General features: G+C 43.3%; 3 protein-coding genes and 1 long non-coding RNA gene across 5 annotated transcripts; 2 read left to right on the forward strand and 2 right to left on the reverse strand.

The window, feature by feature from the left end:
* Nucleotides 1-14,743: 14,743 nt before the first annotated feature.
* On the reverse strand, nt 14,744-46,971 carry LOC129640434 (uncharacterized). The gene is made up of 4 exons (XR_008708799.1): nt 46,147-46,971; nt 36,762-37,387; nt 17,154-17,295; nt 14,744-15,170 (listed from the first exon to the last, which is right to left on the reverse strand). It is a non-coding gene; the product is annotated as an uncharacterized LOC129640434 (long non-coding RNA).
* Nucleotides 46,972-46,998: 27 nt separating this feature from the next.
* Nucleotides 46,999-54,637, forward strand: ZBTB33 (zinc finger and BTB domain containing 33). Its single transcript, XM_055565785.1, has 2 exons — nt 46,999-47,146; nt 49,507-54,637. Exon 2 carries the CDS (start codon nt 49,509-49,511, stop codon nt 51,504-51,506), a length of 1,998 nt encoding a protein of 665 aa, XP_055421760.1. The 5' UTR covers nt 46,999-47,146; nt 49,507-49,508; the 3' UTR covers nt 51,507-54,637.
* Nucleotides 54,638-54,913: 276 nt separating this feature from the next.
* TMEM255A (transmembrane protein 255A) lies at nt 54,914-103,989 on the reverse strand. 2 transcript variants are annotated; one of them, XM_055565787.1, is made up of 10 exons: nt 103,803-103,989; nt 96,866-97,008; nt 88,541-88,603; nt 86,294-86,383; nt 80,796-80,864; nt 78,985-79,056; nt 78,489-78,577; nt 71,031-71,193; nt 64,154-64,297; nt 54,914-57,241 (listed from the first exon to the last, which is right to left on the reverse strand). In XM_055565787.1, exons 1-10 carry the CDS (start codon nt 103,858-103,860, stop codon nt 57,083-57,085), a joined length of 1,050 nt encoding a protein of 349 aa, XP_055421762.1. In that variant the 5' UTR covers nt 103,861-103,989; the 3' UTR covers nt 54,914-57,082. The 2 variants fall into 2 exon arrangements, with proteins under 2 accessions (XP_055421762.1, XP_055421761.1); XM_055565786.1 differs by lacking the exon at nt 78,985-79,056.
* On the forward strand, nt 69,666-70,062 carry LOC129640432 (cytochrome c oxidase subunit 7C, mitochondrial). Its single transcript, XM_055565788.1, has one exon. It carries the CDS (start codon nt 69,776-69,778, stop codon nt 69,965-69,967), a length of 192 nt encoding a protein of 63 aa, XP_055421763.1. The 5' UTR covers nt 69,666-69,775; the 3' UTR covers nt 69,968-70,062.
* Nucleotides 103,990-141,164: the final 37,175 nt, after the last annotated feature.

Raw genomic sequence — 141,164 nt, forward strand, 5'->3', positions numbered from 1 at the left:
GATGCTCGGGGATGACGCACTGGGATAACCCAGAGGGATGGTACGGGTAGGGAGGTGGGAGGGGAGTTCAGGATGAGGAACACGTGTACACCCGTGGTGGATTCATGTTGATGTATGGCAAAACCAATACAATATTGTAAAGTAATTAGCCTCCAATTAAAATAAATAAATTTATATTTAAAAAAGGATAATCCATTTTGCACATATAAATGTTATGCTTCAAAAAAAAAAAAAAGAAGAAGCAGTTTCTATGGGAAACGAAAGACGCCAGCAGACAAAAACAAAACACTTGTGGAAATTGAATCCTCTGGTACTACAGATACAGAAAACTGTAAACACGGCGTATCTCTTGGCCAGATAAAAATAAGATGTCATACAAAGGCCTGTGTACTTCCAAATACCTGATCATTACTGGCTTTCAACAGAAAAAATTACATAGCCTGATAAAAGGAAAGAAGAAATAGTCTGAAGAGACAAAGCAAGTGTCAGAAGCAGATTCAGATATAGCAGAGATTATGAAACTATCAGACTCAGAATTTAAAATAAATATGATCGATATGCTAAGGGCTCTAATGGAAAAGGTGTACAACTTTCAAGAACAGATGGATAATGAAAACAGAGAGATAGAAACCCATAGAAAGAATATACAGGAAATAGTAGAATAAATACCTGTAAAGAAATAAAGAATACATTTAATGGACCCTTCAGATGATTGGAAAGGGCTGGGATTAGAATCAGAGAGTTTGAAGACATATCAATAGAAACCCCCCAACTGAAATGTAAAGACAAAAAGATTAATAAAACATGGAATAGAATGTCTTCCAATCATTGTGGGACAATTACAAAAGGTATAACTTGTAAAATGGGACTACTCAAAGAAGAAGAAAGAGAAAAGGAACAGAGGAAATATTTGAAGTAATAATAGCTGGGATTTTTCTAAAATTAATGACAGGATGACATGTCTAGGAAGTTCAGAGAACACCAAGCAGTATAAATGTCAAAAAACAACAACAACAAACCACACCTAGGAATATCATATTCACATTGCAGAAAACCAGAGAAAATCTTGAAAAAAGTACAGAATAAAAACATCTTACCTAAAGAGGAACACAGGTGGTCCCTGCAGGGAGTCTTGCTCTATATGCCAGTCTGAGTCTTGCCAGAAGCCTGACCGAATGGCAAGGCCATTAGCCACATCCACGGTTCAGTGAAGATACAGCAAGCCTTCTTGTTGAAGTGACCCGGACAGACATCCACACCGCATGAGGCTCTGCCCGTTGCAATGAGCGTCCCTCGCCATACTCAGTAAGGCAAAGGGTGGTCTCAGATTCGATGGCAGCTGTGCCCCGTTCCTGCTTGTTTGTAGTTGACCGGGAGGAGCCATCAGGTGTGCTGATCAGGCCCACTTATGGTCCAGGACAGGGGACCCCAACCCCCGGGATCTAATGCCTGATGATCTAAGTGGAGCTGATGTCATGATAATAAAAACAAAGGCACAATAAATGTAATGTGCTTGAATCGTCAGGAAACCACCACGACCCCCACCCCGTCCGTGGAGAAATTCTCTTCCACAAAACTGGTTCCTAGTGCTAAAAAGGTTGGGGACTGGTGATGCAGGAAGTCCCTGTACCTGGACCCTCACAGGGCCAGTGGAAGCAGTGGCTTGTTGGGCAATATGCCAGGGAGCCAAAACACCCCTGAGAACCTTTCAGGGAGTTGTGAGACCCCATCTGTTCTGCATTTTGCTCATTCCTGTATGTATCATTTCTATAGAAGATTCCTGAGCCAATTCCACCAAGTGACTTGAGACATCTGCTTGGATTCATGCCATGATTGGGAATGTATGGTCTTAAGATTGCTTCAGGGACTTCTCTGGTGGTCAGGTGGTTAAGAATCCACTTTCCAATGCAGGGGATGCAGGTTTGATCTCTGGTCAGGGAACTAAGACCCTACATGGCTCAGAGCAACTTAGCCACTCGCACCCACAACTACAGAGCCTGTGCGCCAAAATGAAATATCCCACATGAAGCATTGGAGATACCATGTGTCACAACTAAGACCTGACATAGCCAAAGAAATTAATAAATATTTTTAAAAGGTTACTTCACAGCCATGAATCATGTGCTCAATATGCACCAAGGGCCAATAACAGGCCAATAATTGTGTCCTGAGCTGAGTAAGACACTGCCCAATTCATCTCCAGATTTACCAAGAAAAGTACAGGGCCATCACCATGCAGATCCTAGTGGGACCCCCTGTCAGGTTGCTCATAATCTGATTCCTGGCCCAGATTAGAGTTCTTTAGGTGGGAAAGCCCATGAATCTCCCTTGAGGCCCCAGGATTGAGTGAGAAGACCCAGGGATGTCTTTGGGAAAACCCTTGCCCAGAAGGTCCAGAAGAGGGCACCTGAATACCATTTTTACATTATTCTTACCCTTGGTCTGTGCTGTGCTGAGTTGCTCAGTCCGACTCTGCGAGCCCACCAGACTCTTCTGTCCACAGGGATTCTCCAGGCTAGAATACTGGAGTGGGTTGCCATGTCCTCCTCCAGGGGATCTTCCCAACCCAGGTCTCCCAAATTGCAGATGGATTCTTTACCATCTGATCCACCAGGGAAGCCCATGAATACTGGCATGGATAACCTATCCCTCCTCCAGGGGATCTTCCCGATCCAGGAATCGAACCTGAGTCTCCTGCATTACAGGTGGATTTTTTACCAACTGAGCTACCAGGGAAGCTCCAATTTTTGCTATTTTTGCAGTAACTATTTTTTTCCTTCTGTGGCCAGGAAGAGGGGAGAATTCTGGTTTGAGGCGTGCTGTGGCACCAGAGGTTCATAGCAGTTGATCTGATGGGCTTTGTGGGATTCAAGCAAGTGAGAAGAACTGAGGCCAGTCTCCAGCATCAACAGTATTCATAGCTCTGGAGTGCGTGTGCTCATCAGTGAGGGGCCATGCAAATCCTCCTTCTTTCTTGGCTGCCTGGTATTGACCTTAGTGAGGGAGAGCTCAAGACACCTCGGTCCTTGTGGCACTGAGAAAATTCTCCCTGCTTCTGGGAAGCAATGGGCTCTTTTTGATTCCTCTGCTTTTTTGTTCTGTCTGCTGTATTAGTGTCTTCATCATATTCCTGGTAGCAAATGTTTCTTGAACATCTACAGCTTGCCATGTTTTCTTCTGAGTGCTCCACGTGAATCTCATCTTTTTTTCAGCTCTATGAACTAACTACTATTAAGATCTGGTTGTATACAACCGGAGGCTCAGAAAGCTGAAACAGTCTGTTCAAACTCACAGAGCCAGTCCATTGCAGAGCTCTGATTTGATTCTGAGTCCACAGTTTGTCTTCTTCTTATGAAGCCAGCTGCCTCTCACACTTCCTCCTCCCCACCCACATGCCTCTCCCTCTCCAGGTCGTCTCAGCGGCATAGTCTCTGTGTGGGTCCTGGGTTTGTGTGCTGTCCTCCAGGCAGTGAGCTCAAAGATGGCACTTAGCCAAGCACTTCCCTTTCTTTGTTGGGACGGAGGCATTGTCTTAACGGGAGAAACCAGCCACTCCATATACAAGCACCATGGTTAAGGGCAGGGGCTCCAAACCTTGGAGATTTCATAGACTAGTAATATTAGTAAAATAAAACTGGGTGTGGACAGAAGTCATAATCTTTTCATTTTACCAATTAAGACCTTGTCATTCTCCTCTTCCTACTAATATTTTAAGAGAAATAATATCTAAAGCTTATAGAGAAAGATTACCATGTACCATATACTATTCTCAAACTTTCAATGAATTACCTGATTTAATCCTCACAAAAATCATATGCAGTAGGCATTGTCATTTTCCCCATTTTGGAAGCAAGGAAATTAACAAAAAAGAAATGTTTTGTAAATTACTCCTGACTCTGCTGAAAACCATTACTGTATATTGTCTCTCATCTGTGTTTGATAAAAGATATTTTTTAAAAGAAACTGTCAAAGGTCTTTCCTGGTGGTCCAGTGGTTAAGACTCTGCACTTCCACTGCAGGGGGCACAGGTTCATTCCTGGTTGGGGAGCTAAGATCCTGAGTGCCATGTGTGGCCAAAGAAAGATAAGAAAAGGAAAAAAAAATAAACCATCAAGCACAGCCAGAGGCCCTGATCTCAGAATTTAGGAATAACCAATGGATGTCGGAAATTTGATCTCTAGTTCCTCTGCCTTTTCTAAATCCGGTTTGAAGGTCTGGAGGTTCTTGGTTCACATACTGTTGAAGCCTAGCTTGGAGAATTTTGAGCATTACTTTGCTAGCATGTGAGATGAGTGCAATTGTGTGGTATTGGAATGAAACCTGACCCTTTCCAGTCCTGTGGCCACTGCTCAATTTTCCAAATTTGCTGGCGTATTGAGTGCACACTTTCATGGCATCATCTTCAGGATTTGAAATAGCTCAGCTGTTGCCATAGCAGCACTCAAACTTTCCTTCTAAAAATCCTGGGGAACAGGGAGTCATAAACTTCTTCTGAGGCTTTTGCCGCAGCTGCTTGCAGGTTGGATGGCCACTCAGGTATTTATTTATTTATTTTTCATTGAAGGATAATTGCTTTACAGGATTCTGTTGGTTTCTGCCCAACATCAACATGAATCAGCCATAGGTGTACATATGTCCCCTCCCTCTGAATCTCCCTCCCACCTCCCTCCCCATCCCACCCCTCTAGGTTGTTACAATGCCCCTGTTTGAATTCCCTGAGTCATACAGCAATTTCCCATTGGCTATCTATTTTATATATGGTATTACCTCTCTCCATACATCCTACTTTCACTAAGGTATTGAGGGTTAGTAAGGGAGGGCTCCTCAAAAGTCATCTGCAGTGGTTCTCCTCATTCATCACCCAGACCCCAAACTTGACCATGCTCTTGACCTTTCACACCCAAATAGCCTCTCATCGGGAAGGTAAAGGGAGGAAAGGAACTAGGAAAGGACAGGGCATGCTGCTGTGCTAAGTCAATTCAGTCGTGTCCAACTCTCTGTGACGCCGTGGACTGTAGCCCAGCAGGCTCCTCTGTCCATGGGATTCTCCAGGCAAGAATACTGGAGTGGGTTGCCATGCCTTCCTCCAGGGGATCTTCCTGAGCCAGGGATGGAACCCCAGTCTCTTATGTTTCCAGAATTCTTTGCCACTAGCGTCACCTGGGAAAGGCCCTTAGGAGAGAGAATAAAGAATGATTTTCCTCACTCATATGTGAGAATAAAATGGCATCCTTTTCCTTCTCATGTTGGAGCACGGGGCTCCACAAGGGAGTTCTAAATAGGATCTTTCCGTAAATAAACACCCTGCCTCATTGGCTTGGCCTTAGACGTCTTGGATTTGGCTCCAAGTCAATTCATCAAAAGCCATCCTTTTACCAAAAGTCAAGACACAATGACCAAATGAACAAGTGGGTCATTCTTTGAAGGAGTAAGATACTATATGAGTAATGTGCCAGAGCTTACCAAACTTACTGACCGACCAAAAACTTTATTGTTGTTCTATGTATTTCAGCTTCTTGTTACTTAACATACAAAAATGCACATATTTAATGTATACATTTTGACGAGTTTGGACATATATACAAACCCATGATACCATCACAGTGTTGTTACTTGTTTTAAGAGAAGAAATAATCTGTTTTGGCTTTTTTTTTTTTTTTTTTTTTTTTTGACACTCTAACCCAGCAGTTCTTTATTTGGATGTTGGCCTGGCTTCCACGGGTAAGGGGTTGACAGGGCATGGGGGGGAGGAAGCCTAGAAATGGACATGGGGAATGGGGGTAAGAGACAAGTGTTTTGGCTTTTTAAAAATATTTTATTTGTTTTTCCTCACTGGGTCTTTGTTGCAGCAGGAGAGATCTTCCATCTCCGTTGCGGTATGTGGGGTCTTTAGTTGCAGCATGTGAACTCTTAGCTGCTGCATGTGAGATCCAGCTCCATGACCAGGGTTAGAACCCAGGCCCCAGCATTGGGAGTGCAGAGTCCCAGCCACTGAACTACGAGGGAATCCCAATGCTCTTATTTTTAGAGCCAGAATTTACTGCAGTTCTCTTTGGACAAATCGCCTTGGCCAAGGGCTGGGGAGAGCCAGTTCCCTAAGGTTTGGTGCCTGGATGCATTCCCTACCAATTCTTCAGTCCTTCCCTCTGGGATAGACAACCCAAGAAGACTCTTCCTCTGCTAGCAAATGACGCCCTCCTCCACCCCAACCACCAGCTACAATAGGAACTTGGCTGAGGGCCTTCTTTTCCTCACACAGCCTTTCCTAGAGGTTTTCTACCTGGGAATTCCATTTGAAGAAGGCAACACAAACAAAAGCAAAGTCTTCCTGCTTCTTTTAAATAACATGATTATCCAGCAAAAACAAGACCAGGAGCAGACTGTGGCTCAGATCATGTACTCCTTATTGCAAAATTCAGACTTAAATTGAACAAAGTGGGGAAAACCACCAGACCATTCACGTATGACCTAAATCAAATCCCTTACAATTATACAGTGGAAGTGACAAGTAGATTCAAGGAATTAGATCTGATAGATACAGTGCCTGATGAACTATGGACGGAGGTTCATGACATTGTACAGGAGGCAGTGATCAAGACCATCCCCAAGAAAAAGAAATGCAGAAAGGCAAAATGGTTGTCTGATGAGGCCTTACAAATAGCTGAGAAAAGAAGAGAAGCAAAAGGCAAAGGAGAAAAGGAAAGATATATCCATCTGAATGCAGAGTTCCAAAGAATAGCAAGGAGAGATAAGAAAGCCTTCCTCAGCGATCAATGCAAAGAAATAGAGGAAAACAACAGAATGGGAAAGACTAGAGATCTCTTCAAGAAAATTAGAGATACCAAGGTAACATTTCATGCAAAGATGGGCTCAATAAAGGACAGAAATGGTATGGACTTAACAGAAGCAGAAGATATTAAGAAGAGGTGGCAAGAATACACAGAAGAACTGTACAAAAAAGATCTTCACAACCCAGATAATCACGATGGTGTGATCACTGACCTAGAGCCAGACATCCTGGAAGGTGAAATCAAGTGGGCCTTAGAAAGCATCACTATGAACAAAGCTAGTGGAGGTGATGGAATTCCAGTTGAGATATTTCAAATTTAAAAGATGGTGCTGTGAAAGTGCTGCACTCAATATGCCAGCAAATTTGGAAAACTCAGCAGTGGCCACAGGACTGGAAAAAGCCAGTTTTCATTCCAGTTCCAAAGAAAAGTAATGCCAAAGAATGTTCAAACTACCGCACAATTGCACTCATCTCATGCAATAGCAAAGTAATGCTCAAAATTCTCCAAAATAGGCTTCAACAGTACGTCAACAATAAACTCCCAGATGTTGAAGCTGGATTTAGAAAAGGCAGAGGAACCAGGGATTAAATTGCCAACATCCGTTGGATCATCAAAAAAGCAAGCAAGTTCCAGAAAAACATCTACTTCTGCTTTATTGACTAAGCCAAAGCCTTTGACTATGTCGATCACACAAAGTGTGGAAAATTCTTAAAGAGATTAGAATACCAGACTACCAGACCTGCCTCCTGAGAAATCTGTATGCAGGTCAAGAAGCAACAATTGGAACCGGACATGGAACAACAGACTGGTTCCAAATCAGGAAAGGAGTATGTCAAGGCTGTATATTGTCACCCTGCTTATTTAACTTATATGCATAGTATATGATATGAAATGCTGGGCTGGATGAAGCACAAGCTGGAATCAAGATTTCAGGCAAAATTATCAATAACCTCAGATATGCAGATGACACCACCCTTTATGGCAGAAATCAAAGAAGAACTAAAGAGCCTCTTGATGCAAGTGAAAGAGGAGAGTGAAAAACCTGCCTTAAAACTCAACATTCAGAAAACTAAGATTATGGCATCTGGTCCCATCACTTCATGGCAATTAGATGGGGAAACAGTGGAAACAGTGACAGACATATTTTGGGAGGCTCCAAAATCACTGCAGATGGTGATTGCTGCCATAAAATTAAAAGACGCTTGCTCCGTGGAAGAAAAACTATGACCAACTTAGACAGCATGTTAAAAAGCATAGACATTATTTTGCCAACAAAGGTCTATCTAGGCAAATAGATATGAAAAGCTATGCTTTTTCAGTAGTCATGTATGGATGTGAGAGTTGGACTATAAAGAAAGCTGAGTGCTGAAGAATTGATGCTTTTGAACTGTGGTGTTGGAGAAGACTCTTGAGAGTTCCTTGGGCTGCAAGGAGAACAAATCAGTCAATCCTAAAGGAAATCAGTCCTGAATATTCATTGGAAGGACTGATGCTGAAGCTGAAACTCCAATACTTTGGCCAACTGATATGAAGAAGTGACTCATTTGAAAAGACCCAGATGCTGAGAAAGATTGAAGGCAGGTGGGGAAGGGGACGACAGAGGATGAGATGGTTAGATGGCATCAGCAAATCAATGGACAGGAGTTTGAGCAAGCTCTGGGAGTTGGCGATGAACAGGGAAGCCTGGCATGCTCCAGTCCCTGGGGTCAAAAAGAGTCAGACACTGAGCGACTGAACTGAGCTGATCCTGCATCAGTGCTCACGAACCACTCCTCATGTCTTCAGGCAGCACTCAACCAAGAGCCTCCTTTGCAGTGCTGAATTAGCAGAACCCAGGTTCTCCCCAGGAGGCTGTAGGTGACAAAATACATCTGAAGGCCTCTGAGCTGAGGAAGGAGGGCTATGGTTTCCACCTCTTTGAGAAGGGAAGGGGAGGAAGGGAAAAGGTTCTCACATTGGCCTAGACAGAGCCTCCTCTTACGTTTCCTCTGAAGAGCCAGGACTCTCACCCCCACCCCGCATCCCCTCCACAAAAGGGAAAGCAGTGAGCAGAACTATAAGAGAATCCGTTGAACGCCCAGCTCCCTCTCCTCCATAAAGCCTTGGAGACTCTCCTCCCTTGGAGATTCACGCCACTTGTCTTCCATATCTCGGTGGTCCCAGTGGGGCAGGGTGGGGGGAGGATGAGGGTGGAAGAGAACAGATGGGTCTCTGTACACCCCTTCTGGGCACCTGGGAAACTTTGGAGATGTGCGTGGCCTACTGATGGTGACTGTGGCTCAGCAGTTTCCATCAGATGCAATAACCCCATGTGACACACAGAACAAATATGCAGATTGGAAATACAGAAAATGTGCCCTAAAATAGTGGGACAACGTCTTGGCTCTTGTATTTAACACACTTGACAGGCACTGGGGGAAGTGTGCTTGGTGGTGAGGTATCAGAACTTCAATCTGGCTCAAAGGCACTTTGGAAGAAGCTGTCACGGAGACCGTTCAAGAGGAAATGGGGCTACAGAAAGGCCACCAGTGGTAGGGGACCAGGCCAGGCCACGTGAGCCCAGCTAGAGTGAATGAAGGGTGGAAGAATCCAGGGCAGAGGAGGCAGAAATGGAGGGGGAAGGTAGCATGGCAGCAAGGGCAGCCTTGGCATCAGCTCCAGGGGCTTCGGCCCCAGGGGCATCAGCTCCAGGGGCTTCAGCTCCAGAAGGACTCAGACCCAATCCGGCTCCTGAATGAGGACGGTGTTGCAGGGTCCACCCCAGTTGCTGACCACATGGTGGACCGGGAGCAGAGGTGGAGCATCCCTGAACCTCTGGCATTTCCTCCACTTGGCCCTTCTATGCTTAAACCACAACTCCAATCAGAGAGAAAAAGGGGGCTGGGTTAGTACATGGACCAGTTAATGTCAGACAGGAAAAAATGGAGCAGAGAAATCTTGGTGACTTGAAGATGGGAAACTACACCAGGAGAAGAAGCTATTTCCTTCTGGTTAAAATTTTTTAGGACATTTACTTAAAGGCCGTCCCATCACCCCCCCCCACCCCCCACCCTCAGCAAGTGAGCACTGATGATGTGCCTGGCTCTGGACTGGCTTCTCGCCTTGTCTCTCCTCCCACCTATTACTATTCGTGCCACTAACCCCACTCACTAGGCAGGCGCACCTTCGTGATGGGGGAAGTTGAGCACATGATAAAGTGGGTGCCTTTTAAAATCATACTGAGAGGAACGGGACCCATTTTGAATGACCGGTCTCTGGTGCACAGTAAATAATCAATAGGCACGGGCTGGGTTTGTAAATAAAAGCTGTCCCCAGGGACTGCTGTGACGGTTCTAGAGACGGAGCTGGTGTTGCCAGTGAGGTTTGGTCGTGGGGGCCCAGGGACTCTGTGGCTCGTCTGCTGACACCAGTGGAGTTGAAGCCCTGGACACAGCCTTAGTACCGGACTGCAGATCAGAGAGGTTTATACCGCTGCTGCTTAGTGACTTCAGTCTGTCCGACTCTGGGCGACCCTATGGACTGCAGCCTGCCAGGCTCCTCTGTCCATGGTATTTTCCAGGCAAGAATACTCAAGCAGGTTGCCATTTCCTACTCCGGGAGATATTCCCGACAGGGATCAAACCCACATCTCTTGCATCTTCTGCATTGCTCTACCAAACACATAAAAACAGCAGGAAGATCGGGCACTTGGAACTTTAAGCTATCCCCCTCCCCATCAGTCTCAGCTAAACTAAACACACATTAGTTGCTCATATGCTGTGTTCTGAGGTGAATTATTCCCTTATGCAAATGGCTGAATACTTGTAAATTCACTCCTTGCAGAAAGAGCTGATGCCTGGATTTAAATATTTTAAATAATTTAGTATACTTGGATCCCCTTGTGTGCTTAGTCACTCAGTTGTGTCCAACTCTTTGTGTCCCCATGGACTGTAGTCCACCAGGCTCCTCTGTCCATGGGGATTATCCAGGCAAGAATACTGGAGTGGGTTGCAATGCCCTCCTCCAGGGGTGGACCCCCTTATAACCCTGAAAGGGTGCACCCAAAATCTCACATGCACCGGGACCCAGGGCAGAAGAAATGATTTGCAAGGAGCCTTAAGCAGACCTATCTGTTGATCTGGAGAATCTCCTCAAAAGGCAGGAAACAGCTACAGCTCACCCTGTGGACAACGACGCTGGCAGCAGCCATTTTAGGGTGCTTGTTCTACCGTGAGGACTCTGCTGCTGGCAAGCGCCATTTCAGAATCCTCCCTCCAGCTTATTAGTACCCAGCCCTGCCCACCAGTCTATTGGCACCAGTCCTGGCACACCCCAAGCCAAGCAGCTAGCCAACATGGGACACAGCCTCACTCACCAACAAGTCATTTGCCATAGGAGCTTCTGAGTCCCCAGTCACCCAAGAACCACACTTGCCCACCAGAGGTCCCAGGACCCAGCCCCAAACACCGGTGGGCCAGCAGCCTATGCACTAGGCAATGCCTGGTAACCAACAGACCAGGGGTCCACCCATGGTCCTCAGCCCACCACAACAGAAGGGCTCATGCAGCCCATATAGAAAACACCCCTGGAGCATATAGCTCTGATGACCAGAGGAAGTGACAGAGTATATTTAATGTGATCAAAGGGGAAAAATCTACAGCAAAGAATACTCTACCTGGAAAAGCTATCATTCAGAGTTGAAGAAGAGATAAAGACTTTTAGAGACAGGCAAACGCTAAGTGTTCAACACAAAACATGCTTTACAAGAAATGTTAAAGGAACTTCTCTAAGCAAAAAAGAAAAGGCTATTAACACAAATAAGAAAAGAATAAAAAGCAAAGTTATAAGCTTTTGCACAGAAAAAGAAGGCATAAAGAAAATGAAAAGTCCATAGGTTTACAAACTGGAAGAAAATATTTACTAAGGATGCAATCGACATGAGCTGAATTTTTAAAATATGCAAATAGCTCATACAAATCAATAACAACAACAACAACAAAAGCAACCCAATCAAAAAATGAGAGGATCTAAATAGACATTTCTCTAAAGAAGATGTGTGTGTTTGTGTGTGTGTGCATATGTGTGCTCAGTTGTGTCCGACTCTTTGTGAATGTATGGGCTGTAGCCCATCAGGCTTCTCTGTCCATGGAATTTCCCAGCCAAGAATCCATGGGGTCACAAAGAGTCGGACACGACTGAGCACATGCATGCACATGCACACACACACACACATACACACACACACACACGTCTTCTTTGGAGAAATCTCTGTTTTGGTCTTCTGCCCATGTTTTGATTGGGTTGGGTTTTTATTGTTGCTGTTGTTGTTAATTTGTATGAGGCATTTTGGAAATTAAGCCCAGACATTTCTTCAAAGAAGACATGTAGATGGCCAACAGGCCCACGAAAAGATTCTCAACACTGCTCATCTCACATCTGGATATATATCTAGAAAACAGCAAAATTCTAATTAGAAAAGATACACGTACACCAGTGTTCATAGTGGCACTGTTTACAATAGCTAAAACATGGAAGCAACCTTAGGGTCCACCAACAGATGAATGGATAAAGATGTGGTGTGTATATACAATGCAATATTACTCAGCCATAAAAAGAATGGAATTCTGCCATTTGTAACCATGTGGATGGACCAGGAGAGTATTACACTAAGTGAATTAATTCCAACAAAGACAAACTTTATATGCTATCAGTTATATGTGGAATCAAAAAAACAGTACAAATGAACTTTTTTACAAAGCAGAAACAGATACACAGATGTAGATAACAAATTTATGGTTGCCGAGGAGGGGGAATAAATTGGGAATATGAGATTAACAGATGCACACTACCATATATAAAATAGATAAACAACAAGGATTTACTGTATAGCACACGGAAGTTTATGTAATATCTTTTAATAAACTATAATGGAAAGAATCTGAAAAAGAATACATATACAAACATATGTATATGTAAGTATAACCAAATACACTGCTATCTATATAAACTTCATGGTAACCACAAACCAAAAATCTATAATGGACACACATACAACAAAAGAGAAAGGAATCCAAACATAACACTAAAGAAAGCCATCAAATCACAAAGGAAGAGAGCAAAGAAGAAGAAAAGAACAAAAAGAAAAGAATTAACAAAATGGCAGTAAACATACACCTACCAGTAATTACTTTAAATATAAATGGAATAAATGCTTCAATTGAAAGAAACAGAGTGGCTGACTGTACACAGAAACAAAACCCGCATACATGCTGCCTACAGGAATCTCCCTTCAGATCTAAAGACTCAGAAAGTGAGAGGAGAGAAAAAGGTATCCAAAGCAAACGTAAATCAAAAGAAAGCTGGGGTAGCAACACTTGTATCAGATAAACTAGTCTTTAAAAACAGAGGCCATAACAAGAGACAAAGAAAGACATTACATAATGAACATGGAATCAACTCAAGAAGATGTAACAACTGTAAATATATAGGCAGCCAACATAAGAGCACCTAAAATACATACAGTACATACGAAAAAACATAAAGGAGAAACTGACAGTAAGCATCATATTCAGAACTTTGACACCCCACTTACATCAATGGACAGATCATCCAGACAGAAAATCAATAAGGAAACACTGACCTCCAGTGACATATTAGACTTAATGGACTGATAGAGCATCCCATCCAAAAGCAGCAGAATACACATTCCCAAGGGCACACAGAATATTCTCCACAAAAAAAGTCTCAATAAACTTAAGAAATTGGAATCATATCAAGCATCTTTTCCAACTACAATGCTGTGAGACTAGAAATCAACTACAAGAAAAAAAAAAAAAAACTTCAAAAAACCACATACACGTGGAGGCTAAACCAAATACTACTGAATAACCAATGAGTCATCGAAGAAATCAAAGATGAAATAAATAAATACCTGGAGACAGTGAAAATGAAAACACAATAATCCAAAATCTATGGGATGCAGTCAAAGCAGTTTTAAGAGGAAGGTTTGTAGTACTTTAAGCTTACCTCAGGAAAAAGAAAAATCTCACATAAGCAACCTAACTGCACACCTAAAGGAAGTAGAAAAAGGAGAACAAACAAAACCCCAAGTTAGTACAAGGGAAGAAATCATAAAGATCAGAGAAGAAATAAATGAAATAGACTCTAAAATATATAAAATAGCAATGCAAATAAGAGTTGATTCTTTGAAAAGGTAAATAAAATAGATAAAACCTTTAGCCAGACTCATTGAGAAAGAGAGGGTCCACGATACTGGATGCTTGGGGCTGGTGCACTGGGACGACCCAGAGGGATGGAATGGGGAGGGAGGAGGGAGGAGGGTTCAGGATGGGGAACACATGTATACCTGTGGCGGATTCATTTTGATATTTGGCAAAACTAATACAGTTATGTAAAGTTTAAAAATAAAATAAAATTTGCTTAAGAATTGGCCTGTCATTGCAGGGTACATGGGTTCGATCCCCCGTCTGGGAAGATCCCACGTGCTGCAGAGTAACAAGTCCCATGTGCTGCAACGACCGAGCCTGAGGGCTGCAACTACTGCAGCCTGCATGCCCGAGAGCCCGTGCGCCACCGTTAGAAGCCACCATATGAGAAGCCTCCACACCACAACGAGAGAGCAGCCCCTGCCTGCTGCACCTAGAGAAAGTCCATGGGAAGCAATGAAGACCAAGCCCCGCCAAAAGTAAATAAATCAAACTGTGGTCTAAAAAAAAAGAGAATTCGTAAGCAATGTCAAGCTGGTCCCTTTTCATGAGGTGACATCCCTGAGTCACATTCACTGGGCCCTGCACTTCTCAGGCACATACAGGTGAAAGATGCGGTGGGGAAAGTCTCGGTGACAGAACGGTGTGCCTCAAAACGTGGCCGAGCTCCATTCATGATGAGGAGTTCAGGCACGAGCCTGGACACTAAAGGAATCTTCCTAAGAAACTACTGTTCATAGGCCTTTCTGGGAAGGCAGCATCCGAACATTCCCCTTCTTTTGTTCTAGATGCTCCACATTCTGTTCACTGCTCTCCCTTTTTGTGGAGGATAGAGGGGAACAAACCATTCTGGCCCAAAGGAAACACAGGAGACTCCATCAAGTCCAGAAGGGCTCTTCTCCCGTTTCTCCCCTGCCCCCACCACAGGAGCCATATTATTGTCATCCCCGGCTCAGGAGTGACAATCATGCCTTCAAATGTATTCTGTCTCATTCAGAATCCTTGAGAGGAACCCAGTTCCTGAGGACTAAACACTAAAAGGAAACCTTTCAGTTGAGTGCTGCTGGAAGCAAGAGGGAGGCCTTGCTTAATATTCCACATGAATGGATCATTGAAAAGACGCGATGAGACCTTGGCTTTCTTCATGCTGTCTTCCTCATGTGAAACTCCCAGGCTACAAACAAACAAACAAACAAAAAAATGAACTGAAGAATTACTGTCAAATTTTTGGGCACAGTAATGGTAATATGGTTATGTTGAAAAAAGAATGTCTCTCTTTTAGAGAAACATGCTGATTTGTTTGTACATGAAATGACCCCTGGGTTTTGTTTCAGAATAAATGGGGGTGGTGGCAACTTCCCATCAGTTGATGATTCTTCAAGTTGGTTTGTAAATGAGAGATCATTACACTGTTCTCTATACTTGTGTATATATGTGACCTTTTCCATAATAAAAATTAAAGAAAAAAACCTGGTCATTTGTGTTTCCTTTCCTTTTGCTGGGCTTGTTTTTTGTCTTCCTTTTGTTATCTTCATATGAAAAGAAAAACACATTAAAATTGATAAAATGTTTAGCCCTAAAACATTAATATCTTTGACCAGGTAGACATGCTTTTGCTGTCCCATTTGTTGTATCACAGGGATTTATTCATTTAACATCTATGTCATGAACCATGCTAGGCATTAGAAGCATAGACATTAAAGTTACACTGGGTATTAGATTATATGAGGAAATATTAACTTAATTGGGTGACATAATGGTATTGTATTTAAGAAAATGTCCTTTTTTCAATGAGGTGCATAATGAAATACTTAATGTATTTTACCTGGAATAGCTCAATGACAACAAAAGATCCCTATCTGAAGCAAATGTCAAAGGGCTAACATATGTTACACCTGAGTGAGTGACAAGCACTGTATATGGCATTAATGACACTACTCCCTTCACTTTTCTGGATGTTTTGAGTATCTTTGTGATGTGTGTGTTTGGGAGGATGCTTTCCAGGAGCTCAGTCTAGTGGAGGAGACAGAGGGAAAGGGGTCAGTAGAATCTGAGTGACAGGGAAGTGGGGAGGGAGGAGGTGATCTAGGCACACAGAGGAGTCTCACCTTCAGGCTGTTTTTGGGAGGGTGGGTGAGGAATGGTTGACCATGAAAAGGTGACTCTTAAGCTCGTTCTTTCTAAAGTCAGCTTTATTACAAGAGTAATGCACGTCCATCTATGCAGCAAGTAGGCCAAGCCACATGCAAGGAGAGACTGGACTGTAGGCAGCCGGATTCTGTACCACATGGCAGAGTCAGGAGAAAGGACAGGCAATATGAGGGGATGAAAGTCACTCTGAGGCCACACAGGACGCTGCAGGAGAGTGATGGTGTACATGTGATGAGAGAGCCACTGATCAACTGGGGTCTGACTTTACCCTGAAGCCAAGGAGAGCTCTGGAAGGATTTTAAGCAGGGACTTCCATGCTCAGATCTGTGCTTCAAGAAATCTGTCTTCCAGCAGGGAGGAAGAAAGGTGACATCAGAGGAAGGGGGCCTGCCTGTAATGTGTCCCCAGAGGAGGCACCCTCTGTCAATCACCAGCCAGGGGAGGGCATAAAAAGGGGGCTTTGTTGTGATGCAGCCCCACAGGAAGTGTCTTCCAGAAATCAGCTGCTGGCCTGAAGGGTCCCCTATGTTATGCCTCTTTGAGGATCACACAAAGCTGCCCACTGAGTGTGAGAATCTCATAGAAGAGCCACTCCACTGGGCTGATGCAGCCCCCTATGGCCTGGTTTGGCACCTCATGTCTCACAGACTGACCCCAACTTGGTTCTCTGCCACAGGCCTTGTGCAGCTACACACAACCACCCTGGAGTCACATCGCTTGGCTCTGAGTCCCAACTGTGTAACCTTGGGTGCGGGCGGTTCTTACAACCTGCTCGGGTCCTCTGTCTCCCCAACTCGAAGATGCGTCCTACAGTGCCTGTGTGGATTAAAGAGCAATAGTGCATATCAGGCACCCAGCAGGGTCCCTGACACTAAGTCAGTGAGTGTTCCAAACTCTTGGCTATTAAAAAAATAGTCTTGGCTATTATTAAGTACCTTCTTCTAATATCAGCTTTCAAGAAGTAGAACTTGAAAGCAAGGCGGGCTAATGATATTGGCTTTCTTACCACGGAGTCTGTGTCAGAATCAGAGTCGCTGTCACTGTCGGCACAGTGCTTCTTGTGTTTCTTTTAGATGACTTTTTCTTCCTCCTTTCCTTGGATCGTTCTTTTGAATGACCAGACTTCTTTTTTTTCCCCTTGTTTTCTTCTGCATAAAATATAAATAAAGTTTTATTGGAAATCTTCAATGCCAAAGTGTTACTGCCCACAATATAACGAACTGCTCCTCCCAAAGACAAGCTTCCAAAGAGCACATTAGTGATGGGCACACAAATGTCACCTCCTCTCCTCCACACCTGCACCTGTCATTAAGAATGAAATAGTTGAGGGACTTCCTTGGCAATTCAGTGGTTAAGCTCTGCACTTCCACTACAGGGAACACTGGTTCAATCCCTGGTGGGGAAAACTAAGATCCCACATGCCATGCAGCATGGCAGAAGAAAAAAAAAGGAGAGAGGTTTAAAGAATTTATCAACAGAATTAATGTTGATAAATGACAACAATGATTAATGTCCTCCAGGATAAAGGTACCTAAGAGGCTGTCTGATCAAATCCCCGTCGCCCTCAAAGGCAGGCTGGCTGATAGAGCAGCCTGGGCTCTGTCTACCTACTCCTGCTTCTCTATTCCAGCCCACTGGTAGAAGAGGGGCCACATGTGAAAGCGCAGTGAGTGGAACCACTTCATCCTCAGGGCAGCACAGAGCTTGTCGGTTAGTGACATTGAGCGATTCCACCCTGGTTTGACTTCTTTTAAAAGGGGGGTGGATGATGATAATGATGAGGGGGCAGGTAGAAATAGGATAAATCAAATACAACATCAAGCACAGCACTCATAGGTAGGAGCTATTCTTAATATCCAGGATATTCACATGCCCTAAGACACCTGTAAACACCTCTTGTACAACCATAAAACCCTCAGTCTGGCCTGCCTTTCATTTCGCACTGCTCAGTGGAGAAAGCGAATTCCAGAAGTTAGAGGAGAAACAGAGCGGGAGGGGAGGGGAGGGGAAGGATGGAGTAGGGAGAAGGGAGGGGAGGGAGATGAGGTGCAGGAGAGAAGGGCAGCGAGGGGGGAGATGGAAACTCTTCCTGATCTAGAACACAGGCCCAATAAAGGGCAAACATGCCCCATTGTAGGGTGCCTGCAGCCAGAGGTGGGGAGCTGAGTGCAGCCCGGTATGCAGAGGTCCACAGTTACCTTCACAGTCAAAGGAATGGCCCCCTGCCCCACTCTTCAAGGTTGAGTTGCCTATCTAGATTTTGGGGGATAAAAACTCGATTTGAATTCTATCTATTATAAAAGAATTAAGTATTTCACATAGCTCTACTAAGCAATGTCATGGGTGTTTTACATGATCTGCTTCATTTAATTAAAAAAAAGAAAATCTACGAGGAAGGTGTTATCAACATTCCCAATTTACAAATGAGGAAACTGAGAAACAGGCATTATTAAAGTTACAAGTTGGTGAAAGAGATGCTTTTTGGAAAGCGTATTAATCTATCCTTAATAAACATTGTGGGAAAGGGCATTATCTATCTAGATTCTTGGGGGAAAACTTGTTTTCAATATTCTGTATTGAATAAAACAACACAATTAAGTATGTTACTTAGATCAAAGCCACGTCCTTAGTGTTTTACATGATTGGCTCCATTTAGTAGAAAAGAAAATCTATGAAGATGTTATCAACATTCCCATTTTATAGATGAGGAAACTGAGGCACAGAGGTATTAAAGAACTTAATAGTAAGTGAAGGAGATACTTTTTGGTCAGTAAATTTATGTATACTTAATAAACTTTGTGGAAAGGGCATTATTACATAGATTGTCAGGGAAATAAAACTCAATTTCCTATCTATTAAAAAAACAGAATATGTTGCTTAGATCTATGAAGCAGTGTACTCAGTGTTTTACATGCTCTTCTTAATTTAGTTAAAAAAATCTACGGGGAAAGTGTTATCAACGTTCCCATATTACAGACGAGGAAACAGAGGCACTGAGGCATTAATGAAGTAACTAGTAAGTGAAAGAGATGCTCTTGGGTTAGCATGTTCATGCATACTTAGTAAACTTTGTGGGAACGGGCATTATCTATCTAGATTGTTGGGGAAAAAATCGACATCTATACTCTCTATTAAACTTGGTCGGAAAGGAATTGTGTATCACGTTTGTTAGGGAAAAAGACTCAATTTCAGTTCTATATTTAAAAAAAAAATCAAAACTAAGTATGTTACTTAGATCTGCTAAGCTTTTCCTGGGTGTTTTATATGCTCTGCTTCATTAAAAAAAATTACTTGAAAGTGTTAACAATATTCCCATTTTATAGATAAGGAAACTGAGGCACAGAGGCATTAATGATGTTACTAGTAATTGAAAGAGATGTGTTTTGGTAAGCGTATTTATCTATACAAGTAAACATTGTTGGAAGTGGTTTGTCCACCTAGATCTTTGGGGAAAAAAATTGACTTCTATTCTCTCTCTTGAAAAAAACAGAATTAAGTCTGTTCCTTAGTTCTAACAAGCAATGTCCTGGGTCTTTAACATGCTCTGCTTTAATTAATTATATGGAAAATCTACAAGAAGCTGTTATCAACAATTCCCAATTTATAGATGAAGAAATTGAGGCACCGAGGCATTAATGAAGTTACCTGTAAGTGAAAGAGATGCTTTTTGGTGAACGTATTTTATCTATATTTATTAAACTTTGTGGGAAATGGCATTGTGTATCTAGATTTCTGGGGAAAGTTACTCGATTTCAATTCCATACTAAAAAAAATCAAATTAAGTATGCTATTTAGATCTACTAAGCAATGTCCTGTGTATTTTACATGCTCTGTTCAGTCAATTAAATAAAAATAGACAAGGAAGGTATATCAAAATTCCCATTTCATAGATGAGGAAACTGAGGCACAGAGGCATTAATGAAGTTACCAAAGTGAATGAGATGCTTTTGACGAGTGTATTTATCGGAACTTTGGAAACTTTGTGGTAAAGGGCAGTAACTGTCTAGATTGTGGGCTATATAAAACTCAATTTGAATTCCCTCTATTTAAAAAAACCCAAAATTAAGTATGTTACTTAGATCTACTAAACAATAATCTCAGTGTTTTACATGCTGTTTCATTTAATTAAAAAATCAACTAGGAGGGTGTTATCAACATTCCCAAATTATAAATGAGGAATTTGAGGCAAAGGGGCATTAATGAATTTACTAATAAGTGAAAGAGATGCTATTTGATGAACATATTTATGGACATTTAGTAAAATTTTCACAAAAGGTTATTGACTATCTAGATTGTTTGCGAAAGAAACTCAATTTCAATTCAATATAAAAAAAATTAAGTATGTTACTTAGATATACTATTCAATGTCTTTAGTGTTTCACATGATTGGGTCCATTTAATTAAAAAGTATATACGAGGAAGGTGTTATCAATATTCCCATTTTATATATGAGGAAACTGAGGCACAGAGGGATTAAAAAGTTAATAAGTGAAAGATTCTTTTTGGTCAGCGAATTTATGTACACATTTTAAAGTTTGTGGAAAGGGCATTGTCTGTCTAGATTGTCAGTGGGAAAATAGTCAATTTCCAATCCATCTATTTAAAAAAAAAGTATTAAGTATGTTAGTTAGTAAAAAAAAGTTGGCTTAAAGCTCAACATTCAGAAAATGAAGATCATGGCATCTGGTCCCATCACTTCATGGGAAATAGATGGGGAAACAGTGGAAACAGTGTCAGACTTTATTTTGCTGGGCTCCAAAATCACTACAGATGGTGACTGCAGCCATGAAATTAAAAGACGCTTACTCCTTGGAAGGAAAGTTATGACCAACCTAGATAGCATATTCAAAAGCAGAGACATTACTTTGCCAACAAAGGTCTGTCTAGTCAAGGCTATGGTTTTTCCTGTGGTCATGTATGGATGTGAGGGTTGGACTGTGAAGAAGGCTGAGCACCGAAGAATTGATGCTTTTGAACTGTGGTGTTGGAGAAGACTCTTGAGAGTCCCTTGGACTGCAAGGAGATCCAACCAGTCCATTCTGAAGGAGATCAGTCCTGGGTGTTCATTGGAAGGACTGATGCTGAGGCTGAAACTCCAATCCTTTGGCCACCTCATGTGAAGAGTTGACTCATTGGAAAAGACTCTGATGCTGGGAGGGATTGGGGGCAGGAGGAGAAGGGGACAACAGAGGATGAGATGGCTGGATGGCATCACCGACTTGATGCACGTGAGTTTGGGTGAACTCCGGGTGTTGGTGATGGACAGGGAGGCCTGGCGTGCTGCGATTCATGGGGTCGCAAAGAGTCGGACATGACTGAGCAACTGATCTGATCTGATCTGATCTGATGTTAGTTAGATCTATGAAGCATGTCCTGGGTGCTTTCCATGCTCTGTTTAACTTACTTTTAAAAATCTATGAGGACCCATGGGATGGAATGGGGAGGGAGGAGTGAGGAGGGTTCAGGATGTGGAACACATGTATACCTGTGGCGGATTCATTTTGATATTTGGCAAAACTAATACAGTTATGTAAAGTTTAAAAATAAAATAAAATTAAAAAAAAATCTATGAGGAAGCTGTTATCAACATTCCCATTTTATACTTGAGGAAACTGAGGAACAGACACATTAATGAATTTAGTAGTAAGTGACAGACATGGTTCTTGGTGAGCGTACTTGTCTGTACTTAGTAAACTTTGTAGGAAAGAGCATTGTCTATCTAGATTGTTGGGTATAGTTGATTTCAATTATCTATTTTTTAAAAATCAAAATTCAATACGTTACTTAGATCTACAAAGCAACGTTCTATGTGTTTTACGTGCTCTGGTTCATAAAATAAAATAAGTATCGACAAGGAAGACACTATCAACATTCCCATTTCATAGATGAGGTAACTGAGGCACAGAGGCATTAATGAAGTTATCAAAGGAAACGAGAAGCTTTTGGTGAGTGTATTTATCTGAACTTTGTATATTTTGTGGTAAAGGGTATTAACTATCTAGATTGCAGGTAATATAAAACTGGATTTCAATTCTCTTTATTAAAAGCAAAAACAAAATTAAGTATGTCACTTAGATCTACTAAACATGTCCTGGGTGTTTTACCTGCAATACTTCATTTAATTAAAAAGAAAATCTACAAAAATGGTGTTATCAACATTCCCATTTTATATATGGGGAAACTAAGCCTAGAGTCCTTAATGAAGTTATTAGTATCTGAAAGAGATGCTTTTTGTTGAGCGTATTTATCAATACTTAGTAAAATTCTTGGGAAAGGGCGTTAACTATCTAGATTGTGAGCAAAATAAATCTCGATTTCAATTCTGTTTAAAAAAAAACAAAATAAGTATGTTAGATCTACTAAGCAATGTTCTGGGTGTTTTACGTGCTTTGCTTCACTTAATTAAAAAGAAGATCTACGGGGAAGGTGTTATCAACATTCCCATTTTATAGATGATGATACTGAGGCACAGAGGCCTTAATGAAGTTACTAGTAACTGAAAGAGATGCGTTTTGGTGAGCATATACATGGATACCTAGTAAACTTGTGGGAAATGGCATTGTCTATCTAGATTAATGGGGAAAAACAACTCTTTCAATTCTATTTTAAAAAATTAAGTATGCTACGTAGATCTAGTAAGCAATGTTCTGGGTGTTTTACATGCTCTGCTTCATTTAATTAAAAAGAAAATCTACGAGGAAGGTGTTATCAACATTCCCATTTTATAGAAGAGGAAACTGAGGCACAGAGTTGTTAATGAAGTTACTAGTTAGTGCAAGAGGTACTTTTTGCTGAGCGTAGTTATCTTTATTTAATAAACTTTCTGGGAAAGGGCAGTGTCTATATAGATTGTTCAGGGAAAGAACATCATTTCAACTCTCTCTTATAAAAGAAAAATGAAGTATGTTTGTTAAATCTACTAAGCAATGGACTGTGGTTTACGAGCTCTGCTTCATTCAAATAAAATGAAATTCACAGTTATAGATGAGGAAACTGAGGCACAGAGGCATTAATAAAGTTACTAGTTAGTGAAAGATGTTTTTGGTGAGCGTATTTATTTATACTTAGCAAAATTTGTGGGAGAGGGCATTCTGTATTTAGTTTTTTTCAGAAAAACACTAGATTTCAGGTCTGTATTAAGCGAAATCAAAATTAAGTATGTTACTTTGATCTACTAAGCCATGTCCTGGGTGTTTTACATGCTCTGTTTTGTTTAATTTTGAAAAATCGACTAGGAAGGTATTATCAACATTCCCATTATATAGATGAGAATACTGAGGCACAGAGGGAGTAATGAACTTAGTAGTAAGTGACAGAGATGCTTCTTAGTGAGCATATTCAACTATACTTTGCAGGAAAGGGCCTTGTCTATCTAGATTGTTGGGGGAAAAAAATCTTGACTTCAATTCTATTAAAAAAATTAAATATGTTACTATATCTACTAAGCAATGTTCTTGGTATATACATGCTCTGCTTCATTTAAATAAAAAGAAAATCTATGAGGAAGGTTTGATCAACATTCCTATTTTATAAATGAGGAATCTGAGGCACAGAGACATTATTAAAGTTACAAGTTACTGAAAGATGCTTTCTGGACAGTGTATTTGTCTATACTCAGTAAATTTTGTGGGAAAGGGCATTATCTATCTAGATTATTGGGGGAGGGGACTTGCTTTCAATTCTTTGTACAAAAAAAATTATGTCTGTTACCTAGATCTAAGCAATGTCCAGGTGTTTTACATGCTCATCTTCATTTAAAAGAAAATCTACCTTCTCATTTATGGATGAGGAAACTGAGCCACAGAGGCATTAGTGAATTCACTAGTAAGTGACAGACATGCTTCTTATTGAGCGTATTTATCTATACTTAGTAAACGTTGTAGAAAAAACCATTGTTCATTTAGATTGTTGGGGAAATATACTCGATTTCAATTTTATCTAATAAAAAGAAAAAGCAATTCATTTAGATCTAGTAAGCAATGCCCTGGGTATTTTACATGCTCAAGTTCAGTTCAAATGCTCAGTCATGTCCAATCCTTCGCGACCCCATAGACTGCAGCACGCCAGGCCTCCCTGTCCATCACCAATGCCCAGAGCTTGCTCAAATTCATGTCCCATCGAGTCGGTGATGCAATCCAACCATCTCATCCTCTATGGTCCTCTTCTCCTCCTGCCTTCAATCTTTCCCAGCATCAGGGTCTTTTCCAAAGAGGTATTTCTTCACATCAGGTGCCAAACTTCAGCATCAGTCCTTCCAATGAATATTCAGCACTGATTTCCTTTAGGATGGACTGGTTGGATGCTATGCTACATTTAATTTTTTTAAAAATCTATGAAGAATTTGTTATCAACATTCCCATTTTATAGATGAGGAAACTGCACAGAGGCATTAATGATTTCCTAGTAAATGCCAGAGATGCTTCTTGGTGAGTGTATTTATCTATACTTAGTAAACTTTGTAGGAAAGAGCATTGTCTATCTAGACTGTTGGGTAAATACACTTGATTTCAATTCTATATGAAAAAAAAAAGAAAAATTCAGTATGTTACTTAGATTTATGAAGCAATGCCCTGGATGTTTCACATGCTTTGCTTCATTTAATTAAATAAATATCACAAGGAAGGTGCTATCAACATTCCCATTTCATAGATGAGGAAACTGAGACACAGAGGTATTAATGAAGTTACCAAAGTGAATGAGAAGCTTTTGCAGCTGCTGCTGCTAAGTCACTTCAGTCGTGTCCGACTCTGTGCGACCCCATAGACTCCACCATCCCTGAGATTCTCCAGGCAAGAACACTGGAGTGGGTTGCCATTTCCTTCTCCAATGCATGGAAGTGAAAAGTGAAAGTGAAGTCGCTCAGTCATGTCTGACTCCTAGCGACCCCATGGACTGCAGCCTACCAGGCGCCTCCGTCCATGGGATTTGCCAGGCAAGAGTACTGGAGTGGGTTGCCATTGCCTTCTCCGAGAAGCTCTTAGGTAAGCATATTTATCGAAACTTTGCAAATCTGTGGTAAAGGGAATTAACTATCTAGGTTGAGGGAGATATAAAACTTGATTTCAATTCACTCTTTAAAAAAAAAAAAAAAATTAAGTGTTACTTAGATCCCCTAAACAATATCCTGGGTGTTTCACATGCTCTGCTTTAGTTAATCGAACAGAAAATAAACGAGGAAGGGGTTATCAACATTCCCAATTTAAAGATGAAGAAACTGAGGCACAGAGGCATTAATGAGTTAATAGCAAGTTAAAGAGATGCTTTTTGTTGAGCCTATTTGTCTATATGTAGAAAACTTTGTGGGAAAGGGCATTTTCTATCTAGATATTTGGGGGAATAAACCTGCTTTCATATCTATTTGAAAAAATAAAATTTATTTAGGTCTACTAAGCAATGTCCTGGGTTTTTACATGCTCTGCTTCATTTAATCAAGAAAAAAAATCAACTAGGAAGGTGTTGTCATCATTCCCGTTTTATAGATGGGGAAACTGAGGCTAGAGGCCTTAATGAAGTTACTACTAAGGGAAAGAGATGCTTTTTGGTGAGCGTTTTTATCAATCAGTTCAGTTTAGTTCAGTTCAGTGGCTCAGTCCTGTCTGACTCTTTGCGACCCCATGGACTGAAGCACGCCAGGCTTCCCTGTCCAACACCAACTCCCAGAGTTTACTCAAACTCATATCCACTGAGTCGGTGATGCCATCCAACCATCTCATCCTCTGTCGTCCCTTTCTCTTCCTGCCTTCAATCTTTCCAGGCATCAGGGTCTTATCAAATGAGTCAGCTCTTCGCATCAGGTGGCGAAAGTACTGGGGTGTCAGCTTCAACATCAGTCCTTCCAATGAACATTCAGGACTGATCTCCTTTAGGATGGACTGGTTGGATCTCCTTGCAGCCCAAGGGACTCTCAAGAGTCTTCTCCAACACTACAGTTCAAAAGCATCAATTCTTCAATGCTCAGCTTTCTTTATAGTCCAACTCTCACATCCATACACGACCACTGGAAAAACCATAGCCTTGACTAGATGGACCTTTGTTGGCAAAGTAATGTTTCCGCTTTTTAATATGTTGTCTAGATGGGTCATAACTTTTCTTCCAAGGAGTAAGCGTCTTTTAATTTCATGGCTGCAGTCACCATCTGCAGTGATCTTGGAGCCCAGAAAAAGAAAGTCTGCCACTGTTTCCACTGTTTGTCCATGTATTTGCCATGAAGTGATGGGACCAGATGCCATAATCTTTGTTTTCTGAATGTTGAGCTTTAAGCCAACTTTTTCACTCTCCACTTTCACTTTCATAAAGAGGCTCTTTAGTTCTTCTTCACTTTCTGCCATAAGGGTGGTGTCATCTGCATATCTGAGGTTATTGATATTTCTCCCAGCAATCTTGATTCCAGCTTGTGCTTCTTCCAGCCCAGTGTTTCTCATGATGTACTCTGCATATAAGTTAAATAAGCACAGTGACAATATACAGCCTTGACATACTCCTTTTCCTATTTGGAACCAGTCTGTTATTCCATGTCCAGTTCTAACTGTTACTTCCTGACCTGCATACAGATTTCTCAAGAGACAGGTCAGGTGGTCTGGTATTCCCATCTCTTTCAGAATTTCCCACAGTTTATTGTGATCCACACAGTCAAAGGCTTTGGCATAGTCAATAAAGCAGAAATAGATGTTTTTCTGGAACTCTCTTGCTTTTTTGATGATCCGGCGCATGTTGGCAATTTGATCTCTGGTTCCTAAGTATTTACTAAGTATTTATCAATACTTAGTAAAATTCATGGGAAGGGGCTTTGACTATCTATATTGTGAGCAAAATAAATCATGGTTTCAATTCTCTCTGTTTAAAAACAAAATTAAGTATGTTAGTTAGATCTAAGAAGCAATGTCCTGGGTATTCTACATGCTCTGCTTCATTTAAATGAAAAAAGAAAAATCTACAAGTAAGGACTTTTCAACATTCCCATTTTAAAGATGAGGAAAATGAGGCATAGAGGCATTAATGAAGTTAATAGCAAGTGAACAAGATGCTTTTTGGTGAACGTATTTATCAATACTTAGAAAACTTCTTTGGAAAAAGCATTTTCTATCTAGATTGTTTGGGGAAATAACCCGCTTTCAATTCATTTTTTTTCTTAGGTCCTAGCTAACCCTCTGATTTTACCTACTATTTCTCCGTTCCCTTCAGCCTAAGCTGGCTTCTTTAGTATATTGCAGACACACTAAGCCCCTTGCCATCTTAAGTCTTGCTGTGCACACTGACTTAACTCTGTTTCCTGGTTTTGTTTTGTTTTTTTAGTTCTTCAATTGAAGGATAATTTTTATACAGGATTTTCTATTTCAATGCTATCTATTAAAAAAATTAAATGTTACTTAGGTCTACTAAGAAATGTCCTAGGTGTTTTACATGCTCTGGTTCATTTAATTAAAAAAAATTCAACTAGGAAGGTGTTATCAACATTCCCATTTTATAGATTAAAAAACTGAGGCACAGAGGGATTAAAAAGGTAATCATAAGTGAAAGAGATTCTTTTTGGTCAGAGAATTTATGTATACTTAGTAAAGCTTGTGGAAAGGGCATTGTCTATCTACATTGTTGGGGAAAAAAAAAAACTCAATTTCCAACCTGTCAATTAAAAACAAAACTGAATTAAGTATGTTACTTAGATCTATGAAGCAATGTCCTGGGTGTTTTGCATGCTCTGCTTAATTTAGTTTGAAACATACTACAAGGAAGTTGTATATCAACATTCCCATTTTATATATGCAGACACTGAGGCACAGATGCATGAATGAAGTTACAAGTAAGTGAAAGAGACATATTTTGGTCAGCAAATTCATATATACAAGTAAACATTGTGGGAAAAGCATTATCTATGTAGACTGTTGGGAGGGAAATTTTACCTCTATACTCTCTATTAAAAAAAAAGCAAAATTAGTATCTTGCTTAGTTCTACTAATCAATGCCCTGGGTGTTTTACATGCTCTGCTTTACTTACTTAAGAAGAAAATCTACCAGGAAGGTATTGTCAACATTCCCATTTTATAGATGAGGAAACTGAGGCACAGAGGCATTAATGAAGTTACTACAATTTGAAGAGATTTTTTTTTGTGAGCCTATTTAGCTATACTTAGTAAACTTTGTGGGAAAGGGTATTCTCTATCCAAATTGTTGGGGGGGGGACTCATTTTCAATTCTATCTATTAACAAAAATGAAGTATGTTCAGTTCACTCACTCAGTCGTGGCCAACTCTTTGCAACCCCATGGACTCTCAAGAGTCTTCTCCAATACCACAGTTCAAAAGCATCAATTCTTCAGCACTCAGCTTTCTTTATAGTCCAACTCTCACATCCATACATGATCACTGGAAAAACCATAGCCTTGACTAGACGGACCTTTGTTGGAAAAGTAATGTCTCTGCTTTTGAATATGCTGTCTAGGTTGGTCATAAATTTCCTGCCAAGGAGTAAGCGTCTTTTAATTTCATGGCTGCAGTCACCATCTGCAGTGATTTTGGAGCCCAAAAACATAAAAGTCTGCAAACTGGAAGTGGTCAAACAGGAGAATGCAAGAGTGCTTGCTTTCAGTGAGCATATTTAACAATGAAAGGGCAGGTCTGTCTAGATTGTTGGGGGAAAAAACTCGATTTCAATTCTATTAAAACAAAAAATTAAGTATGTTACTTAGATCTACTAAGCTACATGTTCTTCTTCATTTAATCAAAAAGAAAATCTACGAGGAAGGTGTTATCAACATTCCCACTTTATAGATGAGGAAACTGAGGTACAGAGGCTTTATTAAATTTACTAGTAATTGAAAGAAATGATTTTGGTGAGTGTATTTATCTATACTTAGTAAACGTTGTGTGAAAGGGCATTGTCTATCTAGATTTTGGGGGGGAAATTACTCTATTTTAATTCTATTTAAAAAAAATTAACTATGATACTTAGATCTACTAAGAAATGTCCTGGATGTTTTACATGCTCTGCTTCATTAAATTAAAAAGAAAATCTACAACAAAGACGTTATCAGCATTCCCATTTTACAGATGAGGAAACTAAGGCAGAGGCAGTAATGAAGTTATAACAAGTGAAATGGATGATTTCTTTGAGAGTGTATTTATCTACACTCAATAAACTTTTTGGAAAATGGCATTGTCTATTTAGATTGTTGGAGAAAAAACTCAGTTTCAACTCTCTCTTACAAAAAAAAGAAATTAAGTATTTTTTTTAGATCTACTAAGTAACATCCTCGATGTGTCATACGCTCTGCTTCATCTAATTAAAAAATATCAAAGAGGAAGGTGTTATCAACACTCCCATTTTATAGATGAGTAAACTGAGGCACAGAGGCATTAATGAAGTTACTAGTAAGTGAAAGAGATGCTTTATGGTGAGCATATTTATGGACACATAGTAAAATATGCAGAAACGGCACTGTCTCTAGATTGTTGGTGAAAAAAACTCAATGTGAACTCCATCTATTAGAAAAAAAACAAAATTAAACAAAGTCCGTCTTGTTTTACCTGCTTGCCTGCATTTAATTAAAAAGAAAAACTACACAGAAGGTGTTATCAACATTCCCAATTTATAGATGAGGAAACTGAGGCAAAGGGGCATTAACGATTTAACTAGGAAGTAGAAGAGATGTTATTTGGTGAACGTATTTATGGACATTTAGTAAAATTTTCACAAAAGGTCACTGGCTATCTAGATTGTTGGCAAAAAACTCAATTTCAATTCCATCTTAAAAAAAAATACCTAAGTATGTTACTTAGATCTACTATGCAATATCTTTGGTGTTTTATGTGATTAGCTCCATCTAATTAAAACCAAAATCTATGAGGAATGTGTTATCAACATTCCCATTTTATAGATGAGGAACCTGAGGCACAGAAGGATTAAAAAGTTAATAATAAGTGAAAGAGATTCTTTTTGGTCAGCGATTTTTATGTATACTTAGTAAAGTTTGTGGAAAGGTCAAAGTCTGTCTAGATTGTCAGGAAAAAAACTCAATTTTCAATCTATTAAAAAAATTGAATTAAGTATACTACTTAGATCTACAAATCTCCTGGGCGTTTTCCATGCTCTGCTTAATTTACTTTAAAAAATCTATGAGGAAGGTGTTATTAACATTCCCATTTTATACATGAGGACACTGAAGCACAGAGGTATTAATAAAGTTACTAGGAAGTGAAAGAGATGCTTTTTGGTGAGCATATTTATCTATAGTTAGTAAACTTTTGGGGAGAAGACTATCCATATTGTTGGGGGAAAATACTCATTTTCAATTCCATCTATTAAAAACGTAAACAAAATTGAGTATGTTACTTAGATCTACTAAGCAATGTCCTGGGTGTTTTACATGCTCTGCTTCATTTAATTAAAAATAAAATCTACAAGGAAGGTGTTAGCAACATTCCCATTTTACAGATGGAGAAACAGGCTAGAGGCATTAATGAAGTTATTAGTGAGTGAAACAGATGCATTTTGGTGAAATATTTATTGACACTTGGCAAAATTCATGAGAGTGGGCTTTGACTAGATTGTGAGGAAATAAATCTAGATTTCAATTCTATTAAAAAACAAAATTAAGTATGTTACTTAGATCTACTAAGCAATGTCCTGGGTATTTTACATGCTCTTCTTCATTTAATTAAAAAGAAAATCTACGAGGAATATGTTATCAGCATTCCCATTTTATAGATGAGGTAACTGAGGTCCAGAGGCATCAATGAAGTTACTAGAGAGTGAAAGCAGAGAAGGCATTGGCATCCCACTCCAGTACTCTTGCCTGGAAAATCCCATGGATGGATGGACGAGCCTGGAAAGCTGTAGTCCATGGGGTCGCTGAGGGTCGGGCATGACTGAGCGACTTCACTTTCGCTTTCATGCATTGGAGAAGGAAATGGCAACCCACTCCAGTATTCTCGCTTGGAGAATCCCAGGGACGGGGGAGCCTGGTGGGCTGCCGTCTATGGAGTCGCACAGAGTCGGACACGACTGAAGCAACTTAGCCGCAGCAGCAGCAGTGAGTGAAAGAGATCCTTTTTTTTGAGAGCATATTTATCTACACTCAGTAAACTTTGTGGAAGGTGCACTGTCTATCTAGAATGTTGCGGGGGGAGGAATCAATTTCAGTTATCTCTATTAAAAAGAAAAAACAAAAGTAAGTATGTTACTTAGACTACTAAGCAATGTCATCGGTGTCTTACAGGGTCTGCTTCATTTAATTGAAAACAAAATCTATGAGGAAATTGTTATCAATATTCCCATTTATACTTCAGGAAACTGAGACATTAATGAAGTTGTTAGTAAGTGAAAGAGATGCTTTTGCTAACCATATTTATCTATACTTAGTAACATTTGTGGGAAAGGGCATCATCTATCTAGAATGTTTGGGGGAAAAATTTTTATTTCAATTCTATTAAAAAAAAATAAGTATGTTACTTTACTAAGCATGTCCTCAGTGTTTTACATGCTCTGCTTCATTTAATTCCAAATAAAATGTACAAGGAAGGTGTTATCAACATTCCCATTTTATAGATGAGGAAACTGAGACACAGAGACATTAACGGCATTACTAGTTAGGGAAGTACATGCTTTTTGTTGAGCGTATTTATCTATTTAGTAAACTCTGTGGGAAAGGGCATTGTCTGGCTAGACTGTTGGGGGAAAAAAACCCAATTTCAATTCTATTAAAAAAAATTAAATGTGTTGCTTAGATCTTCTAAGCAATGTCCTGGTTGTTTTGCACCCTCTTCTTCATTTAATCAAAAAGAAAATCTACGAGTAAGGTGTTATCAACACTCCCATTTTATATATGAGGAAACTGAGAAACAGAGGCATTGAGAAAGATATTAGTAAGTGAAAGATGATGTATTGGTGAGCATATTTATCTAGACTTAATAAACTTTGTTGGTAAGGGCACTGTCTATTAGATTCTTGGGGGAAAAAACCGAATTTCAATTCTATTAAAAAAAATTAAGTATGTTACTTAACTCTACTAAGCATGTCCTGGGTATTTTACATGCTCTGTTTCATTTAATTAAAAATAAAAATCAGTAAGGTAAAATAAAATCTACAAGGCTGTGGGGAAAAAAATAAAGATTTTAACACTCTTTAAAAAAAAAACAATATTATGTATGTTAGATCTCCTAAGCAATGGTGGCTGTTTTATATGTTAAGCTTCATTTAATTAAAAAGAAAATCTATAAGGAAGGTGTTGTCAATATTCCCATTTTATAGATGAGGAAACTGAGGCACAGAGACTTAATGAAGTCACTAGTAAATGAAAGTTTCTTTGGTTAGCATATTTATTGACAGTAAACTTTTGGGGAAAGGGCATCATCTAGCTAGATTATTGGGGGGGGGGCTTGAGTTCAATTCTATTAAAAAAAACTCTAGTATGTTACTTAGATCTACTAAGTGATTTCCTGGGTGTTCTACATGCTCTACTTCATTTAATTAAATTGAAAATCCATGAAGAAAGTGTTATCAATGTTCCCATTTTATAGATGAGGAAACTGAGGTACAGAGGCATTAATGAAGTTACAAGTAAGTGAAAAAGATGGGGGTTTTGTGAGAGTATTTATCTGTACAGTGGCACCCCACTCCAGTACTCCTGCCTGGAAAATCCCATGGACGGAGGAGCCTGGTGGGCTGCAGTCCATGGGATGGCGAAGAGTCGGACATGACTGAGCGACTTCACTTTCACTTTTCACTTTCATGCATTGGAGAAGGAAATGGCAACCCACTCCAGTGTTCTTGCCTGGAGAATCCCAGGGACTGGGGAGCCTGGTGGGCTGCCGTCTGTGGGGTCGCACAGAGTCGGACATGACTGAAGTGACTTAGCAGCAGCAGGAAACTTGTGGGAAAGGGGTTTGTCTATCTAGATTGTTGGGGCAAAAAACTCGATTTCAATATTATTAAAAAAAAAATAAGTATGTTACTTAGATCTACTAAGAAATGTCCTCAGTGTTCTACATGCTCTGCTTCATTTAATTAAAAGGAAAATCTACGAGGATGGTGTTAACATTCCCATTTTATAGATGAAGAAAGTGAGGCACAAAGGCATTAATGAAGTTAACTAGTAATTGAAAGAGATGCCTTTTGGTGAGTGTATTTATCTATACCTAGTAAAGCTTGTGGGTGAGGGCATTGTCTAGCTAGATTGTTGGGGGAAAAAAAAACTCCATTTCAATTCTATTAAAAAACAAAACAAAACTTAAGTTTCTGAATTTTCCAAAGTCAAAATTTGTCTTACTCCATTTCTTCCCTCTATTTTAAAGTATTTGCACTTTCCTGTCACGTAGGCAAAATAAGCACACTCTACTCCTCTCATTCTGTCGCTTTCAGCATGCTATTCCTCCACCATAATCACAGCCCTAGAAAGGAGGTTAATTTGGACTAGCATAAAGGGGGCAGAAGAAAGCCCTGAACTCACTGTTACTCAATTTTTGTGCAGAGAGCAAGTGAAGTAGGCACTCTGCCCTCTTGAATAGTTCCATTCTTAAAGTTTTGATCACAGAATTGGGCTCAATATCCTCTCTCTCCTAATTCTGTGTTAATAATCATTCTGGTCAACTGTGCCGACAAAGGACCGTCTAGTCAAAGCTATGGTTTTCCCAGCAGTCATATATGGAGTTGGACTATAAAGAAAGCTGAGCACCGAAGAATTGATGCTTTTGAACTGTGGTGTTGGAGAAGACTCTTAAGAGTCCCTTGGACTGCAAGGAGATCCAACCAGTCCATCCTAAAGGAGATCAGTCCTGGGTGTTCATTGGAAGACTGGTGATGAAGCTGAAACTCCAGTACTTTGGCCACCTGATGCGAAGAGCTGACTCATGTGAAAAGACCCTGATGCTGGGAAAGATTGAGGACAGGAGGAGAAGAGGATGACAGAGGATGAGATGGTTGGATGGCATCACCAACTTGATGGACGTGGGTTTGGGTGGACTCTGGGAGTTGGTGATAGACAGGGAGGCCTGGCATGCTGCAGTTCATGGGGTCACAAAGAGTCATACATGACTGAGCAACTGAACTTAACTGAACTGAGACATCTCCCAGCTGTTGTCTTGTCAATCTGCCCCTCAATGCCTGTAACGTTTGTAAATTTCTCATTTTTAACACATTCAAGGCACCTAGCAGGTATGAATACTTATAGAGCAATAATTAGAACTTTTCCTTCTTAAATTGGGATGGGTCAATCCTTATCCCAATTCCCAAGAAGAGTAGTACTGAAGAATGTGCTAACCATTGGACAACTGCACTCATCTCCCACGCTAGTAAGGCCATGCTTAAAATCTTGCATGCTAAGTTTCAGCATTATGTGAACCAAGAACTTCCAGATGTCCAAGCTGGCTTTAGAAAAGGAAGAGGAACCAGAGATCAAATTGCCAACATTCGCTGGATCATAGAGATAGCTAGGGAATTTCAGATAAACATCTACCTCTGTTTCATCAACTACGCTAAAGCCTTTGACTGTGTGGACCATAATAAAGTGTGGAAAGCTCTTAAAGACATGGGAATACCAGATCATCTTACCTGTCTCCTGAGAAAACTGGATGAGGGCCGAGAAGCAACAGTTAGAACGTGTATGGAACTAGTTCAAGACTGAGAAAGGAGTACAACAGGGCTGTCTGCTGTCACCCTGTTTAATCTATACAGGGAGCACACTATGAGAAATGCCAGGCTGGATGAGTTACAAGCTGGAATAAAGATAGGCAGGAGAAACATCTACAACCTCAAGTATGTGGATCATACCGCTCTAAAGGCAGCAAGCAAAGAGGAACTAAACAGGTGACGGAAGAGAGTGAAAGAGCTGGCTTAAAACTACATATTAAAAAACCTAAGATCATGGCATCCAGCCCCATTTCTTCATGGCAAATAAAGGGAGAAAAGGTGGAAGTAGTGACAGATTTCCTCTTCTTGGGCTCTAAAATCACTGTGGATGGTGACTGCAGCCATGAAATCAGAAGATGTTTGTTTCTTGGCAGGAAAGCTATGACAAACCTAGACAGTGTGTTGAAAAGCAGAGACATTACTCTGCCGACAAATGTCCCTATAGTCAAGGCTGTGGTTTTCCCAGTGGTCACGTACAGTTGTGAGAGCTGGACTATAAAGAAGGCAGAATGCCAAAGAATTGATGCCTTTGAACTGTGGTGCTGAAGAAGACTCCTGAGAGTCCCTTGGACAGCAAGGGGATCAAACCAGTGAATCTTAAGGGAAATGAACCCTGAATACTCATTGGAAGGACTGATGCTGAAGCTGAAACTCCAGTATTTTGGTCATCTGATGCGAACAGCTGACTCATTGGAAAAGTCCCTGATGCTGGGAAAGATTGAGGACAGAATGACAAGAGGGAGTCAGAGGTTGAGATGGCTAGATGGCATTACCGATGCAATGGACATGAACTTGGGCAAACTTACCCAGATGGTGAGGGACAGGCAGGCCTGGAGGGCTGCAGTCCATGCAGTCACAGAGTCAGACATGACTGGGCGACTGAACAATTTCTTAAACCATTTTCCCACTCCAATACTCACTTTCATTAGAGGAAAATTGATCTCACTCTTCCCTCATTCCTCAAGGTTAAGATTGAAATCACTTCACAAAAAAGTGGTCTCAATCTTAGCTTCATCTACTGTTACACACATCACTTTTCCTACATTCACCCAATCGTGTCTTCGGAGAAAGTTTTCTCTTTTCCAATGTAAACTCTTTCATTTCAACCCTTTCCTGCTGCTGCTGCTACTGCTGCTAAATCGCGTCAGTCGTGTCCGACTGTGTGCGACCCCATAGACGGCAGCCCACCAGGCTCCCCCGTCCCTGGGATTCTCCAGGCAAGAACACTGGAGTGGGGTGCCATTGCCTTCTCCAATGCATGAAAGTGAAAAGTGAAAGTGAAGTTGCTCCGTCAGGTCCGACTCTTCGCGACCCCATGGACTGCAGCCTACCAGGCTCCTCCATCCATGGGATTTTCCAGGCAAGATTACTGGAGTGGGGTGCCATTGCCTTCTCCACAACCCTTTCCAACTCCCTACAAAGAATTTCCACTTACACATCCCGTTATCATCTCAAACTGATCATTCAGCACACAATGGTTGAGCTCTTACTAAGCGCTATGCATTGCAAATTCTATGATGAATAAAATCAGGCTCCTCCTTTCCAGGAATTCAGTCTGCTGCTGCTGCTGCTAAGTCGCTTCAGTCGTGTCCGACTCTGTGCGACCCCATAGACAGCAGCCCACCAGGCTTCGCCGTCCCTGGGATTCTCCAGGCAAGAACACTGAATTCAGTCTAGTGGAGAATAAAAACTTGCTCACAAATGACAAAGTAAACACTATAAATCGATCTGGGACCCTTGGCCATGCCTGCTGCCAGACCAGAGCTGAAAGCGGGTGGAGGGGTCAGGGGCCCACATGAAGGCGCCCAAGGATGAGTAAGAATTAAGGGAGAAAACGGGCGAATAAGGAGCTGTCAAGGACAGAAGCAAAAGATGGAGATGGGTGCAAGGAAGGTAGAAATGCTTAACTGAGACCGTTCAGAAGCGGGACGAGAGATGAAGCGGACTCTGAAGGCAGGTGGGCTCCTCAGAGCGAAGGTGGGGCCGTATCACTCACCTCCTCCTGGTCCTTGTCCAGGAGATCGTCCCGGCTCGTTGCTCCCGCAGCCGCGATCCTGGATGCAGCGCTTGGAGGACTAGGAGGCAGAAGCGGAGGAGGGTCCGCCCCGAGGAGCCGAGGGCCGCTCTCGCGAACGACACCGCGAGCCGGGGTCTCAGGGCTGGTTTTGGGGGCCTCGGAGGAGGACACCCAGCTGACGACTGAGGCCATTCCGGTCCCCGGGCCAAGAGCAGGCGAGAGCGCCGGCTCCGCGGGGTCGGGGCTCTTCCAGGAACTGCGAGGCGTTCCACTCCAGACTGCGCGAGCCAGACACCAAAGCCAGTGTTGCCACGAAAGAGGGCACACTCACGAGCCGGGGAAGATCTCTGGTCTCTTTGGCCCCCAGAACCCGCCGCTGCACAAGCCCTACCAATGCCGAGGAAACCGCGGAAACCTTCCGGGTACGTCGGCAAAACCCTTCCCCAGGCCTATGTGGCGTCCAGCAGAAGTGAAACGACGTGCACATCCGTATAAAAAAGCCGCCGCTGCAACCGGTTCCGCGCATCCTTCCGGTTCCTCAGGAGGCTCGCCAGGTCTAAGTTGCCTCAGTGACCATGTCTTCCTCAACCTTGTCCTTGAAATGACTGAAAGGAAGGATGACACACCACAAGGTACATTTCAGAGTGGCCGTATCACCAACACAGCCAGTTCTGCTTGTGTTTCAGGTGCTTTCTATGCCTGTGTGTTACGTTATACTCTATACTATTGAGTGCTTACTGTTTCTCGTGTGTGTGTGTGTGTGTGTGTGTGTGTGTGTGTGTACATATACATAGTATATGCAGGTGCGTGCTAAGTCGATCAGTCGTGTCCGACTCTTTGCGACCCTATGGACTGTAGCCTGCCGGGCTCCTCTGTCCATGGGGTTCTCCAGGCAAGAATACTGGAGTGGGCTGCCTTTCCTTTCTCCAGGGGATCTTCCTGACCCAGGGATGCAAACTGGGTCTCTTATGTCTCCTGAATTGGCAAGTTCTTTACCTCTAGTGCCGCCTGGGAAGCCCAATATATGCACAGATGTGCATATATATGTACATACAGAATATATAGGAATGGCCCAAATCGAGTTACATTATTTTTTTAAGTCTGCTGCTGCTAAGTCACTTCAGTCGTGTCCGACTCTGTGCGACCCCATAGACGGCAGCCCACCAGGCTCCCCCATCCCTGGGATTCTCCAGGCAAGAACAGTGGAGTGGTTGCCATTTCCTTCTCCAGTGCATGAAAGTGAAAAGTGAAAGTGAAGTTGCTCAGTCGTGTCCGATTCCGCGAGACCCCATGGACTGTGGCCTACCAGGCTCCTCCGTCCATGGGATTTTCCAGGCAAGAGTACTGGAGTGGGGTGCCATTGCCTTCTCCTTTTAAGTCTATCTTGATTTAAAATAAAAATCTAAGTGGGAAGAAAAGAAAAGGCACAAAGTATTTCCTATGCAACTGACTGTGTGTTTATTTTAGTGCTGTCAGATTTAGCAGGAAAGAAAATATAGTAGGCTTGATTACATTTGAATTTCACTAAACAATGATTACTGTTTTAGTATAAGTTATGCCCCGGGCTTTCCAGGTGGTTCTAGTGGTAAAGAACTTGCCTGTGGATGCAGAGACTTGGATTCTATCCCCGAATCAGGAAGATCCCCTGGAGGAGGGCACGGCAACCCACCCCATTATTTTTGCTTGGAGAATCCCATGGACAGAAGAGCCTGGCAAGCTACAGTCCATAGGGTAGCAAAGAGTGGGACCCGACTGAAGCGACTTAGCACACAGGCATAAGTATATCCCATACAAAAATAATGCACTATCAACTATTTTCTAGTAAAGATAAGGAAATGGCCACTATTATACCTCCTCTCCCACCACCTCTAAAGTTTATTCCTGATATTCTAAGGTTTTTCACTTGCTGTTAGAGACAGTGGGTTTGAAAGCATCCCCTGATATCTGGAAGCCGGCTAGCACTCAGGCCATGTTCTTCTGTTGGACATAAACTTACAGAACACCAGTCTAGATGTCAGTGACTGACAACATGAGACAAAACTAAACCACTTCATTATTTTTTCTAAGCAGTTCAGTTCAGTTCAGTTCAGTCGCTCAGTCGTGTCCGACTCTTTGAGACCCCATGAATCGCAGCACACCAGACCTCCCTGTCCATCACTAACACCCGGAGTGCACTCAAACTCATGTCCATCGAGTCGGTGATGCCATCCAGCCATCTCATCCTCTGTCGTCCCCTTCTCCTCCTGCCCCCAATCCCTCCCAGCATCAGAGTGTCTTTTCCAATGAGTCAACTCTTTGCATGAGGTGGTCAAAGTACTGGAGTTTCAGCTTTAGCATCATTCCTTCCAAAGAACACCCAGGACTGATCTCCTTTAGAATGGACTGGTTGGATCTCCTTGCAGTCCAAGGGACTCTCAAGAGTCTTCTCCAATACCACAGTTCAAAAGCATCAATTCTTCGGCGTTCAGCTTTCTTCACAGTCCAACTCTCACATCCATGAATGACTACTGGAAAAACCATAGCCTTGACTAGATGGACCTTTGTTGGCAAAGTAATGTCTCTGCTTTTGAATATGCTATCCAGGTTGGTCATAACTTTCCTTTCAAGGAGTAAGCGTCTTTTAATTTCATGGCTGCAATCACCATCTGCAGTGATTTTAGAGCCCCCCAAAATAAAGTCTGACACTGTTTCCACTGTTTCCCCATCTATTTCCCATGAGGTGATGGGACCAGATGCCATGATCTTAGTTTTCTGAATGTTGAGTTTTAAGCCAACTTTTTCACTCTCCTCTTTCACTTTCATCAAGAGGCTTTTTAGTTCCTCTTCACTTTCTGCCATAAGGGTGGTGTCATCTGCATATCTGAGGTTATTGATATTTCTCCCAGCAATCTTGATTCCAGCTTGTGCTTCTTCCAGCCCAGTGTTTCTCATGATGTATTCTGCATATAAGTTAAATAAGCAGGGTGATAATATACAGCCTTGATGTACTCCTTTTCCTATTTGGAACCAGTCTGTTGTTCCACGTCCAGTTCTACCTGCTGCTTCCTGACCTGCATATAGGTTTCTCAAGAGGCAGGTCAGGTGGTCTGGTATTCCCATCTCTTTCAGAATTTCCCACAGTTTATTGTGATCCACACAGTCAAAGGATTTGGCATAGTCAATAAAGCAGAAATAGATGTTTTTCTGGAATTCTCTTGCTTTTTCTAAAGTTAAGTCGCTCAGTCGTGTCCGACTGTTTGCGACCCCATGGACTGTAGCCTACCAGGCTCCTCCGTCCATGGGATTTTCCAGGCAAGAGTGCTGGAATGGATTGCCATTTCCTTCTCCAGGGGATCTTCCCGACCCAGGAATCAAACGCTGGTCTCCTGCATTGCAGGCAGATGCTTTACCATCTGAGCCACCAGGGAAGCACAGACCAAAAAAAAAAAAAGGTTGCTCTACCACCCACAAAACACCAAACACCCCTTCTCTTCACCAACATGGGTGACTGCTTCTTTATCCATTACAGATTTATCCTTGCCCTAGTCTGTCCTCCCTACAGATGAGATCATTGAGATGCCCAATGCCCTAAATCATCCAAATACTACAGTAGGTTCTTGCTAACGTTCTCTTACTGAAACACCTCTACAGTTTCCTATAGTGTTCGTTCTTCCTCCCTGCAAAGAAAAATAAACCCAACTTGTCAGCTATGAGTATATTCCTGGTGGTCTTTGGTTGAAGGGCATTGACATGTTCCACTGCCTAGAATGTTTCCCCAGATATTTGCATGACTCTTTCCCTTAGTTCATTCTGTTCTTTGCTCATGCATCATCTTTTCAGGGAGGTCGTCCCTGAAAAGATTTACAGTACCACCCTCATCATTCTCTCTCCCTTTATGCTGGTCATTTTTCTTCATAGCACTCATTGCTATCTGATATTATATTATATATTTAGATAATATGTTTATTGCATGTCTCTCCCATTAGAATCTAAATTTCCTGAAGACTAGGACTTCACCTTTTTTTTTAATGTGGACATGCCACATGGCATGCAGAATCTTAGTTCTCCAACCAGGGATCAAACCCATGTCCCCTGCCTTGGGAGGGCGGAATCTTAACCTCTAGACCGCCAGGGAAATCCCACTAGGACTTCATCTTGATGATGATTGTATCTACAGTGTGTAGAGCATTTCCTGGCACAGAGTAGGTACTAAGTGATATGAATTTAATGAACACATGAATGGATTTTTATTGTGTCAGGGTGTATATAATATTAATAGTTTCTTCTATCACATATTCATAATCAACCTTGTTGTCTGGTCTTAGTCCTCCATTTAAGTAAATTGGCTCATTGCAAAATGTCCATTCTTAATTCTTTAATTTGACTCATTTTTTATCGGATTTGATTTCATATTGCCAAATAGTTTTTCACAAAGGATGCCTGGGTAGTGCATTCTCTCAACTTTTTTCATATTTGAAATAGGCTACCTGTTGCTTTTGGGGGAGTAGATTGTATTATTGTCAGCAATGTCCACTTCCTCTTTCCCTGTAGAAGGGTTATATATCCCTATGCAATTGCCTTTGTAAGGTTTTAGGAAGAAAAAGAGAATCAGCAGTTATCAAGCAAGTCACTTAAAGAGATAATTGAGAGAGAATTGTTGGGATAAAACAGAAAAGGGGAGAGTGATGAAAAAGCAAACATATTTAGCACTTATAAGGTTCTAGACACTCATTCACTCAATAGTTCAAGTAACCACATCAATCTACCATCTGTTGGGTCAAGGCAGGCCTCACAAATGGAAACTGTAAGCAGTTTGACACTATCCATAGTTAATTCATTTAATCCTCAAAACAACTCTATGGGGAGGTATTATTATCTTTATTTTACAGATGAAGAATCAGGCTCAGGGTCACACAGCTAAGTGGAAGTACCAGAATCCCAATGCTTTCACTGCTGCCCACGTCTTTGTTTTTTCCATGATACCTTACTGTGGTTTCTTCTTATACTCATGCAGTGACCTTTCTAAATTTGTATAGCTAAGTACAACTCAGGGGAAGGGCTATAGGACTGAATAAATGTCATTTTTTCTCTTTTATCATCATCAATTAATACATATTAAGCACCCACGAGGTTCTCTGTGTTTTAATATAGGAGAGGACAGTTGCTGGCTTAATGGAATTCTTCAAAAAAGGCAAAGACAAACAAACACGAACACGCAGTTTTAAAACCTGACTCCATTATCAGCCAATCAAAAATCTCTCTAGACTGTGAAACAATTGATACCTCCAAATCCATTTGATAAAGGTTCTTGTCTTTAAAAACTACGGCAAACAAATACTTTTAAAAAAAAAAAAAGCTACTAGATTATTTGAAGTAAGGTTATGCCTGGAGATAAAAATAAAGTGAAAGGTGAAATAACTTGTTGAGAAACAGAAAATTAGTGACTTTCCAAATATCTTGTCTCCAAAGCAACTGTTTAGGCCACTCAAATTTCTTGGTCTGACCTGCTTTTCCTATCAAAAAAGTCCTTTCCAGATTATTATTGTTGTTTAGTTAAGTCGTGTCTGACTCTTTTGGGACCCTATGGACTGTAGCCTGCCAGGCTCCTCTGTCTATGGTATTTCTCAAGCGAGAATACTGCAGTGGGCTGCCATTTCTTTCTCGAGGGGATCTTCGCAACCCAGGGATTGAACTCACATTTCAGGATTATTAGATCCCCTTTGATTATAGCTAACTTTTTTCTTTTACAATTCTTTTTTAAAAAAGATTTTATTTATCTATTTATTTATGGCTGTGCTGGGTCTTCGTTGCTGCACGGACTTCCTCTAGTTGCAGCATGACACGTTGTGGTGGCTTCTCTTGTTGCCAAGCACAGGCTCTAGGGTGCTCGGCCTTCAGTAGTGTGGCTCCCGGGCTCTAGAACACAGGCTCAGTAGTTGTGGCACATGGACCCAGTTGCTCTGTGGCACGTATTATCTTTCTGGGTCAGGGATCAAACCCGTGTCTCCTGCAGGGATAGGTGGATCCTTTACCACTGAGTCACCAGGGAAGGCCTTAAATTCTTTTTAAAATTGAAGTGTAGTTGATTTAGGGCTTCCCTGGAGGCTCAGAGATATAAAGAATCCACCTGCAATGCACAAGACACAGGTTCAGTCCCTGGGTGGAGACGATCCCCTGGAGAAGGAAATGGCAACCCACTCCAGTATTCTTGCCTGGAGAATCCCATGGACAGGGGAGCCTGGCAGGCTACAGTTCATGGGGTTGCAAAAGAGTCGGACACAACTTACCAACTAAACAACAATTGTTGATTTACAATATTGTGTTAGTTTCAGGTGTACAACAAAGTGTTCAGTTATATATATTAATTTTTTCAGATTATTTTCCATTATATTATAAGATATTGAATATTGTTCCTGGTGTTATACAGTAAATCTTTGTTGTGTATCTTTTATATATAATAGTTTGTATCTGTTAATCCTATACTTCCAACTTGTCCCTCCCTCTCTCCCTCTCCCCTTTGGTAACCATGAGTTTGTTTTCTGTGTCTGTGATTCTGTTTCTGTTTTGTATACAGATTCATCTGTATTATTTTTTAGATTCCATATATAAATGACATCATATAGCATTTGTCTTTCTCTTTCTGACAAAATACTCTGTAGGTCCATCCATGTTGCTACAAATGGCAATATTGCATTCTTTTTTATGGCTGAGTAATAATATTCCATTGTATATATGTACCACATCTCTTTAAGTCAATCATCTGTTGATGGACACTTGGATTGTTTCCATGTCTTGGCTTTTGTAAATAGTGCTGCTATGAACATTAAAGTGTATGTATCTTTCTGAATTAAAGTTTGTGTTTTTTCCAGATATATACCTAGGAGTGGCATTGCTGTATCATATGGTAGTTCTGTTTTTAGTTGTTTTTATTTTTATTTTTGCTAGGGTATAATTGTGCTTTAATGCTTCTGTGTAATGTTATGATCCAATAGTTCTCAGGTTTACATATTATTTATACAATGATTTTCTGGTCACAAATGATAGCATAAGGGTTGTTTTTTTTAATCTACTTTTTAATTGAAGGATAGTTGCTTTACAGAATTTTGTTGTTCAGGAACCTCCATACTGTTTTTCATAGTGGCTGCATCAACTTACGTTCCCAGCAACAGTGTGTGAGGATTCCCTTTTCTCCACACCCTCTCCAACATTTATTATATGTAGACTTTTTGATGATAGCTATTCTGACTGGTTTTGACTTGTATTTCTCTAATTATTAGTGAATAATTTTTATGTGCCTGTTGGCCATCTGTATGTGTCTATTTAGGTGTTCTGCCCAGTTTTTGATTGAATTATTTGGATATTGAGTTGTATGAGCTGTTTTTGTATTTTGGATATTGAATTGTTTCGATATTGAGTTGTATGAGCTGTTTTTGTATTTTGGATATTAACCCTTTGTCAGTTGCATCCTTTGAAAACATTTTCTCCTATTCCATAGGTCGTCTTTTCGTTTTGTTGATGGTTTCTTTTGCTGTGCATAAGCTTTTAAGTTTGATTAGGTCCCTTTTGTTTCTTTTCACTTTTATTTCTTTTGCCTTGGGAGGCTGAGCTAAGAAAATATTGCAATGATTTATGTCAAAGGATGTTTTCCCTATGTTCCTTTCTAGGATTTTTATGGTGTCATGTCTTACATTTAGGTTTTTAAGCCAGTTTGAGTTGATTTTTGTATATGGTGTGAGGGAGTATTCTAATTTTATTGATTTACATTTAGCAAGCTTTCCCAGCACCACTTGTTGAAGAGACTGTCTTTTCTCCATTGTATATTCTTGCCTCTTATGTTGTAGATTAATTGATCTTAGGTGTGTGGGTTATAGGCAGTTTCTTAATTTTAGCTTATTTTTTGCTGAGTTAGGGAGTGAGCCATGTGGACAGAAGGGAAGAGGCAGTTTTCTACATTTTGAAGTAACAGGCCTTCATCATACCTCAGCTGGGGTTTCACACGTTGAAAGCCCTTTCAGGAAAGGGACAAAGACAAGGCAGTTTGGTTGGAGGTCTTGGTGCTGTTGGTGCTGATGTAAAAGAAATTGTATTGCATCTTACAGTTTACTGAGAGGTAACCAACACCTATTTGATATCAAGAGTGGCAGTTACTATGATCTATATTTCAAAGAAATATCTTGTTTTAGTTTTTGTCAACTAAGCTACTGAAAGATAAATAGATCCTAAACTTTCAAGATGTACTTTGTCCTATTTCCTAAATAATTTTTTGCTACTAAGTTTTGTGAGAGGATGACTCAGAAAAATGGTCATTAATGTTCTAAGTAGTTTTGTTAAGTGCTCAGTTGCCAGGAAAACACTACAATCTATTTTAGTTTCTTTGATAACAGCACACTTCTATTTTCCATGAAATGTGTTTATGTTAATAATGCAGTGATTCCTACATAGGTTTTTTTTTACCACAATACAAAACTTTGGAGAAACGCCTAGGGAATTTCATATGGATTTCTTATCTCCATGTGAAAATACAGCTGTATTACACTACTTTGATATTTTACTATGTGACTTGACTATATTGAGAAGAATGTAGAATAGATTAGAGGTCGATAGATGATGACATCCTTGTCTGCTTTTATGTTGAAGAAAATTAAATATAGTTAGTAGATCTGTTTTTATTCTGGAATATCCTGGTGGACATTTTCTCCAGGATTTTTGTAGGAAGGAAGTGGAAGGATTCCAACTGAATGGTAAATAAGTGCCGATTCAAGTTTTTGGAAACTGATGCAATATTATCCTGTATATATATATATATATGTATTTTTTTTTAAGAAAATGAACATAGCGAATGGCTCTAATTGTTGAAGAAAATGCTACTATTTTGGTTCCTTAGTTGAATATGATCAATAACCAGCCTGAAGGGAAATATTTGGCTCTTCAAATACCCATCCTGTCACTTCATTCATCATGGTACTCAGTCAGAAGTGGATTACCAGAGGAGTTTTTCAAATTACCACAACTCATTCATGTATTCATCCACTTAACAATTATTGACCACCTACTATGTGTGGACAGTAAAGCCCTCTGTGCAGGCAATGCTATGTAAATAAAAGTAATAAGCACACACAATGCAAGTGTTATTATTTATCTTTCAAGATGCAGCTCTAATTCAGTTTGCTAGTTCCTTCTCTGTGTTCTGTATTTTGTCGATGTTTGTATACCTATCTACTGAGCTCTTTGAAAAGGTAGAGACCTTGGCTTATTCATTTTGTATTCCACACAGTCTAACATAAGATTTGGTACAGATCAAACAGGTGGTCAGAAAAGAATAGTTGCAATAAAGGAATTAACAATATTGCATCATTTAGTATTCAGTTGAGAAGATAGTACTTACCCCAAAACTGATTTCTTCAAAGTAGGTGTTAGAATGTGCTTGTTATCCTTCAACTTGAATTATAAATCATGACTTGATTCATTATGTTTGATTATATTCATTCTGATTATATGTCAAGGTGGTTTCAGTTTAGTTTAGTCGCTCAGTCGTGTCCGACTCTTTGCGACCCCATGAATCGCAGCACGCCAGACCTCCCTGTCCATCACCAACTCCCAGAGTTTACTCAAACTCGTGTCCATCGAGTCAGTGATGCCATCCAACTATTTCATCCTCTCTCATCCGGTTCTCCTCCTGCCTTCAATCTTTCCCAGCATCAGAGTCTTTTCCAGTGAGTCAGTTGTTCACATCAGGTGGCCAAAATATTGGAGCTTCAGCTTTAGCATCAGTCCTTCCAGTGAATATTCAGGACTGATTTCCTTTAGGATTGGTTTATCATCTAACAACAAGCTATTAAATAGGGCAGTCTCGAACTTTCAAAAGAAATGAAACCTTATTAGTCTCTCGAAGTTTTTACGCCCTAGAAGCTTACACGGAACGTAGAGGAAAGGGACTAGTATCCCTCGCATCCCAACCGTTATTGCCGCGTTACCCCATCTTTCCCTTTCCTTTTTCCCACCCTTTCGCCCTCCGGAAGGGGCCGAGCGCTCCCGGCGCTTCCCAGTCTTCCTCCGCCCCTTGCGGAAGGAGCCGAAGGCGGAGCCGGGCGCCGAAGTGGGACGGCCTAGCGCTCGGGCCTCTCCGGAAAGAGCCGAACCCCGCTCGGAAGAGGAGGGCTCCCTCGTCTTCTGCGTCTCGCCCCCGCGCGGTGCCCTCTGTCGGCGGCGTGAGGCAGCTGTGGCAGCGGTGGCGGCGGGAGGCGGTAGCCGCGTCGACGTTGACCAAGACTGGAGCGACGTTTAAAGAAGGAGCCGAATCGCCGCAGAGTCCGGCTTCTGACTGTTGGAGGATTCCTACCCTTCCGCGCGGGCTGACGACGGGAAGCGGCGGCGCCGGGAAGCAGGTGAGGAACCGGCTGCGACCCGTGAGGGGGCGATGGAGCGCGCCGGCTTCCTCCGTCTCTGGGCCGCGCCAGCCTTCGCTTTCTCCTCACTTGAACCAGGAAGCGGCGGAGTCTGAGCCTCCGCTCCTCCGGCCCTTTTCTTTGTGTGGGCTCGGGAGCGAAGGAGGGGACGAACCAGGAGGGCCGCGGCGCGGTCTCCTCCGCCGTCAGGGGCCGTCAGGGCCCGGGGTAGGCCCGGAGCTTGGGGAGCCCACCGCGGAGAACCACTCGGCGTTTTCCACGGCCCTCGGCTGCCTTTTTGCGCCAGTTCCCCCTCCTCACCCCGACTTTGATTTAGAGCTTTTCGGCCAGGCCCATCCTCCCCTTCCCAGGGCATAACAATGCCGCCTGCTTGGCCACATCCCCTCCCAACACCCCACCCTCCGCTTCGCCACCTTCTACTTTCCCTGGCCGGCCGCCTCTCCCGACTACCCCAGCCCTGACCGTGCTGGCCGGCCTTCCATCTGTATTTGCAAGAAACTGCTTTTCCACGTGAATCCGGGTTGAAAACCTCGGTTGCAGCCGGCCGGGTGCGAATGGGGAAGAGGGGGTGGACAGAGGGAGATGGGGTTCAGCTGCCGCGTGTAGGTTGTTTCACTCTCGCGGGTGGCGTCTCTCTTTTCCAACGTCACCTGCCCTCGGTCAAGGATTTGTCTCACGGACGTGCAGAATGGCTTTTCCACGGTCAGGTCGCGAATCTGGGGTTGGGATGGGTTCAGACCGATTTGTGCTGTTCCTGGGTCCACCTGGACGGGAAAGACAAAATGAAACAACAAAATGAAACCAAGTCCTGGTGTCACCTGGACGCATACATTGAAATCCTTGCCCCGTTGGGAAAACCCATTTGCAAAGGACAAAAATAGTGGGACTGTATTCAGAAAACCTGTCTATCCACTGAAAAGTGACTTGTGTCGAAATGCCCGTATTTCGGAAGCACTGGTAGCTGGCTCCCTGTCCAAAGGTCACCCTTTCTGATGAATGCCTTTATGGTAACCTGGAATTCCCTGGTACTGTTAACAAGCAATGCCTTATAACATGATGTTTTAAATCCTTGATTTCTAGACATTTCTCCTATTTTTTTTGTTTTTAAGCTATAATTTTGAGAAATTTAGAAGACATTTGAGACGCCCTGCCTTCCACATGTGTATAACTTAAGAACTGTGACAGTTGTACTATTTTGGTAACTCTAAAGGGAAAGAATATATACTAGCAATAGAGGTGTCTCTTTACCAAAAGTACTTATCAACTAATTTTTAATTATATATACATGTATCATTTTATGTATTTAAATTGTTACCAGAAATATCTTCTGTGAAGTGCTGAAAATTGTTTAGAGGGTGGTACACAGCAATACTATTTATTGACATTCCCTCTCCTCCTTTTCTAGAGTGATGTCTGGTCTGTTCCAGTAAGTTTATATCTTCGTTTTCACTAAATCATTCTGTGTGAAGAAAATTCTCATATCAGTGCTCATAATTCTTTCCCAACAAAATGAAATGTTTTGTGTTTTCATGCAGTTGAGCTTTAAGAAATGGTAAACTTTTCCCTTGTTTGGTTTTTCGCAATAGTATTTATTGACTTCATTTGGCGTTCTAACATTCCATCTCTGCAGATTGTGGGGAGTAGATAGGTGAGGGGAAGAAGAAAAGAGGAGAGGGTAAGAAAGGTGTTTCATAGTTTATCCAGATGAAGCATCCCAGTTAAAATAAGAACATAAAAACTTTAGAGGTAATAGTCACCAGTGTTTATGAATGCTGGTTCAGTCTGGCTGCAGGGAGTAGCTGTTGAATATGTTGTTAAAGATAAGTTAAATGTTTAGGAAGACTACCTATTTTGGACTTAGTATTGCACACATCAAGCTTTTCTGACACATCATTCATTTACAGGTGAAATAACTTTTTATGTGTTCACAATGAAGATTTTTCTTAAAGTGTTCAGACAGTTAAAAATTAACTCTAAACTCTTGAGGAGAAAATCCAAAATTGGAACAAAAAAATTAACTTTAGTCTTTAAAAATTGCTTAGTGGTGATGCATGTATCTAAGATTCAAAGGAAGAGATTAGTGTTCAAATCTGTAGATCAGTTTAAAACTTGCTTGTCTCTTCTCAGGGGGAAGTCATGAGATTTAACATGTGGTCCAAATAACAGTTATATATAAAAATCTGTAAGAACAGTTTATATAAAAACCAAAAAGTTACACCAAACTTCCACTAAAACTCCAATAAACTATTTAATGAAGCTGTAGCTCAAATTCTAAATAATGAAATACTTGTGTTTTTCTTTCCTAATGCACGCATCTCCCCTTCTCCTTTCTCTTACAGGGATGGAGAGTAGAAAACTGATTTCTGCTACAGACATTCAATACTCTGGCAGTCTGCTGAACTCCTTGAATGAGCAACGTGGCCATGGACTCTTCTGTGATGTTACTGTTATTGTGGAAGACCGAAAATTCCGAGCCCATAGGAACATTCTTTCAGCTTCAAGTACTTACTTCCATCAGCTCTTCTCAGTTGCTGGGCAAGTTGTTGAACTGAGCTTTATAAGAGCAGAGATCTTTGCAGAAATTCTCAATTATATCTATAGTTCTAAAATTGTTCGTGTTAGATCAGATTTACTTGATGAGTTAATTAAATCAGGGCAGTTATTAGGAGTTAAGTTTATAGCAGAGCTTGGTGTCCCGTTGTCACAGGTTAAAAGCATCTCAGGTACAGCTCAGGATGGTAATGCAGAAAACTCACCTCCTGAAATACAAAAATCAAAAGATGAATCCCAAGAAAATGGGGCCACTATAATGCCAATTATAACAGAATCTTTTTCCTTGTCTGCTGAAGATTATGAGACAAAAAAGATCATTGTTACTGATTCAGATGATGACGACGATGATGTCATTTTCTGCTCTGAGATTCTGCCTGCAAAGGAGACTTTGCCGAGTACCAACACAGTGGCAGAGGTCCAGCCTAACCCAGGCTCTGTTGCTATTTCAGATGATGCACCTTGTGTGAGCAATAGCTCTCCCCCTTTAACAAACATCACACCTACTCAGAAACTTCCTACTTCTGTGAATCAGGCAACTCTGAGCCAGACACAGGGAAGTGAAAAATTGTTGGTGTCTTCGGCCCCAACACATCTGACTCCCAACATCATTTTGTTAAATCAGACACCACTTACTACACCACCAAATGTCAGTTCTTCACTTCCAAATCATATGTCTCCTTCAATCAATTTACTTGTACAGAATCAACAGCCACCAAACAGTGCTGTTTTACCAGGAAACAAGGCCAATGAAGAGGAGGAGGAGGAAATTATAGATGATGATGATGACACTATTAGCTCCAGTCCAGATTCTGCTGTCAGTAATACGTCTTTGGTCCCACAGGCTGAGATCCCCCCAAATACCACTTTTGATGGATCGTTGATACAAAAGATGCAGATTCCTACACTTCTGCAAGAGCCAGTTCCTAATTCTTTAAAAATTTCAGATATAATTACAAGAAACACTAATGATCCAGGTTTAGGATCCAAACATCTAATGGAGGGTCAGAAGATTATTACTTTAGATACAGCTACTGAAATTGAAGGCTTGTCAACGGGTTGCAAGGTTTATGCAAATATTGGTGAAGATACTTATGATATAGTTATCCCTGTCAAAGATGACCCTGATGAAGGGGAGGCCAGACTTGGGAACGAGATACCAAAAACACCTAGCAGTGAGACGGCAAATAAACGTATGAAAGTTAAACATGATGATCACTATGAGTTAATAGTAGATGGAAGGGTCTATTATATCTGTATTGTATGCAAAAGGTCATATGTCTGCCTGACAAGCCTGCGGAGACATTTTAACATTCATTCTTGGGAGAAGAAGTATCCTTGCCGTTACTGTGAGAAGGTCTTTCCTCTTGCAGAATATCGCACAAAGCATGAAATTCATCACACAGGAGAGCGAAGGTATCAGTGTTTGGCCTGTGGCAAGTCTTTCATCAACTATCAGTTTATGTCTTCACACATAAAGTCCGTTCATAGTCAAGATCCTTCTGGAGACTCGAAGCTTTATCGTTTACATCCATGCAGGTCTTTACAGATCAGACAATATGCATACCTCTCTGATAGGTCAGGCACTATGCCTGTAATGAAGGATGACGGTATTGGATATAAGGTTGATGCTGGGAAAGAACCTCCAGTAGGGACCACATCTGCTCCTCAGAACAAGCCCATGACCTGGGAAGATATTTTTATTCAGCAGGAAAATGATTCCATGTTTAAACAGAATGTAACAGATGGCAGTACTGAGTTTGAATTTATAATACCAGAATCTTATTGAACTCCTTTGAAATATCAGAAAGTTTTGGTTTGGATTTAAGGGTCAGGGCTTTCAGAAGACCTGTAAAACAAAGGTGAAAACAAGTTCATTTGATCTGCCATGTCATTTGAAGGTAGTCTAGTTGGATTATTTGTTCATAATTTTTAGAAGCAAATTATTCTGAAAGTTTGAATAGAGGTTGAGAACTTCCCCCTCCCCCAAGTATCTGTTTATATAGTTAGCTTTCAGCACATTTAAAAGAGGCAAAAAGAAAAAAAAAGCTTGGAGAGATAGTTTCCTGAATAGAATTTGAATCAGTTTGAATGTTCTTTGAAAATAACTGGAGTTATTAGCATACCCTAGTATATCTTGCAACTTTCCCCTTCCGTGTTAGCACTTTACTGCTGAATTCTCAATTTTCTTATTATTGAGACTATAAATGTGTGTTGTGTCTTGTATATGGCATAAAGAGTAAATGAGAACTTCTAAAGTTGTCCTGGAAATTTTCAGAGTAAGTCTCTGCTTGGTTGTGTATTTTGCTAACCCAAATGGATAGCAGCCTCCTGCCTCCCACCCCTCATGAAAATAGCCCTGCAGACAAGTTTCTCATTTGAAGAATGAACAAGTTTTAGCTAATTAGAATTAAACTTCACTTTTATCACCATAGTCTCGAAAAGACTTTGGTGCCTGGACTACTGTATATATATACCTTTGCAGTGTGGTTTCTATGGGCAAAAAAGAAATCTCTGTAATGCACACAGGAAGAGATTAAAAGTTTTTATCATATTTGCTTTAAATTCTGTGCTCTTATATGATAGAGACAGAGAATGGAAGTGAATGGAGATTTCCTTTTTGCTCATTATGGTTAAAAAATATTCCCATGAAATTTTTCAGATTTTGAATTTGAATACCACCAAACTAATCTTTATGTATGCATCTTTATAAATGACAAATTTCATAAATGAGACTCTTACATATTTTGGGTGGGAGGCCACTGGCATGTATTTTTAAATGTTCATATTACTTAGAATCTCTAATAGGAAGTTTTTATTTGACATAGCTGAATCAGATATCTAGTATTTTCCTTTCAGCAAGACCTTTTAGGTTTTTACTCCTAAAATAAGTTCCATTCCATCTGCAAATTGCTGCAGTATTATAGCAATCAGAAGCTATACAAGGAAGTTAAATAGGCTTGTTGATTCCCATTTATCTTGAGAACAATGAATACCATCTTTCTCCCTTTTAAAATGACACATGTTTAAACACTTAGAAAATAAAGTCAAAACTTATTGAAGTGCCAGTACTAAAAGGGAAGCAGGTTGGAACAAATATATAGCCTAGCGTTTATAATAGATTGACTTGTTGAACTTCTGTAAATTTTTGCAAAGGAAAAAAATATGATTAGATACTGAAAAAGATTGTTGTGCATAGTTATTAGTCCTTTGTAACCTTGCTTAAGTATTTCTTAATTCAACATAGATATTTTCTTTCTCCTTAACGATGTATTTTTGAAAATAGTCTATTTCTTGACTTTGAACTTAAAGCTTTAATCAATTTCTCATGTATACATCATCCTTCTGACAGTAAGCTAGACTTGAAGATAATGATTTCAGTATTTCTTGAGATGGTAACTGAGAGTATCAGGCATCAGTGTTTGCAGTAATACAAGGAGAAAGAAAAATTAATACAGTCCTTTGCTTACTGAGGGTTAGAATGATGTGCATCTTTTATGTTTTTCATTCTGTGAGTTGAGACCTTAAGACCATTTTGTAAACTAATCCTTGGAAAATTTTTAAATTACCATACAGCTTACAAGTCTGATCTCTGGAATTGCAATATCTGTTTCCTTTGTGTATATGTATTGATAACATTACTCTTTGACTATAGGGTACACTCTGAAATGTTTTCAGTGGAAATTTGTTTCATTTATGCTGTTTCACCAGTTAGACATAATTCAACAAGTGTGAATGATACTTCCAGTCCTTTCAGACTTAACTGCTAACTTCCTGGATGGCTCAGATGGTAAAGAGTCCACCTGCAGTGCAGAAGACCTGGGTTCTATCCCTGAGTCAGGAAGATCCTCTGGAAAGGGAATGGCTACCCACTTCAGTATTCTTGCCTGGGAAAGTCCATGGACAGAGGAGCCTGGCAGGCTACAGTCCATGGGGTTGCATAGAGTCAGTTACGACTGAGCAACAAACACTTTCACTTTTTCAATAAAACTTGGTTTCTACAAGGCCATTATGACAAACTAGGAATTCTATAATGGAAAACTATCCGTTCAGAATTATCTTGATATAATTATTTGCTGCTGCTGTGCTCTATCTAAGTTCTGAGTCTGAAATTTCAACTTTGCCTACTGAAGGTATCTTCTAGTTTTTTGGGAGGAGGAAAACTGGAAAATTCACTTTAAATTGTATTTTTGCCAGAAGACTCTTACTTGAACGTATGTCAGGGTCTTCAGTTTTTTTAGAAGTCTCTATATCCAAAGTTCAGAATCCATGTGGAATACTCTCTGGGAATTAAAACCGTTCACTCCCAGTGTTTATGGGGTTGGAAATCTGTAGCAAGATGCTGTTCAAAACCTGTCATGGTGTTTTCCTATTTTAGACTTAGTTTTCTGGCAATTGAACTCTTTTTTTCATTCAAGTTGGCTTCATATTTGCTCCTATGCTAAATTACCTATAAATATTCTGGATAGGAACTGTTTGAAATAGCAATTTGTTCAAAGAGATGACAGAAAATGAAGGTATTAGTTTAAGCAAAGATTTTTATATGCCATAGCAATCTTGAGAGATTCATTTTAAAATATATTTTGTCATTTTGCTGGTAATGATCCCCCACGTACAACCCCTATGAGGAATTGATGCTGCATTTTTCCCATTGTACCGAAAAGATAAAGGTAAAAATGGTAAAAGTTTTTTGTATTGTCAAGGCGTTCATACTCTAAAGAATTAAATACTAATTCAACAGCACTGGCTTTCTCACCTCTGTCAATCTTATGAAACTTTTGTTCATTTCCACCCAGTGCTGTAGTGTTCATACTTGTACAGTCTTCCCTGTCATGACTTTAAGTTCTACTTTTCATTAACCGTTACCTGATATTAGTTCGTAGAGCTTCTTATGGCAAAAATAAAATGTTTTAATTCTGATTTTTTAGTGTCTTTTTTTTTACAAGATGATCTTTCATTAATTATATAGACTACTACATTCTGTTGTTTTTCAATTTTTGTAGCAGGAGACTGGAACTATATTTCTGATGACAGTATGACAGAATTTCCTGTTAGGTTTTATATGTTGGTTAATCGCATGCCCATTATATCTTGAACCATAGTAGTCAGAAGTGAGTCAGCTGCTGTCAGTTGCTTTAGAGCATTTGTGATACTTCTGTTGATTCCATGAAGACACATGTAAGTTGATAAGGAGGAGGATAGTTTTATTAATTTGAAACATCACAAAAGCAGTCTGGGTTTCCAACATGGCAGTGATACAGATTTTAAGCAATATCCAGTTTACACAGGTTCTGGATTAATATTTTAATTTTTCATGCCCAGTTCAATACTTTAAAGCAGAATTAGGAATAAAGCGGTAAATATTACAAAATGCAGTCAAGGTACATTTTGGAAATACAAATTCCTTCATTACAGCAAATGTTTTTGCAAAAGAGTAAAGCAGCAAATATTAACTTTCCTAAGGTAACATGCAGTTGTTATAATTCAATGTAATAAAAAAAGAAGCTGCTAAAATTAAGTTACAAAATCTATACTGTTTCAAGTTATTTTGTAAAGTAAGAAAAATACATAGAAATGAGTCCTAGAATCTTAACACTTTAAGAAATGTGATAAATGTAGGATATACTGTGTAATGGTGCCTTTTAAAAAATTAAATACTCATACACGTTCATTAAAGCAAAATGTCAAGTGTAAACAGCAAGAAATTTCATTGAGTATCACAAGTTGATATTTGTATAGTAAGTCAATTGGTTATTAGTCCTTTTTTGAAATCCAATAGAATTTTAATATGCTCAGAACAGTAGAAAATAATAGTGTTATATAACGCAAAAAGATTATAATTGTTCAGATTTGAAATTCAGATGAGACGTCATTTGTGATGTCAAAAGTTAAACAATGTTTTGCAAACATTTACTGTGAACAGTGAGCGCACTTGTTGTGCCTTGAGAATTCTTGATGGCTGGGTGTCTACAAGGTAGATGGGAGCACCAGCATTTGCCTGCTACCTCTAATCCATCAAGTTGGGAGGTAGCAAAATTGGCTGGAAATTTTTCCTGTATATGTTCTGTCTAAAATACAATAGCCCTGTATTTTTTTTTTTTTACAAGTGTAGGATTTTCAATCTTCCTTTAAATCAATTCTCAGGTTAACATAAGATCGCAATGAAAGTGTTCATTCTGAAGTGAAGGCATGGGTGCCAAAGTGTTAAATTCATCAGGTTGAGGTTTAAAGCTATGTATAATTAAAAGAACTGTACAAATACCACAATGTGCCAGATGGATTTTAAATCTACAATAACACTTAAGAGTTTGTCAAGTTGGCTACATTTGAGGTTTTGCAGACTTAAAGCGGCATTGTAACACTTCCATAATCTTGAACACTGTCACGATTGGTCTCAACAGAAAAAAGGACCAATTAGAGCAGTGGCATTAAAATACAGATGATTCTTTTGGGGTAGGGTGCAGGATACGTGCGGTTTGCTGGGGTTGAAGCACAATATTTGAAGATTAAATAGTCACAAAGATTAGTGACATTTCAAGAACCTAATCTAGCATTTTTAAAACTCAGTTTTAACCGTAAGATTTCTATCTCCCACAGCAAATGCAACGTGTAGTAAACCGCTGTTTTCCTAAGTTACCTGATGTATAACTGGGATCTACTTAAAACATCTCACGTGCTGCTCTGTGTATGTCAGTGCTTCTTGAACAATCAATCCTGTTCCCCACTACTCGAAGGAATATTGCACTTTTCCCTTTGGGAGGTACCAATCACAAAAGCTGAGCTGAATGATCACAACAGCCATTTTTACAATACAGAGAAGAAAGGAGTAAGGGATATGGCCAGCTTTATTCAGCATCAGACACAAGCAAACAAAATCTTAGCCAGAACTCTCTGCACTGAAACTACCGTGTAGCCCTATCATCTGGGAAATTTTCCTTAGGGACTGACTTTAGTGGGAGGGAAAGAGAGGGCCTCTAAGCCAGGCGCTTCAACTGAGGTGCTAGGGTGGCAATCTGCCAAGGGTGAGGACAACACTTCTTTTACACCAAGTGAAGCAGATGGCAACCATGCTTCTGTGGCCTATAGAGGTGGGGCCATAGGGTAATGCAGGCCCAGACCAGAGACGCTGCTTGCTGAGATGGCTCCCCAGCCTCGCGCTGTCCTGCTCAGAACTGCTGGGCTCAGCCTGGCCACCCCTCCTCTGCACTAATAACAAATAAACTTCTTCTCTATCTTTCCCTAGCCTGGCAGGCCACTGTCAAACTTTATGTATGAGTCACACTTTAAATTTTGTACCCTACACACTTCCACTAAAGCAGAAATACAAAAGCCACAATAATCTCAACAGCCAGCGGGCATTCCTCTTTAGGGGCTGTAAGGGGGTGGCTTCTCAAAAGGCGGATAGTAAGGTGGAGAGTAACGGGGTGGAGCACTCGAGGACCACATGTAGCTGGGCGAAGGCGAGGCAGACTGGGGCTCGTCAGAAAGTCCAGAGGGAGGGGAGGATGGAAAGACGCTGGAATGCTGTGCAATCAAAATAAAACATCAGTTTCCACCATGAGGTTGCAATTCCCCAACATTAGTCATTATTTAAAAATGAATATGGACCCAGTGTGTTCCGGTTTGGAACAACCAAGAGCCCCTAAACCTCGCAGGGTTATTGAGGGCCATAAAACGGAGCTGGTCCAACTTTCTCACTCAGGCTGCAAAGCTCAGGCAGAGATGCCTTGGAATCCTCTTCCCCAGCCCTTTGGACCTCTCAGTCAGTCAGTTATCCTGTTGTTCCTACTTCTGGGTTATTTGAGGGGGGCTTCCCAGGTGGCTCAGTGGTAAAGAACCCGCCTGCCAATACAAAAGACATGGGTTCGATCCCTGGGTTGGGAAGATCTCCTGGAAAAGGAGATGGCAACCTACTCCAGTATTCTTGCCTGGGAAATCCCATGGACAGAGGAGCCTGGTGGGCTACAGTTCATGGTATCGTTAAGAGTTGGCTATGACAGAGCAATGGAGCATGCATGGCACTTTGGGAAGGGAGTGAGATATGGGATACAAAAAAAATTCCCAGTGAATCAGCATGTTAGGAGTCAATCTGCCACTTCTCTTTCCCGGCCAGTGTACACCCTTGACCCTGACTTTCCTACTCAAGGAGAGTTGACCTGTTTTGGTCACTGCTCTCTCTCCCAGAGCGCAGAACAGTGATTGGCAAGTAGAAGTTGCTCAATCAATGTTGGATAAGTGACTAAGACTTCAGTCACTCATAGAGCACAGAAGAATTTTTTAGAAATAAAATCTATTTTCAAAGACTACAGTCACATCTTGTGGAAAATCTATTTTCAAAGACTACAGTCACATCTTGTGGGTACCGTGGCCTTGCTCCAGTGGTGGAGCATGGCTGAGGCCTGAAGGCTGAAGGGGTCTCCAATAAGAGCCAATGAATAGGGCTGTAGAATGGCAATTTTCTGTTGTGCCTTAGCTCTAGGAGGAACTGCTGTATTTTTTTAAAAAAAAGACCCACTTATACCAAAATTTCTCAAGAGTTCAAGTGCTGCTTGGGGAGGTCAATACCTTTACTTTGTTCTGCTGGCCAAAGTGGTTGACTGTTTAGTTGTTAAGTCATGTCTGACTCTTTGATACCCTAGGAACTGTAGCCCACCAGGCTCCTCTGTCCATGTGATTTCCCAGGCAAGAATACTAGAGTGGGTTGCCATTTCCTTCTCCAGGGGATCTTCCTGGATCAGAGGTCAAACTCATGTCTCTTGCTTGGCAGGTGGGTTCTTTACCACTGAGCTACCTGCGAAGCCCTAGAGTCTAAGCTGATCATGTCATTTCCAGGCCTAGAACAATCTAGAGTCAGCTTTGCCGTGAGGTGTCTGGAGCCTGAGACCAGTTGGCTGATTCTCCTTATCCCCAGTCCTGACTTCCGTACTCCTTAGAAAGGGGTATCCTGGTTTCTAGGTATTGCTTTAGACATTGAAATCTCTGTCTCCTACCACATAATGTCAGGACTGATCCTCCCCCATCCCATCCACCCTTTTGATCTGAGAGAAGGAATGAAAGGGTCATAGAAAGCCTTTAAAGACGAAAAAAAAAAAAAAACCTTGAGGGACTTCCCTGGTTATGTGGTTAATGCTTACAATGCAATGGTTAATGCTTCCAATGCAGAGGGCACGGGATTAATCCCTGGTTGAGGAACTAAGCTCTCACATGCTGCATGGTGCAGCAGGAAAAAAAAAAAAAAAAGATAAAAGAGCTTGAGGCAGTTGACTTGAGACAAGCCAGACTGCTTCCAAAAATCTCCAAATTTCTTCTCCCTCCAGGAAGAGATATGCTTCCTTTGACATTGATCTCATGATCTCTCCTCTCTCTCCCTCCTCCTCTGTTGCTTTCGCTGTCCTCTTAAACCAGAGAGGAGAGCAAAATCCCACCAGGAACAAGATCTCTGTGTCCAGGGTTGTGACACTCTGCCTTTCTAAATCCCGCTCCAGGATAGAGTCAGGAGGCCAGTTCTCTGCCCACTAGACACAGAAGGGAAGGCAAGTTTCAAAGGTGGAGCTAAAGGCCATTCTGTCCTGAGAGGCAGTAACAGGCTGCTGGGGGCAGTTGTAGACTTTGATCCTAAGGAGACTGGTACAGCCACCTAGGGTTTTCACCTCTCAGTTTCCCGTGACGTGAAAGTGGAAGTCGCTCAGTTGTGTCCAACTCTTTGTGACTCTATAGTCCAATGGAATTCTCCAGGCCACAATACTGGAGTGGGTAGCCTTTCCCTTCTCTAGGGGATCTTTCCAACCCAGGGATCGAACCCAGGTCTCCCGCACTGCGGGCAGATTCTTTACCAGCTGAGCCACAAGGGAAGCCCAAGAACACTGGAGTGGGTAGCCTATCCCTTCTCTAGGGGACCTTCCTGATCCAGGAATCAAACCGGGGTCTCCTGCATTGCAGGCAGATTCTTTACCAACTGAGCTACCAGAGAAGTTTCCCATATAAGAAGGTATTTAGGGGGATAGGGGTGGGATGCTTCTCACTGCCCTCTGATGATGCTGGAGTCTTAGGGATAAATGGCAGAGCGAGGGAGCTAACTGGCCATAGTCCACCACCCCCTTGGGATAGCGGGTTGGAGGGGGTGGGCACCACCATGCAGTTTCCTAGCAACAGGCAGGCACCTTGGGAAAGCTTCGGCTTTGTTGCAGCTGGGGAGCAGGCCCGGTACATTTTAGTTCCTGCCTAAGACTTGACTAACGGACAGGACGGCCACTCAGAAGAACAGAGCTTTGAATCTTTTCGCACCACAAAGCATGAAAAGCATGAAAAGCATCTAAATAGCCTACTGCTGGGCTCTGAGCTTCCTGAGCTGCTTCTGAGAGGCTGGGGTGGCTTATCGCAGGGACAGAGGAGGTAGGAGCACCCTCACAGACACTCCTCTCCCGCCTCAATCTGCCCCTCCCTCTCCCACTTCAATCTGCCCCTCCCTGCCCCAGGCGGACCCACACTCTGCAAGACCCATGTGCATTTCTATCACGTGTGCTTCTCTCTTCAGAAGCGCTGGGAGGCAGTGACTCCCTGAAGAGCCCTGGAACTGGCCGGGTGATGAAGGTTACACCAGCAAAAGATGCTGTGTTCCAAGGGTAAAATCCAGGGTCTCTGGTTTCTTTGCATTCCCCCTCTGTTTCTGGCCCAGAAAGCAAACCCAGGAGAGACAGAGAGAAGAGTGGGAGCAAAGCGAGGGATCAGAAACAAGAGAGAGGAGGAGAGGCAAGGAGAAGCTTGGCAGGAGAGGGGAAATAGAAGGCTGAGTGGCGGTGGCAGCCTGCTAAGGTTGTCAGTCACCTGCTCCATCTACCATCTCCCCCAAGACAACCTCCACTCTCTCATTCAGTAGGCCCAATTTATAATGGATCCTTTTCAGTGGCTACATAGAAACCTAGTGTACCTTTCTGTGATTTAACAAAGACCATCCACAGAGGCAGTGGCATTTTGCAAAGGCTTTTGTTTTAAGCTAAACTTGGCAATTCACCAAATGGACAGGACAGGGACATGGTTAGAGTGAAGTCGGGATTCTGGCCCAGTAGGTCAGACTGGAATCGTTAAGGGATTTACCCCAAAGCTTGTTGTTGTTGTTTAGCCACTAAGTCAGGTCCGACTCTTTTTCAACCCCATGGACCGTAACACTCCAGGCTCCTCTGTCCATGGGATTTCCCAGGCAAGAATACTGGAGTGGGTTGCCATTCCCTTCTCCAGGGGATCTTCCTGACCCAGGGATTGAACCCACATCTCCTGCATTGGGCAGGTGGATTCTTTACCACTGAGCCCCCAGGGAAGCGGACCCCAAAGCTACACAGGGTTGAATTTCCCAGCAGAAGTAGAAACTGATGTTTCATACCCTATAGGATATGGACTGCCTGGCTACCTGGAAGTGGGTGCAAGGCACAAGAGAAGTGAGTGCAGGAAGGTGAGCAAGGAGGCACTGACAGCCTTGGCTTCAAGTCCAAAGTCTGCAAGAATCCTGTTTCTCCAAGCTCAGCCCTCACGACATCCTCAGGGCCACCTGACCAGACCCACGTCCTTGCTCCCATCTGACCACAAGAAATGCTTCCCAAGCTTCCTGACTGGACAGCTACCCAATAAGGGTGTGACTTTGCGGGGTTAAAAGAACACCCTATAAATCTCATCAGCCTCAGGGGTAAAAAGGGAGAGAGAAGTCTTCAAAGTGACATAAATAGTTCTATTTGGAAATGATCAAATTGGGGAAATCATTCAGAACAAAGCCCAGAAAGATCCATTTTCCTGCTATTATTTGGGCCCCCAATACAATGTAAGAGAATAAGGGAGCTCTGGCTTGTTGTTGTTGTTGTTAGGTCTGTGCTTCTGCTGCTTTTATTGTCAGAGCTGGTATGCATTTTGCTGACTGCTTTCCATTTATCTGGGAACACAGCAGATGGCCCTAATCCTCCTGGCTTTCTTGGGTAAAGACTGGTATTTCCTTGTATGAAATGATAAGGGACTGGAACTTGGTGAACAAAAGAAAGCTCCATACAAATACTAAAACAAAATGCTGTATAAGTTCTAGAGGGAAGCAAATACAACTTAAAAACATATCCCTTAGGGATCTCCCTGGTGGTCCAGTGGTTGAGAAACTGCCTTCCAATGCAGGGGACACAGGTTCAATCCCTGGTCAGGGAACTAAATTCCCACATGCCAACATGCTACAGGGCAGTTAAGCCCATGCAACACATCTAGAGAAGCCCATACAGTAACTAGAGAAAGCCCATGCACCTCAACGAAGAGCCTGTGCACTGCATTGGGGACCCAGTGAAGCCAAATAAATAAATCACATCCCTTAAAACCCACAACTTTAGAAAGTCTCCAAAAAGGAAATAGAAAAGACAGCTTGAACCTCTGGAAAGAACCAGGAGAGGTATAAGAAGTGGCCCAGCAGTCCTTGGAGTGGGGAGCCATGTAATCACACGGTAAGGGTGAGTCAAGAGAACCTTTCTGAGTAATGATTATAAAGCCCATAATTTAAAGCAGTAAAACATGGAAATATTCTGAAACTAACTGGGGAAAAGATCAATAGTGTGCTCAGATTTACAGCTTCTCCAAAGAATCCCCCAAGCCAGCCTCTGGCCTCAGACAGACCTAGATAAACATCCCTGTCCTCGCTGCTGTCCCTGAGCATCCACACTCAGGTCCTTAGACTGATCTTGTAATGCAGGCCTAGGTCTCACTCAGTCTCTACATCCATAGCTCCAAGCACATGTGAACACAGAGTAAACACTGACTGAACTGAAAACGACAGCCTGGGCCACCATTGGCATTGGGGAACCTTGTTTTCATGCCTGGGATGGTTTTGAATGAGTAATGATGGACAGAAAGATAGCTCCATTACATAAACAGGGAGTTCCTATCTTAAGAGTTTGCAGCAGCCTAAGGGGGTTACTGTTCCTACTCCAGAGGTTTGTTATAAAGTGAAAAGTCCAAAAACCAATCTAATCAATATAATTTACTTCCATATAAAAAAAAAATGGAAGCAGCCTCTTGGGAGCCATGCGTGGCCCCTCTATCCTAGGATGACTTTTGGTTATGGATGCCTCAAAGAATGGTGACCCTCTCATGCTAGGTTCAATGTCCCTGAATTCTCCTAAAGGCTTCCTTTTTGTCCCTGTCACTACTGCAATTATCTATGCCCTTTCAGAGCATATTTGTGTTTTCCAGTCTGTATTATCTATTTGGGGAACAAGTTCCCTGAGTTGTCTACCTGTGAATACAGTAGGCTTTAAAACAAGTTCTAACGCTTTCCCCCAGGCTTTAATGGATGTCTCCTTGTGCTGGTGCTGTATTTTGTGACAGTGAACAAGTCCACATTCACACTATAGAGACGTATTCCTATTGCAGTATAGAGTCCTAGACCTGCCCATACAGTGTCTAAATCAAACCAAAGTACACTTTACTCAGCTAAATGGGGAGGGTTTTCAGTTTCAATTATTTTGTTAATCTGAGGCAGAAATTAGGTTTTCCAAGCGCTCTGTTTTTCTAAACTGGCTGGTTAATTGGAAGCACCCCCAAACAGTCATGCTTTTATGTCCCCTTGGAACATTCAGGACTCTTAGTCAATAGAACGAAATTCATTATGGGTTTGCCTCCTTTCAAAGGCATTTCCCTGGTCCCCAAATTTTGAATTAACCAGATTTGAGTGGAATCCCACTCTTCTGTGGTCCGGGGTTTATAATCACTGTAAATGCCTAAAAGACCGTTTCATTTGTTTTCCTGAAGTGTCTAGTTCAGCGCTCTGCCCACATACAATGAATTCCCTTTAATGAAGTGCCTTTTGGGTTCTGTTTTTCTGTGCTTCATCTTAGCTCAAAAGGAAAGTGGGAAAGTGCAAATTTGGTAACACTATTTCTGACCCACATGATAACAAGGCAAAAAAATTAAAAAGGAAGGGAGAAGGGTGTTATAAAAAATATTTTCTCTGTATAGTCCCAGTTAGGAAGTCTAGAAAAAACGAAGGGACTGCTTTCTCATTACAGATTTGATTCAAACCCTTGTGTGACTCAGCGTGTCCTTGTGCTATGGAACAGGACTAGACAAGCCTCTTCCTGTGGCAGAGGAATGGAAAAAGCCACCGTTGGACAGGGGTCTGTGGTGATGTACTCATGAGTACCTCAGGGGAGGTCAACGCCCCTTGGGACATCTGAATCCTATCTCTGTCTCTCCCCCTTTCGTCTGTCACTCTGTTGCTTCTCCTCTTGTGTCTTTCCCAGCCTCCACCATCATTGCCTGCATATGCAGTTCTTAAGCTTCACGGGTACCCACAGGCTGCGGGATGGAGAGCCTGGCTACCTCATATATATTAGGAAGGATCCAAAATAGGGAGAGAATAAGAGAGGATGAGCAAGAGCAAGGGTAACAGGGAGTTCTTTTTTTTCTCTCAAAACGTACCTGAAAGTCATAAGCAGAATAAGGTGGCAGGTGAGGAGGGCTATGGTAGTAGGTGTTGTAGGATGCCACTTGAGGACGAGCATAGTAAGAAACAGTTGGATGGGCATTTTCAACAGAGCAGTTCAGTGCTGGGAGAGTTGGGTTCTGTAAAATCAAAAAACAATATAAATGTTCATCACTAGGGGAATGGTTAAATAAACCACGGGACATCCATTCTACAGAATACTATGGAGCTGTTGATAAACGATGATGTGCACCTATAGTTAGTGACAGGGAAGTTGTCCAGGATATATTTGTAAATATAAAAAACAAAAACAGGGCTTCCACAGTGCTTCAGTGGTTAAAAATCCGCCTGCCAATGAAGAGGATGCAGGCTCAACCCCTGGTCCGAGAGGATCCCACATGCCACGAGATAACTAAGCCCAGGTGCCACAACTGCTGAGCCTGAGGGCCTAGAACCCAGCCTCTGCAACAAGAGAAGCCATGGCAATGAGAAGCCCACACACCACAACGAAGAGTAGCCCCTGGTCACCGCAACTAGAGAAAGCCTGCATGCAGTCAAAAATTAAATTTAAAAACAATGTTTAAGAAAGCAAGCCATTGACAAAACTATGGAGACAATAAAAGATCACTGGTTGTCAGGGGTTGGGATTGGGAAGAAGGATGAACAGGCAGAACACAGAGGCTACTTAGGGCAGTGAAAATACTGTGTGCTGCCAGAATGATGGATATATGTCATTATACACCTGTCCAATAGAATTCATTTGTCCAATACATTTGTCTAATATTCTATGTCCCATAGAATTACAACATCAAGAGTGGGCCCTAAGGTAAACTATGGACTTTGGGTAATTATGATGCGTCAATATAGATTCATCCTTGCTAACAAATGTACCACTCTGTGGGGGATGTTGATAATGGGGGAGGCTGATAATGGGGAAGGCTGTGTGTTGGGGAAGAAAGTTCATGGGAAATCTCTGTACCTTCATCTCAGTTTTGTTGTGAATCTAAAATTGCTCTAAAAATAAAATTTTTTAAAAAGTCACCATGTTCTATTACCATAGCATAATCCCAGCTTATGTAAAGACCCAAACAATTATATATAAATATACACTTGTCAATGAAATTAATCTGGAAAGATTCACAACAAATTGTTAGCTATGGCTGTCTCTGGGGAGGGCAGTGGTATTAGGAAGTAAATGGGGACTCTTTACTCTCAATTAAACAGCCAAAGTTTTCGCAACTACTATGTATCACTTGTGTCATTTCCCCACACTATTTTGAAAAATTCAAACCAATAGTTGAAATCTTTGACTTTCAAAAACACAAAGGAAAAAAAAATTGAGAACCACACCCCCAATACAAAATGTTAAACCAACAAGACTACTGCTCTTGCTGTGACAAAAATATGATTAATCATGAAGAGTTTGGAAAAACTGTAAGGATTCTTGCAGATTCCAACCTCACTAAGGAGCTCGCAGGCACACATGAAGGTATTCACTTTGCCTCAGCCCTGTGGGCTGGAGGCAAAATCTTAGCACAGAAACCAAGAAAGACCAAGTAGAGTATATTGATACCCCTCCACACACACACACATTTTGGGGAAAATAAAACAATGCAGAAAGAATTGAATACCCTTTTTATAACATGGTGGTGTGTGTAGCCCTTCAAGGGTTAAAACCAATCTTGTCTAGGATGGGAGTCTGGATTTCAATAAGGCCAAAACACTGCTAGAGGAAGTCACCACTGCTCATGAGTTCCCAAGCAGGACTGTGCTTTGTACCTTATGAGTGCCACATGGCTCAAGGTGTGGGAGAAATGTCCTTTCCATGGTCCATGTCATTGACACCCCCTCTGTTCGTGCATATAATCTAGAGCTGTCCACAAAGTCCATGTGTCTTGTTTCTGTATACTTTGTGTTAACGGTGAGCAGAAGCTTCCTCTCAAGTGATGAAAATGTGTGGGCAGGCTTTGGCAATGGCACAGACAACCATGTTGGGGTGTTGGCAGAGGAAACTCCCATAGAGCAAGTTTCAACACAGTCTGTTGCTCTCTTCCTTGGAGTGGGTTACTGTTTACATCTCTAGGAGGTTTGAAGAGCTACAAACCTCAGTCATTATGACGCTGCTCACAGACAACCACAGAAATGTTTCTCAGCCTCTCTCATGTGTGAGAGAGGGCTGAGGTCTTGACCATTCCAAGGGCTGGCTCGCATTACAGAAGCAGAGTGTTCAGCAATGCCCTTACCTCTCCACCAGGATTCCAAGAAGAAATGTCACGCCTGAGGAAGTCCCAGAAATCATGTTCCCTTGGCCTTGTGCCAGTTAAAACCACACCCTCCAACTCTTGCAAAACGAAACCAGCTCTTCTATGCAAAGAGAGGGCTTCTCAGGTGGCTCAGTGGTAAAGAACCCACCTGCCGGTGCAGGAGATGCAAGGGACGCAGGTTCAATCCCTGGGTCGGGAAGATCCCCTAGAGGAGGAAATGACAACCCACTCCAGTGTTCTTGCCTGGAGAATCCCATGGACAGAGAAGCCTGGCGGGTCCAAGAGTGGGACACGACTGAGCATATACACGCAACCACAGAGAAGCAATTGGGGAATATAAATGATCTAGAAAAGGTTTTTTGTGTGTAGCAAGGCTGGGGGTCCAGGATCCTCTTTGAAAGGAAATGTGCTGTGCTGTGCTAAGCTGCTTCAGTCGCATCTGACTCTTTGCGACCCCATGGACTGTAGCCCACCAGGCTCCTCTGTCCATGGGATTCTCCAGACAAGAATACTGGAGTGGGTAGCCATTTCCTCCTCCAGGCACAGGAAATGGTCAAATCCATCTCACCCGGACAGAACTGAGTCCCTTCAAAGACAATGATCGTGGACTTTGGAAAGAAGACCACTTTGATTTCTCCCTACTTTACACCAGAGACTCTAAGTAGCAAAAAACGGCAAGATAGTATTACTTCTTATGATTCATCTCAAGTTCTCATATCTTTGAGCCACAAACACTGTGGTCATCCAACATTTCTTTAAGATCCTTGGCACCAAGCCCCTCTGGTCGGGGAATGAAGACGTCCTTTTTCCTTTCAGGCTCCCACAACTCTGGAAACAGTGCTCCGAGTTGATCCCATTGAAGGCTGCCAGCTCACAGCCTTTGGCTCCTGGCCTCACTCCTCAGGAATGCCTTTCATCAGCCAGCTCCTCTGGGCCTCCCTGAGGCCCCCAAGGCATTCTACTCAGGGTGGAGATACATCACCACGAGGCATCAAGCACGTTTGGACGTAGGCCAAGGATTTTCTGGTTGATGTTCCAGGATTTTCTACACCATGTCTCATTTTCATAAAGCGATCAAAACAATGGTTCCTCTTTGGTGCCCTGTCGTAATATATAGCTCATACTTGCTCTCTCCTGTCATGAATCAAATTTCCTGCCTCTGCTCTTTGCCTTCATCTTTTATTTTCCCCACTGGCCCTCGATTGGGTTCCCAGGCTTGGCACTGGATGAGGCTCAGGTTTTCCCTCACTCTCCCCCTCATTTCTCAGAGAAGCTCCCAACAGTTGGAAACAACTGGCTTTTAATTTTTAAAATTAAAGAAACTAAACAAACAAGGTGATGTCTGTCAAAACACCTATGGAACCAGAAAGGGCTGGCCGAATGCTCCTCAGGGGCATTCAGAGTGTGATGGAGTGGCAGGAGCAAAGGCTCTGGCATTTGACATACCTGGGGTCCACTCCCAGCTCTGCTATTTAGCCCTCGGCAGGTCACTTGACTTCCTATGGGCCTGTTTCCTCAACTGTTAATGGTGGGAGTAATACTTCATGAGGCAGTAGTAGTGGGGGAGGAGCGGAGAAAGGAATTGTGCAAACGCCCTTTATTGAGAGTAAAGGGGCTATTACTGCCACCTCTCAGGACAGACTGTCAACAAACCCCTTACTCCCCTAGAGATCAAAGGTCACAGTGAAATGAACAGTCCACATAGTACACCTGAAACTAATATGCTATAGTAAAGTCAACTATACCTCAACGATTTTTTAAAAAAGAGTTAAGAAATAAATCGATACATCAATGGTCAGCTGAGTTGTGACGGGGGTCCTTGCAGGAGCCCCACAGAGCCTAGCAGGTGGCCACCAGTCATTCTGTGCCTCAGGGTGCTTAGCTGTCCACCTCTCAGAGCTCAGAGAAAATTCAGAGAACCCTTAACACCATCGGATGTCCCATCTCAACTCGCCAACCCCAACCAGAAGCTTCTCTTCGTCTGTCCCCTGGGAAAACTCTACTTGGTGCTACATGGTGACCTAAATGGGAAGGAAATCCAAAAAAGGAGGGGATATATGTATATGTATAGTTGATTCATTTTGCTGCACAGTAGAAAGTAACACAACCTCGTAAAGCAACTATACTGCAAGTTTTAAAGAAAAGGACAAAGTGCATTCTTTTCTCCAAAGAAGCCCCAACCCAGAAACAGCTTTTCTGAAGAAGCTTTCTCATGCCAAAGCTCCATCAGGCTCAAACTGAGAGGACAGCCTTCTCCCTCCAAGCCACCCCCCACCCTAGCCCCATGCCTCCACCAGGCTTAGGGCTTGAGCTCTCCTGATTGGGAGAAGGGGTGTGGAATAATAAATGCATGTATGCATGTGTGCTCAGTCACAACTGCTCTTCGCGACCCCATGACCTGTAGCCCACCAGGCTCCTCTGTCCATGGCATTCTCCAGGCAAGAATACTGGAGTGGGTTGCCGTGCCCTCCTCCAAGGGATCTTCCCGGCCCAGGGATCGAATCTGCATTTCTTGCATCTTCTGCCTTGGCAGGTGGATTCTTTACCACTGAACCACCTGGGAAGCCTCACGTATGAGAGAGGGAGGGAAAAAAGACAGACAGACAGGCTGGATAGGAGCAGGGAAGACTTTCTCTGGCCATAGGGTCAACAGCAGGAACATTCAATACTACCAGTCAGTCCGGTTCTGCTGAGAACTTGTTGCCTCAAACTACAGTTTTTTCTCTTCCGTGGCCCTTTTCCACCTTTCAGTTTTCATTACTCATCCTTTTGACGATCCAGGCCCAAACTACAAACTGACTTTCAGCCTCCTGTTCCTCAGCCACCCTGCAAATGGGACAGAAACAGCCAAGGGCCTAGGGGTTATCTGTGTCATTTCTGGGATCAAAGGAAGCCCTTTTAAGGCACAAAATAATTTCCTAGACATGGGGGAACATTCCTTTAAAGCAACCCTACCCAACCTTGGGGCTTCCCCGGTGACTCAGCAGTAAAGACTCCATAGGCAATGCAAGACATGTGCAGGAGACGCGGCTTCGATCCCATGGGTTGAGAAGATCCCCTGGAGGAGGGCATGGCAACCCACTCCAGTACTCTTGCCTGGAGAATGCCATGGACAGAGGAGCCTGGCGGGCTACAGTCCATGGGGTCGCAGAGTCAGACACAACTGAGCAACAGAGCATGCACGCAGTATAGCCACAGACTGGAATCACTAGGAGGGCTTTTTTAAAAGTACTGCTGCCCTTTCGATCCTTGCAGTTAGAGGAGCAAGGTCGTGAGGCAAGGAGCGGAAGGTTTGCAGCCGCCATTTCTTCCGCCTCCGGTCTCTGGTTCTTTTGTAGAGTGTCCAACAGCGCTATGTTGGGACAGAGCATCCGGAGGTTCACAACCTCAGTGGTTCGTCGGAGCCACTATGAGGAGGGTCCAGGGAAGAATATACCATTTTCAGTGGAAAACAAGTGGAGATTACTAGCTATGATGACTTTGTTCTTTGGGTCTGGATTTGCTGCACCTTTCTTTATAGTAAGACACCAACTGCTTAAAAAGTAATCCATGAGACAGATAGGAAGAGGAGCATATTAAGAGGTGCAGTCTCTTAAAAGGATCAATCCCTTGAATTCAGCATCCTAGATATGTTTGTAAATAAACTTATAGCATAAAAAAATAAAAATAAAAGTACTGCTGCCTGAGCTTCAATTTAGACCCATTTAATTGGCATTCTGGAGGAGTGGCCCAGGCTGGCAGGTTTTTTAAAGCACCTCAGGTGATTGTATTATAATCGGAGGCCAGGTTGAGAACCAGAGCTCTAAAGGTATTATCTCCATAATTAGAGATCAAGGTTTATTAAATAAACAAACAAAAGGTTTGAAATGCTTTAAAAGCAAAAGAGGGAAGGCCCCCAGGACTATGGAGGACCTCCTGGGTGCTGAGCCCTGAGATGCACATTCACACCCATGTGAATATGGACAAGCAGCTCAGCCTGAGGCTGGGCTTTCACTTTCACTCTTTCTGGAGAAACTGCAGGAGGAAATTCCTGGGGAGGGGGAGACAGCCGTACTTCTTACCTGTAGCTAAAAAACGTCTTTCCTTCCAGCTCTCCCAAAGTCTGTAACAGGAAAAACTACCCCAAAAGATATTCTACTAAAAGTGTGTGTGGGATGAGTTGGGGTAATGACAGGCTATGTTTACATAACCAGCATGAACCCCACCCGTCCCCAGAATGTGCATCAAAAACACAGGCAGTGTCTCATGTTAACAAGACATGTTTGCAGGCTGAGGACATGACCTGGCTCCTTCGACTTAAGATGTTTGAAGTCAGCTACATTTTTTTTTCCTTTGGCTGTGCCATATGCCATGTGGCTTGTGGAACCTCACTTCCCGGACCAGGGATTGAACCGGCGCCCTGGGCAGTGAAAGCAGGGAGTCCTAATCACTGGACCGCCAGGAAATCCCACCCTCCCCACCCCCTCCAAGGCAGCTACATTCTTGAAGCAATGGTTTCTGTTCCTCCCTTCAAAACGTGGGTCCCCATGGCCCCCACCCACTGAGCCTTGCCCCACCCTTTACAGGAAGAGGGGCCTCTGTGGAAATTCGAAGTCACTTCCTTCCTTACCATGTCCTTAAAGCCCCCCAGGACAGCGGCAGTGATGATGCCCAGGAAGAGGCCAACGATGTTGAGGATGGTGGCAGACCAGAGCAGGTGGTAGAGGTGGATGATATCCTGGCAGCTGCTGACGTCGATGTACTCGTAGTAGCCACCAGTGATCTCTACCCGGCTGGAAGGGGAGAAGGGCACCCAGTCAGTCGCCAGGGAGCAAGCTGTCCCCCAGGGCTTTGGCTACCATGCAGCCCAGTGAAAAGACAGGGGGTCACGTGGGGCACTATCATAACGGACACGGAAGCCAAGAATGCACTTGGGGATAAAGATAGTATAATGAATCAAAGTGTCACTGCTGTTTATCCCCCTCCCCCAAACCCCTCCTATCTGCCAGAGAAATACTTGTTACCATCGCTAATGTTAATCCTAAATGGGAATTATTAATACCTGCTGTGTGTAGGCATGGGGCTAAGCATTTTACAGACATGGGTTCATCACATCTATGCTACTATGGCAGCTCCTAGTCAACAGGTGTCTATTAAAATTAAGTTAAAAATTCAGTTCTTCCATCTCACTAGTGAAAGTGAAGTCGCTCAGTCGTGTCTGACTCTTTGCGACCCCATGGACTGTAGCCTACCAGGCTCCTCAGTCCATGGGATTTTCCAGGCAAGAATACTGGAGTGGGTTGCCATTTCCTTCTCCAGGGGATCTTCCCGACCCAGGGATTGAATCTGGGTCTCCCGCATTGTAGGCAGACGCTTAGGCACACGTTAAATGCTCAGCAGCCACACTTTTAAGGGTCATGCTAGTGGCTGGTTACTATACTGGACAGAGCATTTCTGTCATCACAGAAAGTTCTATTAGGCTGCACTGTGAATCCTTACAATATTTATGATGTAAGTATTAGTCCCCATTCCCATTTTACAGATGAAGAAACTGAAGCACAGAGAGGTTAGGAACTTCCTCAAATTGTAAGCAGTAGAACTGGGATCTGAATTCAGGCTTCAATGATTTCAGTATTTCCTTTCTCAAAACAAAACGAAATGCCAACAAAGAACGTCCCAATAAAGTACTAAAGCTGAGTTCCTGCACAAATACTGAATAGCGCCTCCTCAGAGAGACCTTCCCTGAGCACTCTGTCCAAAGATAATCCCCCATCCAGCCCCATCATTCTCTAGCCCACTACTTTCTATGAACTGAATTGTGTCCCCCTCTGAAACTCATATATTGAAACCCTAACTTCCAAAGTGACTGTATTTGGAGAAGGGCTTTTTAGGAGATAATAAATTAAGGTTAGATCATAAAGTCTAAGGTACAGGATACTGTTAAGTGCTCAGTTGTGTCTGACTCTTTGCAACCCCATGGACTGTAGCCTGCCAGGTTCCTCTGTCCATGGAATTCTCCAGACAAGAATACTGGAGTGGGTTGCCATTCCCTTCTCCAGGGGATTTTCCCAACCCAGGGATCAAACCTGAGTCTCTTGCATCTCCTGCACTGGCAGGCGGGTTCTTTACTACTACCGCCACCTGGGAAGCCCCTAAGGTCTAAGGGTGGGGTCCTAATCCGACGGGATTGGAGGCTTTTACAAAAAGAGGAAGAGAAATCTCCACACACTTGCACACACTGAGGAAAGGTGTTAGCTGTTAAATTAATTAAACAAAAGTTCCTGTCTTTCTGGACGTTGCAAATCAGTTTACAACTTGGCCCCTGGAATCAGTAATGAATCTCAAACACTGATTCTTAAACTTACAACCAAACACCCTGGCATCAGTATGGTTGTTACATGCAACTCTCCTGCTATAAGAACACCAAAAATGAAAAAAATAAATAAATAAAGGTTAACCTCCAAAATGAATCAGGGAGAGATTATTCACACAAGACTTTTAAACTTTACAAATGAATTATCTTAGAATTCTGTAAAACCAGTGTATCTCTAAAGAATTTAAACCAGCGTGGTTATGGGACAGCCTGTGTCAAAATCATCTGTTTGTATATCTGTGTGCCAGCCTGTGTGTGTCAGTGTATTATTTGTGAGTGCCTCTGTGCGTCTCTGTGTGTGTGCATACATCTTTGAGAAAGAGATGGTTAAACATGCAGACTCTGAGGTCCCGCCACTGGGGGTGAGGCTCTGGGATTTGTGTTAACTGAGTTCATTGATCTTTGAGACCCACTGTGTTAAACAGTAAGCTTCCACAGTGGAATTTTAACAGTGTTTCAATTCACCAGAATTTGAACTGGATTTCAGGATTTGGGGGAACATAGCTGGACACCGCCTGGAAGCATACACTGAGCGCCTCCTATTAGTGGGCACAGTACTCAGGCCTGGGGATGGGACAAGGAAGATACACAGATGACTTACTGCTCAAAAAGGCACTGCTCTACAAGGATGCTCCCCTTTACAGGGGAGCCCTGTGTGGAATGGTGAGTGTAGGGTTGTAGGGATGCAGGGGAGGTTTGAGAATCAGCTTCTGACGTCTCCCAAGTTATCTCTGAAAGTAGTGAAGTGCTTACATCCTAATACACCAAGGGCAGGCTGGTAACACCTGTAGATATATAGATGGGCAGTACAGTGAGCAGATCTGGAGGCAGACTGCGCTTGAACCTTGGCTCTGTCACTTATTTGCTGTCTGACCTTGAGCAATTTTCTTAACCTCTCTGAGCCTGGGGGGTTTCACAAGTGAATGCATGAAAGTAGTATTCCAGCACAATACAAGTACTCTCGCAGTACTCTACCACCTGAACACTGTAGCTGTTTTATTTCCCTTCTAAGAGCCAGCCTCTGGCAAAATGATTCAAACCCCTGAATTGTGTTCTTAAAAGTAGTGATGCTTTATAAGGACACAGACCACAACATGGGGCTTGGTTAGTAGTTCGTTGAAAAATATTCAATAATTGTAGAGAATATATGTTTGGTTTCAGTTTGAACGGGTTCAGCAGCTACTATGTTATTTTTACAGAGCCATGAAGCAAAAGAACATTAATACTAGATCTGGTTAAGGGTTTAGCAAATTAATGTGGTTTGTTTCTGTTTGAGATTCATGATTCCATTTGGTTCAGTCTTGGGGCAGAACTTCCTCTGAAATTTCATCTTTTGTATTCTCACAGCTCCCACCTTCAAATTTTCATGACTGCAAAGTCTCCTTCCAGAGCCCACCACAGCCTGCTTCAGCTTCCTAACACATTTAAAATACTAAGTCATTCAGCTAATCAAAACCCTTCCACAGCTCTCCATTACCTTCAGGAAAATGTGCCCCAATTCCTCAGTCTGCCATGATCCGACTCCAAAATGGAATCCACACTCCAGCCAGGCTGGTCCTCAGAAGCACCAAACTAGCCAGGTGGGGTAGTTATTCCAGACCTTTGTTCAGATTTCTCCCCCTGCATGGGAGGTACTGCGGTCTGTTCTCAGCCTCTCCTGATCTCTCCCACTGCACAAAGCTTCCACACACTCGTCTCATTCTTCAAGGACTCCAGTGCCCATTCATCACCTTTCTCCCTGGGCTCCCACAGCCTCAGTCTGTTCTTCTTAGTCCGGCACTTTGCATATATCAGTAATGCAGCTATTCATTTGATCCGATGTTTACCTGGAGCCTAATTAGAGCTGAAGCTGCAACCAAGGCCAAGGTGGACATGATAGCTCCATCTAAATTCTAACCTCTGGAGGGCAAGGTTATCTCTTACACTTCTGTTGTGTCTCCCTCACTGCCTCTGAGCTCAGTGAGAGAATTGTTGTGGGTCATCAACAGATACTTGGGGAATGAGTAATTGAGTTCAAAGACAGATCATTGCATTGATCATAAGACTGATTACCCAATCTGGGCTTTCACCCACTTGCTCTTAACTTGCTGGGTATATCTGGAGAAACAGATAACCTCTCTTCGTTTCAGTCCCCACTCAACAAATTAGGAGGCACTGGATCTTGGATAAAGCCAAAGGGCATCCTTCTGCTCTTCCATAAGGGCCTGGAATTATTCACCAACTCCCCATGGACAGATAGAGGCTGTGTGCCACCTCTGGACACATTTCTCCACCTCCCCATGATCCCCCTGGTAAACTCAGTTACTTAAGGGCAAAATGTTATTTTATCAATATGTATTCTTCTAGAACAATCCCTGGCACATAGTAGGAGCTCAAGGGAGGAACGGATGAAAGCGAGCTATCGTCTTTCATTTTATTACCAGTGGCGGCAGTTCACAAACCACCCCCATGTCCTTTCGCTTCCTGTAGGTTACACGACAAAAACCAGTGATATTGACTTGACCTCTCCAAAGCCAAGGGAAGGCTAGAAGGCAGCCGCTGAGGAGCTGTATCCTAAAGAAACCACCTTCCTGCATAGGCTGAAACAGAATCATCTAGGTTTGGTGTTAAAACCTCACTGCCCCTGACGTCAAAGAAGGTCTGTGGCTTCAAGGGGACAGTAGAAACTCTGTTTCCGTAGTGCCCTACAAATGACTGCCTGATGTTTTTGTTTCCACTTTTTTTTTCTTGGCCTCCTTTCCAGGAAATGGACTGGAGGAGCTGGCAATTGATTAAAAATAGGCTTTGTGTGAGGAAAACAAATATGCATTTGGCAAAATTAAAGTCTCTGAGCCTTAGAAGGCTTGCAGCTAGCTATATTTAGGCTTAGAAGTTAGGTCTCCTTCGAGCTGGCTGGGAAAAGCCTCAGGTCAAGGAAAATCTTTTCCTTATATTGTAGGATCATCGCCTCTGAAGTCTCACAGCCTTGGTTTCTGATTGCATGGGACGGTTTCCTGAAGAAAAGCTCAGGAAGTGCTTTCCTGGTGGCTTTGCCATCGGAATCTCAACGTTACAGACCTGGGCAAGGACTCGATGACCGCCTGAAGCTGGTCTCCAGACATCAGGTGGGTGAGCAGCATTTCCAGCTCAAAGGCCTTTATGAGCAGTACCCACACCCCGCACCCCCACTCTCCACCCATAGCCCTCTTAGTCACCTGGTCTAATACTTTATATTCCTGGAGAAAAGGGTGTTCCTCTTTTTGATCCTTTCCAATACATGTCACTCCCTTGTCATCAGGTTTTTTAATCGAGCCCAGTCCTGTGCTGGGGCCTGAGGATACAGATAAGATGAAGTCATGTTTGCTGCCTTTAGGGAACCCAGACTTTTAGCAGAGCTCCTCATAAAATTTCTTTAGGGCCTTGAAGACAACCCTGGCATAACTTGCTTTAAGAAAGCCACTGATTATGAAGTTCAGATTGACACGAAGATAAATTGGGCTTGAGTCTCCACTTTAAAAAAAAGTTCACCTAAGGGCTCAGCTAAATGGAAATTAAAGTAGGATTTAGTTTATTCAGACCTTTTTCAGAAACACACCTAATTGCAGAGAGAAAGGTGTGCCCTCGAGGAATCACTTGTCAGCCCTCCCAGCCCGCCTCTTCTCACCTCCTGGGATCTCAGGAGGCCTGGGAAGGGAAAAAGGAGACCTGGCCAGAGGACAGGTTGTCCAAAGGAGGGAAGAGGTAAAAAGAGAGGGGCGGACTGAGCAGGGGGAGGGAGGCAGATAAGGGGAGGCAAGAGGAAAGATAGTAAAATAACCCCAAATCCCCTAGGACCTATTTTACATTTCTTTGATCATTTTTGGAAGGATGGGCTCAGGAAGTACAATTATAGCCAGCTCTCCATCACTGCTGAGGGAAGTCCTTTTCAAGTGTTAGTTATTATTACAACATGAATAATTGAACCCCCCAGATAATCCCCAAACCTCATTTGAGTCTTTCAGTTTCTCTTCCTCCACTGCCAAATCTTTTAACGAAATGAGACCAGTGCTAGCAGAGAAAGTAAACAGGCTGGGGTGAATCTCTCTTCTCCTCCTACTCCCCCTTCCCCCTCCCCTGCCTCTGGTCTTAATCCTCAAAGTGAAGAAACTGGTCCCCCAATACCAAGAGTAAGGAGTGTGAGTGAGGAGGAGTGCATCCATCTGACCCCTCTGGATCTAGCTTCATCCTTCTGCCAACTCCTCCCTTCCTCCCTTCCCCTCCTCAGCCCCCTTGCACTGAGAGCTGGAAGAAAACACGTGCGTGACGTGCAGGTCCATTTACTTTTGTTCTGCATCACGCGTTCACACACTCCTGTCTACTCCACCTTCTAAATTCCTCTTACAAGTACTCCCTGCTTTCCACCATCCCCACAACAACTTCATCTAGGCTCCATTCCCTTTGGCCTGGACTCTGGCAGTGGCTCCCTCGCTGTCTCCAGCCACTCAACTCCATCTGCCATCCTGTACCCTTCAGTGGCTCCCAGTTGCTTACAGGGTCAAGTCCCAAAGCATTCCTATGGTCTAGTATATGACTAGGGCTCTACTCCTCACCTCCTACTACCTTGTAAAACCACCCCGACTCCACAACTGCTGGAAAGACCCTCCCCATCTCCACCCCTAGTTTAAGTTTGCTCCTAACTCCCGCCTTATCTTTTAAGCCTCAGCTGCCACATCCCCTCCTCCTTGACACGCCTCCTCCCCCACGCCCCCAGCAACTCTGGCTTCCAGTCTTTTGTGTTGAGAGGTTCCCTAGTACCTCCCCAGATCCCCACCACACTTCTCACACTAGACTGTAATCAATGGCTCATTAAGTCTGTCATCCCTGCTGGCCTACAAGCTCCTCAGCAGGACTCTGTATTTCTGGCACCTAAATGTGTTTTGAAAGAGAATAAATGATGTTTCAACATTGAACAGTAGAGCACCAGAGTGGTTGTAGCAGAACTAGCACCACCAAGCCTGCTCCTGCCTCAGGGCCTTTGCACTTGCTGTTCTGTTTGCTTGAGATACTCTTTCCTCAAGTATCTACTTGGTTGGCCCTCTGGCATCATTCAGATCTCTTCACAAATTTCACCTCCTCAAAGAGCTCTTCCCTGGCTCCTTTTATCCAACATGGTACTCACACTCCACACTTTGAAACTATCTATACCTTTCCTGCTTCATTTTTTTTCAGGGCTCTGATTGACACCTGGCATGTTACATATTCATGTGTTCATTGACTATCTTCCCTAATAAAATCTAAGTTCCATGAGGGCAAGGAATTTTTTTTTTTTTTTTTTGGCTCCTGCTGCTGAATCTCCAACATCTGGAACAAGGCCAGGCACAGAGAAAATGCTCAATAACTGTTTGTTGAATGTTGTTGAACTTGGACTTAGAACTGGGTGTGAACCCTCCCTCTACCATTGTCAAATTCTGTGTGACCTTGGACTAGTTGTCTGTTTCCTCTGAGCCTCAGTCTTATCACCTGTAAAATGGGAAGAATAATTGTACATAAATCATGGGTAAGAATGAAATGAGATCAGCACTTTGAAAGTACTTACTTAGTATGCTGCCTGGCACAGAGACAGCAGGTAACACCTGTCAGCTGAAATCCATGGACACACCAATGTCTTCTGCTTCTCTGATCCCTACCGTGCACCCTTCCCCCACTTAGTCCTTCTCATGCCCATGGTGGTCACACCACCAGGGGCTTGGCACTCACTTGCCGCAGTTGTAGAGGTCACAGCAGAAGCAGGTGTTGCCCCGGATGCGAGGTGTGCAGAATCCACGGCTGAGGTGAGGGCAGTTCACCTGCGGACACACAGCAGTGAGCAGGTGAGCTGGTGTTGGGTGGGAGCAGGACCCTCTGGGATTGGCAGTGCGAGCTAGTGAACTGATGGAGACGGTAAGGATGGCTGTGAAATGAACACACCAAAGCACAGCCGGGATGGGGCTGGGTGGGCGGCTGGCTGATCTCGTGCATGAGGCAAGTCACTGTGGAGCTGGGCTCACATCCAGCCTCAGCCACAGCCCTCAGCACCCCATCCCTGGAGGGTGGAGATGGAGAGGAGGAAGGACGGATGGAAGGGCGGACAGAAGAACAAATGGACGGTAGGAAGTGAGTCTATGAGGGGGAATCGGGGTACAGGAGGAAAGAGGACCACATTGGGGAAGGAAGACAGAGGGGCGGTCACATGCAGTCTGAAGTACACTAGTACCTCTCGAGCTGCCTGCGTAAGGTTCCTCATAACCCTCGCGGAAGGAGAATTTTTGGTTGAGGAACTTATGACCTTATACAGGAAAAATAGGGTTAGGGGGACCAGGGTTACAAGTGAACCTATGGAAGTCATCATTCATATTTTTACAGTCACCAAGGTAACACAAGAATGCGATCATGATGAAATCAAGAGAATAACAATGACATTTTATACATCTCGAGTTTGCCCACAAAAAAGGAAAAATTAACTTCCATTTACCGTCTTTTGTTTGTGAGAAATCTTCCAGGCTACCCTCCCCCCAGTACAGGTGCAACCAAGTGCTTGTAAATGTGTTTTGCTGTGTTACAGAGAATATGGATGGTAAACAGGCACTTTTTCTATATTGGGTCCTTCATCCAAAAGCTCAAGCCTTTCTGACACACTGTCGGCACGTACATCTTTCTACTCCTTTCTAACCCGAGAATAGTTGGGAAAAATAGTGAATTGCTGATCAGGGAAGGAAAATGGGGCAAGTGGGTGGCAAAGTCACCATGTAAGTACTTGCCCTAATGCCTTGGGAGCAGGGCCATAGCTTTGCCGGCCTCCCCAGGCACCGTTCACACTGGATTTTAGGGAGAAGGCTTCCCCTGATGCCGGTCCATTTTATGGAATGCAGTCACCATTTTACACCCACTTCTCAGCCTTTTCCAACAATCACAAGTTTACCATTTTTCTAACTATTCTCAGAGTGGGGGTTGATTCATAATGGCACCCCACTCCAGTACTCTTGCCTGGAAAATCCCATGGATGGAGGAGCCTGGTAGGCTGCAGTCCATGGGGTCGCTAAGAGTTGGACATGACTGAGCGACTTGACTTTCACTTTTCACTTTCATGCATTGGAGAAGGAAATGGCAGCCCACTCCAGTGTTCTTGCCTGGAGAATCCCAGGGACGGGGGAGCCTGGTGGGCTGCCGTCTATGGGGTCACACAGAGTCGGACACGACTGAAGCGACTTAGCAGTAGCAGCAGAGAACCAAATGGTCAATGTTGCTAGAAGCATACGGTAGAGGTTCATGTTAAAGGGCTCTCTGGGTTGGGGAGGGGTGGTTGTGAGCTGAAATGAAAGCTCTCCGAGAATGACCTGAAGCCTCACCTCACCCAGCCGCCCACTGACTGCCTCGGCTTCTCCATGAGGTGAAGGGACCCAAGGAGAGCTGTGTGGGATGGGAGAGATACCACCTCACGTGTCCACACAAGCATCATCAGACTGGTCTCCTGGGGGTGTCATGACACCAGGGGAGTCAGGGCCAGGCCGACAGCTGCCCCAGAGCCTCAAATTGAAGCAGGCTTCTCAATGACCTTCATTTGGCTCCTGACCGCCGCCACCACCCCGCCCGCATGTAAGATTCAGGCTCTGCCTCCCGGGTCCAGGCCTGCTGCCTTGGTGGGCCTCCCACTTTACTTCCAGCTAGACATCAAGTCCAGGCAGCTGAACCATCCTCCGCAGATGTGGGGAACGACCTGCCTATGGCCTCTGTACTCTCCTCTGTCCCTCTCAGGATCAAAGCCACACACAGAGAGGCTGCCTGTTGGGGTCAGAGGGGCAGCCTGTGACCACAGAACAAAGTGAATCTGATTAGGCCTCAGGACGTGCTAAACTATGACCGTGGCCCCATTAGCACCTTGCCTTGAACTGAACCACTAAACAAATCAACTAAAGACACCTCACAGCAAGCTGCAGGCCTCGGGAAGAGAGTTAAAGAAAAAGGGTTCTAAGCAGAACAGGAGACTTTTCCCAAAGGTAAGACGGGTAACCCCATTCTGGCTCTTACCTCCTCAGCTTCCTTCTGAGATGTCTTGGGGACATAGTGGCACCGGTTAGCATAGAGGGGCTTCAGATCCTGGAAAGGGAAACAGCAAACCAAAAGGCTTTGGACTTTGGAAAACAAAGTGGCAAGTGCTCTGATGGGTAAGAAAAGATTTGAACACACACACATCCCAGACCAGGTAGTGTTGGGTTAATTTCTGTGAGGATCAGATAAAAATGTTCTAATAACTACTTTCTATTGGGCCACTTAGTTAATGAGAAATTAGGAAATTGATTGAGAAATGTGTTTCTTAACATTTCCATTCTGGTTTTCTTTTATTTCTAGTCTTTGTCTCTTTGCAAAGAATCCCCAGGGAACAGGAGTCAAAACTCCAGATGATCACGACATGACCCTCTGCAACGGAGGGAGGCCAGCTCCAACAATGAGGTCTCATCACCTGAGGACAGGACCAGGGCAGGCTGATGCATCCTCCCTGTTGTCATTGCAATAGCTTTTCCAGAAAGAAGAGCTCAGGAAGCAAATCCCAGGGGGATGGGCAGCCACGGAGCCCACACTAGGTTTTAACTCAACTGAACTATGAGCCATTTTCACTCAACTACACAGATTAGAAAAAGACAGTGAACTCCAAAAGTACTGCTAAAGCCCAGGAAAAGTTGACTAGCCCTGCTGGTTTGGCCAGCTGCCTGTGAGGGAGCTCTCAGGCATGGGGCGAGGAGGGGAGGGGGGTGTGCATTGGGGTGGGACAGACAGATGCCACCCAGTGCTGCCCAGAAGTTGGCAGGCAGGGGATGCTGCCCAACTTTTACAGGACACTAAACATCCCCTGAGTGGGAGGGACCTTCAGCCAAGAGCAGGTTAGCACAGGATCAGCAGTTTATACAAACTGACCTTTGGAGGTGGGCCAAAGCACCCTGGCAGAGGGAATTTATCTATTGCCCCATCCCCACTGAACCCACTTCTCTCACCACTGCCAATCATCCTGATGGCTGCTTGCCCCCACACATGTGATTGAGCATCTCCTGTACCTGACACCCATGTGCCCCCTGCCTCCCTGTCTGCCACCCCGTCCAGTTGCTTCTACCTAGCTGCTCTGTGTTCTCAAAGTATCCTGCCCTGGGGCTCAGCCTGGAGTCAGGCTGGAAGGCATGAGGGTTCTCATGGTCACGACTGGCAGGGTTTATTGTCCCCATTTGGGCAACGGTAGAAGTAGTTATCATTCCACGGTTGTGGCAGGGCCGAGGCTCGATGTGCTGGTTGTAACCTCCTGACCTCCTGGTTCTACTAAGAGCATTCAGCTGCCAACTGCCTAAACGAAGATCGACGTGTGTGTGTGTGTGTGTGTGTGTGTGTGATGGTGGCCCGTGTGCTGCCTGTGGCTGCCCTTCTGCACTGAGGCCCCAGGGAAGGAATAAGCCCATGTGACTGGCAGGTAAGAAAAGGCCACTGAGCTGGCCGTCAGCCTTTTATTTATGCCTGAAGGGCGAGCAATGGCCGGTCTGAGCGCTGGCCACTGGCTGCCTTCCACTGAGAGTCTGAGTGCTCAGGGCCAGGCCCTTCTCAGGGTGCCTTCATGCCCATGATTTCATACCGTCCTCATGTTACCCCTGAGAGGTAACTAAGTTCCTATTACGTCCAGGTAGAAGAGAAGAAACTGCCACAAGAAGGTGATGTGACTTTCCCGGCTAGTTAATGGCTATCTTCAGGGAAGGGAAAGGAAGGAAATTGGAGGCAAGGGAGAGAAGGAATGAGACACATTCAGAGGGCTGTGTCAGAAGGCAGGTGAAGCTCATATGCCCCTGAGCCAAAGGACTGGGCACCATGGGACTTCCCTGGTGGCCCAGTGGTTAAGACTTGCAGGGGCAACACGTTCAATCCCTGGTCAGAGAACTGGATTCCCACATGCCATGGGATGCAGCCAAAAAATAAACAAAAGGACAGGGCACCATGAGGTTAAAGGGGCTCCACAACAGGAAAGGCTGGTTCTAACCCACCCAAGCAGTGCTGGAGTCCAAATGTGCCTTTCATTTAAGCTGACCAACAGATATCACCATTGATTAATAAAGCCTCCTTCCTCAAAACTTCACAGGGTCATGTCACATATGGAAGTAAAAAAAAAAAAAAACCAGAACTGGGTGTCAGTGAGGACTGGTAGATGTCTCAGGACAGGTACAGTATAGGCAAAAAGGTTTTCTCAAAGACTCATCCAGCTTTACCCCAAACCCTTGCATCAAATGCTCTGCTGCAGGCCACTACCAGCAGGAGGTACAGATGACCTAGAGTCAGAGGCTGGAAGAAACTTCCAGTAAATATAATTTAGATTTTTCTTCCATTGCCTTTTGGCTAAGGCCACCAATGAAAACCTTTTGGAGTTTAGAAGTCAGGGAAATGCAAATTAAAACCACAATGAGAAACCATCTCATACCTGCTAGGATGGTTAGAATTAACAAGTCAGCTAATAATGGGAGACTGGCACACTCAGACACTTCCAGTGCAACTATAAAATGATGCAGCCACTTTGGAAAATTGGCAGTTCTTCAAAAGGTTAAATATAGTTACCATATGACCCAATACTTCGAATCATACACAAAGAAAATGAAAACATAGGTCCACAGAGAAACTGGTACACAAATGTTTATAGCAGCATTATTCATAAAAGCCAAAAGGTGGAAACAACTGTATGTCCATCAACTGGTGAATGAACTACCAAAGTGTGGTATATCCATACAATGGAATATTATTAGGCCATAAAAAGAAAGGAAGCACTGACATACGGTACAATATGGATGAATGTAGAAAACATTATACTAAGTAAGAGATGTCACAGAAAACCACATATTATATAATGACATTAATATGAAATGTTAACTAATAAAGGGAAATCTATAGAAAAAGAGAGTAGATTAGTGGTTGCCTAGGACTTGGAGGAGCAGGCAGATTAGGGAGGTGATAGCTAACAGGTATGGAGAAGGCAGTGGCACCCTACTCGAGTACTCTTGCCTGGAAAATCCCATGGATGGAGGAGCCTGGAAGGCTGCAGTCCATGGGGTCGCTGAGTCGGACACGACTGAGTGACTTCACTTTCACTTTTCACTTTCATGCATTGGAGAAGGAAATGGCAACCCACTCCAGTGTTCTTGCCTGGAGAATCCCCAGGGACAGGGGAGCCTGGTGGGCTGCCATCTATGGGGTCGCACGTGTTCAGAGTTGGACACAACTGAAGTGACTTAGCAGCAGCAGCAGCTAACGGGTATGGGGTTGTTTGGGGGATGATGAAACCTTCTAAAATTGATTTGGTGATAGTTTGCACATATCCATGAATGTACTAAAAGCTCTGAATTATATGCTTCAGATGGATAAATTAGATGAGATGTGAACTATGTCTCAATAAAGCTGTTTAAAAAAAAATTAGAAGTGGGAAGAGGAGGGAAAAGGAGGAAGCCATTTTAGCTCATGATGCCATGAAAATCTACCACAGGCTTCTTGGCCACTATGCCTGTGTTGCCATGGAGACTGCCTCCGAGTTAAGAGTGCTTGTCAAATGGGGATAATCATGCCTGCCCTACATATCCCACAGGATGGTTGTGGGTCTCAAATGAGATAATAGATGTCAAGGCACATTGAAACGCTAAATTCACCACACAAAAACAATTATTGTCATTAAGATGGCGCCTGTTGGAACAAAACAGCACACAATACTATGAGTGACTATAAGCATGCTACAAAAATAGGTATATATTCTCAGAGGGTAATATGTGAAAATTGCCTATGTGATAGAATCGCTATTTTAGGGTTGTTAGGGTGGTAGGAGAGTGGATGTCACAAGTTCCTGTTGTGTCATTTGCCTTTTCAAAAAGAAAAAGATGGCTGCTGTCAGCTAAAATAATAAGGGATGGATCTGATATAGGAACCGATGTATTCTTGGCCCCAAAAGAGAACTGGGCAAAAAACGTCTCTCTCCCACCCCATACTTTTCCCCCTGCTCAGAAATGATCTCCTTACACACCAACACTGACTATGTGAATTCCACTAAGCTTGGCAAGTGAGGGACTGACTCTTAAGTTTGGGAGGAGAGTCCAAGAACAAGTTGGGATTAAAACAATGTTGCAAATCACCCTTGCCCAGATCATCCATACCCAGGACTCTCCCTCAGGCTAACCTGCACTGTTAGCCAGACTGAAATGGAATAAAATATCATTGATCTACAGAATATTCTATGATTCAATTTTGCTCTAATTCACTTGTTTTAGAAAATACACAGTTCCAACTAGTTCACAGGATGTTTTCATTTTCTTTTTTATTTATGGATTTTTAATTGCTTTATGTTTTCATTTTCGCTGTTGGTTCAGTAGGGGATAAAAATAAGTGTCTGAGTGGGTTGTGGGGGCTCAGTAAGCAGCTTAGCTGACTCTTGCTTGGGATTCGTGGGCCAGATCAGGGCCACGCTATGACCTTCCTAGGACTATTGCCTTTTGCGACTCCTTCCTCCATTCAAAATATTGAATAGGATGTTTCATTTATTTTAATTATATGTTATGACTGCATTGGTATAAAGACAAATTTCTATTACATGTGAAAACTTTTTTTTTTTGCCTAAAAAGTCATCATTTTTCCTCTGATTTGAAAATAAATTCTATTTTTCTGGGACCCTATAAAAGTTCATGGTTGTGGGCACTGTGTCTATTGAGCCCAATGGAAGAAGGTGGCCTTAGGCCAGATTAAGAAAGCGCAGAGTGAGGGGTGAGGGTTCCTCTAGTGGGGCCCATGGGAAGGACCCGAATCCCAGGTTTCCCTGAGAAGCACAGATTTGGGTTTCAGGCCTTCCTCGAGGCCTAGCTTCTCCAGAATTTGAAGCACTTGGCGCCTGAATGCCAGGACTGGGATTGTTCTGGAGACTTTAAGTTCTGGGGCTCTCTCCAGACCCCAATCACATCACTCCTCTCCAACTATGAAGACAGCAAAGTTCAACGATCCTAGAAACAGTGTCTGGGGGACTTCCCTGGAGGTCCAGGGATTAAGACTCTGCGTTCCCAATGCAGGGGCACACGGATTCCAGCCCAGGTCAGGGAACTAGATTCCACATGCCAAAAACAATGTATCTGTCCTCATGGGCCACTCTTGTTGCTGCTGGAGAAGGCAAGGAGAGGTCAGCTACCAGGGCTCTCTCCCTGCCTCCTCACTCCCAATGCCAATTCCCCGGCCCCAATGCCCTTGTCTTTGACTTTTCCAAATCTCAACGACCTCCAGCCCTTCCCCCACTGGGAAGCCCAGCCTGACCCAAGGTAAACCACTCTGGCACCTAGAGTTCACCCCCCCAGCTCAGCCCCAGTTCTGTAGTGCATTCCGTGAGGTCCTCATGTTGACGTCACCTCCATGGGACAGGGATCCTGTCTTCTACTTCTTCCGCACCCCTCATAGCCCTCAGCATACACCCAGCACACACCCACTCGATGAAGCCTCCTTGTATTGCACACTTACTTTAACCCCAGACTAAAAATACTCACAATGTGTCTGGCAGCAAAGACCCCATCAACTATGGCACAGCAAAAGGCCGCAATCACACCAAAGCTGATAAAGACGATAGAAGCCACCAGCTGTGGGGGGACAAAGCAAAAGTGTCTGTTAGCCTTCCACGCCACCCCACGGGGAGGCCCTTTTCAGTAGCATGAGTGGGAGGGGGATGCAGAGAAGGAGCCACTGGATCATGTCCTACATTTTCAGGGCAAGCTAAGAAATTTACTCCGTGAGTCAGTGAGTACCCAAGGAAGAGGAGGCTGAGGAATCAGGCTACATGGCTCTTCCACTCTGAGACTCAGACCTTTGACATCATGTAGTCCAATCCTATTTTATTAACTGTGGAGTTGGAGGCTCAGAGAGGGGAAATGATGTGTCCCAGGTCACTGGCCAGGCTATGGGAGAGCCTGTGCCCGCCAACTCCTAGTACAGTGATCTGCCCAACCCCTCATGACTCTGAGGCCCCACACAACCCGACATGGCCCTGCATCACAGAGGAAGGAGACCACACAACTTATGGCTTAGATGTCAAAGACATTTTACAAGGGTTGAAGTCTCTGAAATTGATCAATTCTGTGCAGTCAATACAAAAAAATTCAAGTACAAAAATTGTTTGCTGGAACTAGACTGCCCTATTCTCTGATCATGTTAGGTAACAGAAATTTTCCTAATAATGTGTCTCCATTACAAGGGTAATAATACAATCCAGTGAGAAGGTAGGCATTTCCAGGTGTTTCCAGGGTCGGGAGTAGGTACTGCCTGAGCCCACCATCTACCGTTGTGAAAGTGTTAGTTGCTCAGCCGTGTCCCAGTCTTTGCGACCCCAAGGACTGAAACCTGCCAGGCTCCTCTCTCCATGGGATTTTCTAGGCAAGAATACTGAGTAGGTAGCCATGCCCTCCTCCAGGGGATCTTCCTGACCCAGGGACTGAACCCAGGTCTCTTGCATTGCAGGCAGATTCTTTACCATCTGAGCCACGCGGGAAGCCCCCATCTGCCCTTGGTGACCCTCAAAACAACACTCCTTGAGGTGCTTTTGTGGGGGAAGGGGAGAAATAGGATGACATTAGGCTGCTCTCCAGGCATAAGACCCATCTCAACAGGCTACAAGGAAATACAGATCTCCTTTGGGAGTCGTTCAGAAACCTTGTCCCATAAATCTCACTTCACAGCAGTACAGAGGATTGGTAAATAATGGATGAACGATGTCATGAAATTGGCATTATTAGCTATGCTATGATCAGCTCTACAATTAGAACTCCCCTATTATTTTGAATAATTTAAATCCAAAGTGCAAACACAACCGGCTGTGGGAGAGCCCAGGTGACATGGAAGAAGAGGACTATGAGAACTCCCCTGAGGCCGACTCCCCACATTGCTGGCGGAGAACATATGGTTAGAGTTCTCTGTCCCTGGAGCTATTACGTTATCTGATTAAACTTGCTGTTAAATAGACTCCATTATCAAAGTCTAGATGCCACGGAGACTTGTACTGGGGAGCCTAATCAGTCCACCATCTGACCACTCACCAGGCCTCTTGATTTACAAGCCTATAAAACTGCAATAAGCTTGCAATTCAGTCTGTACTTTCTTCTCTTGCCCTCTACGAAGCCTTCTCAGGCTGAAGCAGGAAGACACAACAGCTTGCCCTTGCAGGGCCCCATTCGGACAGAGAATTTGGTGACTTTTACCTCCCAGTATATGCCCATCCTTCCTCTTCACTTCATCACACAGGTAGCTTTGAACCAAGGGTCATGGGACTATCGGAGACCAGCTTTGTAATTTTGTCTTCTTGTGCCCTATATGTATTTGTTCTGTTAATTCAAGTCCCTTAGATGGAAATCTCAGGCTATACATCAGAGAGGGAGGGATAAGGGTGGCCATTGAATGCAGGAATCAGAGTAGCAAAGGCACCCCAAGTGAGGACAGTGGCCTGACTGGCTAGGCTGGTGCACTCATTCACTGATGAGGGGAAAAGCAAAGGGGAAGATACAGATTATTCTATCCTTGTGACTTAAGGAGATGAGCTGTGCAACTGAGCGAGCATCAGGCAAGGTGAGAACAAGTCCCACACCACAGGGTCGCTTTACAACAAGTTTCCTGGAAGCTTAGGGGAAGGTAGCTGTTCCTTTTGTGGTCCAATGTGGGCAACCTTAGGAAGTGTGTTACCCATCCACAGAAATGTTGAGCTCTTTCAGATGAAGAGGTGGTCTGATTGTGTAGCCATGAAAACTTACCATCTGCCGTTTGTTCTCCACGAGGTTTGATCCAATGATTCCAAGGAACGATCCAAAGCCAAGCTGTAAAGCAACAGGGCATGGATGGTCAGCCTGCCCACGCACACAACCATTCCAGCCCCAGGACAGGATTCAGGATCGCAGAAAAGAACCTGCTAAACCTGTGCAGTTGTTATGCACACAAATACAGTATGAGCTAAAAAAGCATTTCTTCCACCATTTACCAATTTGCCCCTGTAGATATGAATCACACCTAAAAAGAAACCCATGTGCCCAAAAGCTAAAAGTAAAAGTCAACCATAGCTTTTCAGAGCCTGCTGATTTCAATTTCCATATCCATTACCTAGCATGTGACCAGTGAGTCAGTAAGAGTCGGATAACGGTGAAAAGCATGCATTATATTCTGATCTTTATCTTTTCTTTGAAAAGAGACCTTCTACCCTGATGCACTAATCACAAAATAAAGGTTGGAAATAGCAATTTTTGATGCATCTGCCACACTAATCAAACCCAGGAAGTACTTTAGAAATCAGCAAGCACCTTAACCTAGACATAAAAAAAAAAAGAACAATTTTTTTGAAAGCCTGTATTTGTGGTTGACCCACTGCAATTTATGTGAGCACTTATTCACCTCTTCTTCCATCTCTGCTTCATTTATGGACAGAAAGCATTCATTAAAGGGTGAGCAGAAATGGCAGTGTAAAACACTGAGAAACAATCTCCCTGTCTTAGCGTCTGGGATGATGGCTCGGAGTAGCAAATCCCACTTTGCTCTCAGTTCTGCCATTAGTGGACTGAGTCTGCCAGTCTCGGCTGGGAACAATCACTAACTGATGGCCGTTACCAGGAATGAAAGTGGAAGAAGTAAAATGTGGTGGGAATGGACCAATAAATCTTAACGCAAGTCCAGTGGTGTAGTTACATTTCTCTTGAGCCTTACTAATGATCAGGCTTTCCATCTGCAGCCTTACTTTGGCTCACAGGGGTATCTCTCTCAGCCTGAGGCCCCCCAAGTCTTACACCAGGCTTGGAAATCTAAAGGACCCAAAGGCTGGGCAAGAGCCTGGTGGGACAGTGTAGGGGGACTGGGCACTTGCCTCAGAGACCCAAGGAAGAAAGAGACTGAAGGGAAGGAATGAATACAAATTTCCAAGGCTCATTCTGTAAGGCCACTCAACCAGGAGCCCCTCTTGGGAAATGCAAGCTGAAGAGCATAAGGGTGTATTCCATGCCATCCAAGACCCTACAGAGAACATCCTCTCAACAGTTACTCTATGCCTGTCTCCTACCTGGTCTTGTTTGAAATGTAATTAAAATGCATTGTAATAAAAGTATAGTGATTAGGGACATCCCTGGTGGTCCAGTGGTTAAGAATCCACCTTGCAGTGCAGGGAAAACAGGTTTGATCCCTGGTCAGGGAACTAAGATGCCACATACTGTGTAACCCTGAGCACCATGACTAGAGAGCCTGTGTACCACAACAAAATATCCCATATGCCACAACTAAGATCAGACACAGCTAAATAACAAATAAATAAAAATTTTAAAGTACAGTGATTAAAAGCTGGTCATCAGACTAGCCTGGCTTCTAAACCCAGCTCTTCCCCTTGTGTCTGCAACCTCGAACAAACTGACTGACCTCCCTAAACCTCAGTTTCCTTAGCTGGAAAATGGGGACCATCGAAGTGGCCATCTTGCAGGATTTTTTAAGGATTAGCCAGGATGCTACAGTCAAAGAACTTTGCACACAGCCTAGCACACAGCAAGTACTCAGTAAATAGGAGTTATTGTTCTAGCGATTATTATCACTTTTTAAAAAGACATTTAACTTTTGAGCAGCTCTAACCTGATTTGAGCTGGGAAATCCTATCATTCTTTGCTCTATTTCAGAAGAGTTTCATATTCTATCTTATCTTCCCTTCCAATATGTTCACAGTTTCTATTTTTTCAGGAAGAATTCCATGAATAGTCTGTGCTTATGACACTCTGGGCCATTTGTGGAGATTGAAAGAAAGTCAGAGGCAGCTTCTAACAAGGAAAATAAGTCCTTTTACTGAGTGGTTCATCAGTTTCCACAGATATTCACTGAATGTCTCTTGATCCCCAACGGCAACCTTTGCCTTAAGACAGGAAGCAAAGCAAAGACACTCGCTTCTGCTGACACTCAAATAACTCTCTGATGGCAATACCGGAAGAGGCGGCCTGAAGCCTCATGGAATTGTCTGGAAATCCCAGGGCAGCCAGTTACTTTACCCAGTTCCCTCCCCTTTCCTTCCATTCCATTTCTCTTCCACTCCAACTCATTCCATTTTCTAACCCTCACTGAGTACTTTTGTCACATAAATAAGATGACATGGCCCTTGCCCTGTACAAATGCATAGCCTAGTAAGGGAGAGAGTCTGTGGCTGAACGACCACAGGTGAGGTAGAAATAAGGTGCTCAAGAAGCTGAGAATAATTCATTTTGTATTATATCTTGACTCTGCTATTCTTGGAAACTGTGTGGTCTTGGGCTAGTTCTTTAACCACTCTGTGCTTCAGTTTCCTCCTCTATTAAATGGGAATCACAATGATCTCGACCACACAGGGCTGCTGTGGGGATGAAATGAGACAAGGCATGTATGTAGTGTGACCTGCATAAGTGAGGCTGCTAAATACACGGTCGTTTCCAGATCTCACAGAGGAGGAGAGAAATGGGGCCAAAGACAGGCAGAGTTCACCAGGTGGGACGCTAAGATCACCTGAGTTCTGGCTAGAATTCACGCATCTGGATGATGGCACTAATTCGCCAGTGCCAGTGCCACTAAAACTACTTTATATATGAAAAGCATTTGAATTTAAAGAAGCACTTGCCCTCCATGTTGATATGAGTCCCATTTGCTAGACAGCAAAATGGAGGCCTAGAGAATTGTCTGGGCTTGTCCCCTCTGACAGCAAGTTCAGGCAAAACCAGGAGTAGCCCTCAGATCCCCTAACAGCTGGTGTTCTTCCAGCCACACTTCGCTGCATTTGTGGCCACTGTGAGCAGAACAGTGACCTTTGCCACTGCCCACTCCCCTCAGGGAAGATGCTCTCTGCAAGGAGGGAGTGAGAGATCCTATTTGAGAAAGAGCTGAGGCAGTGAAAGCAAAGGAGGAAAAAATTCAACAGAATTTCCTGCAAATAGGCAGCAGCCTCTAATCAACTGTTTGCTCCCCAGAGGCCTCAGAGAGGTAAGCTCTATGGTCCTCCCTCGAGAACACTGAATCGTGGAATGTTTCAGACCTTTGGACCTCCATCTTGACTCCCCATTACCTGAACAAATAACCAGCTTGCTTTGTTTTGGCTGCTCTCCAATTGTAGGGGAAAAAAAGACAAATCATTAAAAATCAGATTCCAGGGCTCTTTTTAGACTGCACCCATGCCTATTCCCATCCTGGAGATGAAGCTCAAAAAGATTAATCATTTGATAAGTTTTCATTGGACAGCTACTCTGGCAGGCTCAGTACTAGACCTGTGATTTGGAGGCCAGGAAAATGAGGTGGGATACGATACCAAGACCAATGAGATAGCCTCAAGGAACTATAATTATGTAATGGGTCTACAATCCCATTCTGTAATCCTGAAATCAACAAAGCTCTTAACCAAAAGGCTTTTTTGTAACTAACTTGGTGGCAAAGCCTGACCTCAAACTGCTGTAAGGTTATTTTATAACGTTTATCTACTTAGTGTAAAAATTCACAGTTTACTGTAGAAAGATGAAGATGCTTGATTACTGGGTGTATCTCAAGACTCCACTGAGATGTTAGATAGTATTGGGTTGGCCAAAAAGTTCATTCAGGTTTTTCTGATGCTAATGAAAAACCCAAATGAACTTTTCAGCCAACCCAATATATGACAGATGCACTGTACTATCTTTCTAAAATATAAAAAATAAATCAATTTGCAAACACAGCTGGCCCAAGGGTTTAGATAAGGGATTGTTGATGTGTATAAACAAAGCTAAATGAGAATATAGCCCAACATCCCACAAAACAGAATGTGACTAGTTTTCCAACAATTATGAGGAGAAAGAATCTAAGGTAGGGAGTTCAAAGATGGTAGACACAATTATGGATCCCAGTAGCTGAGAAATGTGCCAGCTGTCTTTAGGATAGGATAGAAAAGAACATTTGGATAAACAGAGAGAGAGAGCACTGGGAGGATGTCCCAGCCCAAGTAATGTTCGGGGGACTGTGAATGGACAATTTTGGGAAAAGAAAGGTGTGGGAGACCAGGCTGAGGGCATCTTCAGAGAGCTTTGAATGACAATGCTAAGGAGGCAACAGGAAGCTAGTGGAGGGTTAGTCTTATCAAGCAAATCAAGACTCAAGACTCATCTTTGAAACATATTTACTGAGCAAGGAACTTTATCTTAGAATGATCTTATATTTTAGAAACAGTTTCAAACAAGAGGTAAAAAAAATTTCTGCCTCATTCACAATGCTGCTGCTGCTGCTGCTAAGTCGCTTCAGTCGTGTCTGACTCTGTGCGACCCCATAGACGGCAGCCCACCAGGCTGGTGACTACAAAACTATTTTGTGGCTACAAAACCACAAAATCCCACTGTTCAGAGCTCCTTGTATTTCCTGAGCATTCCAGTTAGTCAAACTTTTGTTGGATTTCAAGAGTATTCACATGTGAAGCTGAAGCCACATTGGCCTTAGAGAAGATTTCTGGGCTATTGATGGTTTTGAATGATCCCTGTTGTCTCTGCCTCCTACTCCCCCATGGGAACTCTGATATAATTTTCAGTTAACTGAGCCTCCCCTTCCCCTGCCTGGGAAAGAGGACAGAAACTCCTGGTTTCTTTCCTGAAAGAAAACCCAGGTGGATGTGGGCCCTAGCAGTACAACAGGTAGGGGAGAAGATGTTGGTATGAAAGACTTTTAGCACTGATCAAGTGGCCAACTCCATCTTGGGGGTTGCAAGGGGAACACATTTGGAGGCCTCGTTCTCCTGGATCTAAGGCTAGAGCTATAGAGAAGGAGTGGGCTTTCTCCCTTGTCTTTTCCAGCTTCATACAAACAAGGCTCTTGTTTTATTTCATTATTATTATTTTTTTAGTCCTCCTGGGTAGAAAGTTCACTGGAACTCTTCTAGAATGGACTATGTCTTGAATATTTGAGGACAGTAAAAATCCTAAGCCAGTTTGTCTTTCTGGGTTGGTTTTAATTTTTTTTAATGATACAGTTCAGCCTGTAGAGATGAGCACACCTTTAAAGATGCCTGTTGCACACATGCCTTAAGATGATGACACCGCATTCTGGTTCAGGTACAGTAGTTAAAACCCTATCAGAATGCACCTCATTGTCGAAGGGCATCTCATTTGATAAAATAAAGATGCTGCAGAAAAGTATCTCACGTGATAGAGTTTAATAAATACAATTAGATTTTTCAATGCTTGAGATCTCAATATTTTTAAATGAAGTGTATGGTAAGTCATCATTTAATCTAATAATTGCCCCCTAATTGGTCTGTTTTAAAATTTTACAGTCTCACATATGCATTTAACCAGAGTCCTAAAATAGCAGAGTTCCAAATAACCTGACTTTTTTTTCCCCAAATCTATACAATAGTTATTTATATTCAGACTGGCCAACTAGATAGTGCAGAATCTAAAGATGCCACATTTGGCTCATTCTGGTTTTATTGCTAAGCATTGTTTATTTATTGTGTTTTAGTTCTCCAAGTGGCTGCCGATCCACCTGAATTAAGACTTCCCCCAGGTGTTTCTTAAAATACATGCCAAGGTAGGGAAACCACTGGTTTTAGAGTCTATACAATAACTCTCTAATAACCAAACTATTCAATTAGTGAAAGCACCCAGGTCCCGAATAAATCTAGATTCTCAGGCATTTATTTTTTCAGAGGTATGAGTCATTATTGTATCTGTTATAACATGATCTGACCTATCACCTCAAATGGATTTTTCGGCTGTTCAACCTGCAATCTTCCCCCCTTCACTTTCTATAATTAAAATCTATTTTAAAGAAACAATCTACAGGAACTATAAAAGCAAAAATTTTAAGGTTAAACCATAAGGCCAGTTCTCTGATTAACATTTCCATATCAACTCTCAGTGAGACACACACACACAGATACTCTCCCACTGCTTCAACTCCCAGTGCTAGCTGAACATCAGGTACTCCAATAACAATCACGAGCCCTCCTTCCTTTGTTAATGTATTCCAACCCAGCCACCCACAGGCAGATATTCTACGGAGAAGGTTTAGAGCCACCGTTCATGAATAGCAGCTGCTACTCTTAAATGACATGGAAAATACCTTCCCCTCACCCAGGGTGAGTCTGAATCTTGGCTTGAGCATGTGCTCAGCAGTCAGAAATCTCTTACTAAATGTAGTTACCTGAAGCCCACAAAGTCACACAGACCCTATAAATTGCTTTCCCAAGCCACCAAAATGCAATCTTACCCCCCCTCCCTCCATTCCCCCCTCCCTAATGTGTTTAAAAATAAAACCCAATTCTGCTGACGACTGGTTTTCTTGCCTCACCACAGGAAGTGGACCGGGTGAGTTCTCACGTCACATGCTTAGCAGAGGGCACCAAATGCTGTTTGTGGGACACCTGCCCTTGGCTGAGGGGAGCCCTGTGGGCCCAAGGAGGAACTCCCCCAGTGGGGTGGGCGGCCTTCAGCAGCTGGGTGCCAGAGTCCAGGGCTATTGAGGAGGCTGACTGTGGAATCGGTGACCTAGGCAACAGGCGTCAGGCTTGGTCACTCACAGTGCTGACTTGTCAAAGGCATCCATCTTTAATCCCTTCCCCTTCCTTTGCTTCTCTCTCCAACCCCCACCACTCCAAAAAAAAAAAAAAAAAAAGAAGAGTGAAAAAGAAGAGAGACAAAAAAATAACAAATTCGCCTGTCCTCTCTGATAACCTAAAATGTAAAAAACAAAAAAACAAAATCCCATCCTAACTAACTTTCTTCCTGCCCTCTAGCAGTTACAATTGAGAAGCCATTTAATTGGTATTCAATTAAGTTTTGGCGGTCAGTAGTAGCATGTGTAGATCCAAATGAGGTTTTTGTTTGTTTTTCTTTTTCCTCAATTCAACTGAGGCATAATTGACAAAATGGTATATATTTCATTTCATATATGATGTGATGATTTAGTATCCAGTGAGGTTTTGTATGCAGAATTCAGCACTTTCCAGAGTGGATTGCATGCAGCCTGGGGATGGGTAAAACAATCCACTCAAGTAGGGAAAGAAATTTTTCCTATTTTTTGTTTATCTGAAAGAATAGGAAATTTCGCATTACAGTTATTCAACGCACGGACTGTCACGGGCGCCCTCCCTCGGTGTGAACATCAGGTGACAAGGCAGCTATCCTTTGGGAGGAGAGCAGTTTGAAAGCAGCAGGGGGTTGGGGGTGGGGCAGATTATGTGTGTCCGGATAGTCTTATCTAGTCTTAACTAGTGGCAACAAAACGGACAAGGGGTGAGCAAAGACTCCTGTTGATAAACTACAAAGAAGATGACCCTAATAAAGTAACACAGTGAGAAAATGACAGGAAGTCTCAGGGTAAATTCTTTGCCACCCTGTGAGAGTACATTCAAAACGCAATGATGCCAATGACAATCATATCTGAGAAGAAAGTCCCACATATTCAAAATTATGTAGTAGGTTACTTGAAATAAGGATTTATAGCCACTAACTTTAATGAGACTTCATACAAAGTGTGTATCATTCCTTGAAATTTTAGTGTTAGTATGAAGATATCAAAAATTAAAAGTGCATTCACTTTTATCTAATTTTTGAATTTCCATTTTAATACGTTTATGAACATGTATATACTTTGTAAGTGAATACGTATACATATTTTAGGAGTGGATATTCCACATCTTTTTCCTGAGAGGACGGCAGGATGACTTTGGAGATCAGTGTGCTGTGGGTCATAAGACTATCAAGCTGCAAGGGTCCTCAGAGTTCAAGTAAGGTTGGGTGACCTCTGTTATGTATAGGACACCAGATGCCCAGAGAGGAAAGAACCTCAGCCTAAGGTTAACACTGCTAACTACTAACATCTCCTAGATGAGAAAACTGAGGTCCAAAGAGTGAGGGGAGATTGCTCGGGATCACACTGCTAGTTAGGCATGGAGCTAGGGTTCTTCTTAGTCCAGTGCTCTTCTAAATAGGCCCGAGTTGTCTCTCTATATGAACACAGATACATAAAGGAGGAAAACTGAGCAAACACAGAAACTCAAACAGAATTGAAAGCCATCAGAGTAGAACCAAACGTCTCTAGCTAGCAAGCTGCTGAGACCTACCTATGCTTCTGATACTTACAATAACTCCTGGGTAATAACCTCCAACAGTCACATTCTGGGTCCTGGTGGTTGCAGCAAGGCCCACCGTGAGAATTAACACGGACACAATGAGCAAAGTCACGGTGACATAGATGGAGTTTCGTTTCCTCCGATTGAAGGCTCCTGAAAGCACACAGAGAAACTGAAATTGCCCATTTCGGCCGCAGAAGGGATAGACTTAAAGAAAAAAGTCACTAGGAAGGTGTTCCTTCCCTACTCCAACTGGTAACTGGGGTGATCTCTGGGGAGTGGGATGACGGAGAAGAGATGGAGCTTTAGGTTTGTGCAGTCCTCAGGGGTTACGTTTACAGTAAAATATATACATTTCCGGTTTGAAAATAAACATCAGAAGGAACTGTACCAGTTACATAAAAACAAAACACATTTTTGTGCTTTTGGCATCTGATAAAAGATGTGTCATACCCACTTAGTGGAGTGTTTTTTTAAGCCAAATTACAAGGTGTATGATAAATGAAAAGCGTACTATGAAGATATTAAATGACAATATTTTAAAGCCAATATGCTACTAAGAAGGGTTTTCTCATAAGCTGGAGATATGAAATTTCATTTTCAGTGTAAATACCAGAACCAAGCCAGGTACTGGGATTTTTTTTTTTTTTTTCATTTATTTCTGACATTTGCCACCTCATGTATAAACTTTAAAATGGTGTGTTGGCAAGATTTGCCACAAAACAAATGTGTGTAATAAAGTAAATGTTTGGAGGCCATTAGTCCCCAGGGGAGGTAGATGGGGAGGATTATAGCTTACATTGTTTAGGCTTATGTGAGGGTGACATAAATACGAATGATGAGAGACCCGTTCTACTCAGTGCTTATCAGACATGATAGCGCAAACCAATATTTTTTTTTTGAAAACAGGCTTATGAAGTCAGATAGAAAAATGGTATGTAGACTCGCTTTTCAATTTAATTTTTTTAAAGAAGTAGAACATTGTTCAACACTCCTCGTTTGGAGAGGGTTCTCAACAGGAAATAGGAGGGATGAGGTACCACCTAGGAGTTCTCATAAAAATAAGCAACTGGGGGACTAGTTCTGAGAGTCCAGTTCTCTAGAGGAGTGTTATGACGGGGTCGCCTACCCAGATGGCTTGGCTGTCATTTATGGGCCTGAAGAGGCCACTTGGGACTGTTTCTAGGACCCCGTCATTCTGGGAGGCCTCGCTGCAGCCTCGGGAAGCGGCTGCCATTGAAGCTCAGACTGCACCACTGGGAGGGAGGGAGGGGAGAGGGGATGAAGGAAGCGGGGGAGAGGGGAACGAGAAAGCCTGTGAGACCCAGGAGGCCTGGCGGTGCTGAGAGGGAGGGGCTGTGGCTGGCCCTGCAGCCCCCAGCAGATGCCCCTTCCCCGGAGGGAAGAAGATGATGAGCCCCACCATCCATCTCCTCTCCCCTAGTGCGGTCCTTGCCTCAGGCTCCAAGGGAGGGGGGAGGGGCTGGCGGTCTCTCCCTTGACGTCAGCCTCGAAAGTGAGGGACGTGACTCATCAGGGTCATTTCTAATATGGGCCTATTCTAAGACCATTTTACATCGAAATGTAGAAGTGGCCTGAGTGTTTAGAGGCATTCACAGACTAAAGCGTCATGTCGCACCCTGGGGGGAGAAGTAAAGTGAGTTGGGAAATGGGGCTCCTCTGGGGGGTGTGTGCTGAGTCCCGCCTCCAGGGGAAAACCTCAGGAGAGCTGGAGACACCTGTGTTATTAGGGCCCTTCGTGTGAGAGGGCTCTTTGGGCTGCAAATGGGGAGCTGACTGCTGGTAATCAGAGGAGCTGAACGGGGAGGCTTGGACTGCCAAGGGTTGGGGGTGGGGGAGCAGGACTGATTTCTCCTGTTTATCTGAGTGTGTTACCCTTCCTCAGGATTGCAGGGACCTTAAATGAGTCTCTAAACCAGGGTCCTCACATCCATTTGATGACAGCTTCTCAGTGAATCTGCTAGTTGGCTCCACAGAGGGGCTCTAACATAGACTTTACTGGTAAAGAATTCGCCTGCCAGTGCAGGGGACACAAGAGATTTTGGTTCGATCCCTGGGTCAGGAAGATCCCCTGGATAAGGAAATGGCAACCCACTCCAGTATTCTTACCTGGAAAATTCCATGGACAGAGGAGCCTGGTGGGGTCCCGAAGAGTCAGACACGACTGAGTGTGCAAGCACACAACATAAACTTACCAACATGGCCTCCCATTCCTGCCTGCATTTCTACACCATCTGAGCCTTCCCAGACCCCAGGCTAGCCAGAGAGAGTGAGGAAACAGCTGGACACAAGGGTATCTTTGTGACACATGAAAGTGTCTCAACACCTCACAGGGAAAACACTTCACCTTAGAGTCTAGAGGTGGGGGACTGTGTGTATACGGTCTTGGTCTTTCTAAATTTGGGGCTATATCACTCACCTGGCTCCTTCCTGGCCAACTGGCTTCTGATTTTATTCACAGCTCTTGGGTCTCCTTAGCAAATATCACTCTAACTCTTAAAAGCATAGGAGCCAGGTCAGAAAAGTGACTCAGCAAACCACATGGTGTCATTTGAAAATCTGTTTTGTTTTTTTTTCTACTGCTTCAGAACCTGAATTGGAAATCCAATCAGCTGAGAAACCCAGGCAAAGATCCTGGAGCTCCACAGGGGCCTGGCCCCCAGATAGGATTAGCTTTGGATCAAATTCCTAAGAAAACTCTCCCATCACTAGATTGAATATCTATCCTCTGGCCCCTCACACCCTCCCCCAAGTCACCCCTTGTTTTATACTATAAGGGCTAAAATTGTGTAGAATGAAATTATCTCTAGCTGAACTTAGGGAGCTGACCATTTTAAGGAACCACAGGGTGAATCCTTCTTAAAAGTTAAGAATCACCCTTCCTTTTATCTTTAGAGGCACTTTGAAAAGTCACATCTACCTCGAGCAAGAAACACCTGTTCTCTGACGGTATGGTCCAGGCTCCCCAAAACAGCTCTTTGTGTCTGCTTGGGACATTTTCCTGGCTGTTGTTTTATTGAAGAACGGAGAAGCAGAGTTCTGTTCTTCTTGGGGTACAATGTGGGGCCGGCCTTAGATGTTCCCATATATACAGGGACATCTTATTCTGATTTTAAATCAGTGTATCAAAAAAAAAAAACAAAACCCTCAAACACCATGAGGTACTTCAGTACAGCCTCAGGTATGTGAAAACAGCGCCCACCAGTGTCTGATACCTAGTGAGCAGTCAGTACTTGTTGAATAAACAAGAGGCCACATCTCAGAATCGCTTCCTTTCTAATCAAGAAGGCTATAGGTGGGGGGGAGGGGGGTTCTGTGAATAAACATGAGGGACACTCATAGAATTGTTTTTTTTTTAAATAGGGTGCATCTCAGGGCTCCCCAGCACAAAAAGCCTTCTGCCCAACCAGTGGGACAATTCCACTGGCTGCCAGTAGCCTGTCTATGTGGTGCCCAGTATCTTTCTGTTTAAACAACAACCACCCCTGCAACCACCAGCAGTGGGAGAGTCTGAATCCCGTCATTGGCATTGCCTGCCCCCACCTCCGCCCCCAGCAGCCTCCCTGCAGAACCACTGCAGCCCTCCCTCTCTGCAGTGCCCCACCTCCACCCCAGATTCATGACGACCAAGATGCTCTGCTCTTGAGAAGGGCCCAATTATTTGCCATCTCCACCCTTCCAAATACAGCCAGCTTCTCTCTCCTCCCAGTCCCCTCCCTGGTCAGAGCCCCCACCTGCACTGCGGTCATTGAATCCGGGTCCCTCCCTTCCTCTCAGACCTGCTCAAAATTCACCTCCTCCAAGAAGTTCTCCTTGATCAAGCTTGCTCTCCTCTTAATCACTCATTATTTCATGTCCCTTAGTTCCTAGCTACCTCACTCAGAAGTCTATTCATTATAACTGCTACAGTTATGCTGTAATTGTGCGTCTGGTCCACAACCCGTAAGATATCCACCAGTCCCAGGATTATACATCTGACAGGAACCAAGGTGTGGGTTGTCAGAAGGTAGGATGGATGGTGTCTGCTCACTTTTTTTTTTATAACCTTGTACATGTTCCCGATGCCCACCTTGATGACAGGGGATGCAGTCTCTATCAGAGTGCAGCAAGGACTGAGGCCCATAATTCTGTCCTGTGCACTAGGTTGTTGTTGACTGGCTAATCCTTTGCGCTGACCTTTGAACCCACTAGGATTTGCTTACCTGGGTCAGCTGGACCATACAGGGTGGGTCTCAGGAAGTCCAGCCTTGAGCATCCGTAGAAATAGGTGGCTGCCCACGCAAGAGCCTCAACGCTCTGCCAATCTCCCAAACGTTTCCTTAAAGGTGCTGAAATCCCCGCTTCGGGCAATACTTTGATCAGAGACCTCCAAGTCCACCGGTGAATTACAAATGTGTTATTTGCAAGGGAAGGTGAGCCCCGCTGCAGTAGAGGTGCTTTAGCGCCTGGGGGCGGTGTTGCCAAAAGGGAGATGGGGGTTGCCGGGAGGAGCATGAAGGGGCGCCGGAGTCAAATTACCGTCCAAGCGCCTGCTCCGCCCAGGTCACGGACTTATCGCTCATTCCTAGGCAGCTGGCAAGCGTAGAGTGCAGGCACCTTGGTGCAGTTTGTGTCTGTGTGTTTTCTATTTTATTGTTTTGGCTGAGGTTGTGTCCTGCGTGTAGAGGGAATTCCCTCAGAAATGCTGCCCTTGGAGGCTGAAACACTAACCCACCCACCTCCACTTCCCCTCCCCCATGCAAGGGAAGGTGGCGTTGCCAGGGCTGAGGTAAGTGGGAGCAGCTCCGAAGTAGCCCAGACGCTGATTCAGGCCTGGGCTGTGCGGGACCTACGCCAGGGAACTCCGGGGAGACTCCCCTGTCCAAACTCTGGAAACCCAGGGTTACCACTCGACTCGGGAATTTGCTCTGCCTTGGGTCTGCGCACTTTACGAAGCGGGCTGCGTGGAGCTGGCTCGCACGTCCATATGGGATCTGTAATTCTTTTTCCCGCAGTGTCGAGTCTGGACTGGGCGAAGCCCACTCATCTTCTTGTTGCGCAGATGTTTCGGGAAACGCCTGATTGGCTGAGGGCCCCTGTGAGCCCAAGAAAGAACTCTCTTCAACCCCGTTCCCCAACAGGGTGCCTAAGAGCAACGCTCTAACCCGGGGTCCCTAACCTGCCCACTCCCGCACTGGCAGAGGGGCTGGCACGGGCTGCCGGATTTGCAGGTGGTTGTGGCCGCTGCGGGAATGCGCGCAGCCGGAACCTCGCACTCTGCCATCCGGCCCTAGCCCGCACGCCAGCCCGGCGTCGAGGAGCCAGGGCTGCGTTGGCGCCACAGCTGGCCAAGGTGAGGAGTGCATTCTTCGTCCGTGTGAGCTTGGTGGGGGGGGGGGGGGTTGCGCGCGCACGCGCGCGCGTTGAGCGGGGGGAGCGGGTAGAGAGACCTGGGGAGTGGGGCGAGTCTGGTACTGCTGTGTTCTGGATTCGGATCTGAGCCCTTGGCCTTATTTGTACCACGTTGCAAATAACTACACCCTTAAAAATAATTTTTTTAAAAAGCAAATTCTTGTACTGAATAGGCAAAACCATTAAAAAATACGGATCTTTCCACCATCCAAAAGAGAGTTTCTGGGGCCCCTCGGGTGAACGAATTCTGTTGAGACGGAGTCTTTTGCAGGCAGTAGGGAGCTTACGTAGGGAGTTCAGCCCTCTCCCTGCCCCCTCCCCTCGATGTTCCCGCAAATTCTTTGGAGAAGACCTGAGCAGGCTGGATGGCAATAATTAGGGACAGAGGGATTTTGCAGAATGTAAAGTATGTTGGAAAGCGGGGATTCGATGTAGTTCAACTGTATACGAGGCGAATGTGAAGATTAGGTGGAATCGTGGCTTGACGATCCCCTCCCGCTCTCCTGGGCTCCAAATTAATTTCTCCGCCCAGTGAAATCATAGGGCTTGGGAAGGTGCCTAACAGCTGAGGGGGGACGGGGGTTTTTGTTTGTTTGTAACTACCTAAAAGCGGCTTCGAGGAGCAGCCAAGTTGATGCCTGGAGGCAGCTGCCCCCCACTTTTCAAGAGGAAAGGTGTTGAACAAAATCAGGCTAGTGGATCCCCCCCTCCCCCTCCCTTCCACCTAGAGAGGAAAAGCGGGACTTCAGAAGATGCGCGGGTTCGCGCTCGCTCTTTCTTGCGCTTTCACTCGTTCTCCCCCCTCCTTTTTTTTTTTTTTTTTTTTTTTTACAACCAACGCACACTCCGTGCACTAGGAACAAAATAGGAATCATATTCAAGGAATGTTGATCCTGCCGCTGCAGACAGCCGAGCTGGGCTGTCTTGAGAGATTCCTAAGGAATTCCCCTCCTGCCAGCCCCCCGCCCCGTTTCTTCTTACCCACCTCCTGCTGCCCATCCCCCAGGGTTGCGCAAACCCCCCCATCAGCGAGGTGCAAGTCAGGCTTCCCCCCAATGCAGCTCTGAATTTCAGGCCAGCTTCGCCTGAGTTGAGAAGGGGCGAGGACCCTGTTTCTTCTAATTATCTTTAGTGGTGAGCTCTTAGAAGTGACGGGGACTTTGCAAAGAGGGAGCGTCGAATGGAAAGCGAAGGCGCAGGTTGCAGGTAAGTGTTTTGATCCCCCAGACAGCTGAGATTTACCACCGGCTGCAAGTCTGTCGGCACACGCACACAAACATGCGCACACCCGCACTCCGGTAAGGGATACTCCGACGCAAGCTGGGCGCTCGCAGCTCCGCGCGTCGCCCCCGTCCCTGCCGGGCCGCTCCCCTGGGGCTCGGGTCCGCGACCCCGATGCTGGAGCACGCGGACCCCCCTCCCTCGCCCCGCTTCCCACCCCCTGGCTCCCCGGGGCGGCCCGGGCGCTCGCGGTCCAGGGGGCAGCGTACTCACTCCTGGCCGCCGCCGCCCCGAGGCAGGGCGGCTAGACTTACCCATGGAATCCGGCAGGGACATGTCGCTGGACCGCTGCTGAGTCAGGGACTGATGCATGGTGAGAGCTGCCCTGTGGCCCCGGCCCCCGAAGCTGCTTCAGGCGCCCCCGGCTCAGGGCGCCCCGCAGAGCATCCTACTCCGCGGCTGCCGCTCCCCGTCCCTCCGGAGAGCTGAGGAGAGACTGCCTCGGTTGCAAGCTGCAGCCCAAGTGCCTCCTCCCCCTCCCTTCCCCTCTTCTCCCTCCCTCCTCTCTTGCCTCCCTCTGCTCCGGGAGGCAGCAGCATTGGCGGTCCGAGCAGCGACGTGCGCTTGCGCAAGACCCCTCTCCTCCCTCCCCCTCGGCCTCCCCCCCCATCCTAGTTATCCACCTCCCAGCCTTCCAAGCCAGACAGGGAGCCGTTTTAGCCCCTTGGGGCCAGGACTGCGTAGAGAAAGAGGGGGAGGCTACAGCCTGGGGCTGAGTGGCCTTCTCTGTACTTTGGAGAGAGGGTCTTGGACTAGCATCCTGTTCTAGGATTTATAATTGGGGAGGGGGCAGAGTAAGAGGTTCAGAGCTGAGAACACACACACACACACACACACACACACACACACACACGCGCGCGCACGCACATTTGTGCAGGTTTGGTCTTAGTGCTTCCAGAATGACATAATGGAGCTGGAGATGATCCAGAGAAGGGCCACTCTATAATCAAGGGGATGGAGGAGGGTGGAGGGGGTTGCCATATGAAGATAGATTAAACAAATGCAGACTCTTCAGTCTAGAAAGATAAAGGCTGGGAAGGGATGTGACTAGAGTGTATAAAATTATGCAGAGATGGAGCGGGGAACACAGCCTTATTCACCAAATCTGAGAATTCTAGAACTAATAGCCCCCTAAAAGCTAGATGTAGATTCAGCAAAAGTAAATATGACTCTGCATCAACACCTGAATTTGTGCTTTTGTTCAAGGTTCTTTTAGGTCAATGATCTCATTTTCTCATCACAGCAGCCATGCAAGGAAGGAAGAGGAGGTATCAATAGCTCCATTTTACAGATGGAAAAACTGAGTCTCAGAGAAGCAATGAAAAATTCCTGTATTCACTCAGCTAGTCAGTGACAGAAGTGGAATGTGAACCTAGATTGGTTGGCCTCCCAGGTCAGTGCTTTTCCTGCTAAGACAGCTAGTAGAGAAATGCTATTGTGTATCGCACGTTGAAAACCTGAAGAATTCATTAGCCTGGAAAGGTGCAACAGGATGAAAACACAAGTAGCTTCGCCAAGAGTGAGAAAGTCATGGCTGACAGACCCACTGTGGATTGCTGAGGGAAACTGGGGATGCAGTAGGAAGGTCCCTGCTCTTGGGAACAACCAGGTCCTCCCCCAACCTGTCCTTCCGGACCCCATCAGGCTCTTGGGCTGGAATCACTCTGTTGTTGGCCCAGAGGATGGTTCTAACATCTCCCAAATGGCAGAACAAGAGGATGTCTCCTTGGTGTGCCTTGAGACATCTGCCTGGTGGCCAAAGGAGGTGGAAGGTGAGGGAGGAGAGGGCAGTGGGTGAATCAAGGTTCGAAGGCGTTCATTCTGCCCCAGTGAGAGCTCCCGGGCTCTGCTTGCCAGGCCTCCTTCCGAGCACCTCCCCTTGATGACTGCTACAACCCTCTCTCAATGTGTACCCTCAAAACATACCCAGATCAAGTGTAAAACTCTCCTGAGAGTTGATGGGATGAAGAATACCTGTTTCTTTCCAGCTCTGCCTTGCTAATCTACTTTCTTTCCTTACCCAGGAAATGGAACCAAAGGCCCTTGTCCTTTCCCATCTTCCCAAGGAAGAAGAGTTGCTTCCTGAAGGTTGAAAAGGGAGCCCTTTGTCAAGAACTTGGGCACCCCAGGGGCCAGGCTGAAGGCTGTGTCAGGTATTATTAGCAGCTCTAAGCTATAGATGCCGTTTCAAAATCTGGGATTCATGTCCTAGATAGAGATAGGATGCCCACGATTGTAGAGGTGTGTGTCTTAAGCATGTTTGGCTTATGTGTCAGAGTCTCCAAAAGCCCCACAAAGGCAGAGAGAAATCCCATATATACATTCTGCCACATTTGTCTCCAGTTCTGTTTACTCGTCTCTTCCTTCCCCAACTCTAAATATCCACAGATTTAACGGGAAGAACTCCTGCAACCAGCACTGATTTCTCAGGAGTACTTCATAATTAACTGATTTTGTTGCTCTGAAAGTAGCCTTGAAGAGGTTTTTATACAGGCGGGAAAAGACAGCTTTACACCTTCTTCCAGGATCTGTGTTCCCCAATAGCAATCATACGGCTAGAGAGCCCTAAGGAAGCCAAACAGAAACTTGTTACTATTCTGGTTACAATGGATGGAATGCTGTCTTTTCACTTGAGAGAGAAGCACATTACCTGTGAGTTGACACAGAAGGCATATGTAATTTGACCTTTATAATCAAAGCTGGAAACTCGGGAGGTGCCCTTAATTGGGGGAGTGAGCCTTGCTTTATGCACCATCTGTATTCCTGAATCTGGCGTGAAAATGAAACACTGTTTTAGAAAATACTAGAGAAGCTGGCTATTTCAAAGAACAGTGTACTGTGTATTTCCTTCACACTGTCTCTCGGGGTACCGTATGGGACTTGGAACACAGCAGGCTCTCAGTCAAGTTAAAAATGACTTGGAGACCAGTAGCAGTGACAATAGCAGCAGCTGCGGCAGCTCAGAGAGTAGTAGCAGTCTTCTCCCCGGAGATGCTGGGCTTGTTTGCTCAGAGGACCTGCCATAAGTGGAGGGACTAGAATGGGAAATCGAAAAAAAAAAAAAAAACAACAACAAACACACACACACACATTTCAGCTGAGCCTGGCACAGGGACCCCCTTTCCTCCAAAAGAAAGTTTATTTTAACTCAGAATGAGCCGGACAATTAAAAAGCAAGAGGCGATTTTTCATGGGCTCTATTCTGATTTTCTTCCTGTCAAAACACTTGTGGGTTTTCTACATACATCAGCTCATAGTAAAATTTACCAATAGACAAGCCGCCTAGATGAATGAACATGTCTTTCATGCTAATGAAGGCTACTATAAAACTGCTTGGTTAGGTTCTGATAAAAAAGAAATTATTAAAATGGCTTAAAATAAATCCTTTTCGTTGCAAGCTTAATCAAGCATACAGTGTTGCCCTGGGTTGCAAACTGAGGAGCATGAGGAGACTTTTGCCAGTGGGGCTGCAGCCTGCTTCTCTCTTCTCCTTCAAACCAATGATGAGCATGCTCCCCAAAAGCCTTCCAACCACTAGAAAAATGCCAGATGGCGCCCTGCCTCTAACACGTTCACTCTGGCAATAGCCATAGCACTCCATCACTTCCTTATTTTGATGATCAGTTTGACTGGTTACTTGGAGAAGGAAATGGCAACCCACTCCAATACTAAATTGCTATAGTACCTTCATGATTCCAAATTTGGGGATGTAGACTAGATGTCTACATGTGTACATACACATATATGCATCCATGCATATTTGGAATAGTGGCAACACCAGTATTCACAAATGCACAGACACACATACATACACATACATATTTACATCCTAACTATTCCCTCTCTGCCGTGGTTAGCACCATCTACCTCTCAGCTCCAGACATGAGTTGATCAAGGATAAGAAAGGAGCTTCAAAATAAAGGAGAACCTGAAAGAATCCAAGCATCTCTAATTGATGCCAGAGTTGTGTCCACCCAGACTACCACAGGTCAATATCTAGTACCCAGTGCCTGTACTGAAAACAGATAAATCAGAGGAGAACATGGTTGATGGTGTTATTTCGCCAACAAAGCACGACTGGTTCCCATCATTAGCTGGTAATTTTCTTTGCATACCAGGAAAATCACCACAGCACCAGGAAACAAAGCTGGTACTTGTCTTTACTTTGTTATTGTTTCCTTCCTATTCTGTGACCTGCATCAGTTACCAAACACTGTCTCATTAGTGTTTTCCAGTACCAGTAAGAAATTTTTGATGACATGATTTTAAATGGATGGAACATCATTTATTTATCATTCCCTGCTATGGAATATTTTCAGTTCAGTCTCTCAGTTGTATCCAACTCTTTGCGACTCCATGGACTGCAGCATGTCAGGCTTCCCTGTCCATCACCAATTCCCAGAGCTTACTCAAACTCATGCCCATCGAGTCGGTGATGCCATCCAACCATCTCATTCGCTGTCGTCCCCTTCTCCCCCTGCCTTCAGTCTTTCCCAGAATCAGGGTCTTTTCCAGTGAGTCAGTCCTTCACATCAGGTGGCCAAAGTGTCGGAGCCTTAGCTTCAGCATCAGTCCTTCCAGTGAATATTCAGGATTGATTTCCTTTAGGATTGACTGGTTGGATCTCCTTGCAGTCCAAGGGACTCTCAAGAGTCTTCTCCAACACCACAGTTCAAACACACCAATTCTTTGGCACTCAGCCTTCTTTATGGTCCAACTCTCACATCCATACATGACTACTGGAAAAACCGTCGCTTTGACTAGATGGACCTTTGTCGGCAAAGTAATGTCTCTGCTTTTTAATATGATGTCTAGGTTGGTCATAACTGTTCTTCCAAGGGGTAAACATCTTTTTATTTCATGGCTGAGGTCACCATCTGCAGTGATTTTGGAGCCCCCCAAAATAAAGTCTGTCACTGTTTCCACTGTTACCCAACTATTTGCCATGAAGTGATGGAGCTGGATGCCATGATCTTAGTTTTTTGAATGTTGACTTTTAAGCCAGCTTTTTCACTCTCCTCTTTCACTTTCATCAAGAGGCTCTTTAGCTCCTCTTTGCTTTCTGCCATAAGGGTGTTGTCATCTGCATATCTGAGGTTATTGATATTTCTCTCAGCAATACTTTAGTGGTATCTAATTTTCAACATTATAAATAACACAGTGAACTAAATATTGGCATCTTTATTACCATGGGATACCACATTACAGTGGAATCGTTGGTTTCAAAGTTTCAAATGTTTATTTCCCAATTAAAACATATTTATCAACATACAGTAAAGTGCACAGGCCTAAAGTGTACCTATTAATGAATTTTTACATAAATATACTCTTGTCACCACCACCCAGATCAAGATGTCGAACCTTTCCAGCATCTCAGATGACTCCCTTTAGCCCCCTTTCCAGCCAGTAACCTTTCTAGATGCAACCACTATTCTGATTTTGATCGTTAAGGCTGAATATATTCAAGGTTTTTAATACATATTGCCAGATTTCCCTCCAAAATATTTGTAGTAAATACATTCCCATCATCAGCATGTGAAAGTGCCTGGATCGCCATCCTCGTGGCTTTACCTTGGAAAGGAGATGTTTTAGCACTTAAGACACACCTGGTTACAGTCAGCGACCAGAAGGACCAGTCAAGAAGCCAACCTGGGGTTCAGCTGGGCAGCAGGTGTCCACAGGGAACCACAGATGTAGGAGCAAGAGGTGGAGGGCAGGCCCAGAGGGCAGCAAGTGTCCCAGTCCACAAGTACCTTAGAAACAACTGCTCAGTCCTTTCCTTATTTTCACGTTTGTTCTCCTTCACACATACCCAATGTCTTTTTTTGCAGCTTTCAAAATTTCTATAATGATCTCTTAGTTATGCCTGGTATGAAGTAGGAACTTAGATATTTGTTGAATATATGGCACTTTTTAAATTGATTGATTGACTTTAACTGAAGGATAATTACTTTCCAATATTGTGATGATTTTTGCCATACATCAATATGAATCAGCCATACGTATACATATGTCTCTGGGGAGTAGAATTGTGGGAGGGGGGTAATTTACATCCTGTATACCTGTGGCACTTGTTATCCCCTAGCTTTTTTCTGCTTCCTGAAATAAAACATAACACTAAATATTCTCCAAACTGCAGAGATAAATTACCCCCTCCCCCACAATTCTACTCCCCAGAGATAGCAAGTTGGAACGCATCTTTCCTGAGTTTTTTCTCCATGCATACTTTTACTTTTGTTTGTTTTGAGAGTTAAATACTCGTTTTAAAAAGTAAACTTTCTCAATAATAAGATAATATATCTTTTGTTAGGCATTGTAAGCTGCATTTAGTAGCATTCCAATACTCCACATCAAAGTTCATCTTCAGTCAAGCCTAACAACAGTCCATCCTTGCACAATAAAATCCCCTTCAATTTATATTACTACACCTACTTAGCTCTTATGGGCAGGGAATGGAAATTACATCTCACTTCTGATCACTAATGTGTGGTGAAGAGTATCAAGAGAATTATATGAAAATGAATATAAAAAAATGATTCTGATTTCAAAGTAGGTGGTTTGGAAACATTACCAAAAGCATAAAAAATGATACAGGTATATGTACTTCTAGTAAATTCTTAATAAGAATGTTCTGAAGAACAAACAACCTGTTTCTTCCTACAGAAAGAAGGTAGTTACTTTTTAAAACCTAGTGGTTTTTTCCACAGAATTTCATGTTTTCCCAATTCAAAGGCCTAAAACAGAGAACAATAATGAATGCAGCCGTGAATACACTGGGGAAATCTTGATATTCAAAAAGGCCAGATAATGCTTTTTTGAATTTTAGAATAAATGTGACAGAGGTTAATAATCACAGAATGTTAAGGTTAGAATGAGATCAGTCAGTGAGTAAACATAATTAACATTTTATACTGTAAACTATTTACTGAAGGAAAAATCCGTACAGAAAAATTCACCATACATATTGTTTTCTGATCAGGAAGAAGGGGCAGGAGATGAAGTCGAGTGGCCTCAAGCCCACAGAAATGGGTTGGGGGATTGTTTGGTGGGTTTCACGGTTTGGGTGCCCTGGTTTACCTGCCAGAGATGGTAGTTGGTGGGAAGCATCAAATAGGATTTAGTGAAGCTGTAACTGCCTTGTTTCCTTCCTCTAATTAATTACAGAGCTCAGTACATCCTTTTCTCTTATCCCCATCAAAAAACATTCATTAAACACCTAATTAGATGTGGCATTGTCGCAGGCGGGGGCGTGTGTGTCCAACTGCTTTGTTCAGGTTTGGACTGGAGAGGATTTCTGTGTTCAGTGTTTTCTGGGAAGCAATAGATTTGCTCCCAATTCAAACTGCTCCACAGAGCCTTTGAAAATGTTTACACTCTGTGACCCAGTAATTCCACTTCTGGGAATCTGTACTAAGGAAAGAGAAATCTGGACTGAGATTTATGTGCAAGGATGTCCGTGGCAATATTATTTATAATAAGGAGGAAAACTGGGGAAAAAAACCTGAAATGGCCAAATTTAGGGGAAAGATTAACCAGGTGATACCACAGCCATAGGATGCACATGTTATATAATGAATGAAATGGCCAAAAAGGTCATTTGTGTTTTCTGTACCATCTGATGGAAAAATCTGAATGAGCTTTTTGGCCAACCCAGTATCAAAGCTGTTTCAAATATTAAGGACATAGAAATATCTATAATAATGAGTGAACACATAGGTTAACAACTGCATGCATAGTTTGATCCCAATTTTGTTTAAAATTGCATCTATATGCAGGGCAAAATGACTAGAAGGAAAGTCATAAACATTCACTGTAATTACCTCTGGAGGTGGGATTCAGGCGACTACCTGCTTCTTTATACTTTTCTGTATCTTTCAAATATATTCAGTGAGCATGTATTCTTATTACAATTAGTCCCCCAAACCCTCCAGATTCTATTTTATAAACAAATTGAACAGGTGAATGTGTCATAAATTGCACTCTGTCCTTCCTGCAGTGTGCGGTTGGGCCACTCAGGACTCACTTGGGTTCTTCTCCCTCATACACACACACGCACACACACAGACACACACACGCTGCTGTGCTTTCAGTCTTCCTTGCCTGAGTGCAAGTTTCAGGCAATGTGTCGCCTCTCTAAAGGGAATGTGTGCTTCTTTTTCATTTTGTGATTAAAGCTTGTTGATGCTGGCAGGTGGCAAGTACTTTTTCTGATCCAGGTCTTCCTATGCCCTGGAAATTACACCGGTAGGGGGCTGTCTACTCTGTGGATTGCCTGAAAGGAACAGCTTTCTGGAAAACTGACCTGTCTGGGAAAAGAAGAGGAACACTGCCTGGGGTAAGGTGGGGCAGTGGGAATTTGAGGGAAAGATAGCCTAGAAAGAGGGTAAAATGAGCAGCTTTGTTTATTAGAAAGGATACCCTTAGTAAAGTTGTATTTTAGGGTCTTACTGTTTAAAAGAAATACAGCCCTGTAGTTCAGTTAGACCTGTATCAAGTTCTGTTGAAGGTCAACTGCCCTTAACTCCATGCCTGCCTCTCAGCTCTGTCAGATCCTCAGATCCTACTGTAACGAGGAGGGGGCTCAATAAAGGTTGACTTCCTTTAACAAACACCCAACAATTGCAAAAGTGAAATATGAATCTAAATTTTGAACAATACAGCAATTTGTATAAATTAAAAAGTGAAATTCTTTTCCTCCCCAGTCTCACTCTTCAGAGGTAACTTCTATTAAAAGTCTGGTGTGTGTTTCCACTTTTCCTACGTGTATACAAGAATAGGCACACACACAGAGAATTACACACATAGTGAACAAAAATGGAGCCAAACTATAAATATTATTCTGCAACTAACTTTTTTTAAAAGCCCAATATTATTTCATGGGCATGTTCCATGTCAGTATGTATAGGTTTCCCTTATTTTTTTAGCAACTGTGTAACATTCCATCGTGGGAATGCTTCAGACTTATTTAACCAAGTCCCCTTGGTTGGACATTTCATTTAGATCCAGTTTTTTGTAGTTACAAGCAATAATGCAATAAACATCCCTGTGTATATACCATGGAATCAACTTTAGGGGGAATCTTCTTTCCATCAACTGTGCATTACCTAAGCATTTGCAATTAGTTTCCTGGGCTCTGGAGAACAGTTTTTAATGGCCATGCCAAATGTTCTGTAGCATCCCGAACGGTCTAAGGCATCCTTTCCAATTAAGCTGCAGTCTACTACACACTGCATTCTAAATGACATTATGCTTTAAGGACAGGGCACTGTCTTGCATTACTGACAGTGTCATAATGCTCTATCTTCATACTAATGCCCTGGACCGGAGTGGGCACTGCGGCCCAACGCAGGGGGACACAAATATGTGACCTTCCCTCACCCACTTCTATCCAGCATCTCTCTACTACTTCTGGCAGGAATATCCGATGAGATATAAGGTACTTTCTTTGCCACCGACTGGCCTGGGGGGAAGAAATAGGAGAACAGTAATAGTAATATCTGAATTGAGGGAGACCCGACTGCTTTCCTGGAGAAGGAAATGGCAACCCACTCCAGTGTTCTTGCCTGGAGAATCCCAGGGACGGGGGTGCCTGGTAGGCTGCCGTCTATGGGTTCTCACAGAGTCGGACACGACTGAAGCGACTTAGCAGCAGCAGCAGCAGCAGACTGCTTTCCACCCTTCTCCCCTCCCCATGTCTCCCCACTACGCCCAGGTGCTCATTGTCTCCACTAACCTTCTGGTGGCTTGCAGGCCCTAGAAAGAGCCACCCTCCTTGGAGGCGACCTCAGCCTGCACCCCCATCAGAACACATTTCTTTTCAGAACTCTCAGTTGCCAGTGTTCATTTGTGTTAGCATGACAGAGAGCGCTTAACGCTTGGCATCAAGAGACCATTTCCTAGCCCTCGGCCTTTGATCAAATCAATTAATCTCTCTGAGCCCCAATTTTGACATCTGCAAGATGGAGCTAGTACTAACGTCTTCTCAGGGTTGATGTAGAGATGAAACGAGGTAGTGCAGGGAAAAGGCCACTGAAAGCAAGGAAGAGTGTTCTGTGATTGTGAGGTGCTGTTATTATTTATGGATTCTCTCTTCCAGATAAACCAATTTGATTTTATTTTGTTTAGATGGGGGATTTCTGGAGACTACAGTGTTTTAACTGGGAGGAGTGCTTGCTGCTGCTGCTGCGTCGCTTCAGTCGTGTCTGACTCTCTGCGACCCCATAGACGGCAGCCCACCAGACTCCCCCGTCCCTGGGATTCTCCAGGCAAGAACACTGGAGTGGGTTGCCATTTCCTTCTCCAATGCATGAAAGTGAAAAGTGAAAGTGAAGTCTCTCAGTCGTGTCCGACTCTTAGTGACCCCGTGGACTGAAGCCCACCAGGCTCCTCCACCCATGGGATTTTCCAGGCAAGAGTACTGGAGTGGGGTGCCATTGCCTTCTCCGTCTTTATTCTCAGTGACTTTCAAATCTATTTTCATGAGTTCGTGTCTGACTCTGCGACTCCATGGACTTTGGCCTCCAGGCTCCCCTGTCTATGTGATTCTCCCCACAAGAATACTTAAATGGGTTGTACTCCAGGAGGAGTGCTTATGAGGGTGAAAATGTCAGGTTGTGGAGTGGGCCAGTGGGGAAGCTATTTTGAGATGGGGAATCCCTTCCAGACCTTTAAACTCACATATGGAGGGGGTTGCTGGCACCCCAAGATGGAAGGCTGACCAGACTCCCCCGGGCTAAAATGGAAGAAAGGTCTCTGTTTCCCTTTTCTGTCTCCAGGGAAGAGGAAGATGGGTTGGAATGGGGGCGAGAACAGCATAGATTTCTGTGGGTAGGCCTGTGTTCTAGCAACTGTTTGGTGTATTTTTAAAGGTCAGAGAGGCTTTGGCTCTATAGGATGGAGTGGCTGTGACACCTGATTAATGTCTGTGCAGTACTTTCCAGAATGAAATTTAATCAGCAGAATGATTGCAGCAAGCAGCTGCCTGGAGGAAAATGATCCTGTTCTAATGGTGGCTTGTTTGATGTGTTGGCATTGTAGTGGGGCACGTACATTATTAGTCCAGCCCGGGGGGGGGGGGCAGCTAGGACACTGGCTCAGCTAGTAAGGAAATGCAGCTAACAGCAGCAGCCCTTCTATGGCTCTATGTGGGGTCACTTCTTTCAGATTGTCAGCTCCTTGCCACTCAGAAGACCTTTACTGTCAGCCTCCTGCCTGCCCCTGGGGGTCTTCCCTGTCACCTCCTTTAACCCACTCCTATCATTATTCTCCGTCCCCAGAGCCTCTCAGATCCATCATTCTCAGTGCTCCCCCCAGCAGCTTCAAGGCCTTCCCTGACAGCTTCCTCCAGCACACTCAGACATGCAAGCGTGCGTCCCTCCACTCCTCCCACAGGTGTTCTCAAGGCTTAAGCAAAATGAAAATGGTCTCTCCTTGGTCTAATTAACCCTTCTTCGCCTATTTTCTCATCAGAAGCACAGAGGCCATGATACTGACTTGCAGAAATTCTGTAGTCAGTATTTTTTAAATGATTTTTCTAACATGTTTTTGGCTACACCATACAGCCTTTGTGATCTTAGTTCCCCAGCTAGGGATTGAACCCACACCCTTTGCATTGGAAGCCCAGAGTCTTAACCACTGGACCATCAGGGAAGTCCCTGTAGTCAGTATTATACTCCCTAAAAGGTAGGAAATGCAGCAGATATCTAGGTGATGTGTGTGTGTCTGCGTGCATATACAATCGGTCGTGTCTGACTCTTTGCCACCCCATGGACTGTAGCCTGCCAGGCTCCTCTGTCCATGGAATTCTCCAGGCAAGAATACTGGAGCGGGTTGCTGTTTCCTTCTCCAGAGGATCTTCCAGACCCAGAGAATGCAACCCTCGTCTCTTGCATCTCCTGCATTGATAGATGGGTTCTTTACCAACCTAACCACCAGGGAAGCCCCTGACTGCCATGTGCTGCCACTCAAATGCCATGGTGTGCCTTCCACCCAAGCTGACTGTGCTGGGCCGTCCTCACCAGGACCTGTGGTTTGAGAAGTTTTCTCGGTAGTAGAGCCAGGTTGAAGGAGCTAGTCACACTTTCTTGCTGCTGTTTGTTTCCCGAGTTTGAAAAGCTTCCACTTAACCCCTCCAGGGTGTACCCCAGAATCACCACAGGGACCTGACCCAGCACAGGGGAAGTGCTTGGAATTATTAAGGCCCCGGTTTACAGTGGAAATGGTAGCCTTTTAGAATGAAAAGGAATCAAAGTGAAGGCTGTAACAACCCTCTCTAAACTCAAAGTAAAGCTGAGCAGGCTCTTCTCCACCGGAAGTTGCAAGGACCCCAGGCTTCCCCAAGGCACCACCCCAGGGTCCTGTGTGTGAAATGAATCTGAAAACCAGGAAAGCAGAGGCCAGTGTTCCTGGCCCCAACAAGTGGTGGATGTGTGTGAGATGGTCTAGAGGCAGAATTAAACTGGAGAAGGTAGACATTGTATTCACAGTTAGAAAACATCTTGACTATTTTGAGCACTTGCACTGAGGCAGATTCTGTACCATCTGAGCCACCAGGGAAGCCCCTGCTATGTACCAGGTCCTAGAAATAATTAAGATTCAAAAAATAAATAAGATCCTTCCTTCAAGGAGTTTGCAGTTTTTTGTTTGGTTTGGTTTGGTTTGGTTTTTTCAGTTTGGTTGGTTTTTGTTTTGTTTGTTCCCCATACAGCTTGTAGGGATCTTAGTTCCTGGACCAAGGATTGAATCCAGGCCCTGGCAGTGAAAGCAAGAGTCAATTGAACTGCCAGGGATTCCTTTAATGAGTTCACAGTTAAGTGGGCAGAGAGAGGTGTGTAAATATATATATATATAAGTAAGTAAGTGAAAGTATTGTTCTTGCCTGGAGAATCCCAGGGACGGGGGAGCCTAGTGAACTGCCGTTTGTGGGGTCGCACAGAGTCGGACACGACTGAAGAGACTTAGCAGCAGCAGCAAGTAAGTGAAAGTCACTCAGTTGTGTCCGACTCTTTGCAACACCATGGACTATACAATCCATGGAATTCTCCAGGCCAGAATACTGGAGTGGGTAGCCTTTCCCTTCTCCAGGGGATCTTCCCAATCCAGGGATCGAACCCAGGTCTCCTGCATTGCAGGCGGATTCTTTACCAGCTCAGACACAAGGGAAGCCCTATATATATATATATATATATATATATATATATATATATATAATATATAATATATGATATATATATATATAATTTCAGCACAGGAAACTAAAAGGAATGATAAAGGAGATTTATGCTGGATTCTGAAAGAGGACCAAGAAGGGAGGGGAGAAGTGGTGCCTGATTTAAGTATTAAAAGATTTACTCATTCATTCTCTAGGATGTAAATCCCATGAGGTCAGGGACTTGTTTTGTTTGCTATTGTAGGTCTAACACCTAGAACGATACCTGGACTATGGTAAGAATGCAATATTCACTGAATAAATAAACACATGCCTACTATCTGCTAAGAGTTGGACACGACTTAGCGACTGAGCAACAACAACAAAAATGTGCTAAGCACTTGGGATACCTGGTGAGGGTGGGGTGATGAAAACTGAAGAGTCAAATGGAGATTTCTAGGTTTTTGGCTTGAGCAGAGGATTGGTATTAATTCTTCCTTAAAGGCTTGGTAGAATTTGAGAGGGAAGCTATCTGGTCTGGGCTTTTTGTGTCTGTGAGTGCATGTGGGAATTTTTGATTGCTGATTGAATCATCTTACTTGTATTGGTCTATTCAGACTATTTCTTCTTGAATCAATTTTGCTAACTTGTGTCTTTCTAGAAATTTGTCCATTTCGTCTATGTTATCTAATTTGTTGGCATACATTTGTTCCTCATATGCCTTTAAAAAAATTTCCCTAAGATCAGTAGTAATGTCCTCAACTATAACTGTTGCATTGTCTATTTCTCCCTATAATTCTCTCAGGTTTTGCTTCATATATTTTGGTGGGGGTGTTTTTTTGTATGTATATATTTATAATTGTTATAGCTCCCTGAATTAGTGACCCTATTATCATTATAAAATATCCTTCCTTGTCTCTTGTAACAATTTTTGCCTTAAAGTTTATTTTTTTATATTAGTATATCAACTCTCTCTTGGTTACTGTTTTCATGATATGTCCTTTTTCATCCTTTTAATTTTAACTAACTTAATTGTGTCTTTGAATCCAAAGTATGTCTCTTGTAGACCGCATATAATCGGATCATGCTTTTTTATCCATTCTTCAATTTCTGCCTTTTGATTGTAGTGTTTAATCTATTTGAATTTAATGTAATTAGCAAAAGGTAGGATTTATGTCTGCTATTTTGCTATTTGTTTTCTATGTTTCACATCTTTTTTATTCATCAGTTTCTCTATTACTGCCTTCTTTTGGGTTAAGTGATTTATTTTCTACTCTACCATTTTTATTACCTTGTTTCTTTTACTATATTTTCAGTTATTTTTAGTGGCTTCCCTGGGGGTTGCAATTAGTATATTAATTTATAAAAACCAACCAAAATTAATACAAAATTCATTTCAACATTATTTAAGAACTTTGCTCCAAGAACGCTCCATTCTCTCCCTGCTCCTTTATGCTGTTATTGTCACATAAATTATATCTTTATACATTGTATGTCATCAACACAGATTTATCATGATTGCTTTACACAGTTGTCTTTTAAAACAGAAAGAAGGGGGAAAGGAATGTGGTATATGGCCTAAAATTAATATTATGTATTGCCTTGATGGGCTTCCCCAGTGGTGCAGTGGTAAAGAATCTGCCTGCTAATGCAGGAAACCGAGGTTTGATCCCTGGCTAGGGAAGATCCCCTGGAGAAGGAAATGGCAACCCATTCCAGTATTCTTGCCTGGGAAATCCCATGGACAGAGGAGCCTGGTGGGCTACTGTCCTGGGGGTCGCAAAGACTTAGACACGGCTGAGTGACTAAGCACACAGCACACACGCATGGCCTTGATATGTGGTAAAACTGAGAGTGTCTCGAATGACCTCACTGCAAATTCCCCTTCCCATTCTGCTTCCACAGATAAGGCCCTCTAGCAAACGGCCCTCTATCATGGAGACCATGCACAGTTCCTGCTTCTCCCTGAGTAGTGGGCTCCAGTTGCCTGCCAGCCCAGAGAACTAAACAAGCCAATCCCAGCCTCACACAGGAACCAGGGGTTACTCTGTCCTCTTTTTTTTTTTTTTTTGGCTGTGCCTTGCAGCTTGCAGGATCTTAATTCCCAGACCAGGGATTTAACCCATGCCGCCTGCAGTGGAAGCACAGAGTCCTAACCACTAGACTTCCAGGGAAGTCCCCATCCTCTAGATACTACGAAGTCTCCTCTCACACCCCTGGTTGTTCACTCTGTTCCCAAGCGCAAACTGCTTGTGGCTCTGTTACAGGAAGTGTCCTCCTCCCCCAGGCTGTAAATATATGTGACTAATGAACTGCTGTCTGTCTCATCTGTCCAGTGTTGGGTGTTGCATGTTTGGTCATCCCCATAACCCTAGGGCAGCATCCATCCCTCAACAGGGGGTTGAAGAGGAGGTAATCAGCACAATCAGTGTCACGAACAAGATGGACCAACCATGACCAAGGACACCCTCAGGCTTAATTAACTATTCATGGCTAATGAAATGGTTCCATCATGCGGCAAATGCTGTCTAAACTTGGCAGTTCTGTCCAGTGGACTTGTGCTTTGGCTTGCAAGGCAATTTGTTGTCTTTGTTCGTCTCTTTCCACTCTGAATGCTCTAATCCTCAAGATAAGAATGGTTGCTGTCACTATGGAGAACAGTGTGGAGACTCCTTAAAAAACTGGAAATAGAACTGCCATATGACCCAGCAATCCCACTGCTGGGCATACACACCGAGGAAACCAGAATTGAAAGAGACACGTGTACCCCAGTGTTCATCGCAGCACTGTTTATAATAGCCAGGACATGGAAGCAACCTAGATGTCCATCAGCAGATGAATGGATAAGAAAGCTGTGGTACATATACACAATGGGGTATTACTCAGCCATTAAAAAGAATACATTTGAATCAGTTCTAATGAGGTGGATGAAACTGGAGCCTGTTATACAGAGTGGAGTAAGCCAGAAAGAAAAACACCAATACAGTATACTAATGCATATATATGGAATTTAGAAAGATGGTAACGATAACCCTGTATGCAACACACCAAAAGAGACACAGATGTATAGAACAGTCTTTTGGACTCTGTGGGAGAGGGCAAGGGAGGGATGGTTTGGGAGAATGGCATTGAAACATGTATATTATCATATGTGAAACGAGTCACCAGTCCAGGTTCGATGCACGATACAGGATGCTCGGGGCTGGTGCACTGGGACGACCCAGAGGGATGGTATGGGGAGGGAGGAGGGAGGGGGGTTCAGGATGGGGAACACGTGTACACCCGGGGTGGATTCATGTCAATGTATGGCAAAACCAATTCAATATTGTGAAGTAATTAGCCTCCAATTAAAATAAATTAATTTATATTAAAAATAAATAAATAAATAAAATAAAATTACATTAAAAAAAGAAAGGTCACTGTTTGAGTATATCCCATCATGGTATGCTATTGGTTTTCACCCGTATTTGGCAGGTGGTTTCTGAGGCACCTGCCTGTCAAGACAGCACACACAGCATCTTGACCAGTTGGCACTTGATCACAGTTACCAAAGGTGGGGCTATAGCTCTCTGGTCAGTGTCTAGCCTGGTGACTGTCACTAGGCATCCGGACAGCTATCACCTACTTTGTTCATGATTGTACACTGCCAGGATGGGCCTGGGGACACTTCTTCGTAAGGTTCAGGGAAAGGAAAGATACCATCATCCTGAGGAGAATTACTTGATTATTCGTTGCGTAATAGTCATTGTTATTCAGGCAAGGGTAGCATCCTTGCTTCACTCCTGTACTGCTGCTTCCCTTGCTACTGTCCTGTATGCTCTCCTGACTCCCAAAGGTATTGAGGTGCACATTCATGGTGCCCCATGGCCCAGGAACTCATGATTTTTAAAATGGGAAGGAATATTTCATACTTAGTTGCTATCCCAATCTATAACCCCTAGCCAGTGTGCCTGGGCTTTGCCTAACACTGCTTTTTGCCAGCACGCCAAAAGTCCTAATCTTGCAATCACAGGGCTTGATGAATCCCATTCAGGCCATAGACAAAATGATCTTACTGGATGTGGACCTCAACTCAGGGAAGATTGGCATTCCCTGGAGGAGGAGGCAGCTGCCTATGAAGTGGGCCCTAGGGGCCCTGAACCTTTCCCCGTAACAACCAAGAAGATCCACAGTACAGGTGATTGGGTAGAGACAGAAACTGAAAGCAGCAGTTCTACATGGCTAGAAACCTGAGTTGTTATGAGGAAATTTTAAGAAAAAGAAGAGAGGAGGAAAAGGGCAGTCCCTGTGAGGGAAAGAGTAGGGCTGTAGCAGACTTGTGGCCCCAGTGATCTGCTGCTACACCACTCTTCTGCAATGCACCTCCATTGCAACAGGAGCTCAATTCTCAGGGCTGCAGGAAAAAAATTAAGCTGAAACACAGGTCCCCAATTTGATACAACAGGAAATACAACATTGACTAAAATAATTTATACAGCAGAAAGACGAAAGGGCACTTTCACACCTCTACAACATAGGTTCTGAATTAACTTCAACATTTGCAATTGAAATGCGCCAACTGGCAAACTTTCATGGACTTAGTCAATACTGGAGCTCAAATTATCATTATACCTGGGGACCCATTAGGCTTCCCTGGTGGCTCAGACGGTAAAGCATCTGCCTACAATGTGGGAGACCGGATTTGATCCCTGGGTTGGGAAGATCCTCTGGAGAAGGAAATGGCAACCCACTACAGTACTCTTGCCTGGAAAATCCCATGGATGGAGGAGCCTGGTAGGCTACAGTCTATGGGGTCACCAAGAGTCGGACACGACTGAGCGACTTCACTTCACTTCACTTGGGGACCCATTATATTTAAACAACATACCCTCTATAATCTTAAGGGAATTACTAACTGTAAAATATAGGACAAATAGGTATGCCTTACCTTAACCATCAGAATTATTATTTTGCCTAAATTCCCCATGGTCACAGCACCCATTTTCCTAAAATATCCTGTTGTGGGCATGGACACTCTGACCCAATGAGTAATTAATCAAAATTAAATAAAGTTTTAGCACTTACAAATTTCTTTGACTAAGTGAGGTGCCATGGATTCCCCAGTTAAAATAGTTGATATGACCTAATGTAACCTAAAATAGGGCCTTCAAGGATTAAAACTTATTATAGATAAGACCTAATTAGTGAAGGAGTGATTATCTCACTGCTCCTTCTTTTGACATCCTAGTTTGGCCTATGCCTCAACCTGGAAAGAACGAATGGTGCCTCATAGTATGTAACTGCAGCCTCAATGCTATGGTCCTATCCATATTGCTCCCACATCCAATATTCAGTATTATTGTAATTACTGACTCTAGGCACTCAGCAACTATATTGCTATAAGTATTATAGATTTGGATAATATATTCTGTCCAGTATCTATCCCAATACCTTCTCAACTGCTGTTTGGCTTCGCCTCTGAAAGGTCACAAAACACCTTTCCCAGGCTACTCATGGGGTACCTCAGTGGCCTTGCCATCACACCCAACTGCATCCGCCTTTCTCTGGGAATACAGGTATGACATTACCTCAATGATATTCTACTTCAAGGAGGTTCATTTACCACATTTATTAAGTATATACAAATACTCAAAAGGAGCTCACAAAAAGGGAACAGACCATTCCTCCACACACAGTGCAAAGCCTCACTACCTCTATTACAATCCTGAAAATTCTTTGGTAGACTGACAGCTGCTTCATCTCTGACACTGTCAGGAAACAGCGATTGACCCTTTAAGTGCCCACAATGTTAATACAAGTCCAATATTAAAAACTTTTTTTTTTTCAATTTTGGCTGCACTGGGCCTTCGCTGCAGCAGGAGGACTTCATTGACCTGGGTCATGTGGGATTTTAGTTCCCCAACCAGAGATCGAACCCGAGTGCCCTGCATTGGAAGGCGGATTGTTAACCACTGGACCACAGGGGAAGTCCCACATCTTTGAGTATTTCTTTTCTTCTTTTTTTTTTTTTTGGTTCTGGAGGCACCATATTCTTCACTTAAAAATTTTACTTTACCTCACTAATGCTGTTACTTGCAAACTGACCCATTTTAAATGGGGCCTTCTCCAACAACAAAGGGCTTCCCTGGTGGCTCAGAGGTTAAAGCATCTGCCTGCAATGAAGGAGACCTGGGTTCGATCCCTGGGCCAGGAAGATCCCCTGGAGAAGGAAACGGCAACCCACTCCAATATTCTTGCCTGGAGAATCCCATGGACAGAGGAGCCTGGTGGGCTACAGTCCACGGGGTCGCAAAGAGTCGGACACGACTGAGTGACTTCACTTTCTTTCACTTTCTCCAACAAAAAGCTTTAGAATCTGTCAAATCGAGATCAACAAGCACTTCTGTTAGTGCCCTCACAGACTCCTTCACTTTAGCTTAGGCAAACTCCTTTCATGCCTCCTGGAATCTCTAGGCCACCTACAAATGACCATAGGTTGTCCCTAGGTTTCTGATGCAAGAAGCTGCCCTTCACAGGCCTGCACTATATACCATCAGGACAGCAACTGAAGGCCACATATTGAGATCTCGTGAAATTTGAGTTTCTCACAGTCCCTGAGCCTATGACCTTCTATACCTCGCTGTTCATTATGCCTTGGGTCTTGAAAGCAGCACCCCACAAGCACATCACAGCTAATGAGGCCTCCTTGACCCAGGATGGAGCCAAACCTGGGCCCTCTAGTAGATTTCAGCTACAGGAGGCATAGCCGGTCATATGCCTCCTCAGTCATTTGCCAGATGCCATGATGCTGGAGGAGGTCAAGCCTCTCCCAGACCCTTGGCTACCATGGGACTCCCTTAGGATCAACTAAGTGACCAATAATGGGAGTTCATACGCTTTATGGGTGGTACTGCACCATCATACTTAATGGAGTTCAGTAGAATGTTGCTGTTTTTCATCCCTTAACCAGAATGTCTCTGAAAAGGATAGTATGAGAGTCAGTCAGCACAATGGGCCACACTTCAGGTAGTCACTTTAACATTGGATGCCCTGGCCAAAAAGCAGTCTCATCTACATATTTTTACAAATTCTTGGGTCATTGCCCAAGAAGTGCCCGCTTTGGGGTAAAGAACTCTGAAAATCTCTTGACTCATAGATACCCAAAATATAAATCAAGGTCACCCAAGTTTTGACATATACTAAGGCCACAATACAAGGCCTTACCAGGGTACTTCTTATCCCCTTTGGAGTTGTAGACATTACTGATCATGACAAAGGGACTCATTTCATTTTTCAGAATACACAATGCTGGCTCTTAAAGAAGGTATTCACTGGAACTTTCACCTCTACTGTGTAGGCCCTAGGAAGTTGATTTAATTGAACGGCAAACTGAGCTCCACAGAGAACTCTTATTTAAGGTACAGAGTGGCAAATGGACCCCCACTGGGTGTCACTATTGCCACAGGCTCTGATTAGTTTAAATTCATGCCCCCTGGGGACACGTACTCTCTTCACCAATGCCACACAGATCCCTCACGTGACTTTACTGGCCAAAAACGTATCACCTCTGAGGTTAATATTTTTCAATGTTCACCTCACCATGTGGCCCTCTTTCTCCTGGTCAAGCTGCTCCTTTACTTCCTAGAGAAGTACTTCTACTCCCTGAAACTCTTAGGCTGTGACCAAGATTTAAATTGATATCAAGACCTTCAAGAGGTCAGGTGTGATGTAAATCTTAGTAAGTGCTGCCTTGCCAGCTGGTAAAATCAGGAGGGCCTCAAATAGCCTAACTCCAAGTTCCCCTCCTCACTCTGCTCATATGGATGATAAAGCCCCCTAGCCAAAAAATTCTCCCTTACCATAGGGATTAGGCACAGTTCTTACTCAACCCAGAGTAGCATGCCTTAGTTGTCTGCCAGCCCTTGGAATTATTCAAACAAGCCAATCACGTCCTTCTGTGGAAACCAAGAGTCACCTCATACCCTTGATACTTATAAACTCTGACTCCTTCAGATCATGTTTGTTCACCCTGTTCCAAGTACAACCCCCTCATGGCCCTGCATGGCATGCGGTATCTTTTCTCCCCTGGGCTGTGAGTATATGTGACTCATAAACTGCTATCCATCTCATCGGAGAAGGCAATGGCAACCCACTCCAGTACTCTTGCCTGGAAAATCCCATGGACGGAGGAGCCTGGTAGGCTGCAGTCCATGGGGTCTCTAAGAGTCCGACACGACTGAGACACTTCACTTTCACTTTTCACTTTCATGCATTGGAGAAGGAAATGGCAACCCACTCCAGTGTTCTTGCCTGGAGAATCCCAGGGACGGGGGAGCCTGGTGGGCTGCTGTCTATGGGGTCGCACAGAGTCAGACACGACTGAAGCGACTTAGCAGCAGCAGCATCCATCTCATCAGTCCTAGCCATCCCCATAAACCTAGAATGGGGAATCCATCCTTCACCAATGAAGAGGCAGTGATCAAAACAAGGAGTTATAAAGGAAAAAAAATACATTTATATTGTCTCATACTTATCTATGTAATTAAATTTAACAGTTGACTTTTTTTCATGTGCATTCAAGTTGTTACCTAGTGTTCTTTCATTTAAGCCTGAAAATATCACCTTAGTATTTCTTGTAGGGCAGATCTGCCAGCAATAAACTCTCTTAGTTTTTGTTTATCTGAGGATGTCTTAATTTCTCCTTCATTTCTGAAGAAAAGTGTTGCTGGATATGGAATTCTTTAATTGACAGTCTTTTCTTACAGCAGTTTTAAAGTGTAATCTGACTGCCTCTGGCCTCCATTGTTTCCAATGAGAAATTAGCTGCCAATCTATTGAGTAACTTGTGTGTCAAATGAGTCACTTCTCTCTTGCTGCTTTCAAGATGATCTCTTTGTCTTTTGACAATTTTATTATAATGTGTCTAGGTGTGGATCTTTTTACATTTATCCTACTTGGATTTGTTTAGTTTCTCAGATGCATAGATTCATGTTTTCTTTTTTTTTAATGAAATTTGGGAAGCTTTCTAACCTTATTCAAGTATACTTTTTGCCCCATTTTTACTCTCTTCTCTGAGTCACCCATTGTGCCTACGTTTCACTGTGTCCAAGAGGTTTCTGAGGCTCTGTTTATTTTTCTTTTTATTCCTTCTTTCTGCTCCTCAAATTCAAAAATCTTAATTGACCTATCCTCAACTCATTAATCCTTTCTCCTGCCTGCTCAATTCTGTTGTCAAGTCCCTCTAGTGAGTTTTTCATTTCAGTCATTGTACTTCACAATTCCATACTTTCTATTCCATTAATTTTATAATTTCTGTCTCTTCGTTGATGATTGCTATTTGGTCAGACATCATTTTCATATTTTGCTTTTAGTTCGGGAGACTTGCATTCCTTTATTTCAGCATATTTAAAACATCTCATTTAAAGTCTTTGTCTAGTAATTCCAGTGTCTGGGCTTTCTCAGGAACAGTTCTTATTGATTTCTTTTCCCCACTGTGTATGAACCAATCTTTCATATTTCTTTGAATGTCTCAAACTGTTTTCTTTGAAAAATACAATGTGGCAACTCCTGAAATTAGATTCTTTTTTATGTTCAAGGTGTTTTATGTTTTGTTTTGTTTTTCTGTTTGTCTTTGTTATTGTTGCTATTTGTTTGGTTAATGACTTTTCTGAATTAATTCTGTAAAGTAATTCTTTCTCATGTGTGACCACTGAAGTTTTTGCTTGGTTAGCTTCAAATCAGATCAGTCGCTCAGTTGTGTCCGACTCTTTGCAACCCCATGAATCGCAGCACGCCAGGCCTCCCTGTCTATCACCAACTCCCAGAGTTCACTGAGACTCACGTCCATCGAGTCAGTGATGCCATCCAGCCATCTCATCCTCTGTCATCCCCTTCTCCTCTTGCCCCCAATCCCTCCCAGCATCAGAGTCAACCCTCCAATGAGTCAACTCTTCACATGAGGTGGCCAAAGTACTAGAGTTTCAGCTTTAGCATCATTCCTTCCAAAGAAATCCCAGGGCTGATCTCCTTCAGAATGGACTGGTTGGATCTCCTTGCAGTCCAAGGGACTCTCAAGAGTCTTCTCCAACACCACAGTTCAAAAGCATCAATTCTTCGGCGCTCAGCTTTCTTCACAGTCCAACTCTCACATCCATACATGACCACAGGAAAAAGCATAGGCTTGACTAGACAAACGTTTATTGGCAAAGTAATGTCTGTGCTTTTTCAATATCTAGGTTGGTCATAACTTTCCTTCCAAGGAGTAAGCGTCTTTTAATTTCATGGCTGCAGTCACCATCTGCAGTGATTTTGGAGCCCAGAAAAATAAAGCCTGACACTGTTTCCACTGTTTCCCCATCTATTTCCCATGAAGTGATGGGACCGGATGCCATGATCTTCGTTTTCTGAATGTTGAGCTTTAAGCCAACTTTTTCACTCTCCACTTTCACTTTCATCAAGAGGCTTTTTAATTCCTCTTCACTTTCTGCCATAAGGGTGGTGTCATCTGCATATCTGAGGTTATTGATATTTCTCCTGGCAATCTTGATTCTAGCTTGTGTTTCTTCCAGTTCAGTGTTTCTCATGATGTACTCTGCATATAAGTTAAATAAGCAGGGTGACAATATACAGCCTTGGCGAACTCCTTCTCCTATTTGGAACCAGTCTGTTATTCCATGTCCAGTTCTAACTGTTGCTTCCTGACCTGCATACAAATTTCTCAAGAGGCAGATCAGGTGGTCTGGTATTCCCATCTCTTTCAGAATTTTCCACAGTTTATTGTGATCCACACAGTCTGAACAGCTAATGATTAGGTAGAGATGTCCTTAAATGCCTGGAATCAATGTCTCAAGTATTTATTGAGGGGCTCTGTGTTTACTTTGGAGCTTTCAACACTGAGCCAAATCATTTGAAACTCTTGTCTTAGCTGTATTTCATGATTATGTAGAACCTCAAAATCATCCAGTGGTGAGAGCTTTGGGACTCCTCAGGTTTTTCCGGAGCATGCACATAGCCCAACACATGTATGTAGCCTTCTAGATTCCTAGAAATTTGTCAGAGCTTGTCAAGATCCCTATGGAGCTTTCATTTCCCTGCTTTTCCTTTTAAGTTTTGTGGTTAGCCTATTGTGTCCCAGCTATTATCCATTGCACCTAGTACCAATGATGTTAAATAAATACCACTTATTATTTCAACAAACACCCTCAGGGAAAAGGCTGTTCACACTGGGTGAGCTCTGAGTCAGGTCAAATAAGGACAAGTCTTGTGAGTGAGGTCTTCCAGAGAAATATCAGACAGGTCAAATGATGACAGTTATATGGGCATAGGGTTTTGAAGGAGCTCTAACCTCATTTTGCCTCCCCCAGTGGCTTCCAGGCTCTCAGTTTTCCACATGATTGTGGGTTGTCATTATTAAAGGCTACTACAGAGCTGGAGAGAAGGGGATGGGCATAGAGCAAGGCCACTAAGTTTGCTGTTCTTACCACAACTTACCTGTTTTTCTTCAATAAACACTCTCTGATTCCTGCAAGCTTTTGTTAATTCCCAGAGGTCTAAAAAAGTTGACTGTGACCATTATCACCAGTGTTCTCACTGCTTCTGTGGAAAAGAGTGTTTTCTGTGGTCCTTACCACATCATTACTGCTGACATCATTCTAATTCAATTTTGAACATTTGGAGTTTGAGATATCTGTAGGTTATCTAGGTAGAGATATCCAATAGGAAACTGAATATATAAATTTGAAGGCTGGGTCAATCTGATATAGAGATTAAAGCATGAAAGGTATCAGAATAGTTTAAAATACTGGAGTGGGTGAGCTCACTCAGGAAGAATTTGTATGATACGAAGAACAGACGTTTTTAGGAAAGAACTGTGAAGAACTGCAATATTTTTTTAAATTTATTTTTAATTGGATGAGAGTTGCTTTACAATGTTGTGTTGGTTTCTGCTGTATAACAACGTGGATCAACTATCAGTATACATATGATAGTATGTAGAGCCTCCATCCCCTCCCCCCTCCCCACCCCTCTAGGTCATCCCAGAGCACTGAGCTGAGCTCCCTGTGTTATACAGCAACTCCTCACTAGCTATCTATTTTACACATGGTAATGTATATGTCTCAAAGCTACTATCTCAATTTGTCCCTACCCTGTCCCCAACTGTGTCCACAGGTCTGAATAACAGCAATATTTAAGGGTGAATTTGAGACCCAGAAGGTTGAGAAGGCACAATAAGAGAGGTAAGAGAAACCAGAAAAACCTGAGTTTACAAATGTATTTGTCCTTGGCCATGTTCTTCATGGTTTGAAATCCAGTGTAGTTCCCAGCTTGTTTTTTTTGCCAAAATGACAGCATTATAAAAATAAGGGAACAGATTGGTGTTTTCCAAAGATTAGAGACAGGGGAAGGGGGTCAGAGGGAGGTGGGTGTAGTTATAATAGGGCAAGATAAAGGATTCTTGTGGTGTTGGAACTGTTTATTGTCTTGACTCTGGTGATGGATACACAAACTTGTACAGGTGATAAAATTGCATAGAACTTAAAATACACTCACATACAGACATATACACAAAAATGAATGTGAGTAAAACTGGGGCAATCTGAATAAGTTCAGTGGATATTAATATCCTGGTTCTGATATCACACTATTGTTTTTGCATGTTGCTATTGAGAAACTGGTACTTCCCTGGTGGCTCAGATGGTAAAGAATCTGCCTGCAATGCAGGAGACTTGGGTTTGATTCCTGGGTTGGGAAGATTCCCTGGAGGATGGCATGACAACCCACTCCAGTATTCTTGCCTGGAAAATCCTCATGGACAGAGGAGCCTGGAGGGCTACAGTCCATAGGGTCACAGAGTCAGATACAACTGAGCGACTTAGCACAGCACAGCATATTGAGAAACTTGGCAAAGTATACAAGATATGTCTTTGTATTATTACTTACAACTGTATGTAAATCTAAAATTATATCAACACAATTTTTAGTTTTAAAAAAGTAGCCAGAGAGAAAATACAGATTAACCCACAAAGGAAGGGCACTGTCAGCAGACTTCTCAATAGCAGTAATGAAAATCAGAAGATAGTGCAATGATACCTTCAAAGGGTGGGCTAAAATCTGTCAATTCTGAATTAATACCCAGGAAAAATTACCTTTTGTGCATGATGGTGAAATAAAGGCATTTTCATATGAACAGAGAATTTAGTAAAGGATGTACTTCAAGATAAAAAAAGATATCAAAAAGAAGGTCTAAATCACAAAAAGAAATATTGAGAAAGAATTGGTGATGATGTGAGTAAATCCAAAAAAATAAGGCAAAACAATAATGTATAATTTGTTGTATTTTAAAAAATATTACAGTGAAAATACTAAGCAATAATTGCATGAGAGTAAGTAGAGGTTTAGCAAGGTTGCTGGATACAAAATCAATATACAAAGGTCATAAATAAATAAATTCCACAAGTATGGGGTGGAACAAAAGCCCCAAATGGAGTAAAACCAGAAACAAACTAACTTAACAGTATTTCAAATAAATAACACAACCACTTTAGGGGTTGGGGGTGGAGAGAGAACTAACCCAGGAAATTTCTGAACACAATATTTTGACCAACCTAGACTTAAAATAGCTGTAAACAAATCGTGTACTCTAGGTAGTGGGTATATTTTTTGCAGGGGTATGGGTAAAAAATTCTGCAGCTGCTTTATGTGTGTTGTCTGCTTCCTTCACTATCCATCCTAAGTTCTTCTCACCCTCAGATACCACTTTTGCTAGTCCTGTTGGCTTACTTGGTGATGTCAGTGAAACCCTCATTACTGTGAAACCTGAGTCCCTGGCAACCATACACACCTCGGTTTGGGGTTGCTGCACTTGTCCATTCACAGTTAAAATGGAGCAAGGCAAGGGACTACCAGGAGTTGTCCAAATGGATTACATAAGCTCCATTCATATCTCATCTTGTCCCTGTTTTGTAACACCAGACCACAGGGACTTGGCATAAACTCTACAATACATATTTTCTCACCCCTATTCTTCCCACTCCATAGGGTCTGCTGGATCATATGGTTTAAGCAGCAGAACTGCTTTCACTTCCCGGATCTGTTGAAAAGAGTCCTTTCCTGTTCCATGACTTATTCAAAGGTGGTAGACTTCCCTGACTCCAGGTATATGACTGGACTAGTGTTCCTAGGTATGGAATGATTTGCTCTAAAACCCAAATAGTTCTTCCTGGTACTGGGTTTTTCTTCTTTGTTGGAGGGATTACAGGGTGCCAAAATTTGTCTTTTACTTTGGCAGGGATGTTCTTGCATGCTCCTAACCACTAGATCCTTTAAAAAAAAAAAAAAAACTTCATTAAATCTTGACAGGTTTTATCTCCTACAATCTGGAGTACGTATCTGTACCAGTACCAAGGCTTGTGGAGTAGTAGCCATTTCTTGCTCATCCTGCTCAATCAGCATAATGATGTTATTAATGTAATGGATAAATGTGATGTTCTGTGGCTGTTAAGAGAGGCCAGATCTCTTTGAACTATTTTATGACATAGGGAGAAGAAGTAACATCCCTGGACAAAACAGTAAATAAATATTATTATATGTTCCACTTACTGTGAACTCTTTCTGATCCTCTTTCTTGTTTGGATAGCAAAGAACATATTTGCTAAATCAATGGCCATACATCATGTAATACCTAAAAGCCAAATTAATCAGCTCTAGTAAAGATACCATGGCCAGCACAGAAGCTGTAATTGGCTACTATCTGCTTAACTTACAGTCACCTCCACTCATCTTTCAAGTTCTATTCATTTCCGCAGGGTCTGTACTGGTGTATGTATAAAATGGGGAACACCATCCCTTCATCTCTGAGATCCTTAGGGTAGCACCAATCTCTGCCATGTCCCATCTTGAGGTAGGGGATGGCGTATTGATTTTTATTTATAATCTTGACTGTCACCTAAAGTTTTAGAACCACCAACCTAGTCTTTCCACTGTTGTAGCTCTTACCTGACAAGACACCCAGTGTGAAGGTTATTCCAGCTGCCAAGTATGCCAATCCCAGCAAAGACTCAGTGACCAGGGAAATGAGTATCTGGTAAATCTAAAGACCTAGTGAACCTCTTGTAAGATGTCTTTTTGCAAGGACTCTATGTATTATCCAGTCTCCCTATAACCCACTCTCTAATAAGGGAGTCATGATGACAATTTGGGTGTCTGGGTATCAATGTTCAGTAGTCCTCTACATGTCTCCTCTTTCCCCAATGGACAGTCACCCAAATAAATGGCATTAGGTCCCTTTGGGGAAAAACCGGGGCTACTATAATAGTCTGTAATTTCCATGGTGATTTAGGGTCCTTCTTTCTGGGGACCTGGCCACTTTTTCAGCCAGTGGGTTCCAGGTCTTGAAAACTGAATCAGGTCCAGGAACTTGGCAAGGGATCATGGTTTTCTCAGACTCCTGCTCATTCATTGCAGGTCTATATATGAATGAGCACTCAGCTTCCTGGTAATGCTGCTGCCCATCTTGCTAGAACTTTCCTCATGACCTTGCTGAATAGTGTGTTCCCTGAGCACCCCCCATGAAACATAATCTCCAGTGGGTCTTTTGGGCTTACATAATATATGCATTCCAACATGCCTATGGCCTTAGGTCTTTTAATCGCTTCCTCCACTGTCTCCCATGGCACTCCTCACTTAAGGTGAGATTCCCCAGGCTCACATTCCCCAGGCTTCTAGGAGTCACCCTAGCGGCGTCTGTGTGTCATTCCCTACAGTCCTGGCTGGATATTGCCTCAATCCGTTCAGGTGGCTGTACTAAAATACTACAGCCTGGGTAGCTTATAAACAATAGAAATGTATCGTTCAATGTTCTGGAGGCTGGGAAGTCCAAGATTTAGGGGCCAGCATAGTCATGTCCTGGTGAGGGCCCTCTTCCTGGCTGCTGCTGCTAAGTCGCTTCAGTCGTGTCCGACTCTGTGCGACCCTATAGACAGCAGCCCACCAGGCTCCCTGGTCCCTGGGGTTCTCCAGGCAAGAGCACTGGAGTGGGTTGCCATTTCCTTCTCCAGTGCATGAAAGTGAAAAGTGAAAGTGAAGTCGCTCAGTCGTGCCCTACTCTTAGCCACCCCATGGACTGCAGCCTACCAGGCTCCTCTGTCCATGGGATTTTCTAGGCAAGAGTACTGGAGTGGGGTGCCATTGCCTTCTCCGTCTTCCTGGCTGATGCCCCTACTAATCCCTTTATTGCTTGGTCACGCTATCATGATCTCATTCCAACATGCTTTGTCAATTTTTTGCCACACGGATAGGCTGAGAATTTTCCATACTTTTAACTTCTGTTTTTCTTTTGCTGAACAATTTTAAGCCATTTCTCTCTTCTCTCATTTTACTATGAGAAGTCAAGAGAAGACAAGCTGCTCCTTCAACACTTTGCTTAGAAATAGATTCAACCAAATATCAACTTTATTGTTCACAAATTCTGTCTTCCACAAAACTCTAGGACATGAACACAAGTCAATAAAGCTCTCTGCCACTTTATAAAAAGAATGGCCTTTCCCCCAGTTTCCAATGAAATGTTTCTCATTTCCATTGAGACTTCATCAGAATGACCTTTAGTGTCCATGCTGTGACATACTGTGACCATTCTGTTTAGGACCGCTTAGGTATTCTGTAAGAAGACTGAAGCTCTCTCTATACTCTTACCTTCTTCTGAGCCCTTACCCAAACCACCTTTAATGGCCCATTCATGGCAATGTAGACTTTTTCTAGCATGCACCTCCAAATTCTTCCAGCCTCTATCCATTGGAGGTGGTTGTTTAGTCACTGTTGTATCCAATTCTTTGTGACCCCATGAACTGTAGCCTGCCAGGCTCCTACATCAGCGGGATTTCCCAGTCAAGCATACTGGGGTGGGTAGCCATCCCCTTCTCCAAGGGATCGTCCCAACCCAGGGGTCGAACCCTGGTTTCCTGCACTGCAAGTGAGTTCTTTACCAACTGAGCCACCAGGGAAGACCCCTCTATCCATTCAGTTCAGTTCAGTCACTCAGTCATGTCCAACTCTTTGTGACCCCATGAATCGCAGCACGCCAGACCTCCCTGTCCATCACCAACTCCCGGAGTTCACTCAAACTCACGTCCATCGAGTCAGTGATGCCATCCAGCCATCTCATCCTCTGTCATCCCCTTCTCCTCCTGCCCCAATCCCTCCCAGCATCAGAGTCTCTTCCAATGAGTCACCTCTTCGCATGAGGTGGCCAAAATACTGGAGTTTCAGCTTTAGCATCATTCCCTCCAAAGAAATCCCAGGGCTGATCTCCTTCAGAATGGACTGGTTGGATCTCCTTGCAGTCCAAGGGACTCTCAAGAGTCTTCTCCAACACCACAGTTCCAAAGCATCAATTCTTTGGCGCTCAGCTTTCTTCACAGTCCAACTCTCACATCCATACATGACCACAGGAAAAAGCATAGGCTTGACTAGACGGACCTTTGTTGGCAAAGTAATGTCTCTGCTTTTCAATATGCTGTCTAGGTTGGTCATAACTTTCCTTCCAAGGATAAGCGTCTTTTAATTTCATGGCTGCAGTCACCATCTGCAGTGATTTTGGAGCCCAGAAAAATAAAGTCTGACACTGTTTCCACTGTTTTCCCATCTATTTCCCACCTCTATCCATTACTCAGTTCCAAACCTGCTTTCACATTTGTTACAGCAGCATTCCACCCCACGTACCAAAATCTGTGTTAATAGGGCTCTTCAGGGACTTCCCTGGTGATCCAGTGGCTAACTCTGCCCTGTCAACACAGGAGGCCCATGTTTGATCCCTGATCAGGAAACTAGATCCCACATGCTGCAACTACAGATCTTGCATGCAGTACCTGCTGCAACTAAGACCCAGTGCAGCCAAATAAATAAATATTTTAAAAAGTAAGAGCTCTCCAGAGAAATATAATCAATCGGATATATATAGATATATGTAAGATGAGATTTATAGGAATTGGCTTACATGGTACTGGAGGCCAAGAAGTCCCATGATCTGCTGTCATAAGCCGGAGACTAGGTAAGTTGATGATATAATTTCTTCTGAGTCCAAAGGCCCGAGAACCAGGAACTCTGATGTCTGAGGCCAGGAAAAATGAACATTCTAGCTCAAGAAGAGAGAAAGGAAATTCGCCCTTCCTTTGCCTTTTTGTTGTTTGGGCCCTCAACAGATTAGATGATACTTGTCCATGCTGGTGAGGGTGGATCTCTTCATCAGTCTACTGAATTAAATGCTCATCTGTTCCAAAAACGCTCCCATGGGACACACAGAAATCATGTTTTATCAGCTCTCTGAGCATCCCTTAGCCCAGTCAAGTGGACACAGAAAACGAACTATTATAACAATTAAATCTTGTATCCTAAGAAACTGTGAAAGTGTCAGTTGTGTCCAACTCTTTAAGAGTGCCCCAAGATCTATAAACTCTCCCTTTTCCAGTCTTATGACATGGCCCCCTTGATTGAGCACCCTCACAATCAAGTCCCATGAATACCCTTCTGACTCCTGCTGACACATTCTAGCTAATTTGTGTGGTTCACTTGGGCTTCTTAGAGAAGGAAATGGCCACACACTGCAGTATTCTTGCCTGGAGAATCCCCTGGGCAGAGGAGTGTGGCAGGCTACAGTCCATGGGGTCGCAAGAGTCGGACACGACTTAGCGACTAAACCAGACCTTGGGCTCTAGGGCCTGTCCTCTGCAGTGGGCCCCTGTTGTTCTTACATGAGTTATGCTGCTACTTGGGGCTGGCAGGAGAAGAGGTGGGGGCAGATCCTGCAGGGGGTCTCCTGCTGCCTTCACAGACAGATACCTTTGCTGTGTCTTCCCACAAGGGGGATGGGGTGGGCTGGAGTGCTATTTCTTAATAAGGAATGGGCCACTGTACAGGTTCTGAGGATGCAGAGGGGGCTGGGGTAGGGGTGTCAGATAATTGACTGGATGCCCAGTTAAGTGAGAATTTCAGATACATGAATAAGGTTTTAGTATAAGTGTGTCCCAGGCGATATTTGAATTTTTGTTATATTTTTATTTGCTAGATCTGGCAATGCGAGCCTAGAGAGCTGCTATGATCTGAATATTTGTGTCCCCCCCCCCGCAAATTCATATGTTGAAATCCTAATACCCAATGTAATGCTATTAGAAGGTGGGGCCTTTGGGGGGTGATTAGGTCACGAGGTCGGAGCCTTCATGAATGGGCTTCAGTTAAGTTCAGTTCAGTCGCTCAGTCATGTCCGACTCTTTGCAACCCCATGAATCGCAGCATGCCAGGCTTCCCTGTCCATCACCAACTCCCGGATTTCACTCAAACTCATGTGCATCGAGTCGGTGATGCCATCCAGCCATCTCATCCTCTGTCATCCCCTTCTTTCCTGCCCCCAATCCCTCCCAGCATCAGAGTGTCTTTTCCAATGAGTCAACTCTTCGCATGAGGTGGCCAAAGTATTGGAGTTTCAGCTTCAGCATCAGTCCTTCCAGTGAACACCCAGGACTGGTCTCCTTTAGAATGGACTTAGCGCTCTTATAAAACAGACCCCAAGGAGCTTGCTAGCCCCTGCCACATATGAGGACACAGAGAGAAGTCTGCAACCCGGGAAGAGGGCCCTCACCCGACCATGTTGGCACCCGGATCTCAGACTTCCAGCCTCCAGAGCTGTGAACAATAAATTTCTGTTGTTTCTAAGTCACCCAATCTGTGGTATTTTGTTAGAGCAGCCCAAACAGACTCAGACAGACGTCAAAATGTTCAGGCTTACTCATCAGCCCGTGTCCCAGGTTTTCCCAACCAAGACTCTCACTTTAGCACAACAGACTTGCCTCCGTCAGATGTTCAGTCATCTTCGAAGCTCCTCAACTCTTTACAATAGTGAGTTTGTGGCCTTGAAACTTTTTTCTGTTCTTCCACTGCAGAAGACAAGAGCTTTGGTGTAAGCTACCAGAGATGTTCTGGATTTCACAGTGTTTGTTACCAACCCTCACCTTTTCCTTATCCTTCTGTAGGTATCAATGCAACTAAATGAGAGCTGGCAAATTTCATTGTCTTTGTATGATTCCCTCTTCTCCCCAACTCATTTCCCCAAAGCCTGAATCATTGCACTGACAAGGCATTATTCCCTTTCATAGACTTTCCCCAGGACACTACCTGCGAAAGTTTTAGCAAGAGCGCCACCATCTGGTGCCTGGGACAATCCATCCTTCACATACCACTGGGTGCGGGGTCTGCATTGACAGCCTGGTCGTGAGTGATCCCATCTCCCAAATTCCATTACTGCCTGATTTCTTGGATCACTCCTGGTAGCAGATATGTTAGTTTAGGTCCTCAGGTAAGGAGACACTGAACTGGAGAACGAACTACGAGAGGTTTATTGGAGAGTAACATCTGAAAGGACAGGAAAGCAGGTTTGGGAAAGGAGAACCTCAGATAGTGAAAGTGAAGAACTCATTAAAGAAAACCCTCAAAGGACCAGGCCTTAGTATGCCTCCCATGCTCAGGCACTAGCTAGGGGCTGCGTGGGAAGAGCTTGGCTTCCACTTAAATGCTTTAGCGGTCTCAAAGGTGCTTCACCTGGAGGCTGACAGCCAACTGTACTCCTTGCAACTGGATGGAAAATTCTTGAAAGAACAGCCAAGAGACACAGATGGTTCTTTTCAAAAATGGTGCTGGGACAATAGGATACCCATATAGAAAAAAAAGAAAGAAATTGGATCCTTACTTCAATGAATACCCCACGATCAGTACAAGTAGATTATACGCCTAAATTTGAAGGGCAAATTATGCTTTTGTGATGTAAATGATTGTGTTCACAACTTTGGGATGGTGAAGAATCTTAAACAGCACCCAAAACTATTAACCATAAAAGAAAAAATTAACACTTTGACTACATTAAAATTAAACATTTCATTAAAAGTTACCATTAAGAGAATTAAAAATTAATTGATACAATAGCAGAGATATTTGCATTATACATATAGCAAATAAAGTTCTAGGACTTGGGACATATACCAAGCTGCTGGAATATGATAAGAAAAAAATTTTAAATGGGTAAAAAGTAATAAACAGTTACTTCACAAAAGTAGAAAACCAAATGGCCAATAAATACATGAAAATGTCCTTAACTTCATTGCTACTGCTGCTGCTGCTAAGTCACTTCAGTCATGTCTGACTCTGTGCGACCCCATAGATGGCAGCCCACCAGGCTCCCCTGTCCTTGGGATTCTCCAGGCAAGAACACTGGAGTGGGTTGCCATTTCCTTCTCCAATGCACGAAAGTGAAAAGTGAAAGTGAAGCCGCTCAGTCGTGTTCAACTCCTAGCGACCCCATGGACTGCAGCCTACCAGGCTCCTCCGTCCATGGGATTTTCCAGGCAAGAGTACTGGAGTGGGGTGCCATTGCTTTCTCTGCCTTAACTTCATTAGAGAAATGCAAAATAAAACCATTATCAGATACCACCACATCTACCAGAAATGGCTGATGTTGTTTTTTAATCCTTACAATACCAACCATTAGTAGGGATGTGGAACAACAGGAATTCTGACACACTGCTAGTGGAGATGTAATTTGATTTAACCATTTCAAAAAAGTTTGGCATTATCTAGTGGATTTAAAGCTAATGCATTTTCTGTGGCCCAGCAATTCCACTTCTATGTAAACAGAAGTTTGTAAATATGTTCATCAAAAGGCATGTACAATAAAGTTCTTAGCAGCACTGTTTTAACAGCCCTTACACTTGAATAACCCAAGATGTTGACCAGCAGTAGAAAAGATAAAAAACTGTGATATTTTCAAACAATGGAAAACATTCAGCAGTGAAAATTAACAAGCTACAGCTACATGCAACAATATGAATGTACCTTACAAACACACTGTTGATGGAAACAAGCCAAGAACAAATATCACATACTGTATGACAAACATTACATATTGTATGAAGTAGAAAAACAGGAAAACCTAATCTACATCGTCTAGGAACTCATACATAAGCAGTAGAACTATAAAGAAAAGCAAGGACATGGTTAACAAAAGTCAGGATATTGGTTATTTCTTAGAAGCGGAAAAATGGGAGTGATCAGGAAAGAGTACATGGGAGGGCTGTTTCTATTTTTTCCCAATTTTTTATTATGGAAAATTTTGCAGATAGAGGAAAAGTTGAAAGAATAATACAATTAATACTCACCTACCCTCTAATTAGATGTAGCAATTGCTAACATTTTAGCATTTTGCTTTATATCTCTCCATGTATACTTATATTTTTAACAACTTTATTGAAATGTAATTCATATCTCATATAATTCACCCATTTTAAGTGTACAATTCAATGGTCTTTAGTATAATCAGAGATATATGCAACCATCAGCATATTCAATTTTAGAACATTTTCATCACCCCAGATGTACACTTCATACTTTAGCTATCAATTCTCCATCCCCCCACCTCCTCTCAGCAAGCAAGCATATACTTTCTGTCTCTGTAAATTTGCCTATCACAAGCCTTTCATATAAATGGAATCATGTGATTTTTTGTGATTGCCTTCTTTCCTGTAGAAAGTTTAAAAAAGTTTAAAAACTTTCATGTAGAAAGCTTCATTTAAAAGTTTATTCATGTTGTAGCATGTGTCAGTACTTGTGTTAAGTCTGCTTGGTATGTCATAACAGAATACTACAACCTGGGAGGTTTAAACAACAAATTTATTTTCTCACAGTTCTGGAGACTGGAAGTCCAAGATCAAGGTGCTATCAGGGTTGGTGTCTGGTGAGACTCCTCCTTGGGTTTCAGGTGGCTACAGTCTGACTGTGTTCTCACGTGGCCTTTCTACTCTTTCCACTCTGACTTGCAAAGAGAGGTCGCTGGTGTCTCTTCCTCTTCTCACAAGGATGCCAGTGCTATGGGATGAAAACCCTATCCTTAGCACCTCATTTAACCTTCAGCTTCTCCTTAGAGGCTCTATGTCCAAATTCAGTCACAATGGGGGTTAGGGTTTCAACATATAAATTTGGGGGGGTGGTGGTGAATAATTCAATCTATAACAGCATTTTATTCCTGTGCTGTGCTGTGCTTAGTTGCTCAATGGTGTCTGACTCTGCAATCCCATGGACTGTAGCCCACCAGGCTCCTCTGTCCATGGGATTCTCCAGGCAAGAATATCGGAGTAGGTTGCCATTCTGTTCTCCAGGGGATCTTCCCAATCCAGGGATCGAATCCAGGTCTCCTGCATTGCAGGTGGATTCTTTACTGTCTGAGCCACTAGGGAAGCCCAGTTCATTCCTATTTATGGCCAAATAATATTTCATTGTATAGATATGTCACATTTTGTTTATCCATTTACCAGTTGAAAGGCATTTGGGTCATTTCTACCTTTTACCTATTATGAATAATGTTGTTATATTATAAACAGTTGTGTACAAGTTTTTGTGAGAACATGTATGTTCTTTTCTCTTGGGTATGTACCTAGGAGTTGAATTGCTGGGTCATGTGATAACTCTATGTTTAACAATTAGACAAACTGCCAGACTGCTTTCTGAAGTGGCTGCACCATTTTACATTCCCATCGGGAGGGTATGAGGGTTATAATTTTATCAAATCTTTGACAACACTTGTGTTATCTGACCTTTTATTATAGTCATCTTAGTGGGTGTGAATGGCATCTCATTGCCCTTTCAATTTGCATTTCTCTGACCAATCATGATGTCAAGCATCCTCTTTATGTGCTTACGGACTATGTACATTTCTTCTTTGCAGAAATGTTTATTCAAATCCTTTGCCCAATTTTCAGTTGGGTTATTTCTCTTGGTAATAATGAGTTTTAAGTGTTCTTTCTAAATTCCTTGTTTTGTATTTCCTTGCTTTTCCTGTTTTTGTCTTGTTTTGTATATTCTTAGAATTTGTGGAGCTTCTTGGATGTGTGCTGTGCTGTGCTAAGTTGCTTCAGTCATGTCTAACTCTTTGTAGCTTTATGGACTATAGCCTGCCAGGCTCCCCTGTCCATGAGATTTTCCAGGCAAGAATACTGGAGTGGGTTGCCACGCCCTCCTCCAGGGGATCTTCCCTACCCAGGGATCGAACCTACGTCTTTTACATCTCTTGCATTGACAGGAAGGTTCTTTACCACTAGCACCATCTGGGAAGCCCCTCTTGGATGTGTAGACAAATATTTTTCAATAAATTTGTGAAGTTTTTAGCCATTATTTGTTCAAATAATTTTTCTGTTCCTTCCTCTCTTCTGCTTCTAGGAGCTTGGTATTCAGTGGAGTGGAGGGCTATTGCTCTGAGTTTTCTAGGCTCACTTCTCTCAGCCAAGAACCACCACCTTACAAGCCAGAACAAAAGTAATGGGGCCCCAGTACTCTCAGTGGGGCCATGCCCAAGGTAGAGCCTGTATCCCACAAGTGGGTGCTGGGTAAAAGAATGAAGCCTGTGCTTCCTGGCCATGCTCACTGGATCTTACCTCACCAACAGGTAGCTAAGGGCAAGATG

Source organism: Bubalus kerabau, chromosome X (assembly GCF_029407905.1).
Source record: "Bubalus kerabau isolate K-KA32 ecotype Philippines breed swamp buffalo chromosome X, PCC_UOA_SB_1v2, whole genome shotgun sequence".
Taxonomy (NCBI): domain Eukaryota; kingdom Metazoa; phylum Chordata; class Mammalia; order Artiodactyla; family Bovidae; genus Bubalus; species Bubalus kerabau.

Bases quoted from the DNA above. Each gene is read 5' to 3' on its own strand.
- LOC129640432 (XM_055565788.1), top strand. From the start codon at position 69,776: ATGTTGGGACAGAGCATCCGGAGGTTCACAACCTCAGTGGTTCGTCGG.
- ZBTB33 (XM_055565785.1), top strand. From the start codon at position 49,509: ATGGAGAGTAGAAAACTGATTTCTGCTACAGACATTCAATACTCTGGC.
- TMEM255A (XM_055565787.1), bottom strand. From the start codon at position 103,860: ATGCATCAGTCCCTGACTCAGCAGCGGTCCAGCGACATGTCCCTGCCG. The intron at 88,604-96,865 runs GTAAGTATCAGA...GTTGCTTTACAG, and splicing joins GTTATTACCCAGGAGTTATT to CTTGGCTTTGGATCGTTCCT. The intron at 79,057-80,795 runs GTAAGAGCCAGA...TTCCTGTATAAG, and splicing joins CTCAGAAGGAAGCTGAGGAG to GTCATAAGTTCCTCAACCAA.